General features: G+C 44.4%; 1 protein-coding gene across 2 annotated transcripts; it reads right to left on the minus strand.

The window, feature by feature from the left end:
- Positions 1-17,132: 17,132 nt before the first annotated feature.
- PRKCQ (protein kinase C theta) lies at positions 17,133-86,270 on the minus strand. Of its 2 annotated transcripts, XM_074573218.1 has the most exons (19): positions 86,086-86,270; positions 64,573-64,975; positions 63,297-63,422; positions 57,079-57,278; positions 55,186-55,246; positions 52,889-53,051; positions 52,385-52,416; positions 52,200-52,285; positions 51,002-51,131; positions 50,209-50,318; positions 48,432-48,555; positions 46,260-46,435; positions 43,176-43,349; positions 32,817-32,908; positions 30,111-30,173; positions 26,053-26,191; positions 21,628-21,816; positions 19,629-19,757; positions 17,133-18,313 (listed from the first exon to the last, which is right to left on the minus strand). In XM_074573218.1, exons 3-19 carry the CDS (start codon positions 63,412-63,414, stop codon positions 18,158-18,160), a joined length of 2,142 nt encoding a protein of 713 aa, XP_074429319.1. In that variant the 5' UTR covers positions 63,415-63,422; positions 64,573-64,975; positions 86,086-86,270; the 3' UTR covers positions 17,133-18,157. The 2 variants fall into 2 exon arrangements, with proteins under 2 accessions (XP_074429319.1, XP_074429318.1); XM_074573217.1 differs by lacking the exons at positions 64,573-64,975; positions 86,086-86,270 and having other exon boundaries at positions 63,297-63,821.
- Positions 86,271-144,179: the final 57,909 nt, after the last annotated feature.

A 144,179-nucleotide genomic window follows, 5' to 3' on the forward strand; every position in this document is an offset into this window, starting at 1 on the left:
CCCCTTAACTTCCTTGTTTTCTCAGCAAAACACTTTGCTAAAAAGCTTTCGCAGAAGGTCACAAAATTAGAGCTATTTCCAACCAAATGGTACCAGATCACAATTCATGTGATCTACACCTACAGTCAGCCTGAGGTTGTGACAGCTGGGAAGTGTTCCTTGTGGAAGAACTACAAATGATTGAAGGGAATTAGGCAATAAATGACCACCAGCTGGGATTCAAGTTTGAAGAAAATTGCCCATCTGCTGATTCCAAGAACACAAAAGCAGGTAAAGAAACCATTTGAGAAGACCATTGGTCACACGTTCTCTGTCCACATTAGAGCAATTTGGTAAGGACCAGCTTCTTTCACAAAAGCTCTCCTCTTCCCTTTTCAGTATTCTGTGAACCTTTGAGGCTCTCATTGGACAAAGGCAGGGATATGGAGTAATGTGGCAATAAAAATGTGCTTACCGACTTGCCAGCCCATATTTGCTAACCGTCCAGCTGGTTGCTGCAAAGCAAAACTTGGAATAGCTGAGCTCTTACTGACTTTGTCATGAGTGGGCACGTTTTGGTGCGCTGTGTCCATACTAAGAAATTAAACTGCAAAAAACCTTCCTGGGCACTGGACTGCAATGGTTTGTTTACTAGAAAGATTTTTTTTTTTTAGAATTTTTTAAACCCTTGCTGGCTGGTTTTCCTCCAGACAACTTCCATCATCCAAAACTTAACATGGGGCAAAGGACAATTCCAAAGTCAGTTTTGATGGAACCTTTCTTGAGGGTGGATGGGCTGAGCTTGATGAAGGTGGCCAGATTGTTGCATGGGAACTCAGGACCAAAGGAAGGGCCCTGATCATGGTGACTTTCCTTTTCCTTCTGTCTATTAATTTTGTTTTAAATAGCCCCAGAAGTTGAATAGAGCACAAAGAAAATCATAAGGTGAGAAGAAATTAGAAAACAGGATTGTACACCTTATTAAGCTAGAAAAGGAGGAGGAAAATGAAGACTGAAATCCTTCCTCTGCTCCAATTGGTTTCAATATGATATCTGGGGTTATCATATCTGGGGTTATGATATCAAGGGTATTCCCTTGTCTGTGCAGTCTGTCAGACTTGTGTTTTAGGTGGCCTTAATCACTTATCAGTGCTTTCACACTGGAGGTATAGTAGTCGTGTTGATAGAATTAGATCACAGTGTTTGACTTTAGGAGGTGTGTAATTATCCAAGTGAATGAAGTTAGGCTTGGGATCAGAGCGCTGTCCTGAACTGGAGTCATAGTCCCTGCAAGTCATCATGGCTTTAAGTCACGTGTCTAACTGGGATTTTCCTATTTCTCTCTGCCTTGCATGGGAGCTGCTACGGGTTGTGCTAGAAGGAGAGACAAAAAGCAATAAGTTGTTGAAGCTTCATCTTGCAGTTTTATTCTGATAAAGAAGAAAAATAGTTCTAGGAACAAACTGAAAAAAAAAAATACTCCCTCCCCCTTGTGAATCAGAGAGAAACAGCCTTGAGGGAAAGGACATGACTTGTTTCCTTGGGGAGGTGCGACAGGAGCACAAGTGAAAGATGAGTCAAGACATGCTGGTTTCCTGTGGGTGCCTCCCTTGAACCACCAGGGTCTGCTGGACTTGGCCTGTCTCCTCACATCATTTTAAGCACACGTATTGCCTTCTCATCAAAGGACTCTATCTGGACATCCCAACCTTATGTGTCAGTTGTAACCACATCAATGACCAAGGAGCTCCTTCTTCCCCAAATAGATGGTTTTGTGAAACCCTCTGGGATAGGAAAAGTGCGATCACAATAGTGTTATACTGGAATTAGGCTAATTTGACATCACAGGCAAAGATCACTCACCACCCCTGTCCCTGACACTATCTGTCGGCCCCTTCTTTCCTTTGTCAGGAAAGCACTGACACAGCAGTGTTTTGAGGAGATGAAGATGACTGTAGATGGGTATTTTCTATGCAAAGGGATTAAAGAAACAGCTATTTAGAGCCAGTGCAGCAGCTCCAAATACGGTTGAGATTAAATTAGTGTCCTTGAAGGCTTTCTCTGAAATTGTGCTGGAAATGGATTGATTATGAGTCAGCTCTGTCTTGGAGAGCGTTCTTTCATGCAATTGTTTCATTTTGAACTTGTCTGTTCTTTTTGAGTCTGACTCAGCTATACACAAGGGTGATCTACTTGCAATGTGTTTTGTGTTTTTCTGTTTCAGAGAAAAAGTATCTCCATACTATAAAAAAAAAAAAAAGGCTGGTGCCATTGCCATGTGAATAAGTAGTTGTAGTTACAAGGAAGAGGAGTTCTGAGAGGAGAGGACATTTCTCTGGCACACAAGAATTAGAAAGTTTGTAAGAAGTTTTGTGCAAGACCAGACTTCAGAGCTGCAGGAACCTTCCGCTGCCTACAAGCTCAGAGTGACAATGACAAATTCTCTGCAATTTTAGCTTGTTTAATACTTCTTTTGATTTCATTCTGGTCTCAATCTGAGGAGAACAACTTCAGGAGAAACAAAATCCATAGACAAAAGTACACCTGTACCAAGTCTCAAACCACCATCCACCAGAACACTATGGGGAAGCCTAAAGTGGACATGGACATGAGTCTTGGATTTAGGTTTACCTCTGTGCTCAGGCAGGGCTGTAAATAAAACAAAGTTTTTAATAGCTGAACCCTGGGAATTCATTATATGAAGATATAGCGCATCCACTACATCTAACTTTCAGTTAAAGGAATATAAACATCTCAATATCCTAAAAACCAAGGCCATGAGATACAGTCTGATATCTAAATTCTACCTAATTCCATGAAACTCATCTTTCTGACTGGATAGCATCTCTGAAGACTTTAAAACACCACTGTGAAACACTAGCCACATGGGCTGAGGAGGATTTTAAGCTCATTCTGGCTTGAGTGACTTTGATCCTGTTTTTACCTGGGAGCCTGGGTATTTAAATGATTCGGTGATGGGATTTTGTGGGTCACAGGCTCTTCCATTGTCTAAGCACTGCTGGAAACACAACTGCAACAAGCCAGCCATGCATGTGGAAGGCAAGAGACACATGAGAAGGAACGTGGTTCACAAGAAGTCAGATGGCAGTTTGAGCCCTCATTACATTTCCTTGATTGGGTTAAAATCTGGCTGTGCTCTTTTGTACATCCATAACGGGTCTGTCCTCTTGCTTTTCCATCACTGCACATGGCTTTTGCTGGTCTTTGATTTTCTCTGCATCTCCAGAATTTGTTTACAGACATCCACATTTAATGAGATTAATAGAAAATACTGAATAATTCATTTGAACAAATAATTGAACTGCAATGACCTTTATGTTAATAAAAGTGCCCCTTTCCTCTGTGCAAACACTTTAGCCTTCGCAAAGCAGGGAATTCACTGCATCTGTTGAATTCACAAGTGGTTTTTTTTTGTTTCTGTTTGCTTTGTTTTAAATAACTGCCCAATAGCTGGAACCAGCATTGTGTTCCTCCTGCTGACTCACTGGTTTCCAAAAGCTCTGCAACGAGTGTGACATCTTTAAACACCACAGAATATACTGTTTTATACTGTTTTCTTTCAACTGGACATAATCTGCAATGATTCAACTTACGCGAAAGAACCATGTGGATAGAAGTATCCCAACTGAACACGCCATCCTCCACACCTCCAGCCTCTGTGCCTTGCACCTGATGCACTATGCCATTAAAATACTATTTACTATGGCAACCCATAAAAAGACTTTGTCTTTGTTTCAAAAATCATGTAAGGAATGCAGAATTTGTCTGAGGCAAAATAGTCCATGATCACTGAAGTGAGAAATTCCAATTCTTGACTCTACTAGGATATAAAGCATATTGATACTAACTATAAAGTACTTATATAGGATACCCTGTACAGAATAGCACGTTGCTTGGAGTTATAAAGAGAGTAAGGCCAAAAATCCATACATTAAAAAGTTCCTAAATCACTGCTAGGTAAAAGGTATCGAGATCTGAACCTTGTGGAAGGATGGGAATTCAGAGAAAGTAGAGGTTAATTGTGTGATTCTGCCATTTACTCTCTAATTTAGGGCAAGCCTCTCTGTTGTGGTCAACATCAGTTCCTCGTCTGTAAAATGAGGACAGTATCATGTCATTTTTTTTATGCACTTAGACCAAGCTCTTCAGGAAAGAGGTAATTTTTCATCCATGCATCTAAAGAGTTGAACACAAGAGGGCTTTTCTTCTGGGTGAGATTTCTAGATAGTGCTGCAAAATAAATAATCTGTGAGTGTTGTGTTTATGTGCAAAACCTTTTTATTTGCTTTTTTGAGACTGTTTGAGTGTTTGCTTGTAAGAGTGTCTGCGGAAAGTTAAGTTGTCAGGAGAATTGTTGAGAATAAATATTCATGAGAATACTCTCACTGCAAACGCTTTTGTGGCCATCTGTAAAAGCTTTTTTATTATTCAAACAATGCTGAGCTTTTTGCAGATAATTTGCCAACAAAAAAAAAAGTAAAGGTTTTTTTTTTCTCCTTTTTTTTTTTCTAAGAGACAGCTGATGCTGCAGTGGCACAGTCATCATCGCTGGTGTGTGATTTAATATCCAATATGTGGCACAAATAGCCAGGAAGGAATAATGAGAACACTACTGTCCTACTATCAGAGAGACAAAAATATGTTTACACCAACTATTTTGAATAAAGAACAAATTAGTAAAACTACCACCTGTTTGCGAATAATTAAGGCAAACAAACAAACAAAAGATTCTCGGTTTATCAAATAACTTGTTTATAGTAGCAATTCCCTTTAATGTTGATGTGATGCCTTAATGATATTACACAGCATCCTTCTGCTCAAAAGGAAAATTCTTCATTGTGGGGATTTCCTTCTTTTTTTTTTTTTTGATGTGAATCAGGAGTAACATGACTTAAACAACTTTTCTTTTATTAGTCTTCTTTTCATCTAATATTTGTGGTTTTCATCCCCATATTCGCAGAGCTTGTCCAAAGTGCTATGACTCTATACTTACCACACCTCCTTTTTAAAAAAGGCTTGACATCTCTTTTTTTACAGGAAAGTAAGCATGCAGAGGTAATATTTGCCCTTTGCTAAGATCACCCTGGAAATCTCTGGCAAATATGGGATGGGGAATTTTACCTAAATCCCTCCCATATTGTTATTGTCACAAACCCATCTTTTCTGTTATCTTTATCTTCCTTCTTTAGAATCATAGAATCATAGAATCTTCATGGTTGGAAAGGACCTTTGAGATCATCGAGTCCAACCATACACACACAGGCAAAAAAACCAAAAAACCAAAAACAAAAAAAACAACGTACAATCTCTGTCACTAGAGCATGCCCTGAAGTGAGAAATCTAGACGTTTCTTAAATACCTCTAGGGATGGTGACTCAACCCCCTCCCTGGGCAGGCTGTTCCACTGTCTGACCAGTAAAGTATTTCTTTACTGTTTTTTTTTACTTTACTAAATTTCAGTAAAGTAATTCTTCCTAGTACCTAATCTAAACCTCCTAGTTTATGCTTGGAGCTGAAAGGGAGGAAAAATTGGGAGAAACCCTCTGTTCTTAGACTGTTTCCCTGCACAAGGCCTTCTCACCATGGTTGGAGAGATGTTTGTGCATCATGAGGACTATCAAACTGACCCAGCTATGAGTTTTCTTATTTTATTTTTCCCTATCCCACAAGTTAAAAAAATGACTAAAACATTTGGTGTGCTGTTGAAGTCCATACTATCCTTCAGCAGTGAGTTCCACAAGTTAGTTATTCATTGCATGCAAAGTAATTTCAGAAAATGTAATTGTTTTTATCTTTTTTTCTTTTTTCTTTTTTTTTTTTTTTTTGCTTATGAGAGCGTGTAGGAATTTTTGCTTCACTGCCCTGATCTGTATTCCAGCCTGTCCATATCTCACATTCCTAGGTTGTGGCTTCTGCTGAAAGTCCTGGTGTCAGATATTTACCTCTGCATTGTAAATCTGCTTGAAAAGATAGTCTTTGGGATCTCTTACTTTTTCTTTCAATGGGGATTTTTCCAGAGCACCTTGAATCTGTAAGAAATTTCAGCTGAAAACATCTCAGCAGAATCTGTTTATGGTATTTCAGCTTCTTTGAAACCAGTTGTTGAAAACTTTCAAAATGTCAGAGGAGCAAAAAAGGGATTTTCCTCCCAGCTCATCGCATCAGGGTGGGAAGAAAACAGGGAGCTACCTCGTGGCGCCCAACCCCACATCGTGGATGAAAAGCAAGGCTCAGCACAAATGGCTCAGATAGATAGTTCACTAATTAGGGGAGCCCCGTACGCTTTGAATCCCTGCTCTGGTCAGGCGGTTGTCTCTGGGGTGATGAAGGCAGCATGATCCCAATGTATTTCCTTCTGCAGCAGCTGTGATGAACACTTGAGGGAAGCAATGTCCTTCTGGAGGTGGCATCTCCAGCATTTCAGGGGAAAGGGCCAGTCCTGCCTCAGTGTGGGTGCCCGGGTGCGTCTGCATGGGTGCGTGTCCTTGTCCACCTGCTTGAGAGTCTGTGGACGTGGCTGTGCTGATGAACCGACTCTTGGTTGTGGGTTGAGGTGGAGCTAAAACAGGTTAATGTGGAAACAACAGGGAATTGATCCCCAGGAAAACTTTGCCTTCTCCCACATGAATAGTTTGCAAGACCCCCTTTTAGTAAAAAGACCCTGTTCTCCAGCTTGAGCTATCCTTATAATTTTGAACACTCCTCACGGACTTACTCTGTCTCTGCTGCAGACCTTGTCCTGCTTCTGATTGATCGGCACAGACGTAAATCAGGAAAGCATTGCATTTACACCAGTGGTAATAGCCCAAACTCAATATAATTTTTCTTTCTCCAAATCTCCTCTTTGTTGCCTAACCTTAAAATTTTAATCTATCTTTTTACCTATCACGATCATTCAGAGTCATGACCATTTGGAGTAGCCAGGTACTGTGTGGTTAGTAGATGGAGGGACAGATGGGTTTTGAGCATGGACTTCACAATACTCTCAGTTCAGAAGGACTTTGTATGTCTCAAACCTGAGCCAAAATCAATAAGGGTACATTTCATCCATGGCTTTATACCATGCCCTGCTTTAGACCCCAATTTGAACGTCACACGCAACAGAACGAGTTTGGGCCCAGGCTCTGAATTTATGACAAAAAATAAATTTCCCTCTCTACTCGGAACAAATCTGGCTTGCACTCTGCAGCTCCTGTCCTCCTGCTCACTCCCCCTCATCAATTCTCTTTTCCCTTTCACACATCAGCTGCAAACATCTCATTTGGCTGGGATGTTGAAGGCAGGCTCATCTCTAGCAGTTCCAGACTGTTAATTCAATCAGCTCTTATATCAGCACTAACATAAGTAAGTGAAAAAGGCTTTTGAATTTCATCACCTTGTTAAAAACTCGGATAGATTTCTGGGAAGGATTATTTGATTTGCTTCACTAGGTTTTATAAAGGTTTGTACACAGCGTTTAAACTATTATTATTTACTTTTAACAAGCTATTTATGCCCTACTCTCAACTGCATAATCAATACTGCTCTCCCATCTGTTCAGAGATCCTGACATCAGCAAATTTCAATTCTCTGCTGACTGAGTAAAAAGGAAGGAATAATTTAAACACGGTGAGTGAATGAAAGAAAAAGAGCATGAGAGAGACCAATATGAACTAAATCTCCATGTCCAAAGATGGCCAGGCATTCAGGAATTGTGGATCCAACTCTTACACTTGCTGAGGACATTGCTGAGAGCATTGAAGGAAGATGCTGTGCCTTGGAATAGGTTAAAGTGACTTCTATACCTGACAAGAATAATATTTTGATAGCCATTAAAGCTGCTTGAATGAGTTTTCTTTCAAATTAATTTATTGAGACTTCTGGAGGTTTTATGGCTTTTCCCTTGAGCAGTCCAAGAGGCTTCACCTGGGCATTTCCAGCTGCATGGCTGGCACAAAAGTAACTTCTGAAATCGTTTTGGCTAAAAGAAGACACCCCTCTGTATGGTGAAAGGTGAGAGGAGCATGAACACCTTCATGTGCAGAGGGATGCAGAAGCACAGATGGGTGATACAAAGGGAAGGGTCACAGTCCATTGCTGTCCCGCCATTGTCAAGGCCTCAGGAGATACCCAAAATGATGGGCACCAAAAGATTCTGGCTTAATTTAAAGTGGTGTAAATACAGAATAACAACACTGAGGTTTTCGGAGGAGGTCACTTGAGGATGGGCTGATTTCTCATTATTCAGAGATTGCAGGCCTAAGAAACGAGAGATTGGGGTGATATCTTCAGCCTGTTGGCGTTATCACCAAAAACATAGCCAGAGGTAGCACAGACATCACAGCAGCTGGGTTTACTTCACAGCATTTTCAGTGCTTGCTATCTAGCTAATAAATACTTAGCACTCCAGGGGGAGACTCAGTCAACCCACGTAAGAAGGGTGCGGACCCATTGGAGAAAGTCCAGAGGAGGCCATGAAGATAATCAGAGGGCTGGAGCACCTCTGCTATGAAGGCAGGCTGAGAGAGTTGGGGTTGTTCAGCTGGGAGAAGAGAAGGCTCCGGGGAGACCTTAGAGCCCCTTCCAGTACCTAAAGGGGGCTACAGGAAGGATGGGGAGGGACTCTTTATCAGGGAGTGGAGCGATAGGACGAGGCGTAATGGTTTTAAACTGAAAGAGGGGAGATTTAGATTAGATATTAGGAAGAAATTCTTTACTGTGAGGATGGTGAGACACCAAAATAGGTTGCCCGGAGAAGCTGTGGCTGCCCCATCCCTGGAGGGGTTCAAGGCCAGGCTTGATGGGGCTTTGAGCAACCTGGTCTAGTGGGAGGTGTCCCTGCCCATGGCAGGGAGGTTGGAACTAGATGATCTTTAAGGTTCCTTCCAACCTAAACCGTTCTGATTCTATGGACAGTAAAGTCCATGCTGACACTCTGCTGCCTCTACAGCTTACAGTTTCATTAGTGCAGGTTGTGATCTTCATGTTCTGATCTCACCTGGAAGGGGATTCTTCTCTCCTAACTCAAAGTAACTTGACTTTAGATGCCTACATGGGAGACAGCTCTCCTGGCCCTGTGATAGTCAATGGAGACCTCGTCAAAACAGCTGATGAGGTTTAGGGTACTAATTATGCGTGTATCTACTTAAAGATGAATTAACTTGTGTTATAAGTTTCTCTGAGAGTAATAATTAGTCCTTAGTGACTATGGAGGGAGCAGAGGTTGTACTTATTCAGGTACAAACATCATATATACTCTCTCTCATCTATATGCTCTTGTACATGTATAAATCACAGGTTTGATTTCTATGACACTTATTTTCATGTTACCTGGACTGCAAGCGTGTCACAGGCACAGACAGTATTGTTTGAGTCTTGGTGTTTGAAAGTTTTTTAGCATCTGTTAGTCTTGCAGGCATCTGGAGAGTGTTTTGTTCAACTTGTTTGTTAATCCCCCACTTGGGATGGGATGAACTTCCCTCTGCATTTGCCTCCACTTGCTAGACTAGACCCCAGCATTCCAATAACTTAAATCAGATGAGTCAGATGAGAGAAATATGGCTTGTGCTATCATGGAAAATAGATTCCAAGGACCTAACATTAAACTCAGGTCTACAGACCCTGAAGAAAAGGGATCTTCACCATATTAAGCAAGGTTTGCATTGCCTGCAGTCACGCTCAAATAAAACCTCTTTCCAGACTGCTCTTCCACCATTCTGTTTTGGTGTCTTGCCAAGGGCACTCAATATCAGCAGTCTCAATTGAAGAAGCACAAAATTAAGCCAAATCTCTAATAAAAGGAAGTGGCAGATGTTTGGGTCTGATTCCCCAGTGTAAATTGGACATCATACTATGGACACTAAGAGTTATACCCGTGGTAAGGCATGGTAGAAAGCTGCCTCCATCTGAATGCTTAGTTAGTTCTTCCAATACTGAAGAACTTGATCATAGTTTCACAGCTATTCAGAGTCAGTGTTTGGTTGAGCACTGACGGCAAAGAAGAAATGTATATTTCAGAGAGCTACACCATAGCAATCAGAATTTATTATTTCTTTATAGCAAGAACAAATGCATCATTTCTCTTTGCAGTCTCAGCCTGCATCTTGAACTTTCCTAGTCACCTCCTCAGCTATGTCTAGACACAGATTTTTTGCAGATTTTGGGTGCAGGATTTCTTGTTCTCCCATGTGCTCTTGTGCTGTTAAAGAACCACGTCATAGTTCCCAAGGGGTCCATCAAAGACCCTCCATTTGGAATATGGAAGGTGCTTCAAGGTGGTTGCTGCTGCCAAAAATAGTGGCATGAGTTGATACAGCTGTCGCCCTTTAGTGGTTAGTCCACATAAGCCTGTGAAAGCGTTGCTGCTTTTCAGCTAAGGCATATAATTGAAATCTTAAGGCAAAGGCTCATATTAGCAAGTTAAAGCCCTGCTTTTGGCCCAAAGATGGCTGGTTTCCAGCCAAATCTGCTGTGGTCTTTTGTGGAGCCTTCCTATTTATTCCTTTCTTTTCAGTCCACCCAAAGAAGGAGAAGCAAGTGTATGACTTGGTGTGGAGATGGCCCAGCACAAAGAAACAGCTAACGTTCTTCTTCCCATCTGAATTCCAGTGTCACCGGATCTCCTGAAGAACTAAAATGCATTATTAAGTCTCAACACCATCTTTCCAAGCAAGGTCACTTTGTGTCACTGCTGACTGCTACCTCACTGTCTCAAAAATGCCACTGTGGTCTGGGAGTTATTATCCTTATGATAACAGCATGCTCCGTTTTCCCCATTTATCAGGTTTTTTTACTCTTTTCATTGTGCCTAGTATGACCATAGCTGAGTTGATTTGCTAGGTGTATTATTGTTTCTTTTGAATGCGGGTTGCTATTTTGTCCCTTTTTCTCCACTAGTTTGGCCCCACGACATTTTTGGGGAAGGAGGGAGGCAATGAGTGGTTATATCTCGAAGAATTTCACCCTAGTGGAAAATACCAGTGATTTAAAATAAATATACTCTCTGAGATATCACATTACCCTGCCGAGCTCATGTACAGCAGAGATAAAATGAGGTTTTTTTTTCTTTCCCCACCAGCTGAATGGAATATCAAAGTACACAATTTAAAGTAACTGTTAGAAAAAAGGTTATACACAATCCTATCAACAGAAAGGAGCTGAAAATTAAATGGAAATGATTACTGGAGAACTCATTTCCTTTGCTACTGGGAGGCTAACAATAATAACAAAAAAGTATTCAGAAGTGAAAGCTGAGATTCTTCCTTTGATGTCTGAATATCTTCTGTTTATGTTCCTTTAAAATAAAGGGCCACATCATAAATTAAATGTGATGCTTAATTTTTATTTTCTCTCCACTCAAACAGCATGCTTTCCTCCAGGTGATTATTAAAATAATGATTCACCTCTCCAGCTGCTGTATACTGGCAGGTTTTTGTCCAGGCAGTGGATTAGCATGTGTTGAGTGATAGCTGGGTCCCAGACAGACAGAATCCAGTTGCCTCTTGGAACAGAGATTAAGGGGTTTTTAATTTAACATGTGAAAATGTAGAATGAGAAAGAGTCTGTGCCCTTAAGCATTCCTGTAGGATCGTCTTAACTGAGCATCTCCTGTGATACTCAACTTATGTAGCCAAGCTTTCAACCTGCTTGAGCTTTGGAGGCAACATCATTGCTTTGATGAGAAATCTCAGCCTAAGTGATTGACCATACTCCGGGGTGCTACATATCAGTTACAGTGGGGCTCTGGATGGCTTTAATGACCAGTGCATCACTCTACCCACCACCCTTGGGTACAGTTGCAGGTTGAGTTGCACTGAAGCTGGAGAGCCCAAGCACACCCACCATGTTAGGATGGACCCAGGCTCTGTTCTGGGAAGCCACATATGGGCAGAGCCTTGCTAGATCCCAACCCACGAGTGGCTGTCCCAGGACCTTACCAAATACTCCTAAAAGGTCTTCAGCTTCTTTACGGCAACAGACTGTGGGAAATGTCTGTGGTTTAGTAGCTGGGGCTTTCTAAGCTAAGCTGCAGGCAGACTACAACCGGGCTATATCCAGCCACACAGACAGATAGGCAGGAGCTTTTTGTTTTTGAAGTTATTAAGACCTATACCATGAGCCTGGTCTTCAACTGGAGTGCAGAATAGAAAAAAGCAAATGTCACCCGTATTTTCAAGGAGGGCAAGAAGGAGGCTAAGGGGTCTACAGGCTGGTAAGCCTCACCTCCATCCCTGAGAAGCTGATGGAGAAAATCCTCTGGGAAGCAATTTCCAAACTTGTTATGGGTAAGAAGGTGATTAGGAGTAGTCAGCACGGATTTATGGAGGGGTTATCACATCTGACCAACTTGCATAAAAGAGTTCTACAATGAAATTATTAGCTCGGTGAAAGAAGGGAGAGCAGCTGATGCTGTTTATCTTGAGTTTAGCAAAGCTTTCAACATAGTCCATAATAGTCTTATAGACAAAGTGATGAAGTCTAGACTAGCTAAGTGGACAGTGAGGTGGACTGACCCCTTGACCGTTCCTAGCTCTAGTTACCAAGCCAGGATGCCACAACAGAGACCCGAGTACTGTGACACTCACAGCATAGTCATGCAGCACCAGTCCTGGGAGAACCAAGCCTCATTCACAGCCGGCTGAGGCAATTTTTACATTCTCCTTATTTATACAATGGCACTACTATATCTACATGAGAGTAAGGGCCCACGGAACCCCAAAGTGATGCACAAGGTGAGGCACAAACACACACAGGGCAGCACTTGCCTACTTTTCTAGAAAGTGGAGGGAGAGAAAGTTCAGTGGACAGCTCTGATTATGTGTCTTAGAATGGGATGAATCACTCTTAGACCCTTTCCACTGATAATAGAGGAAATATAGATGATCGCTTTGGATGCAGCTAGTTCAATTTTTATGAACTTTAAAGATTACATACTTTTAGACAATACTGGTTACTTGAGCTTGAATTCCATCCCACGAGCCTCTGTTCTGAACAACTTAGAGCAAAAGAGTATGAACTACATCCATTCAGAGGAAGAAAAGTCAAAGCCTAGCAAGATAGCTTGCACCAGGCCACAGGAGGTATGTACAGTAGAACTTGGAAATGAATCTAGGTCAACAAAGACTCAGTAGCACCTTAACCACAGGATCGTCTTTCCCATAAGACATGTCTCTCTGCAAAGTTGTGTTGAATATTTATAGTTCAATCCCACTGAGAGATCAGCTCAGCCAGGCCTTGTTGACCATCTCAAAAGAAGTTAAGGGTTTGCAATGATCTTCTGCACCATTTTCATGGAGGCAGACAAAGATTTCTGGCAGAGCTTTGCTTTGGATTTTTGACTCACCAGATCCTCAGATTCAAAATTAAACTGAATGTCCTTGTGGAGACTGAGAGCAAAGACAGTTGTCAAAAGATGATAAATACTGTGCTTTGTGCCTCTCTGGTTATTGCTGCTTTAGTATGGGAGAACAGAAGATGCCTTTTCTTTGTTTCACTTTCCTTTTATTTTTCAATTATATCATATCCCTGTGTATATAAACATTAAGCTAATATAAAGGACAAAGGACTCCATCGCGCCTTTTACCAAACAGTAGAATAGACCCCATGATGTCAGGTACAGTCACCAGTGCCAGTTACAGAAGTGCCAGAAATACATTAATTCCTGCATTTCACCAGCTCGGCATGTGCTGTCTTGGCTGCTGTGATACAGCAAAGACAACAATTCTTAGTAAGGAAGGTAGAAAAGCTTCCTGTGGTCTGCGCTGAGACCTCTGCTGGCTTCAAAACACCGCAAGGCACGCTTTGGGGCACATATTGATTATGATCTTAGCTGCTGTAGGTGATACACTAGGCTAAGCTGCCATATCTTGGAGTGAGAGAGCAGTTTAGGTCCCGGCTGTGATCTCTTGCTTGGGTTTTAGGTGTCTAAGGTACAGATCCAATAGCAAAGGCAGGAGCAGACCTACTTGGAGGACACACTATTTGGAACTGTACTGGCAGACAGGGATTTTTGGTGATACCTTTCCACTGCAAGACGTGCCTGGTAACCACTGGGCAAAGTTGCCTTTCCTTTCTGCATGGGCGGCAAAGACAATGTAGGGGTGCAGGATGGAGCTTGGTTTTCCCTGTGGGAGAGGGACTGGAACACCTCTCTTATGAAGAAAGGCTGAGGGATTTGGGTCTCTTCAGTCTGGAAAAAAGACGACTGAGGGGGGATCTTACCAACACTTATAAATACTTAAAGGGTGGGTGTCAGGAGGATGGGGCCAGGCTCTTTTCAGGGGTGCCCAGTGACAGGAGAACAGGTAACGGGCACAAACTTGAACATAGGAAGTTCCACCTAAACATGAGAAGGAACTTCTTTACCCTGAGGATGGCAGAGCATTGGCACAGGCTTCCCAGAGAGGTGGTGGAGTCTCCGTCTCTGGAGACACTCCAAACCCTCTTGGACGCGTTCCTGTGCAACCTGCTCTAGGTGACGCTGCTCTGGCAGAGGGGTTGGACTAGATGATCTCCAGAGGTCCCTTCCAACCCCTACCATTCCATGATTCTGTGATTCTGTGTTTCTGTGAGGCAACCATACCCCTGGGCTGCAGGCTGAGGAGCTGTGAGACCAACCAACCTCCTCTAGAAAGCAACTTGGGATGTTTTTGCAGGAGGGCTGAAATCAGGGCTGTCATTCACTTGCGACTCCCACTCATAGAATCATAGAATCATACAATCATTTAGGTTGGAAAAGACCCTTGGGGTCATCGAGTCCAACCATCAACTCCACTCTACAAAGTTCTCCCTTACACCATATCCCTTAACACCACATCTAAACGAGTCTTAAACACATCCAGGAATGGTGACTCTGACCACTCTTTCCGTGGAGAATTTTTTCCTAATGTCCAGCTTAAACCTACCCTGCTGCAGCTTGAAGCCATTCCCTCTTGTTCTATCGCTAATTACCTGTGAGAAGAGACCAGCACCAACCTCTCTACAATGTCCTTTCAAGTAGTTGTAGAGAGCGATGAGGTCTCCCCTCAGCCTCCTCTTCCTCAAACTAAACAGTCCCAGCTCCTTCAATCGCTCCTCATAAGATTTATTCTGCATGCCCTTCACCAGCTTCGTTGCCCTCCTCTGCGCTCACTCCAGCACCTCGATATCTCTCTATCAAGGTTTGATTTGGTGAATGCCAACGAGTAGGAATTTGTGCATTTGTTGAGTGAAGCAGCCAGACTGGAGAAAGAGCAGTTGGGTGGTGAGGACTCCCAAAACTTGAGCTGAAGCAGGTGGTGCTGCAGGTCAGACCCTGATGCTTGCAGGTGCCATGCTCCTACAGCAGTGCTGTGATCCCACGGGGCTCCAGAACAGGATTGGGCCATCAGCGAATGAATAACCAAACCTGGCAAGCCCCATCTACTATGTCATAAAATGAACATTTTGTGGAGGAGGGTAAAAAAAGATGGGTATGGAGGCACCAGGTTTAGTCAAGGCAAATGGGCATCTCTCTGAGTACCTGGGCTGGTGCTCATTTCCGTGCGGGTGTTTGGCTTTCAGCCCTCACCAACTCCTATCTCTCAATCGCTGCCACCACAGGAAAACGTTTGCTGCTTACCACGTCACTCTTCACACACCACAGGCACAGCTGGGAGGGTTTTCAGGCTGTGGCATTCGTGAGACACACGGCGCACACGTTCGTGGTGGCTCGTACCCACCTCTCCCTGGCTCCCTCCCCCCATCCTCAATGGGTTTCTTTGTTTTTTAAGCCGAAGATACCTTGCAGTGAGAAGCAGGCAATTCTTGTGGTTTGCATCAAAAGCCCAACAGTAAGCCTAACACCATCTCTGCTTTAGCAGTTACTCTTCCATTTGGCTGCTTTAGCTATACGGGACCACAACTGGAGTGCAGAGGGCCCTGCCTCTGGTCAGAGAGATGTTAAACCCTGTTGCTCTTCAGTTACTTAACCACAAGAGGTGATTCAGCACCCGACTTCCTTAGTCTACACTCTTCTTGTGTCCCTGCATTGGTGTCAAACACAAACCACTGTGCCGTTGCAAAGAAAACACCCCTTAACAGTCATTTAGAGTGGGATAATGCCAATCTTCAAATGATTAGAAATGCAGTCTCCAGTCTGGATGAGGCCATCCAGGCTCCATCCATAGCATGTGGAGAGTCGGGCCCTCCCAGGACTCATTTGCTCCAGCCCCATTCAGGTGTCAAAGGAAGGTGACCTTAATCGCCTTCTAATAGTAACGACCTCTGCACATCTGTCTCTGTGACCCCTTTGAGATAACAGACCCCATTTACAGCCATGTCAGCTCCTGGTGGTGAAAAGGAACATTTTACTTTCTTGGATACCTTTGCATAGCACCAAATCCTTTTCTTTAGATACTGGTCTGTGGAGTAGTTAGTTGTGCAAATGCTTGCTGATCCTGTGTAGTTATGGGTTGAAATTCGCATGGGGAACATCCCCTAGAAAGCGCAAAGCCATTTTAATGGCTTTTTCTAAGCACCTCTGTTCTTTGCCCCCATTTAATCACTTCAATGCCCATTTTCCCATTGTACACAACATTTTATTAAACTGTACAAACAGCACTGGCATTTAAAAAAATTCATGCTAACCACTCCAATTAAACATGATGAGCAGCTGCACAAACTGTGAGCACAGATGCCCCCTGCGTTTCATACAGCACAAACAAGGATTTCATGAGAGTCACTGGACTGAAAACTTTTTCAGGGCGCTCCGCTTTTCTCATCGACATTAGGCACTTCTGCTCTTGGTCCTGCAGGATTCGGTGCCTGCAGTAACGGCCAGCGTTATCCCAGCACTGCATGCAAGGCTGCGCTCGTTCTGTTGGGAGGTCCCAGTTGACAACCTGGTCCAGCAGAGCCAGAAAGGCACCTCTGAAGGCAATCTAATTTTGGGATGACTCACCTTCTAGAGCTTCTTTTCTCTGGGGACTGGAGGGGTTGATGCAATGAAGCTCCAAATGTATACACTTCAATTAGAGCCTAACACCAACTTGGGTGACTGCCTAAGTCTAAGCTATTCCAGAATCCCCTATTTGGGCTTTGACTTAATTTTGAGCCAGCATTTAACTGGCATCTCAGTGACAAGCAGTAACCAGGAGGTTGTATCTCAGTAACAAGCAGTAACCAGGAGGTTGTACTTCTCTCCAACCTCAGAAAACAGTGCATCTTTATTTAAAATGATCTCACCACGAAAGGATCACAGAAAAGACTTTTTTTTAACCCATCTACATTTCCACAGACTGCAAAGGGATAGAACACACAGCAAAATGTCACGAGGTGAAGGAGACCTCACCTGATGTGCTGTCCTGCCCTGTGACTGTTGGGTGCAGCCTGTTGACCTATGTCCACCATGCATGCCAAAGAAAGTATATCAGCCTTTGCAAGGACCGATTACAACCTTTCAAGTAAAATATGACAATGCTGTGACTGGAAGGCCAGTTTTATGATGCTTAAACAATGTCTGGAGTAAACCTCTTCCACCTTTCTCGTGCAGTTTTAGGATAAAACTCCAGAGTTTCCTCTGAGCCTGGCGTGTGCGAGGACAGTTAAAGCTTTAGAACAGGGGTTCTTGAGGCTTTCTGCTGGTCTGCAACTTCCCATCCTTCCTGCTCAAGTGCTAAGTGTAAACCACTGGTTTTCTGTATTGATCTTGACACCGTGGCAACGATCCTCCTTCGGGTTTGAGTCCTTAGCTCCAGTGCCTGTGTTTGAGATGTACGAACGTTGGAATGGGCACCTGCAAAGTCTCTTTGTCCCAGTTCCAAAATTGAATCCTACCTCCTGTGAACATTATTTTTAAAGTGTGTAGGGAGTTAAATTGCTTCTTCAAAACTCCTGAGCACACATGCGCAATTCTGCACATGAACGAGTGGAGGTCACCTAAGCATCCAGCCTGAAGTCTTCCCAGATGTCCCCAGGCCTTGAGCAAACCACTTGTCCTTCAGAAGGAGGTGGGCTAGGTGAGAATTGCAGAAATGGGCACTAACGTCACCAGAAGCTCAAATATACTTGTGTTTTTTCTTACATAGAAACCAGAGGCACGGTACAAACTTTCATCGAGGTGTTTTTCTGGAGGGTTCTTGATAACAATAACCATACACAGTCTTCAGTTGGCAAAGTGTTACTCAAACCATTACAGAGAATTCCTTCAGTAAGGCAGACCTCAGGAAAATATTTTCTCCATTTTAGGGTTCACGAAAGAAAAGTTGCTGAACATATTTTGGTCCATGCTGTTAATCAGTGCTCTGTCAGCACAGGACAGTCTAGGTTTTTCATTTAGAAATTCCTTGTCGAAGTTGCTACAGTCACTCGGAGATTTCTTCAAGAAAAGGAAAAAAAAATACATCAAACCACTAATATTCTGTTCTTCATGATAACACTACTGGCCCTATCAGGCTCAGCTCAACCAGTTGGGAACAAGCTCAGCTCAGCCAGGGAACCCACAATGCATCTGTTCTGGCTTTTTGCACAATGATTACTTACTCCAGCCCAAACGATGCACAGTAACATGTCAAACTGCAGCGAAGTTCTGTCTGAGCTCTTAATATCCACCAACCAGTGCTAATTGCTTGCTTATTACCATCCTATCGAAGTAGTAATGGGAATAAATATTAAGTAGAAGGCACTGAGCCTGTGGTCCATGGATTCTGCCAGGCAGGGATGTTACAGCTTTGTAACACAGAGGACTGGACCCATCAATTAAATAAAACTTGTGAAGGACTGTAAAATGGAAGTATGATGCACTTACCAAATTAAATTATATTATTGTTATTAATAGGACTTTAATCATTTAATAGGACTGTTAGTAACAGTCAGGACTATCCTGACTTAGCCAACCACCCGGTTACCTGAACTGCTTGTCCTTCCTTATCTTCTGCAGTGCAATGAGAGATAATCACTACAGAATGGGTTGCACTTACGTGGTTAAGGGAATGTGTTTTAAGTTCCATCCAGACCCCTGCTATGGTAACTGAGAAAGTGATGAGTAATTTATGGTTTCTCAGGTGTGGGCATGCCAGACCTGGGCTTATAGCCATCAGAAAGGAGTAGTCATGATGACCAAGCCAGGCAGCCCAACCGATAGAGGTGCATAGTTCACAATTATCTTTACAATGACTGGATGCTGAGACAGATCCAGACTGTAGATGGTTCCAGCTGCTTGTATCTGGTGTACACAACATACCAGAGAGCCCGTGAACAATTTAATCTGAATTTGGACATTTAAGTAAGAGTAAACACTTTCCATTCTGACTGCCCAACACCAAAGTCCTCCATCTACTTTCAGACAGAGAAGTTGCATGTGCTGAGCAACTCCAGAAGATAACCCTAAAAGTTTGAGGGTGTTATGAAATCCTTAACTTGGTGCCTAAAACTGTTAGTTCCAACATGAAGTAGACGTTTATCCACCTTTAAAGTGCTGACTCTGTGAATCTAAACAGGCTTTGAGGTCTCTGACATTAAAGACCCATGTCTGAAGATTTTGGACAGTGCCCCTAAATAAATGGGTTTACAGCATTACTGTGGGTCCTGGCTTTGATTTATTGATAGCTGAAGGGTTTAAATAATTAGGGAATGAATGATTCAGGAACAGAAAGACATGAGATGGGTGGAAATGAAAGAAGATGCATCCTTACCACCCTCGGTTTGAAAGGAGGCTCCATCCTTCTTTCTTCTAAAGCCTCCCAGTTTATTTCTCTGAAAAAGGCATGCTGGCGGATGTTCCCTCTTGCTCCCAGTCTTCTTTCAGGTTCTCTCACAAAAAGCTAGAATGTTGAAGAAAGATAAATGCCTTAGTCTTTTATCAATAACAGTATATTCATTAGGACAGTCCTGCCAGATATGGTCTCAGACTTCAAACTCAAGCGTGGTTGGTGAGAGCGTGAAGACTCTTCTAAATTACAACACTTCTGATTGGGGAACCAGTTTGCATTCTTAGCCTAATAGGCCAAAACTGAGAGACCTTGACCATGTTTTTCCTTTGCAGGACAGAGAGGACAAATTGATACAGCAGCAACAACATACGTGTCTGAGCATGCGAATATGCAACTACACGGGTGAAATATTTGGATCACACTTGGAAGCTTTTGTCTGGACAATTTCTTGTTACCAGGAGTTTTTTTACCGTTGAAATATAAGCATAATTTATGAAAATACTAGCCTAGCCTATGAGGAGTTGCATTCGTCTCCTATACCTTTGGACAACTGCAGTGTCTGTATTTGACCCTTTGTAATTCATAGAATAATAGAATCATAGAATCATAGAATGGTTTGGGTTGGAAGGGACCTTAAAGATCATCTAGTTCCAATCCCTATGCCATGGGCAGGGACACCTCCCACTAGACCAGGTTGCTCAAAGCCTCATCCAGCCTGGTCTAATTAATAGATAAAAACAGACATCTTAGGTGCAAAGGCATAAAGATGATTACTATCTCTAATCCTGACAGAAGTACAGGCTGTTTGTGCAGAAAGATGGCAGCATATGTCCCAGAAATAGACATTCAAAATCTGTTTGCTATAGTATGTCTTCCCGAACAACTGCTTTTGATTGTTTTCATTATTATCATTTTATCATGATACCTAAATATCTGAGCACTGTTGCGCACAGCACACGTGCCAAAATAATCTCCTGTTCTCCATTGTTTTTGCAGAGGAATGCTGTATGCTGTCCTGTCGTTTTGTAAATGCAAAAGTCAAGGTAGGGACTGTCAGTCAAATATGACCAAAATCCTGTGATGAACAAGTTATGTTACATCAGCCTCTGTACGTGCTCCCTGACCATGCTTCATCTCGAGTTAAAATGCTTAGTTCATGTTCAACATCAGTCCACAGCCCAACTAAGGGGAGGCAACTTGTCAGACTGGTTGTGACTTCATTGCATTTTTATCTTGCAATTCCAGAATAATTTGCATCCCAAACCAGAAATGCTACAATGCTAAATGACATGGGGCTGAGAAGGAGGCAATGATAAACTTGGTGTATTGATGGAAGGGAACCTAAAAGACAAGGAGGATGTCCATTAGAGGGAAACAGAAGAGTGCTCCACTCACAAAGGACACTGTGTAGGAGATTAAAAGGGCCAAAAAATCCAGATGATATGGTGTTACTGGTTTCAGTGGGCTCTGCCACTTCAGGACACAGCTCAGCCTTTGTTAACCTGCTCTTTAGCTTAGTGCAAAGATGTATAATATACTCTCATGAAAATCAAGCTGAACACCAAAGCATTCTACCTGATGTCCTCATACCTCGGAGGCACCAGAACTGCTTCAAACCCACAATTTCCAAGGAAGTCACTGTAACCCTTAGTTTGAAGCCTGGCAGAATATCTTTTTCAGGAGTTAACATGCCTTACACCTAAAAGACTGCTCTGCAAATAAACTGATCTCTGCTGGTATCTGATATCCTGCGATCCTATTTACTAGATGTGAGGAGCCATCATCGAAGCTCAGGAGAAAGAAGACACAAAGATGGCCTTATGACTTAGGTCAGGTGTTCTTTGGGGTCCACAGACAAGAAAGTGACTCTTTCTGGTCCTAACAGACTACATTTGTTTCTCTGAACAACATCTGAAGATGTACAAATCAAAGATGACAGTTCTGGCAAAGAGACTTTCATTTGATGCGTGGTAATTCTTACCTTCACCAAAATGTCCTTTGCATCCTTGTCAAGCCAGCGAGGGTAGAACGGGTTATCCATACGGATAGACTGGAAAAGCTCCTCTTCATCTTGGCCATGGAAAGGCGATTGGCCAATAAGCATCTCATACAGGAGGACACCAAAGGACCACCAGTCAACAGAGGTGTTGTACTTCTGCCCCAGCAATATCTGCCCAAAGGGAGGAGTGACAAAGACAGATGCAAAATGTCTGACGTGAGTATTTCAACTTCAGAAGGGTGGCCAGACCCTGACCTTTCAACTGCTGCTTTGCACTGAGAGGGATAGCAGAGGTGCTTGCCAAGGGCTCCAAGTCACAGCCACACCTGGATGCCCAAACAGCCCTTCACACTACAGCTAACAGGTTGCAAGTAACCCTTCAGTTATTTGAACAAATCTGTGGCTACCAGAGAGATCTCAAACATAAAAAGGGAGGCAAGTCATCTTTTGCTTCTTCTCCAAGTTATCCCAAGGGTTCAAATCAGGCTTGTGAAGTCCAGGAAGACAAATGGTTAAGCATTAGCATTTGGGGACTGATTTAGCTCACACAAACTGGATTTTAAAATTACAGGTGTTGCAGTGTAAGGGTACTTTAGGACTATCAGTCCATAGAAATTGTGTGAATGTCTCCCAGCAACATGAGAGAAGTGGTTGCTGATCTGTCCTCTTGAGACCAACTGAGTTATAGACAGAGGAACAGGAATTTGTCTTGTGCCTTTCTGTGTCAACTATAAAGTGAAGGCTACATCCATCGTGTGGGGGCCAGGGCGGGGTGGCTGGTGTGACGACCTCCCCTAAGAAAGGATGTGGCCTTTCCTTCCCCTACAAACTTGGCCAGACACTATCAAGTTCTCACACATCCCCTCTGGGGAAGAAAAATTAATCTCCCTTGCCTTTAGATATCTGTCATAGAGATACCTAGAGCTGAACCAGTTATTGTTAGCTCCTTTTATAGTCAAGGAAGAGAAATAGTCCAATTTTAGACATCCAGCTAAATATCTACTTGCTGTAAAATACAACCTCCTATTTTTCTCCTTTGGTTATCAAGAAGCATAGACAACTTGCTCACATACAAATATTTACATTGCAGATGGTACATGTGATGACTATGATGTCTAGGATACTTATCAGGATTTTAGAGCTGGAGAGGGGAATCATTCATTTTAAGGCACAATCTTTACTCTTGAGCCCACAGCTTGGTTGCAACATGATACCCTATACTATAGGTATGGTGTAGGTATCAATGAGAAGCCCTGGAGAAAACAACTCCAGAAAAAGGGAAAACAACTATCCAGATCAGTACATGTGAAACTGCCAATAGTTGTAAAATTATGATTTAGAGAGGTGATCTTTACCACTGGCTCAGAGGTACAGTGGAAGTGCGTGAGTAATTTCTTGACTGTTTTCATACATTGTCTTCATTGCTTGGGCCCAGATTCATCTTATTGCCTAAAAGTTATGTGTCTTATTAATTTAGTTATCCAGAGTCTCTCTATAGTCAATGGATGGAAAACACTAATTTAACTGATTTAGATAGGAAGGGATGACTTATCTTCTGGGATGCTTGTCCTTCTACAACACTATAAAATGCCATCTAATGCTTCATTTTTAGGTTAATTTTCTCACATTAGGTGAGAAGTATCTCCCTCTGATGTACCTGTACCATCAAGCAACACAGAGCCTTAATATCAGAAGTCTGAACCCAAGCTGATGTAGAGTCCTCATGACTAACACAGCTGTCTCCAAAATCATCGAAAGAGGAGACTCAAAAATTACAAAAAAAGCTATTTGAATATAAGATGCAATATATACAATGTGTTTCACTCAGAACAACAACAAAAAAAAGAATCAGCAATGTCTTCTGGATCACTTATAAACAAAATCATCCCAACCTTTCCTCCTGAAAAGACACAGTATTTTTATAAGGCTTTACCTTTTAAAGTATAAAATGCCTGGAAATTGAAATTAAATGTTTTGTGGCAGTCAAAGAAAAGATTTATTAGCTTTGCAATTCTCTGGAAAAAAATAAATAAACTCAGCAATTTCATTTCAGGTTAAGTCCTTTTTTTTTTTTTGGCAAATATTTTCTGAAATTAAAAAATTGCTTGTCTACTGACCCCAAGCCCTGTTATTTGCACAGTTGTAGCCAAGGTGCTGGGTCTGTAACAAATTACAGTGCTACCAGCTGCATTGAAATACTGACAAAAAGTCCAGTGCTTCTGCCTCTGGCGGGAGAGATGATCCATAAGCTCTAGCAGTGCTTTCAATTTAGAGGTAAAATGTTTTATATGCACTCATTGAATCTCTAAAATAAATGACGGTGCAGAAATAAAACTCTGAGCTATTTCAGCCTTTCTCTCCTCTATGAAGTAAAATCACAGATAATGGATTATCACTTGGGTCTCTTTTTTTTTTAGGATCAGAAAATATCTTTTTTCGTTGTTGTTAAAATAAAAGCATATTGAAATGGAATAAAAGACAATTACAGCTTGATTGCAGAGCACACTTACACCTGCTCTTAGGCAATACAAATCCAACTGATTTGAAGAGACCAGCCTTTGTGTCAGCAGTGGTGTAACTGAGATCAGAATCGGGCCCTTGGTGCACAGTAAAAGATCAATGAATTATAGTGGAGGGGCAAAAACCAAAAGCTTTAAAAGCTATTTGGAAAGTACCAATATCCATCATGAAAACACTAAAATCAGGAAATGGGATCCTGAAAGGCAAATCAATGGATTTCAGAGTGATGTTGGACATGATGCATGGATGACTCGTAGTCTCTGCTCTGAGCTGTAAAATGTTTTCTTCGTCCCCAATTTGCCACCTAATTAGTCAAAGTCTCTCCATAGTAAGATCTATCATTGTGTGAAGTCACCAGATTAAAGGAGCTTTCTCTTTTCTGGAGGGATCTAGTCCAAAATATCTAAATTTAGTAGAAAAAAAAAAGAAAAAAGGAAAAAGTTTCTGTCTGGGAAAAAAACGGTAAGAAATAAGGGGAAGGGCAAAAGCTCTTGCTATGGGCAAGCTGAAGTCTGGTGTCTGTGACCACCCAGTTTTATTGCATGGGTTCATGGAGGCCAGGTTCAGCTTTTCTCCATCAAGTATCAGTAGATATCAACTGCAGAAGGAGAAGAGGAACTGTTGGTATATTTTTTCGTGGAGCTTGGAGACTGTCTCCATGCAAGCCCCAGCCTTCCTCAGTCAAGGGGACAGAACAGGACCTTAACGTGAGCTATAAGCTCTGCTTTGCCCTTGTTAACTCAAGCACAGCCTCCCCCTATACAACTCCATCATCTCTAATTTCAAAGCCTCTCTCACCAGGAGGCAATTTGTGGAGGCGTGTCCTCCAGGGATGGATTCATGCAGTGACATGAGGTGCTCTCGCACTGTACACAGCCAAAGCAGAGAAGCAGGTTGTCCAGAGCCCACAGTTAGCAGGTCGGCTCCCAGTTGTCCTGCAGACAGCAACACCTCTCCTCTGACTGCTGGCATTTAGAGGGGAAAAATCGGGATGCATGACCACTCTCATGTTTATGTCTCCCAGCATCTCCATCCCTTTCACAAGCAGCTATTGGTTGTTTTTTACATCTAGACAGACCTTCATGCCTGTGCTCAGTTTTCAGGTTATGCCTCTGATGGCAGAGCCTTTTCAGAGCATATAGTGCCTTATACAGCTCTGGGAGGACGCTCGTGATGCAGGCTGCGTTTGCAGCCTGCTAAGAATCTATATGAGTAAGAGAGAAGTCAAAACTTATGGGTACCATCCCTATTCAAGCATCAGAGGACATCTCAAAGGGAAAGTGAACTCAAACTTCTGCTGTATTGTGGACCCAGCCTCTCTTCTCTATATAAAAGTCATCAATGAGGAGGGAGAATCAGCTCCACGTGGGCATTTTGTCCCACCTGTCTCTGTTTTGTCTACTAGGTTGTGTTGAACACCATCCCTTAAAAGTGGCCATAGCTCCCCACTAGCTATTAAGGAGATCATTCAGACATGGAAGCCTACTTGTAATTATCTAGGGAACACGCTTCCCATTCCTCGTGCTGTTTCTGTCCCTGAATTGCAGGACCTACCTCTCGGAGCTTCTTCTGCCATGACTCAAACTGGATTAATGGTAAGCATTCTGTTTCTTGGTTAAGCCAAGCACCACTTGCTTCCCAGGCCCATTTGCACAAAAAATTAATTAGCCACAAAAATATGCAATGCCCAAATTAATTAGCCACAAAAATATGCAATGCCAGACAGGAACGTAGACTCCGAGTCAAACTGAAATCCAGTTTCTAGGCTGGAACTGCTTAAAGCAGGTTATTACTCTTTGCACCCTCCACCACTGACCAACAGTTATGTCTTAAGACATGTTCTCTGTCCCACAGCAGCTTGTTGTTCTCCCTGGATGCCACACCTACCTCAGGAGCAATATAGTCAGGAGTCCCACAGAAAGTGCTTGTCTTTGCATCTCCAAACATGTTTTCCTTGCACATCCCAAAGTCAGCAATTTTGATGTGCCCCTCATTGTCCAAGAGGACGTTGTCTAGCTTCAAGTCTCTGCGGAGGAAGAGAAGGAAACCCCTCCTTTAAAGTGTTACAGAGCCACACACGTTATTTTAACAGGTCATGCTTATTAACTTGCTATTTGCATCTGTGCAGTGCCTACATGTGCCTACAAAGAAAGGCTGCGGGCTGAATGAGGAGCTGCTCTCTTGGACTTCAATATCCCTCTTCTTCATTCCTCCTGGTGTAGCACAGATTCATTTGCTGGAGAAGACTACGGAAGACATCTTCTAAAAGCTGCCTCCTTTGAGGCTGCAGAGTAGTGAAGCTAAAAAGGGCATTGTGCCAGCTGGTGCTTCTGCCCTAACACAGCTTGGAGAAGGTGAGCAAGACGGGACCAGCTAATGCTCACTTTCTCCTTCCCTGGGAGTCTCTGTACTTTCTCTGAAGCTGCTGCCAGATCTCCCTCCTAGTGCAGGTTCTACAAATATTGGAAGAGGTAAGGACCCGCAAGCCCTGAATGGCTTGCAGAGGGTCAGAATAATCCCAGACATCAGCAGAACATCCACCACCTTCCCCTGTTGGGCTGCGCTACCTGAGCCCTGGGGATTTACAAAGCCCTTCGCACACAGCTGCCAAGCTGTTGTCAGAGGTTTCAGGCTCTGAGATACTGTGGGATGAAAAAAAAGCCCGGAGAGAAAAAAAGAAAGAAATGCAGAGAGAAGGAAATAAAAGCGAGTGAGCTGGTGAATCACGGCCATCGACAGAGAACAAAGAGGTCGTCACGTGGGAACAACCTTTGAAAGAGGAGAAAAGCATGTAAAAAAAGAAAAAAAAGGCAGAAAGGAAGGAAAGCTGGCATGGCTTCTACGTTAATTTTTTTATATCTGACCTAAAAGTTTGGCTTTTCATTGAAATAATGACTCAAAGAGATGTTTGGAACAGTGATGTTACACTTCACCTGGGATGGAGGTAGAATTTGGGTTACCTGGTCTCAGAGCACCCACGTTCCTGCACGGCCTGTCCCGTGCTATCAACCCAGATGCAACATTTACTTGTGCCTACAGCTGAGGATACAACTGGTCCTTTCCAGCCTCTGCTGATTCGCAGCCTACACACATTTTCCACATCTCAAGCAAGAGTCCTAACCAAGAGGCTGCTACAGAGCTACCCTCCCGGTGAGAACTGCTTTACAATGTGGGTTTTTTTTTTTTTTCAGAAATGGCTTTTGACTCCCTCAAAGAAGATAATTTCTAATGAGTGATGCTCCTGAGATGATCACCTACAATCGCAGGGAAGATGGCTGTTCAGCCTCCCTCTCTGTACAAAGCTCCTCATCTTTCTTCAGCCGGGTCCCAGTCAGGGTGGGAGACATCGTAGTGGCTACACAGAAAATTGTTGTCACGGGGCAACTGTTCATTGCTGCTAGAATATGGCCCAAGAAAAAGTGGGAGTCATCAATCAAAAAGAAATGTAGAGACAACCGAGACATTTGCCTTCCAAGCGGCAGACACTCATGTTGTCACAATTTCCAGCTGGAATGACTTATTTTAGTTACACCATTGAGATCAATCTCTGGCTGCCAACACTGCTTTTATTCATCTGGTAGATCGAAGCAAAACAAAAAACCCATCACCTACAGTTCACTTTCATTATTTTGATGAGTCTCAAACTCATTGGCTCCAGGAATTGGAGTTTCTGCCAAAAAAACGCCTCGGCTCATTCATTAGAATTTAAGCCAACATTTCCAAATGTGGCTGCATGAGACAGAACAGCTGGATTCATTATTCTTACGACATCGCAAGTGATGTAGTTTCAAAAATGATTCCTATTCACTTTCCTAAGTGCTTAGTTAGCTCTGACTGCGATACTGATGGCCGTGAGTTCTCAACTGACCTCGTTGTCATTGCCTCCAATGAAAAAAGGAAGAAGGAGTAGGACTGGTTAAATCTCTTCTCTCAAAACTTGATACCCAAAGCAATGCCGCACTGATTCCTGGGAATGAGCTATTTTTCCCTATCACCATGCTACCCAATGTCTAGTTATCCCACTATGCCCATGTTTCCCAAGGCTCCAGACTCCAAACACCTCTCTCCTTTCATGACGAAACAGGTCCCAAGCCCTGACATATCACTGGTGTAACAATTCCAAATAAAAATGTGAATTATAAACAAAATGTCAGCATTAACAGTCTTGCCACAAACTCACGATGTCCTGCAGATATTTTTAATCAACTCTTCTGAGAAGCCTGAGTAAAAATGACAGACGTGGCTAAGTGCTTTGGGCACTTCAGAAAATGTTTCCTTTCAGTCATCCAGAACAATAATTAGAGCCAGAAACTTGCTGAGAGCCCAGAGATCATCTTAGCTTAATGCCGTTGATATTGATCTCATGTTTATGCAAACACCATCATTGGTCAATAAAGACTATAAATGGCTCCCACATGAGTACTGATAATGAATAATAAGGCGAGTTTATATGAATCAAAGCTTGAGTTTTAATGGGAGAGTGGATTGCAAACAAGCCATTCACTTTTAGCATTTGTTCTAATGTTCATACTACATGACAAACATTGAAATAAGCTCATTTTGGTTTCCGCAAACATCATTGCTTTAGTGAGCGTTCTCATTTGTTTGTGATAAGCTATTTGCTTCCTGCTTTTACAGAAGGCTGCAATGTAGTAACTCACTTCTGACATAAAGAGGAGCTGGACTAAAGTTCCTCAGAAATTCAGTTCCTCCTTTTGGCCATGGGAAAGCAGAATGTGGTGTGATTTTTGCAGCCCTTCTTGCTCCCAACTTGTTTCTGTCCTTTCATATAGGTCTGAAGCACATCACTTGTGCATTAGATCAAAGCATCCATGTATAACTTTGAAGCTCCTAGGGAAGTGAAGAGGAAGCTGCAGTGGGCAATTTTGCAGCAGAGGACTTCTCCTCACGATTTCATAGATTGATGCATTGTGGACTAAGTAACTTTGGGAGAGGAGTCTTCTGTCTGAGTGCAGCTGCCTGCAGTGTCCCACCTATTCACCACCAGCTCCCTGTGGAGCCCACTGGTAGAAACGGGCACTTCTCATACACACTCTAACACAGGTTTGATGAACGTTAAAAAGCCCACTCCTCTCTACTTACTACAAGAAAATCTTGGGTGGCTAGCTCAGACTCATGGTGGTATGTGAGATGAATCACAGAATCACGAATGGTAGGGTTTAGAAGGGACCTTCGGAGATCATCTCGTCCAACCCCCCTGACGAAGCAGGGTCACCTGGAGAAGGTTGGACAGGAACGCGTCCCGGTGGGTTTTGAATGTCTCCAGAGATGGAGACTCGACAACTCTCTGGACAGCCTGTGCCAGTGCTCTGGCACCCTCAATGTAAAGAAGTTTTTCCTTATGTTCAGATAGAATTTCCCTTTTTCCAGTTTGTGCCTGTTGCCCCTTGTCCTGTCACTGGCTACCACTGAAAAGAGTCTGGCCCCATCCTCTTCACACCCACCCTTTGATGAATCCCGTCTAACCACAGAGCTGTGCACAGCAGACCTGTTAATAACCCCAAAAATAAGGTATATCACTGTCTCCCTCCTGTTGTTTCTTGAGCTGAGTTTGTCACCACTGTCCCAGGGTAACCAGCACAGCAGATATACCAAATTTCTCATGGCTAGCTTGACCTTATACATGACAAGGAAAGCTTAAACTGGGTGCCTAAGCTGGGTGCTATATGAGTGACCCAGTGTAAATGCATCAATGGGCTTGTTTTAATGTTAACTGAAATAGTACTGGATTCTCAAAAAAGGCTCAAAACTGCCTTTTCTACACTATCTCTTTGAAATAAACCAGCCAGACTCTGTGAAAAGGAAATCTGCATAGAAATGTAATACCAGTAAGTACATCCAAGCAACAGTCTCTCAGTTACCGTCAATGCTTGCAGGGAAAGCAGAAAAGGTTTAGCATATTAGACATTAAAGAGTAAAATTACCTGTATATTATGCCCTTTGAATGGAGGAACTGGAGCCCACATATGATTTCAGCAGCGTAAAACCTGAGTGACAGAAAGCACAAGTTAGAACGGATGCTTCCCAACAGGCGCTTTCAACTAGACCCAAAACAATGGAAACTTTGTCTCCACAGGAGCCAAAATTTCATTAAGCTCCCAGAAGGCTTGGAGTGTCTCCAGGAGGCTTGGGGTAACAGGGTTTTACAGGTAACTGATGGATGATGTGAGATCCTCGAAAGCATGCCACGTGGCTAACAGCCCAACTCCCACTGAAACCACTTTGTGAAAACAGTAGGGATTTGGAGTCTAGTCATCTTCAGGGATTTAGAAGCCACACTGCGTGGCTAGCTGCCTTTTTTTTTATACATAACTGACTCTGAGGACATGTCCTTCAGTGCCTAAGGATGTCTCCAGATCAGCTGTGGAGCAAAAAAAACACCACCCAGCTCCTACTGCCTACCCTTCCTTACCTCAAGATATGGTCCCTGTTGCAAAGAAGGCAGACGGGGCGGTATCTACCCCTTATTTAGATATTTAAAGTAAATCAATGATTTAGAGTGATGAACCAGACTGCAAACTGCAAATTACTGCAAAAGAGCAGCAGTAATTTGCCATGTTAATGTTAATGACAGGACCAGAGGAAATGGTCTGAAGTTGCGGTGGGGGAGGTTTAGATTAGATATTAGGAAGAATTACTTTACTGAAAGAGTGGTCAGGCACTGGAACAGCCTGCCCAGGGAGTTGGTTGAGACACCATCCCTAGAGGTTTTTAAGAAACGTCTAGATTTGGCACTTCAGGGCATGCTCTAGTGGCAGAGATTGTAGGGGTTTGGGTTTTTTTGGTTGGGTTTTTTTGGGGTTTTTTTTGTTTGTTTGTTTGTTGGGTTTTTTTGGGGTTTTTTGGGGTGTATGGTTGGACGCGATGATCTCAAAGGTCCTTTCCAACCATGAAGATTCTATGATTCTATGTTCAGTAGCTGCTGCACAAATGGTGGAGCGGTCCCAGCAATGGCACAGGCAGGTGGGCATCTGGGTTTGGGGAACACGGCCTGTCTCCTTGGCTTGTCAAACAGACCTCTTCACTGCTCACATTTATGACTTGCTTTTGAAAGACGTGAACTAGTTAGCGGCTGGAGTCTTTTCGAGTTTGAGATCTTTGTTCTCAACACAGCTGTGCCTAAAGGACACCTTCACCCTGCTGCAATGAAGCAGCATAAGGCTGAAGCCATTGCACGATGATAGTGCCCTCCCAGAAGGGAATGTAAGTATTGTACAGCTCTGCTGCCTCAGTCTTCAATGCGTTGCCCCTTAATTCTGAACATCCAAAGGCTTTTGAAAAAATCATCAAATTAAACACTGATTTAAAAGTGGGTTTGTTGTTTTTTTTTATTTTTAAATTATTAAATAGAAATTAATTCCTATAGTGGCTTCAATATTGACTTTTAAATACCTTTTGCTTGCAGAAGGATTAAAAGCACCTTTCATTTATTCTAATTCTTCTATTTACTTTAATCAAAGCTTAAAATAATTTTTTAATTTTCTGTTGGTGTATTAATTTTTTGTTTAAATTTACATTTTTCACTTTTGATAGGTTTTAGCTCTTTTTTCCCCACCTTGAACCTTAAAGGGGAAAATCCCATTACTTCTAACAAGCAACAGCTTCACCTTTGATCACTGGATTGGGAACCTCAGCTCAAGCAGGTCCTGCAGCTTGGCTACAGGCCACCCAGTGCTGTAAAGAACAAGATATTTGGTTTCACAGATGGCTGAAAATGCATCTATGGGATTTCTTTGATGGTGGTTAATCTGGGGTGGATGGGTTGGGTCCACAATGTCATTATTGATGCCTTCAATTATGGGCTGAGCAAGAACCCAATAAGTACAACAAAGAGTAAACCCCAGGGCTGCTGTAATTCACAGCACACACCTATAGGTTGCTTTAAAAATGACCCTTATCCATGGGCCAGGTAAATAAGGTCTTAGGCATGCTTGGGGCTCTTGCATCTCAGGTGGATTGGATGGTCCTTCTGAAGCCCCTCTCTGTTTGACGGTTTGCAGTCCTGGGAAAGGGACTGATAAAGCGAGCGGGGCAGCCTAAGGGACAGCTTCTACCTAGCTCAACTCTTGGCTCCGAACAAATGTTGGAGGGACTATGCTGAGTTCAGTGCAAAATACAGGAGCCAGGTCACAGGCTAGAAGGAGGTCCCCGGTTTGCAGGCTACAGGAAAAGCCTGCAAGCAGATGCAACGCTGCACAGGGTGTAGCAGCATCTGTAACACTTCCAGACAGAAATAACTTCCCTGGTTGACCAAGAATACAAAACAAGGTCACGTCTGACTGAAATCAGATGTGTGGATGGGCTCTAAAAAGCCTTCTGTGAGACGGGAAAGAGGACAGGGAGAGGAAGTGACTTGCTCCAAGTCCATCATTGAGTCAGGGTGACGACCTGCCTGTTTTGTTCAGTTTGGAGAGAGCTGGGATAGAGAGTGATTCTGCTTCCAGCACAAGCACTGTCTCCACTTTGCAGCTGGGTAAGCTGCAGACAGGTCAAATGATTTGCCCAAGGTTTCCTCTACAGGACAGTAGCAGAACTGGGAATAAAATCAGGACCCTTGGTGTCTACAGCTGCTGCTTTTGCTTTGACCATGTGTGCATCCTGCAAGCCAAAAGGTAATAGTAACTTCTTACGTTGCTCTGGGAAGGTCGAACTTATGACAACTCTGGATATGGAACATGAGGTCTCCTCCATTGAGGTATTCCATCACAAAAAAGAGGTTCTCCTAGAGAATGAGACAAGATGACAATAAGGGGTGGGGAAGGGTGAGATAAAAGTGAAAAAAACCAAAACCAACAAAAAACAAAAAACCCCAACCCACCCAGAAAACACTCAAAAAGAGGAAGGAAAAGATTACAGTGAGGGTTTTGGAAAGAAAGCAGTTTCTTTTTCAGATTCCTCATTTCTCCTCTTTGTTCTCTAAGCCTGTACTCGCCCTCCCTGCTCTGATTTGTATAAACAGCATTAGCAAACATTGCAAATCCACTTAATAACCAGCTGGTGCCATTGATTTTTACCAGCAGACCTCAAGGCTCACTCTAAGGGGATGAGTAACTCTACAGTGCCTATACAACAGAAGCACAGATGGACAAGCTTCCTGGGGGAATAGTGGAAGAGGCGGAAGTAAATCCCAGGTCTCTTCTGGTTTCCAACCCAGTGCATTATCCATCCAGTGGAGTCATCTCAAGCTGGTGTTACCTGCATTCCTCCACACCTTCTGTGGAGGCACGTGGGTCTGACTTTTTCAAGTTATCAGAGACACTGGTCAGAGGCAGCAATCCCTTTTGAGCACGTGCTTGATTTTAAGCCTGAAAGCTGCTCTATTAAACAAGGCAAGACAAAACTTCCTAGCAGGAAGATTCATGAATTAATCATCTTTCTGGTTCCCCTTTGCGTGCTTGCATATCAGAGAAGCCTGGAAGAAAGATGCAGTCCTTGACCCCAGTTGCACGCAACTGTCAGTGATTCGACCAGGTCAGGGGAAAACTCTCCTGCTGGTAGGGAGGAAGGATGGGGGGACTCTCTCTACTGAATAAAGGGCAGATCCAATGACCAACGTTTCTTTTCCAATCCTTGATGTACCCTTGCTGTTCATGAGCCATAGCTTCCCCATCAGGCCCCCAACAGAAGCCAGAGGCTGATTCAGACCAATCCCTTCCACATTGAATTGCACCTGCAAAGCAGGAGGAATGACTTTTTCTGGAAGAAGAGTATCTGTGCAATAAGTTATGCTCCCAGTTTAAACTTCCGTTTCAGGGATCTCAGCTTTTGTGCATAAATGCATTGATAAAATGAAATGGATGTAGTATTATTTTTTTCTCAAAAGCCTCTCTCTGTTCTGTGTGCATCTGAAGTTAGTCATCCCTATTCTATGCTAAAATTTATTAATATCTTCCCTTTGTTGTGTATCGCTGATTTTTTTTTTTTGGGGGGGGGAGGGGAAATAGAGTTCTTTTCACTTATATTTTTAACAGTTAAAGACGGTCTTTATCCATAAGATCTAACGTTAGCATCTCTGGCAGCAAGCCAAAAGCTGGCTATTTAAAAAAACCCAAGTGTTTGTTCCTTTCAAAAAACAGCTGTCTGCTCTAATTTGTGCAATTTCTTTTGCCAGATCCTTTTAATTGCAGTACTCTTTTTTAAATGGATGTCTGTCTGGAAACCCCACCTGTCATCCAAGAAGCACAGGGCCAGATCTGGCCTCCCAGGGAACAAATACAAATTTTGCCAATAAACCAAATGGGTGCAGGTTTTCAGTTTGAAGGTCTTGCATCTGTAGAGGTCTGTGCATATAAGTCAGTTTAAGCAAGTAAAAAGGCCAAATAGAGATGGGCAATTTAGTACAGAAATGCATAAATCTTAGAAGCAATGGGAGCTCAGGAGCCTGTTCAAGAAAAGACTTGAACAGATGCTCTTTGTAAAGTTACACGGGGCTACCAAGATGATGAGGGGGCTGGAACACCTCTCTTATGAAGAAAGACTGAAGGATTTGGGTCTCTTCGGTCTGGAAAAAAGACGGCTGAGGGGGGATCTTATCAACACTTATAAGTACTTAAAGGGTGGGTGTCAGGAGGATGGGGCCAGGCTCTTTTCAGGGGTGCCCAGTGACAGGACAAGGGGTAACGAGCACAAACTTGAGCATAGGAAGTTCCACCTAAACATGAGAAGGAACTTCTTTCCTGTGAGGGTGGCAGAGCACTGGCACAGGCTGCCCAGAGAGGTGGTGGAGTCTCCATCTCTGGAGACATTCAAAACCTGCCTGGATGCGCCTGGATGCCTTCCAACTCTGACGATTCTGTCATTCTGTGGAGGTGATGAGGTTTAGCCAACAACAGACCAGTAGCCACATGGATCACGCTGGGACAGAAGAAACCTCACGGGTCTTCAAATGGGCCAGATTCAGCTTCAGTGTTTCCTTCTCTCGGGAAGGAGAAAACCCCTGGGTTTCTCTGGGAAGTCCACTGAGTTTGGCTACACCTTATCACATTGGGGGCTTTGGCAGCACCCTTCTGCCATCTGAGGAAAGAAAAGCTGGGCTACCTCTCAGATTGACATCCAAAGATCATTATATGAACTCTGTTGCTCGACTGTCTAAAGCTATGAAGCTGAAGGCTACAGACTTGACTTAGGCATGATCAACACTGAAGTTCATGGTCTACCATGTTCTATAGAGTGGTACATAAACACTACTGAAAAGAAAGATGGCATCACTTGGACTTTTCTGCTCTGAGACTTCGACATTCCCCTTGCTTCTTACGAAGGTCAGTTGTCTGGAATGGCTCATGGAGAAAAAATGCTTGAGATCGGCCCTAAGTATGTCATTATGAGTAGTGAGATATAATCAAGCAGTACAAGCTGCAACAAATTATTTGAGACAGCTTCCTAAACCTGAGATCTACAGAGCCATAGAACATGTTAAAAATGGGAAGTGGCAAAACCCATACTTGAAACCACCAAAAATTCAACAGTGTGCTTGAGGTTAAAGGGTTAGAACAGCACAGAGGACGTGTTTGCAGACAGGCTCCGACCTACACTTCCTCTTTTCCTGGGAAAGTTATTTGATGGCTCTTGTCTGCTACTGCCAGGCTCTGAAGTCTGTCAGCACCTGGAGCAGGTGAGAGTGCATTAAGTGGGTATTTCTCAAGATGTGGCAGCTGGGATGGCATGACTTTATCATGCCCTTATCTCCTGCAATGGTCCTAGCTCAGGTATGCTAAGAAAACAATCAGGAACGCTGTTCCTCATTGCTGAGACCTACACATCTCTGAACAGGCTTGGGAAGAGCCCCTCACCTTCACTATGAGAGCATCCTTGGGTAGAAATGTTCAAGTCAGACTTCTGGTCATGGTTCCAGACTTGCACAAGAGAACAAAATCACACAGAACCACAGAATAGCAGGAGTTGGAAGGGACCTTCAGAAATCATTCAGTCCAACCCCACTGCTGAAGCAGGTTCACCTAGAGCAGGTTGGATAGGAATGCATCCAGGCGGGTATTGAATATCTCCAGAGAAGGAGATTCTACTACCTCTCTGGGCAGCCTGTTCCAGTGCTCTGGTCTTACAGCAGAGTTTGGGGCCATCTTTTACAACCACAGAGCTTAAGGACTGTAAAGGCATTTCCTGCACTCAGTGATGGACACTGCCCCAGGTCAGCTGGCACTAGTTGTCTTGAGGACATCCATATGTCAGCCATTCCCTAGTTCTAGGTCATCTTCCAGGGGCCGTCTCCATTGTAACAGAGGAAAAACGACAAACCCCTCTGCAGGAGGACGAAACAATGCTTCTACGGGAGGCAGAACTGTGCAGCTTGATGTTGTACAACACGCAGTTAGACACACACGGGTGTGCATCCTGCACACAAAATAGCATGGTTCCCTAGTCAACTCAATCCTGCCAGGTGCTGAAAGACTTGGTTACTGCAAGAACTCCATTTCTTGCCCCATCAGTCCCTCTGTGGCTGTGCTGAGCTGAGCTCCCCTCTGCAGAGCCACCTGCTCTCTCTGCCTCTCCAGGATGTGGCAGGGATGGAGTTAAACCAACCTGCTTCTGTTCTGCATGCAACTGCTATAAGAATGAATAGTCACTATCAGAGATGCTTTCAACTTTATAAACAATGAGTATAAAGCAGCCAGCATTTAAATTGATCTTTTGAAGGTACATCCTATAACAGGCTCTTAAAATCCTCAAACCAGCTGGAAGTCCTCCAGAACACTTTTCTGCAGAGATTTTCAGATTTTGTTTTCTTTGCATTTGAAAGCACTTGCATACATACAAATACATAATTTAACACCATTTACCGAATAGCAAAAATTCTTCTTCCAAGGGCTTCCAGGAGGATAAGTATCGGAATAATTAATGCTACAGGACAGTGTGGCTTTACCCTTATTTAGAGCAGTTGCCCGAGCAAATACCGGAACATCTCTCTTATGAAGAAAGGCTGAGGGATTTGAGTCTTTTTAGTCTGGAAAAAAGACGACTGAGGGGGGTCTTATCAATGCTTATAAATACTTAAAGGGTGGGTGTCAGGAGGATGGGGCCAGGCTCTTTTCAGGGGTGCCCAGTGACAGGAGAACAGGTAACGGGCACAAACTTGAACATAGGAAGTTCCACCTAAACATGAGGAGGAACTTCTTTGCTGTGAGGGTGGTAGAGCCCTGGCACAGGCTGCCCAGAGAGGTGGTGGAGTCTCCATCTCTGGAGACATTTCCAAACCTGCCTGGACGCGTTCCTGTGCCACCTGCTCTGGGTGACCCTGCTCTGGCAGGGGGTTGGACTAGATGATCTCCAGAGGTCCCTTCCAACCCCTGTCATTCTGTGATTCTGTGAAATGGCTTCACTTGGAGAAGGCTCCTTAATACATATTAAGTGACCTAACCCCACTGCATGCCCATTGAACTACGTTGGCCCTTGCCAAGAGAAAGGTTTGACACCGTGCAATTCCTGCAGCTGATGCTTGCCTCACATTTTCACGCAGCTGAGCCCAGCCCAGTCTGGGTGCTCATGCATGCTCATCATCCATCTATTTTATTTCATGGGATAGATGGGAGCCAAAGGCCTCAGCCCTTCTCCACCACATCACCGAGTGTTGCAGTCCTATCACAGCATCCCATCCAGTGGGAAAGAAAGCAATACACGGTCCCCTTCCCTGTGTCTACTCCCAATGAGAAACAGCTAATGCAGGCTCACTCCTTTCTAGTAGGTGACCATAGGAGGTACTAACATTGCTATTTGCACCACCTGGGGACTAGCAAAGACAATTTGTTACAGATTAAAGCAGCCTCAGGTTTAATTTAGTTCTCTGGTCTATCTTCTGGAGATGGCAGCATTTCTTACAGCTGTCAAATAATTCAGTCTGGTCCCTGATCTCATGATTTATTTTTTTGTTCTAATCTTTGCACTGTCAACATTTTTGACTGCATGTTAAACTGCTCATTTAGGATGCTTACCTTTGTGTGGCCATCTACTTGGTACAAAGCATATGAATATATTTATACGCATATATAAAAATACATATGTATACATAAAGGGGCAGACATGGCTGGCAATAGCTCCTTTCACTTGAGTTCTGGGATCCCAGGACCGTTGTTCACAGCTCACAGCAGACAAAGTACGTCACTCACAGAAGTAAAATGAGTTAATGTCAGCCCCGTCATGCGAGAGAAAGTGGCTTTCCCTATCACTACTGGGTGGGACCTCAGAAAGAAACTAATTTTCTCAAGGCTGGATAAAAATTTCTGTGAAAATTTGGAAATAAAAAAAATCACCAGACCAAAAACCAATCAAGAAGTAGTCAAATTTGTGAAACTTAAATATTTCATCAGCTGAAAAATAGGGGCAAAAAAGTAATGCATTTATTTGAAAAAGTCAGCTTTTTCAGGACAAAGAACTGAGCAGATACACTGCAGAGTTTTTAAAATCTCAGGCAAAGCTGAACGTGTTTTGGGCCAATTTTCCTCAGAGCTGGACAACAGGAAGGCAATTAGAACATGTGTATTTAACATGTCGATCACCTATCACTTAAAAAAAACCCACGCTTGTGAGCTGGGCCCCTCTTTTCCTTGCCAATACACTCCACCTGTTCACACCACATGGGCTGACACCACCTAGAAGTGTCTTGTAAAGACTTCATATTTTTGATGTTATAATTACAGCTGTTCACACCTTCTCTGGCAGAATCTTGTTGCAATCCCAAAGCTCTGCTGAGATGCTGCCGTTTCTAGTGAACCATGTTGAAATCTGGGCCAGGATTGAATGAGACCCTGCCAATTTTCCAGCCTGCTGGTTGCAAGAGGCAAAATCCTCAAAGCCTCCCTAAGCTTCCCAATTCTTCCTCAGCTTTCCCATCAGATGATTCACATATTTTTTGGCCAACTAGCATTGAATCAGATGTTTCCAAGTTGACCTATGCCCACAAAAATAGGCCAGGTTGGATGGGGCTTTGAGCAACCTGGTCTAATGGAAGGTGTCCCTGCCCATGGCAGGGGGGTTGGAACTAGATAATCTTTAAGGCCCCTTCCAACTCTAACCATTCTATGATTCTATGATTCTAGATTATGTCTCCCAAATGGCTGAACACCAAGGCATGGGATGGTTTGTACATGGGAAAAATCACCGTGATGCCTTGAACTCTCTTCCTTAGCCTTCCTTCCTGGTCAATGCCAAAACCAGGGTACTGGCTACAGAGATATCTGGTCTGACCTCATAGAACATCTCATCTTATGACAAGATTTTTATTGCGCTTTTAGTTTAGTCCACCCACAGTTTTCTTGAGCTTCAGTGGTTCAGCAGTGCTCGACGTCAAGGCTTGCAACCTCACCTCCCTGCAGGATGACTTCTCCTGCAATGCATCAGCATCCTGCAGCTGTGCTGTGGTCAGAGAGGATTCTGCATTGCCTGGGGAGGACGTGGGCCTGATCCAGGGCTGCTTAGAAGGTCCATGGCGCAGCTAAGAAATGGAGCTGAACATTGGACGTGTGTGAAACCCGCATGCGCCAACCCACATGCTGTGATTCAGGTCAAATAATTCCACCCTGTCCCTCTAATGGCAAGACAAAGAAAGAAGAAAAGTGAAACTTCCTTTGGAAAATTTTGCAGGAATTGCAATTTCCTCCAAGGAGAAAATGTAATGAGAAATATCCCAAAAATACTCATGGAAAACAATTCAGAACCTAGGAATTTTTAAATTAGGGTCACACTTCTTATTTACAATCCTTTTCTCCCTCCTGCCAGTGTAAGAGATTTTAAAGTCAGTATTAAGCACATTAAAGGAACAGAGCATGTGAAAATGGCTCACCACCAGGACTTTGAAAAGTTATAATACATTAGTAAAGCAGAAAAGAAACAGTTATATAGCATTTGCTTTTAAATTGCAATAAAGATTACTTCTCTTTTGGGTTGAGGTAGTCTTCTGTGTTGCTATTTTGTGCTACAAACCAAAATGCCTCAAGACTTAATTTGCATTTAGGTAAAGGGTGTGAATAAAAACTTGGTCAATGAAGTAAAGAAACAGTTAGAATCAAAAGCCACTTTCAGAAAGGGAAAGCCTACTCTTATCACAGAACACCAGTGAAATGCTAAAAGAATAAAACATAAGCACTGGAATGCTATTCACTGTTTTAGCATTACTAATTTGGGGATTTCACAGAATTATGAACATGTTTTTCCTCCTCTTTAACATAACAGTGTCCCTTTAAATCTAATAAAACAGAATAGCTCTCTGAGCTTGTTGTTAAAATACATGCCATATAATTATCTCTGCTGAATATCTGGATACAAAGATTACTGCAGTAAAATAAAACAGTCAAGTTCAAAAACAGGTTGGGGAAAAAAACCCACTATGCATTTGAATTTATTCTCATGTAGCAAAACACGACGAGTTTTGAAAGCACAGATCATTCAGCCTCTGCAGGAATAAAAAGGAGCATTAGGTGCCTGGTGCCTACAAAAACCTGTCTGAAGGGCTGTCAAGCTTTATATATTTCAGCATTCACTGATTACCTGGGTTGAGGCCAAGAAGAAACTCATCCCAGAGCTCAGAGAACTGTCAACAAATTATATGACTTTTTTTTTCCCTCTGGAGACATGGGGACTACTGAGGTTCTTGTTTCAGTGTAGGAATATTCCTGTTTTTACTGTCCTTTGCAGAGGCATTCAGTACCTGAAGCAGCTCAGAAATCTTGCAAGCCAAAGCATTAGAGATTCGGAAAGCCATTGACACACGCATTTCTGTTTGAAACTACTTATCTATCCAGCGATGCCTTAAAAAAAAAAATGAAAAAAAATCAATTTTTCAATTGAAAATTCAAGTTCGCAATATTAAAGTCCAAAGAGGGACTACACAGCAGTGCCCTGGCTTCTAACACGATTGCTCTAAAAGATATTACAACTGAACCACGCTGTCCTTTGAGCCGTGAAAGACTGTCCACAGCTTGTCACAGCTCTCCTGCTCTGAATGACTTTCACGCGTTGAGTGATTGCTGCTTGGCTTGCAAAGGTCAGAGGAGAAAACCATAAGCTCGAAATCAATCACAGCCCAGAGCGGCTTTGGCCTGGGCAGGCCCGTCCCAGCTTCTCTGTCTCTGTACTTGAGGGCAAAATGGAGAGATCAAATAACTTTAAAGTGGCAGTGCTGTCTTGGCATGAAGATGCTTTCTGTATGTCAAGAGGACAATAATCTGATGCTGCCCATAGGACAGTGTAGGAAAAGATCACTTGGGTTTTTGAGCCTGGCACCCATGTTTTTTTCATGCCTTTCCTCTCCAGGCAAGGATCCATTTCCAGGACATGTTGTCCTCACCAACAGTCCTGAAGGGGTTAAACGTGAATGCCTGGGCTTAGTGTCACACCGCCTATGGCAGGTCCCAGACATTCCCTATTATAAATTTAATGTCTTTAAACAGGTGCCGCATCCCACGGGTGGCTGATATATACCTCAGAGGTTATATTTGTTTCTCCTGACCCTGAAGAAGCACCAAGCTTCTTGCTGAGCAGGTTCTAACCTCACACCGAGCTGTAGTTTGTACCACTAAATCATAGAATCATAGAATGGTTTCAGTTGGAAGGGACTTTAAAAAGCATTTAGTTCCAACCCCCCTGCCCTGGGCAGGGACACCTCCCACTAGACCAGGCTGCTCAAAGCCCCATCCAGCCTGGCCCTGAACACCTCCAGGGATGGGGCAGCCACAGCTTCTCTGGGCAACCTGGGCCAGTGTCTCATCACCCTCAGAGTAAAGAATTCCTTCCTAATATCTAATCTAAATTGCTTAAAATGGTTACCCCTCATCCTATCACTACACTCCCTCATAAAATCCCTCTCCAGCTTTCTTATAGGCCCCCGTCAGACACTGGAAAGCCACTATATGGTCTCCCCAGAGCATTCTCTTCTCCTGGCTGAACAACCCCAACTCTCTCAGCCTGTCCTCACAGCAGAGGTGCTCCAGACCTCTGATCACCTTTGTGGCCTTCTCTGGACGCACTCCAACAGGTCCATGTCCTTCTTATGCTGGGGGCCCCAGAGTTGGACTCAGCACTGCAGGTGGGGTCTCATGAGAGCAGAGTAGAGGGGGCAGAATCACCTCCCTTAACCTGTTGGCCACGCTGCTTTTGATGCAGCCCAGGATGCAGAGGACTGAGCAGGGATTGGGAGCATCTTAACAAACAGCCTTGAGAGAGCGATGTTCCTCTGAACTTGAGCTCTGGGATAGCAAACGTCTCTCAGGAGTGACTTGGGTAGGTTGGACAGACAAGACAATCTCTCAAATTTCCTTCCACCATTTTTTTCTATGCCTTGTGTGTGCTTTAGTGTTAAGATGATTGGTTGTGACTGGAGAAAAGGCTCTGGAAAGCTAATCAGTTAGTGGTTTGTTGCCATGTAGGACCATGAAGATATATACATTATTTAAATGTCACTTCAATTTTGGTTTGAAGTCCTAAGCGGGATTTTGGGTAAAGATGCTTTGTGCTGCTCCTCTGAACAGCAGCCTTCACCACTAGTGGTCCTGAAAAAATCAGGAAGAGTCTGATGCAATTTAACAGTAACTGGGGGAAAGGAAGGTTTGTAAAGTGAGTGACATCATGTTTATTCTCTTTAAGCAGAATTTCTTGAGCCAGCTCTGATCCAGGCTAGTCACTGCAGCATACCCCTTCACGGTCCAAGAGGTTCAGATAACACCAGTGTGGGCAAATCTGCACCGTGACTTTTGCGCATCCTCAGCCCAGGGTACCAGGATGCAGATTTTAATAGTGGTGCATAGTCACCTCAATCAGTCTTGGATGCCGTAATCCTCAAATGCACCCTTACGTTAACGTGGGGAAGTCAGATGAAATTTCTGGAGCCACTTCCCAAGTGGTTAACCTGAAGATCCTATCCTTTAGCACCACCTCATGTCCAAGCTATTCCCTAACATCTAGCAGACTTAAACACTTCACCAAGTATCCGTATCTCAGCAAAGCATCCTCACCCTACGAAGGAAGGTGACAGATCCTTGTCTTACCTTGGTCTGGAACGTACAGAAGACATGAGTCAGGAATGGGTGCTCCCAAGCTAAGGAGAGGACTCTCTTCTCCACCATCGTACATTCAACGTCATCATCCATCAGCACCACATCCTTCTTCAGGGCTTTCACAGCAAAATACTGGTCTGTGCTCTTCAGCTCTGCGAGGAACACCTAGGGTGAAAACAGCTGCTCAGAAAGAGCAATGGTCTCCTCCCAGAGCTGGCCACACAGCCACACAAGGATGGGAGATGAGCTCTGGGGAATTCACTAGGGTAAACCTTAAAAAAGCTGATGTTTAAGGCACAATTCTGCCACTTTGTAGACTTCTAGTTTGTTCCCCACACCTGAAATAGTTTTATGAAGCTGAACCTTGGGAAAGGACGAGAAGGTCCCGGTGGTTACAAGAGCAGGGGCTACATGCCATACAGACAGGACGTGTCAGAGACCCAAACATTTCTGACAACAGAAACCATCTTTATGCAAATGCTTACAAGATACATTTCCTGTTTTATGACTTTAAATAACAAAGCACAGAATATTGCTTTGTCAACATGTGAAATGCAAATGCCCTGCACCAGATCCTCAGCAGGTGTAAACTGATGTCCACCAGTAGTTAGACTGATCTATATCAGATGTGACTTTCTCCCCTTCCTCCCAGTTAACATGAGACCTGAGCAGACAGGCTGCTTCGGCAGAACTTCTCTGAGAAGAGCAAAACACATCCCAGAGGAGTTAGGAACTCTGCCTGGTTTTACGGGCAGGGAAAACGAGACAGAGAGCAGCAGAGAAGGGTTTTTTAGAGACCGCAGAGCAAAGAATTCTCTGCTGGAAGGCAGTGCCAGTCCTGATCTTTACGCTAACAGCCTGTTGACACTGTTTCCCATAGACTGAATAAATAACGTAAGATTCATCAAAGAGGTCTTTGAAGTTCTCTACCAGACACTATTTACTGAGTAAGCTCAGACATGTTTTAGCCTTGACAAAGGTTTTATTTACCCTTTTGGCTACTGCTGCCTTTCACTTTGTAGCACTAGACAGAGAGTAGACTCCCTCTGTCTCTGCAGTGGATGACCAGAAATGCTAACAGTCCTGATGCTGCAGGCACCCTTTTTGCCCTTGTTTTTGTGCAGGGCACTGCCCTCCTGGGAAAACTGGGGAACGTGGTATATCTGGGACTTGTGCTGTGACTTCCAAGGTGCAGGTAGGCAAAACTAGACCTCATGCAGAGGGGGCTTCCTCATGGGTCTGGCCCTCAAGCTCCCAGAGCTGGAGAGACACCTCAGGCACTGAGATCTGCACACCCTGTCCCCTTTATGGGGAAGTGAATCTTGCTCCAAGCAAATAAGGGCGTCAGGAGCAACACCTACACAGGAAACTTGTGGGCGAGGTTTGTTGCCGAAGGGCATGAAATAGCCCATCTTCTTCACACCCACATGGTGCACTGCAGAGAGATGTAGATGTTTGCAAGCTTGGAGAGTCCATGTTAACCCAGGGGGCTGAAGCAAGGTATAGAATCTGCTTCCATGGGGTACTGAAGACTTGAGTAGACAAGCCCCTGAGCAACCTTATCTGATTAGACCTGTTTTGAGCAGCAGTTTGGATTAGAATCATAGAGTCATAGAATTGCCTAGGTTGGAAGGGACCTTTCAGATCATCTAGTCCAACCATCAACCTAACTCTGACAAAAACCATCACTAAACCATATCTCTAAGCACTACATCTACCCGTCTTTTAAATACCTTCAGGGATGGTGCCTCAACCACTTCCCTGGGCAGCCTGTTCCAATGCTTAATAACCCTTTCAGCGTAAAAATTTTTCCTAATATCCAGTCTAAACCTCCCCTGGCACAACTTGAGGCTATTTCCTCTTGTTCTGTCACCTGCTACTTGGGAGAAGAGACTGACCCCCATCCCTCTACACCCTCCTTTCAGGTAGTTGTAGAGAGCGAGAAGGTCCCCCCTCAGCCTCCTTTTCTCCAGGATGAACAATCCCAGGTCCCTCAGCTGTTCCTCATAAGACTTATTCTCCAGACCCCTCACCAGCTTCATTGCCCTAATGATTAGATGACCTCCAGAGATCTCTTCCTTCCTATGTAAATGTTTTTATGATATCTACGCTCTTGAGTCCAGGTTAGTCTGGGGTGTAGAGTTTGGGGTATTTTGGCTTAGCTCTAACTCGGATGTCTCAGCTGTGCTTCCCAGGCAAAGTGTAGACACGCCAAGTGTTTTCAAGTTTTGGAAAGCCAACACAGCAAATATTTCACCAGTTTAAGAATTGGCTGCAGCAATTGCTCCAGCTCACTTAGCAGGCAAAAAGCAGCCCTTTCTTTAAGGCACAGTTTCCACCTTGGAAAGGTTTGGGATCTGAGCAATGTGATACATAATGATAGTCATTCTCCTTCTTGGCTGTGAAAACACAATGGTGAGTTCCTCTGAAATTGCTTCATGCAGCTCTGCGCTGGCACTGAGTAACACGAATCCCCTTCCAGGGGACATCTGCAAGAAGGAGGAACAATCCACAATTCATCAAGATTAATGAATCCACTGAAAACAGGTGGTTCTTGTTTCAAAAGTACAAATTCTTGGCTGCTGCAAAATTTGCTTTATGCTCCAGCACAGATCGGAGCTGGGAAAGAGCAGTTAACGTTCCCAGCTGGGGACCTGCTGCTCTAGACAGGGGAGGTGATCCACACTCAACTTTTCAACTAATGCTTCCGCCTCCCTCTGAGCTTGCTCAGGAGTAGCTGCATGAAGGGGGACAGCACAGAGATCTTTCCCACCAGCAGCTCTCTGTGGATGTCCAGGCCCTGTCAACCTGCCCAGAAGGTTTCACTCGGCTGCTTTCCTCTCTCGCCATGGGTGCTCATAAGACAGCAAACTCATGGGGCAGAGGGAAGGGCAAGGAGAATCTTCATCTTAAGCAAGGAGAAGACTGGATTCAAGACTCGGCCATGCCAGATCAAGGGTTCTTTGAGGGCCTGGAGATGTTTTTTCTGAAGTGGCCTTCAAACCACATGCTATGTAGTGCCTTGATAAGCAATATGCAGAGCTATGCAGTGGCATCTAGTCCCCTGATGCTTACCTTGCCAAAACTGCCCTTTCCCAGCATCTTGTGTAGGACAAAATCTTCAATGGTTAGTTTTAGATGCACTTGGTGCTCTTCCTGCTCCTGGGGCTGTTGTCCAAAGTCTGACTCTATTAGAGACTCCCCCTTCATTGTGCTCTCCACCGGAGTCTCCCAGGAGATGCCCTGCGGCTCTGCAACACACATCAAAGCATTCAAATAAACCCCTGGAAATGGTCAGAAAATCCCCAGAACACTTGCAGGTATTGTGTTTAGAGCTTTAAAAGGATATTTCAAATAAATGAAAATGTGGTGGTCACATCTACTAAGTAGTTTGGCTCTGCTCACACATTGTTTTCTCTCTGGAGGAAATTTTACTCCAGTGTAACTCCACCTCCTTCAGTAGCATTACTCCCACTTTACAAACTCCATCTGTCTTTCTGTTTTAAGGCAGAAAAACATGACTAAACCATTCATTTCTGGCCACCTGTGTTCCTCATTCCTACTTGCTGGTTGCTGTTATGATGTGGTCCCATTTCTTTGAGGCCCTTTCAAGACTCTTGCCAAAGCTAGCATGTGAAACAGATGGGACAGCATTTCCGTACTGGGTCCTTGCTCTGAATGTGAGGCTCTGATCAAGTACTCCAGCTGTCCTGGAGTGGAACTACTCAGAGTGGCTTCAATACTCCGTTCACTTGGATGCACATGAACTTCTAAGAGATCCTGTCCCTAGCTGGATTTATCCCATGCACTCAAGTGCATGTTTGCTGTACTGTCCTAAATTGATGAGCAGCAAAAACACTACTCAGCAGACAAAAAAACCCACAGCTAAACCAGATGTGAAACCATTTGGGGCTTTACAGATTCACATCAGCATGGCCAGTCCTACTTGTAGAAAAGAAAGAAAATAATCTCAGACGGGGACACCATTTATTTCCCCCTGGGGGCCAAAGAGCACTATGCCCTTAGCTCAGATGTTACCAAAACCAGCCTTTGAAGCTCGGTAGCATGGTGCTGCACAGTACCAAACCCACAGCACTGGTATAATGTGGCTCTGCCATGCTTTAATTGGTGCTTTAACTGGTGCCTTCTCACATTTTGCCCTAGGTCCAGTTTCCAGGATATTATCTCCACACAGGGCAGTATTGACTTGCATTGAGAAAGTGGATGATGGTGGAGCCTGGGGTCTCAGCTTGACTTTTGGTTAGGGTTGGAGCTGAGGATCCACTGTCCCAGTCCTTGCTAGGTTTAAATATTGATGCACTTGTGTTCCTTTTTCCCCTCCCCTTTCTGGTAGATGCATTTCAGAGCTTGTGGAAGGCAGAAAAGCATTGTGTCAGTGCCATGACAGGTCTGCTGCAGTTATGGTACACTTCTTGGAGGGACATTATGAACCTTGAAGCTGGAGGGGTCCTGAAATGGCCTTTTACGTGGGCCACATGGGTCTAATGAAAGATGGTGGCATTTTTGCTCCTAATATCCAGAATTCTGTGACTCAGGCACAATGCAGAGAAATAATGGATCTCCCCAGGAGACTGCAATTTTTGTTTAAGGTCACTGATCCCCCAGTAACTTTGTCTAAGGTCTGTTAACCAATGGTCTTCCCCAACCTCTCATTCACCCTCCTAAATGTCTTCTCTTGTAGGGCTGTAGATCAGCTCCTGGGTGAATGAAGTGGGGACCTGCAAATGGTTTTCAAACCCCCACCCAAAAATATGAAATCAGAATGAGAATTGGCCATGGTGATCAGAAGGACTCCCAATCTCCTGTTTAGAGCTTGGTTTCTCTTTAAAGTTCTCAGATTTTATAGTCTACGAGTCCCAAGAAGGGAATAAATAGATTATTGCCAGTGAAGGTATGAGGTGCTCAAGTAGCAGGTCAGAAAGAGAGTTTAAAGCTGAATGAGTGGTGGTTGGTGTCTCATGTCACCAGATGTTGGGATGGCATGGGTGGCATGGGGGAATTGCAGGTTTATAGAAAGGAAAGGAACCAGGTTGAGATCTAGGGTATCTGCCATGCCCAAGTGATGTGGCTGGGAAAAGCTCTGATACCCTGGGATGAGAAAGGGCTGAAAAGATGCATGAAAGATTCAAAGGCTAATAAATTCACCATCCTTGTCACCTCCACCTAACCATGTACAAACAAAAAGATTAACAAAGCCTACTGTTCCATATCACTAGGGGAAACTACCTTTTTTTCCTGTTGTAGATGCTGGCAATGCCTGAAGCGGTGTTACCTCCTTCACAGGAACTGGGAAGCCAATTTCAAGAGGTCCATCCCTGGAGATATGTTCAGTGTCACGCTGACAGCGAGCCTGCATTCCAGAAAACAACAAATTACTTTTGAGCCAAATGTCATGTTCTGAGCTTACAGACACTGGCTTCTGGGGGTTGGAACAAGATAATCTTTAAGGTCCCTTCCAACCCAAACTGTTCTATGATTCTTGAGTGTGACTGTCACAGAAGCCAAGATCTAGAAGAGGTCTTCGCTTATGAGAAGAGCATGTCTGTACCTAATGTTTAAGGGTTTGGTAACTTAGAGGAAACCACAGTCTTCTGTGAGACGTGTGGGAGTGTTAACAGCTCTTTGTCCTGCCAGTATAGAGATCCCCTATTTTGGAAAGGGGTCTGAGTCCTTGGCTATCCACACAAAGGGCATTTTAATTAAAAACTTCCTTCCCAATAGTCCTCTGAAGAGAAATCTGGAAAAACACTAGAGGCTTGAGCATGCTGCAGCCTCATCCCTGCACAGAGTCTGGATGTCACCGTGTAGGACTCCTTGTACCAGGATGTTGCAGAAGGAAAGAGTTTGTCTGGATTCAAGGGTGATAAGACAAAAGCATGAAAGATAGTTCCTCTGAGGGCTACTAAACACTAAGACTCCACCTATGGCTCAAGAAGTCCCCGAAGTCTAAATCCCTGGAGATTAGAAGAGTATTCTGGGGAAAGTATCTAGTGTTCACCCTTTTCGCCTCTCAATGGTGACTCCAGGTATACAGTGCAAGGAACTGTAGGGAGGCAGCAAACAGGAAATAGAGAAGCAAGAGCAGAAAAAAATCCTCTTTGGAGGTTTGACAGCACTACCTATGACATAAAGGTGAGAAATATGCAGAGCTAAACCTGGTAGATAGCGCCTTAGGAACATACGGATGGAAAAGCACCTGCTGTATGGATGAAGGTGTTGCCTTGAGATAACCAAGTAACCTAAATATGGAGAACTAGGTACCTGTGGATTTTGTCCCTCTCTGAGGTTACTGAGGAGCTGAGAGGCATCCTGACAATCCTGATTTTGAACTAGAATCTCTAAATTCTTATATGGTTTTGGGCTTACAACAAGCAAATTTTCCTTCTTTTAATGCAATTTTCTGTGTTCATACAGTGTTGTTTATATGACTGTAGTATCTAGACCCTCTCCCCAAGGCCCAGGTCTCTTCATGAGAGTCCATGACCCTGGGAGTTTCATTCCAAACAGATCAGAGTCACAGGACGCAACCTCAATTAGGAACATAATGTAACTACAACTGTACTGAATCAGAGCAAGCGTCCATCCAGGTCATGTTCCATCTGCAACAGGGGTCAAGCAGACACCAGTTAAACATATAAGAAGAGTGCAGGCATGCAAAGTCATCTCCTGAGAATATTCTCCCTATCTCCAGAGATTTGCAGCTCAGAGATTTCCCAATTCAAAGGAAGCACTTTTCTATTATCAGAATTAATAATTGTGTTATTCCTGAAAGGATTTCTCTTCTATGAACACTGGAGATTGTCACTTGAACCCATGAAAACTTTTGGCCTCCACAAAGTGCTGAGATGAGCTTAACTACCTATTCTATGAAGGATCCATTTCCTAGTTTTTTTCTTTCAACTTGCTACCCACAGTGACTTAATGCACTTATTTCTTGCACTGAAACAAACATTGAACAATTGATCCTCCTTTCTCCAGGTTACTCAAGACTTAAAGTATTTACCTGCTGGGTGCTCTCTATCATTGCCAGAGCTTCAGCCATTAGCTTCTGGTTAACTCCACAAAGGTTTGCTACTTTTGTCTGGCACTTGTGATGGACGTTCATGCTACATGCTGAAAGAAAGAACAAGAGGTGTCAGGACAGCAAGGGACATCTAGGCTGTAAAGGGTTTGGCATCAGGTTGGGCAGGAACATGTGCTGCTGTTGGCCAAGGGCAGAGATCGGCCACATAAACAGCTCAAAGCCTGGGCACCATTTATGTCTCACAGGATGGCACTCAGGTCGTTTTCTGGTTCTCTACAGAGATGAAATTTTTTTATATCTTCTAGGCAAAAGGTTGCATTAGCCTTTGCAGCTAAAGTTACCAAAACTCTACAGTTTATCAGCTCAGAGACAAACCATAACCACAGAATAGGCTCTCCCTGTTGGTATAGGATTATGAAGATGGTGAAGTGTCTTGGGTCCATCTGATAGTGGAAATAGAGCATGCAAGTTGATACTAGGAGTGATTTTGGAAGACCAGCAGTGTCACTGAGATGTTCTTTGCCTCTCCGGGAAGTGATTTTTCAGCCTCATGGACCACATATCTTTCTGTATCCTGACAGTTGTCGTCCTTGAAGAATGATCCTCCTTGAAGAATGGTTCTCTTGACCACTCCTTCACCACCCCGGATGCCATCTCATACAGGGCTTGTAGAGGAGTGTGCTAAATGAGATTTGGCTCTTCAGATCACACCCGTGTAAAGACAACAGCACACTCCCATGCTCAGCTTGTGCCACGTACATCAGGGACTCACCATCACACTTCAGTCCCTGCCGTGCAAGGCCCCAGAGGAGTGTGCCGCAGTGATCACAGAAAGTCGGGCTCTTGTAGTTGTAGACTTTGAAGCGGTGAGGCATGTCAATCTTGAAGCGCTCTTTATGGAACTGCAAGAGAAAAGCCGTGTTGGCAATTCACTCCTCTCCACCTCAGCTCTGCATGGAAAACCAACAGCCCCCAGGCTTGTACCACAGAAGATGGGATTTCTACTGACATGCTTGGGTATGACCATCAAGAAAAAACTACCTATAACTATCACTCAGATAAACAAAGCCAAATATTGATACATGATGTCTGTGGAATTCAGCGGGAACTGGGTAATTTAATACCTGGGCTTGATTTATCTGACCTGATAGCTGCTTGCATCTCAGCTATGCACCCAGAGTCCATTAATGCTCAATGGAAGAACAGGGGTACTTTTAAAAATTATTCATCCCATCCTGAAATGGATGTCAACATTAGTTTTCATGAATCACGCTTTGGAAGACCCTATTTTTCTTCTTTTGGGATCTAGGGAGTCAAAGGTGATGACAAAGGTGGATAATTCTACCCTGCAGATGTCAGAAGACAGGTGAGGTAAATCTCATGTCTAAAGACTGTAAAAAGAGAGCGGAAGCCAGGATGGGACTGGAAGCAAACAGAAGCTATGGGACATAATTAAGAAAAAGGGAATAGTTCTATCAAGAGTTAAAGTTCCACTTTTGCCCTCCAAAAGAGGTTTATTATAAACTGATACGAGAAAAATAAAATAAATAATAGTGGAGATACTAGATTTTCCACTGACTGTTTGGAAATCTCAGATAAGAGAGAGTGGGATGTTAAAATACTGCTTTGAAAACTCAATGTGACGTCCTCCCTAACATCGGATAGTGAAGAATTTCCTCCAGTAAATCTCCACCTCATGTCGCTCACTTCCCTCTGAGCTGTACTTCATACATTAGAAAAATGTCAGTTCTGATTCAGCAACTGCTTATTCAGTGGCTGCATTTGGGTAGATCACAAGTAGGAGGTAATGAAACCACTGGGAACGTAAAAAACAAAGGGCACAGATCAGATCACACAGCTTTTTAGTTCAGTAGCACCTTTTGCTTCATCAGAATTTGTTTTACAGCGATAGAGGAGAGATCTGAATGACACCCAAGTTTTTTTAAAAGCAGACAAGTAATAATACATACCATTGTTTCTCTGCTATTGATTGCTGATCCTGTACATTTGGCTATTACTTTATCAATGCACTTCTTATGAATGGCAGCATTACATTCTGAAAGAAAAAGTATGTCACGGTGTTAATAAAAAAATGCCTTAAGAAAAGATCAAGTAAAAAATGATAGTAACAAAAAAAACCAAAAAGGTTTCTTACGTCTGCATTGATAGCCTTGTTTATTCAGTCCCCTGAAATAAACAGAGAAACGGTTAATTCTGAATTTTCTGAAAGCCTCCACAGAAGAAAGGGGAGCAACGTTTATGAAAGAAACAGAATAAAACACCTTTACTTTTTATCAGTCTTTATAGAGCTTCTCTAATCTAAATATCTTCATTCAATCTAACTGTGGAGTGATTCTCAGCGGTTTTCACAGCCTTTTCAGCACATATTCACATTCTGAATTTCACAATAGCCAAACAGCAAACTGGGCTGATGAGAAATGTCTGTGCATTTGGCCAAAACCAAAAATATTTATAAAAAATAAACAAAAATTAAAGGGAATTTTCACAGTTGCAGGTACAAGTAATGCAATAACTCCACATGTAAGATGCCAAGGGTCCAGTCCTGCTGCCTTTGCCGACCGCAGGAGCACAGATATTCACTGGAAAAGCAGAACTGGTCTCTTAAAAGGGGAAAATGCATAGATCTGATTTCATTTACCATACAAACTCATGACAGACAGAGCAGAAAGTGGGTTGTGGAAAGAAGGTGGCCGTGAACTCGTGACACTTGACATTATGGATTTTGGCCTGTTTGATGGCTCCCCTGCGTTGGTGCAAGGAGAAAAAGCCTTCAGTCTCACAGTCAGCCAGGTCCTTTGCATCTGGGGGAAAGGAAACAGAAGATTTATTAGGGTACCCTGTCCTGATTGGGCACCCTAAGAAAATGCAGCTGACAAAATACTAAGTGACTGAAGCCGATGATGCGCTCACAGGAAAGAATATTTTTAAGAAATACCATTTTATGAAACCCACACAAGGCTCGTTTGGATTTTTTTTAATCTATCATTCCTACAGGGATACCAAAATTTCTTTAAATTTGGGACTCTGAGCTCCCTTGAATATTCATAATGCTGCTTTTGAAATGCAGACCAGAAATTTCCCAAGGAGAGATAATTTGCGGTTAAACATAAAATTCTAACTTTGTATAGCACTGAATAATCATGCCCTAAAAAAGATCTAATTACATAAAAATTAATATTTATCTATATATGCACAAAACCACACATGTGTATAGATATAAATATAAAAGTGGGTATTCAACTGAATCCTTTATGTGCGCATGTATGTGTGCGTGTGAGTAAGCATGTATGTATGTTCCCCGGATTTTCTTTTTCTTGTTATTTTTCCATGCCAACAATTGCTTTGCGGTTTGCTGTGTCTACGCCATTATTCACAGTTCACATTCGAACCTTTCAGAAGAGCAAACAAACCCATTCTGACTACACATAGAATCACAGAATCTTCATGGTTGGAAAGGACCTTTGAGATCATCGAGTCCAACCATACACACACACAAAAAACCCCCACCCTACAATCTCTGCCACTAGAGCATGCCCCGAAGTGCCACATCTAGACGTTTCTTAAACACCTCTAGGGATGGTGACTCGACCACCTCCCTGGGCAGGCTGTTCCAGTGCCTGACCACTCTGTCAGTAAAGTAATTCTTCCTAATATCTAACCTAAACCTCCCCTGCCGCAACTTCAGACCATTTCCTCTGGTCCTGTCATTATTCACCTGGGAGAAGAGGCCAACCCCCACCTCTCTCCACCCTCCTTTCAGGTAGTTGTAGAGGGCAATGAGGTCTCCCCTCAGCCTCCTCTTCTCCAAGCTAAACATGCCCAGCTCCCTCAGCCTCTCCTCATACCCCCACACGTGTGCACTTATATATGTACTTGTGTCTAGAAACCTAGATAAGCACATAATATCTCACACTCAGTCTCTGTTTTGTTTTACTCATGCATTACACAGCAAGTTATATAGTTATTCTGTGGAAACTGCCCCCCTGTGTGATCTGATGCTGATCTCGTTATTTGTAATACAAACACAACTCACACTTTCTATACTTTGGCCTCTCTGATATCTTATAACATATAAGGAGGCAACAACAGCCTATACTACATTAAAGGCAGGAATGGATGAAGAAAATATCTGTACGGACATGCTATTAGCTGCTTACAATACTTCTGTATTTCTATAAATGGAAGGTTCTTCTAGATACCTACAGCATACAGCTTCACCCCACATCTGTGAAAGGCAGCAAGAACTTGGGCATCAAAGACAGGAGAGTAAGACTGAGCATTTGGATTGCAACCCACTGTCTTCAACAAAGCGAAATGCATTTCACGTGGACATTGAACTCTGCAGGTGGGATTTGGTTCCCAGTGATGACGTGTAAATGACGGTGTGTCCCTTGTCCAGGGTGACTAAACCACTGCCACATCCCTGGAGGTCGAGCTGGACCAGGCAATGGAGCCCAGTGAATGACTCGGTTCACCTTGCAGCAGAACTCTGAATTTGATCAGGTTCTTTTCCTGTTTTGCCTAGATTGCTCTTGATCTTAAAAGCCCAACTAAGACGTATACTTGGGTGTTGTCAATCATAAATTATATCCCAGCCTTTACATCTGCCCTATAATGCACACCGTGGCACATGTTGCATGCATATATACAAGTAGAATGATTTCAGAGGAAACTGGCTCCTTATGTATCTATTCCATCTTACTCAGTGTAATGAGAAAATCTACCAAAATCTGCCTTGCAAATCACAGAGGAACAGTCAATCTTCATCCCCACCATACAATAAAAATTGCTTTTCTGCCATGTTCATTTCCAACCATTATGATAGTTCCTATGAATAAATCAGTAATAACACAGGCACTGCTTTCAGTGAAGACACCGTGTCTGCCCCACATAACCAGAAATCACATCTATCAATTAACAAACAAAATCACTTGCCGCTTATTTCCAGGAAGTATCTTGCATTCATCAGCATTCGGCCTTGAGGTTTCAGTTCTAGCTGATTGAGATAAGTGAAAAACAAGAAAAAAAGACCAGTGCAATCATAAAATAGTCATTCAAAGAAGCAACAATCATTTCAGATGACTCAAGCTATCTCCTTTTCCCAGTGGGAACTGACGAATGCCAATGAATGTTAATTTTTGGGTTGCCCATACCCGCATGGGACAACAAGGCAGGGTAGGAGCAACTATAGAGAGAGGAGGCTAGATCACCTCTTATGAAACTCTTGGAGCGGCATGACACAAGAGATAAATGTGACTAAACCACAGAAGCTGCACGCAGGTTTTTAGACCCCAGATTAGGACCAGCATTATCTATACAGACAACCTGTCATTCTCAGTGGATCTTGCAAGGGGAAATGGAAGTACCCTGAAAAAAATCCAGCCAACTTAGGTACTTAAAAGATGCTGAAATCTTTTAGAATTTTGGTTCTGCAAATCTCACTTGCATTTCAGTCAATGTGAGTGATGCTACAAGCTTGCTCAGGCATTTTTTGGGCCTTCCCACTGGACCTGCAAATTCCCACCTATCTGAACCCCCATCCATAGGTGCCTTTGTAAATCTGGATCCGCTCCCCTAGGAATAAGGAGGCCTACATTCAAGGATTTCTTCAGCCTGAGAACAACAACTGTGCCTTCCCCCATCCACCTCCAGCACAGTCTGAACAAGGTTACCTCCCCCTTCCAGGTGAAGCACTTTCCATGCACATAAAAGCAAGAAAAATGTTATTTTCTCCCCTCATGACCCTTGCAGGATGGGATATCTGGGACCACCCTCTCTAGGTTGTGACTTGTATCGGGCAGTAAATGGACAGAAGATCTCGGGAGCTGCTACCAGGCTGGGACACAACAGGACCGGGATCTCCCAACTCCATTTGACCTTGGGTCTGTTACTCTTGCTAAAAGCAAGAAGCATCCCAGCCTATGTATCCCCTCTCCTCCTCATCAGACTGCTGCCTCCCATTGCTTTGGAGCCTGGCGTTGGAGTGATGCTGAGCAGAGCCTTTTCGTTTTCAATTCCATCCCTAAGTATCTCAGTTCCTTCCAAGTTTTGTATTAAATGTGCAAATCTCTACCAAATCTTGCTCTTAGGTCTGTTAAGTGACCAAGGCCTTTTTGATTTTTCTACCCTCCGCATAACCCAAGCAGCATAGCCCGAGAACTGGCATGAGAAATAAAACAAAAAAGAAATTCCAGGAAATTAGTTTCTTTCCAAATGCCTTTCCACTTTATTTTTATTCATGACATGGCTACAGAATACTACATGTTAAAGACTATTATTAAGAACTTTCTTGCTTGGACTACCAGGGAACACAACCTTACATTTAGCATCCTTAAGAAGGCTGTTACTTCAAATTTACTCCACTATAACTCCAGTGATTTTAAAGGAGTTCCTCTGGCATAGCTCTTGAGTCAGGCAACTGTGCATCAAGTACTTGATAGCAGATTAAATTTTTAAAGCTCTTTCCCCAGAGCAGATAAAATAATTCACATTTAGCCACTCATATTACCATCTGTTCCCAATGGGTTTCCTAAGCGAAGATGGATACGTGGGCACGTGAATCAGAATCCTTGCTAACAGAGGGCATATGTTTCAATATAACAGCACCAGGTAATACAAATGTGCCATGCTCTGTTTTTTTTTTTTTTTTCTGATATTAAGTCTTTCCTTCAAGATATACCCAAATAGACTCAAAACGTTATTCTTTGGATGGCAGCCCATTCCTCCTGCCCTGCTGGTTCCAGTCACAGCCTGGCATGGACACAAGGTGTTCCCCTGCCCCACAGCAGCTCCCCATCACATCCTGCAAGAGGAGGTAATGATGCTCACCCATATCTCCGTCTTCCCATTGCTCTTTTTGCACCTCTCCGCCAGCACCTTGAGTTCCACTGTGGTCTCTGAAACCATTTCGGCACTTTTGTCCTTGACAACGATGTGCATGACCCTGCCGTTGTTGATATGGGCGTCAAAAGTGCTGTTCCAGGGTGGGTACATGGTGGGCTTCTTTTGCACGTACACTTGGCCATTTTCTGTCAACAAGAAGTGATTTGGATTGACTGGACTTGCTTCTTATCTGCGCTAAGGCCACCACTCTACAGTTCCTGAGACAGATCTGTGTTACTTACCCACTTTAAGGGCTCTCTCCTGGCATGGTGTGTAACGGACCATGTTAGAGTGTCTTAGGAGATTATGTGAAGTGAAACCTAGGATGGGATTCATCTTGCTTAACTTTAGGTGTCTACAATATGTATGCCCATATCTGAGCTGTCTGAACATTGGCTCTGTTCGGAGCCAGTGAAGAGGATATATTCAATATAAATCAATGGAGTCAGGGTGTGTTCATTTGATCAAATAGAGACATCTACCTTAGAAAAGATAATTTCCATCCTTGACTCCATTAACTCTATTAAGTAGGTCTCAAACATAGACTCTGACACCAAAGATACTCACATCTGACCAAGGGAATCTCATCCCAGATAACCAGCTACATCTATCACCCGTCCCGCGACAATGCAAAATGAGACTGGTTTGCTTCAATCCCCACAAAACCTGGGTGCACTGAAGGTGCTGCTGGAGGTTCAGCTGGAGGACACATCCAGTCAGTTGCTACATCTCAGCTAACTCTGGGATGAACTTTCTTGCAGACCTGCAACCACATCCACAGTGATGTAGAGTTTTCAACCTACCAAACTTTTCCTGCACTTTTTCCTCATCCATTAATTCCTTTTCCTCCACAGCAGACACATCTTAAAGTGGTCATGGGTAAAAAATGGGCACCTCTGAGGCCTAGCATTAACTTGCAGAGAGTTATCTCTAGTTAAGTTCTCTTTGAAAAGAGTCTCAGCCGGTTTTATTTCACACAGCCTGTTTTAATTCATACAGCCCTGTAAAAGTCTCAGATGCTCACTCAAGGTAAACTCTATTTCCCAGTTGCCCTCTGCAAATTTTCAGCCCATCAAATGCTGAAGCTGGAGATATAAGAGAATAAAAAGCAGTCGTGTGAGCGGCAGACCTACGACTCCTGTCTCCTCAAGTCCCTGCTCTTATTTCCAATAATCCCAGCCTTTCCCTCATCCCATGCAGCTGGAAAAGCCCATGCAGCCGATACCCTGGAATGTGACACGTGCTGGAGAAAATCCTTCCCTAGATGGGAGGACTAATTCAGGTTTCTGTCCTCTGCTCAGCTTTGATTTACACAAGCTGGAATTCAGGGATTTCTGAAGCTTGTATCAAACCTCCAGGATGGATTAGAGTTGGTAAACAAGCTCCAAAGTTCTTGGAGGCAGGTGAGGAGAAAAAAGGAAACAGGGATTCCTGAGTGTGTAATATTCGTCTCAGGAAATGAGAGAATGTTTACTGGGGAGAGAACAAATATCAGGGCCGTGAGATTATAACAAAAATCTCCCTTCACCACTAGGTACACTGGTTTCCTATGAAAGGAGAAACAACTGCCAGAGCCACTGACGTAAACTATACTCACTGGATAAGTTTAGGTTGAGAAAGCAGTTTCCTGAGGAGAGCCATGCAGGATCCTGCAACCAATATTGACTCATTGAAATTTTACTCCACGAGCCAACACCTGGCTCTTGGGAAGCAGTTTTGCACTTGGGTCACAGAATCACAGACTGGTAGTGGTTGGAAGGGACCTCTGGAGATCATCTAGTCCAACCCCCTGCCAGAGCAGGGCCACCCACAGCAGGTGGCACAGGAACGCGTCCAGGCAGGTTTGGAATGTCTCCAGAGATGGAGACTCCACCACCTCTCTGGGCAGCCTGTGCCAGGGCTTTGCCACCCTCACAGGAAAGAAGTTCCTCCTCATGTTTAGGTGGAACTTCCTATGTTCAAGTTTGTGCCCGTTACCCCTTGTCCTGTCCCCGGGCACCCCTGAAAAGAGCCTGGCCCCATCCTCCTGACACCCACCCTTTAAGTATTTATAAGTGTTGATAAGGTGCCCCCTCAGTCGACTTTTTTCCAGACTGAAGAGACCCAAATCCCTCAGTCTTTCTTCATAAGAGAGGTGTTCCAGTCCCCTCATCATCTTGGTAGCCCTTCGCTGTACCCTCTCCAACAGTTCCCCGTCCCTCTTGAACCGGGGAGCCCAGAACTGGACACAGGACTCCATCACATAACTTCCACTGGAGCTATGGTCCACTTGGACCATCATCACTGGTGACATAGTAGAACTGAGCAGAGATCATCCCTGTAAAATCACTTCTTATCCTTGTCCTGCCCCGTATGGCAAGTGCTTGAGCAGCTAAATCTTAGGTTCAAATTCAGTTTCCCCAAAGGTCAGATCACCTCAAGCTAAGGTGAATCTGCCTCTATCAGTTAACCGTCTTTTCACATACACAGATTTAGGCACTCACTTACTGACCTCATTGTCTGCAGGCTTAGTTCATACCCATCAAGCTTGCAAATATACATACAACGTGCTCTTTCAACAAAAGCAGACAAAATCAGACATAAACTTCCCAGCATCACGGAGAACAGAAATCCCAGTAAGGACCGTTATTTCTTTGCTACATCCGTGAAACTCCATGGACATGAAACACAGCACTTGGAAAACAAGTGCTTGGTTTGCATCGCGCTCCAAAAAACATACGGCTTAAATAAACAAACCCTGGAATGTGAACGAACTGGCCAATATATGGGATCAGACAGTTACCCCCAGCACATCCCCGCTGACGTCTGTGGAATTCCGCCAGGGATTAATCTAACCCTGGGTTCCTGAAAAATAAAATAGCATCTGTCTTTGCTCGGGCAGCAGCTTCCACTGTGGCTGGGAGCACTTTTCCTGGAGGCTTGCTGAGTTCAACCATGGAGCAGGATCTTTCATAAAGCAAATGTCACCGAGACAGGTGGTGAAATGGCATCGGGCCAGTGGCTTGTGAAGGCAGAAGCCATTTTTAAAGGGCAGATTTTTTTATACCTCAGAGGTGCCTATGATCTCTGAAATTGCTATAACACTTGTAGCTGGATGGAGGTGTGGTGTGGTTTTTTTTGTTTGTTTTGGGTTTTTTTGTTTTGTTTTTTTTTTTTTTTTTTTTTTTTTAGAGATTATATCATAAAATACCAGGGTCAAAAAATAAGCAAATGGAAAAAAACAAAAAGGCTGCCCCAAGATCTTTCCTGAGCTTCTGAAATTCTTTAGGGTGGCCTTATTGTGACACTCCTGTGTCCACAGATGATGTGCATTACTTCCAGACCCCTGGGGACCTCTGTCCCAATGACTTCTCACAGCTGGCTGACAAGGGACAGCCTTTAGTGTGAACCCAAAGCCAGAGTCAAACTCCCTTTTTTTGGCAACCGAACGCATTTATCATCTACCACTGTTCTGTTTGTAAAAAAACAAACAAACAAACAAAAAACCCCTCGCACTTTGCTGATGCTAAACAGGCATATGTTCAATCCATAACAGGACATTGCAAAAGTTGGAGCAGAGTCATCTACCAAACCGGTTCCAGCAGAGAGCTTGCAGGAATTTGGGACTGGATCTATCCTGGATTCAGCTCTGGGTTTAGGCACGTCCTGCCCTGCATTCTGCACTCACTGCTTTATAGCAATCATTTGCCCTGAAGGAATCTTAATGGCCACATGTCAGAGCACAAGACTGAGAGTCAGGACTGTCTCCATCTCTTAACAGCTTTGCAGCTGATTCACTCCTGCTCCTTGGCCATGCCACTTTAGACAAAATTTGCATATCAGGACATCAATATACTTTTTTTTTTTTTTTTAAATCCTATTACCATTGAGTAGCATGGAACTCCTCCCACTAGACCAGGTTGCTCAAAGCCCCATCCAGCCTGGTCTTGAACATCTCCAGGGATGGGGCATCCACAGCTTCTCTAGGCAACCTGGGCCAGGGGCTCACCACTGTCAGAATGAAAAATTTCTTCCTGATATCTAATCTAAACGTCCCCTCTTCCAGCTTGAAGCCATTACCCCTCATCTTATGTCCTGAGATCTTCATTGTCTTTTGCCTTCTCTGAGGCTGTTTGAGCATGACAGCTTCTCGGGATGGTCACGTTGAAAGCATTTCTGGCATTTAGTGTTGGGCTTATCTCACTGAACGTCAGACGTGTAGCTCTGAGTGGACTGTCTAAATTGCCCTCAGAGTCAGTGGAGAGCACTGGGCTTCCATAGGGTGTGATTCATCACGCCCATTATGGATGTCTTCCTCAAGATGAGATGAATCCCACCACAGAAATCCCTGTTTGTTCCTCTGGGCTGTGACACAAAGGTAGACAACTAGCTCAGATATTGCTATACTTGAAGTAGACTGGAGATATAGGGGAGATGGATCCCACCATGGCCTCACCTTGGCTTAGTCACCTTAAGGTAAGGTTAGCCATCTACACACCCTTAGACACCCTCTACCAACAGCAGATTAACACCTCCCAAGGGTGATTCAGCCTACCCTAAGAAGGGAGTCTGACATGAATTAGTCTCGTGAGTTTCCTGCTGCTATCACTGACATGACGAGGAGTCCCTCTGGATGTCCTACCATGCTCTGAGCAATGGCTAGATGAGTGCTATTACACCTCAGGGAACAGAAATCTTCCAACAGAAGGATGTCATTTTTCCTATATTCAATCCCACTAATGGCAAAAAGTTCCCCCAAACACATTTTTTTATTTCTTGTTGGTAGAGGTATTTATTATTATTATTATTATTATTATTATTATTATTATTATTATTATTATTATTATTATTATTATAATTATTATTATTGACTCTCAGGAGCACAAGAACTATATCCCTTAACTAGTACATTTTTGTTTGTAAGATGCCAGAAAATGCTTTCAGCTCTGTGTAAGAGAAATAAATATAGCCCTGTGCTGACCAAATAGATTTTATTCACTTTTGAACTGACAAGAGACTTCAATTTGAGTTTTGGCTTTCAAAGGCCTCATGAAAGCGAAGAGCCCAGCTCTGCACAAAGCTGAAATAGGACATATTTTCCGTAAAAAGGGAGATCTGAGGGATATCTTGTCATGCAGTATTTTCTTTCCTTCTGAATTTACCAGTCACCACAACTCCCAGAATCGTATAAAGTATAATTTAAGACAAGACAAAGTTCAATACGATAAAAGCTGACTCTTTTTAAAAAAAAAACCAAACAAACAGGCAAACAAAAAATGAAATAATGAATTGCTTTAAAAGTCTAAAATTTCTTTTTTTAAACTACTTTAACATCCTCTAGAGGTTAGAGTAATGGGGTTTCTCAAGGTATAAAAAGGTATTTTTGGGTTGAATAAACTTAAAAGAATCACAGCAGTCAAGTTAGGAATTTATCAAAGATTTAAGATAAATAACAGCCAATATGAGGAATTCCCTAACACTGAAGGGCTTGATCTTCATGATTCTTGAAAAGCAGAACTGAAGAACTTTTCATCCTCTCACTGGGACTATTTTAATGCATAAGACGTATAAGAAATGTTCTCCCAATGAGGACTCATCAGGGTTGTTCAATCAGAAAAAGTGCGCAACAATCCGTATTCCCAGACACGAAAAACAGCTTAGCAGGAGGTTTCGCTTTCAAACATTTTACATAGTACAGCAATTACACGGAGAAATTAACTCTCTCTGCAAAGACTGAGGCTGTTTGAGAGCTATTACTTTTAAATGGTGAAAGTTGCTGGACCTGTCAGTTCCTCAAAAGATGTGACAAACAAAGACAGCCCCCCCAGGATATTTCTAGGACACCCAGATTTCATCCATCTGGTGTCTCACTGACAAACCAACAACTGCTCATAGAAAAGTGAAACCCTATACAGCTCAGCTCATCTGCTCTGTCACATGCTGGGACCTGTAATTCAGCTGATAATAACCCCAAATTGAAGACATAGATTTGTTGGGCATTACCTTAAAATCAGGTTGTCTTGCAGGCCATGCCAAACCCAAACTTGCACTGTGCTGAGACACAAAAAGCACTTCATGATCCATTATAAACATTTACCGATGTGCTTCCAACACACCAGAAATGACACAGTAAAGCGCACAGGTCTTATAAAAGCTCACATGCATATTGAACAACCCCCGCTTACCTGACTCCACGGCTTCTTTAACCATCACTGCGCAGTAAGGGTTAATCACCTCCCCCTGGGATGGCAGGTAAGGGCCACTGTCATAGTTGGATAAACCAATACGCAGAAAAGGAGACATGACAAGTCCTGTGTCAAACAAAAGACAGGCGATATTTGGGAAGAGTCTAAAAATTCCCTTGGTTTTAACCAGCCTCTTATCTCCGTCGGACAGGGGTACGCCGGCCGTTAGTTATCCATCCAACTGGAGACTCTCTGGCTTCCTCCACTGTCTCGCAAGATGATGGACTGACCCAGCGCTGCTTAACGTGCATAAGGTAGCGTAACTCAGCTGCCGGCTCAACCACGTAGCTGAACTCATCGCAGGGCTGGAAAGACCCACAACAGCAGTTTTGACTACTACTGACTTGACGCCAGCTGTCAGGAACAAGAATGACAATACACAGAAGCCAAATCGGGACTTTCTTGGCTGGGATAACCTCTGCTGCAATTTATGTTGAGTCACGCGTTCAAGAACCCCAATGCTATGAGAATAGAAAGGGTTTCGGGAATACAAGGCTGTTGGAAGCCTGCAAGCTGAACATGAAACTGTGAAATAATTGCGTACTATTTATATACACCATGGAAATGATCTCGGGCATTCAACTGCCTGGGTGCTGACCCATATTCATAAGTGAAGCTATAAAGAGAAAGTTCAGCTCGTATGAACCACACTGTGTAGAGAGTGGAGCCAAAAAAAAAAAAAAATGGATCTCAGGATAATTTTAAGCAGCTGAAAACAGAAACATATAAAATCAAGATGCCAGGAAACACAACAAAGCCTTTGGGTTGGTCTTCTCTGCAGGCTCTTTCAGAGCTTCCAGAGAGAAGATTTAGTGAAACCAGAAATTATTAACTGCTATAGGTGGTGCCCATCATTGTGCCATCTGGGACCAAGATTTACCACACAACTTTTATATCAACTTCTGAGCATGTCATTCCTGGCTCCCCTTTTAGCTAAAAGGTAGCAAGAGGCACTCTGAACTCAGCTGCAGATGTCTATGTCTTGGACGACCAAAGTTAAAAGACATGAGTCCTGTCACCAGCTGTTACCTGTCAGGTATATTGACAACAATATATTGTTCAACTACAATGTCAAAAATGTGAATGACTTGTCGTGTGGGATGCAGCCAAAGTCTCTTCTCCTTTTTACACACAAAATGCTCTATCCCAAGGGCAGCTTCTCTAGCCTCACACAGACGAAGATCCAGATTCACTGCTGGGAATGGCATTTTCTTACCTGTAAATGGTATTTTCCTGATAGACAGGTTCAGTCTCTGGCTAGAGGGGCCTATCTTTTCATCACAGTTGTGTACAACATGGAAAGGATTTTCTCAGCCGAAAGAATGAGGATAATTGCTCCACTGGCTGGGCTGACTTTAAAACTTGGTCTCTCTGTTCAAGGAGACAGGAGGCAAGACCATCAAAGAGAGAGGGAAACTTGAGAAATCAAGATGTTGCCCCTTGCTTGAATGTCTTCTCTCTTATCCAACAGTGTGGAGCAACAAGTTTCCATCAGTCCCCTGTGTCAAAGTCTAGGGCGACCGTAAAAGTCAGAAGACCTTTTTGTTAGTACGTGGTGAGGTTGCAGCAGGTTCTTGTTTTGCTTGTATCCTGGATATGGTGAGAACTTCTGCTTCTTCCTGTTTTATAAAATGAAGACAAGCAGCTACAGTTAGCACAGGGACTGAAACACCGACTATTCTGGACTGAATATTCAGAAGCACTGAGCATTCACACTGTGATGCTTTCTGACACTTTGGCAAACCGATGGCCCATGCAACAACAGCAGCTATTCTCTGATAGAGATTTCAGGAGGGGAGGTTTCCCAGGAGGTTCCCCTAAATTTGTTACCCTACATAAGGCCAATCTATACAATGGAGAGCACAGGAAGACTCTCCTTCCCCTTTGAGCTCCTGGGGAAGTTAGCTAACAACCAGGCTGAATTTTCAGGAAAACAGTAAAGACTCATAAACCCTCTTGGACACTGCACTTCAAAGAGAAGAAAACCATCAGGTTTGTGGGGAAGACAGGCTAGGAAGGAAAGAGAGAAAAAAATCCTATGGCTCATGTCTACTATTTCTCCCTAGGAATGCAGAGATCATGGGCCACCAGCAGCTATCAGACCTGCTCTGAAGACTGTCCAAGGACCTCTTCATTTGGCATTGCCCTCAACTGGGAAAACACCAGCACTTCTGCAATTTTACAGAAGTCAGTGGCAAAGCACCTGGATGCAAGAGATTAGGACAATCCTGTTCTTCTCTGGATGAGAGCAGCATATCTCTGGAGGGTATTTCAGAAACCCATTAGCCAAGTGCCTGATGAAGTTGCTCTGGAAAATGACTTGCATTTAGATATTCCAGCACAGGTAGTTCTGTAAGGACGGGAATTTGTGGCACTGCACAATAATACAGTGAATAGTTTATGAGTGGTCCGTGGCACGAAAAGGCTAAAATTTCTGCCTGGGCTAAGGGAAGCAGAGAAATCTGATCAAATTAAGTAGGCAAAAATCTCTTTAACAGGAAGAAATATATCTGTATATATTTCCCTATTCTGTTTGATGCAACTGTTTAGCCATTTCCTTTGTTTCAAAAAATAAGAAGCCTACTTAGTCTAAAGACAAAACGAAAAACAAATCAAAGGGTCTCCGGCAGCAGAAACGGAAATCCAAGTAGTTTCATGTTCTGTCTGTGCAATGTAGCGTCAGTGTGGAAAGCTAACAAGAGCCAAAGACTCGGGCCAGCAGTCAAAACATCTGCATCATGCCTCTTTGTGTGAACAGAGATGTATTCTCTCCACCTCTACCATACTCCACTAATACTTCTGGTGACTGCTGGGCTAAAGAAGATTGTGTATCTTCTTCCAAATCCCCCATTCCCACACCCTTGGCTTTAAGAACCTATTGTTCCATGGATGGGAGCAAGAGAGAGAGCAGGGAGAGCTGTAAGCACTCCCTTACCGGGACTTTCAAAACTCCTCTTTAAAAACTCAGGGTGCTAGCCAGAATTACTAGTCAACATGCTGGGCATCTAAGAACAGGACTGTTACCAAAGGAAGCCAAAGGTTTTTTGATCACTTGTCAGAATTAAAATCTACTAACACTATTGGCTCAAGTACTAAAGAAACAAAATTAGGGCTAAAAGTTTGAGCCTGGCATTCATTGCATTTCAATGAAATCAAGGTAGTTACAACATAGTTAAAAGTGTGAAAGCGTCTTGTTCTGCTAAATATTCACATCACTGCTCCAAAAATTACTGGTTGGATGTGCTACAAAATACCTGTTCAGATCTGTGGGTCCACTCCCTCAACAGTGGCATTTAAAACTTTTCTTAGTCTTAAATGCTGGACACCCCTTCCCTTCCCTCCAGTGCAATATTTCATTTTCGCTCTGTGCAACCAAGCACTTCATGAACATGTTTCACAGAGAGGTTGTGGAGTCTCCATCCTTGGAGGTATTCAAAAGCCATCTGGATATGGTCCTGGCTCCAGGTGGCCCTGTTGAGCAGGAGAGTTGGACAAGATGACCTCCAGAGGTCCCTTCCAAGCTCAACCAGCCTGTGATTCTGTGAAAACATGGGTGGGACAGATCTCACCTAATCCTACATGTCTACACCACCTCTGTCTCCATGTGAGGCAGTTACCTGGGCTCCTGAGAGAGGAACAGAGAGAAACTGGCACCCTCAGACCATGAACTGGACCCATTTTAGACGCCTCTGTTTGTTAGCATGTGATGAACTAGTTTCTCTCCTTTGAGAACAAAGGGGAATGCCTGGGGATCATCTGCTCGCATGGAGCACCTCCGCTGCAGAGATCTGGTTTTGGTCATATTCCTCAAGCCCTTACATTTCAAAAAATCCCTCGCATTGTATCAGATCGAAAAGATTTATGTTGGGACTTCACATAAACCAGTCCACTGCATGAGATGTTCTGCAGCCACCAGCAAACTGGCAAGAATTTTCTACCCAGCTGCAAAGCACGTAGGTTTGGCACACCTAGTGTTAGTGCTAGCAAATCAGCAGCTGCCCCTATAAGCCTTGTAAAAGCTGGCTAAAAGCTAGCTAAAATCAGAGTTTACTGTTGTACCAGCCTCATGTGAGCACTCTGCCCTGGGGTGAATTTCTTCACCCTGTCCAATAAATCAGGCAGATAACTGGTTTCCTGCTTCTCCCTCGCTGTCTTTCCTGAAACCACCTTGGCTTTGGCCCAAACATCTGTTTTCCAGGTCATATCTCCAGCGTTTGCCACTACAGGACTGCTACTTGGCTCACATCCACAGCCATAAACAATTAAGGAACAACACAACTCGGCTCCAGCAACGGCTTACTGTAATAGCAGCAGTTTAATTTAACACTAGAAGCAGCTGCATTGGATATGGAGAGCCTCTCCTTAATTTCCCAGTGGAAAGGATACTATAAGGTATCTGAAAACTAAGGATGAAATGCATCTTCCTATTAAAGGGCCAGCTGGAACCTCTTCTCCAATAAAGCACCAAATACAGTGTAATTGGGATTCAGCAACACTGCACCCTGCTTCGCAGGCACGGGGGAGCTTTGCCCGCTCCAGAGAATAATGCAACATATGGAAATCATTGCAGATTATATTAGGAAGTAATAAACTCCTTAATATCCTTAATCAATTGTGGTTAAGGAGAGAGGAAGAAATGAGCTCCTGCTCCTAGTCAGTGGAAGAACTGGGTTGAGGACAGCTGCCTTTTGTGGGATTTATGCTTTTGTGTTTCGCCAAGTGAAAATAGATGCATGCATGATGGCAATTTACTGAATGAGGGCCAACTGAGAGAGGAGGGGAAGTATTTCTGGCTTTGAGATGCTGCTTTCTTAATGTCATCATACTCTCATTTTCTAGAGGGCAGAGGGAATATTTCCAGCTCTCTCCTCTTTTTGAGGCAAAACTGTGCATGCAAAATGAGTTCATAATCTAAGGATCACCATCACCAAGAGAAAAAGGAACCAGAAGTTATAGCTGAAGGGTATGAACTTTCCTTCACCCCCTGAAAGCCACCTCCCAGCCAAAAAGGCAGGTCCTGATCCTGCAAATATTTGCATAGATAGCTGGTGGAGACCTGCACGTGAGCATTAGCTCAACACACCTCAGGGTCTTTCTGTAGATTTCAAGAGCGACAGTGAATGCCAGCAGCGATGGCCGGGGTCCCTGTCTCTGCCTGCTCACTCCTCCTATCCCACAGGCCGTACAGTAGGAAACAAGGATCTAAATAACTCCCTTGAGTGACTTTCATTTTGGGTGCCTGTACTGCCTGTTATTTCAAGGCCAGGTTGGATGGAGCTTTGAGCAACCTGGTCCAGTAGAAGGTGTGGTCCACCACAGGGTGGCTGGAACTAGGTGATCTTTAAGGTCCCTTCCAATCTAAACCATTCCGTGATTCTATGATTCTCTGATTCAATGGAGATCAAAACAGTCTGTTCATAAAGGGGGGAGTTCAGAAACCCTCTGAGTGCCATACAACATTCCTCACACTTTTCTTCTATAAGGGTGTGGATCAGGGGAGGAGGAGAAAAAGGAGGGGAGTTTGCATCAGCCATTTAATTTCCCATCTCTACATAGTCAGCCAACTCATCCACAGCATCTCACAAAGGTGGTTGGAGGGAGAGGGCGAGGAAAAGTGGGACCAGCAGTCTCTGATGGGATTGGTACAATACCAGACTCCAGGCGACTAAAGAGCCCCCCAAAACTTCATGGAATTACTTGATTTCAAGCATAGGTGATGCTCTCCGTGCAAATCCTTCCCCATGGCTTTCAGACACAGAGGAACCAGGCAAAGCATTTCTTCTGCCTTGTGGAAATGAAGCTTGCAGAATTTTCTGGGGCAAATGGCAGGGATGGGAATGGACATTTCTCTTTAAAAGTCTCTGGGACACCTTTTGATGCTGTGTTTAGTGCAAGTCATGTGTATCAGTAACAGGACCTGATCTGTTATATAGAATCATAGAATGTGTTGGGTTGGAAGGGACCTTTAAAGGCCATCTAGTCCAACCCCCCTGCAGCAAACAGGGACATCTCCCACTAGATCAGGTTGTTCAGAGCCTCATCAAGCCTGGCCTTGAATGTCTCCAGGGATGGGACCTCCACCACCTCTCTGGGAAACCTGTGCCAGTGTCTCACCACCCTCATTGGAAAGAACTTCTTCCTAATGTCTGATCTAAACCTCGCCTGCTCTAGTTTAAAGCCATTGCCCCTCGTCCTATTGCTACCTGCCCTTGCAAACAGCCCCTCCCCAGCTTTCTTGTAGGCCCCCTTCAGGTACTGGAAGGCCACTATAAGGTCTCCCCAGAGCCTTCTCTTCTCCAGGCTGAACAATCCCAGCTCTCTCAGTCTGTCTTCGTAGGAGAGGTGCTCCAGCCCTTTGGTCATCTTCGTGGCCCTATATAGCATATATATAGCGTACAAACACGGCTGTTGGTACTCTGCTGAGTTCATGTGGTTTTTTTCCCATTACATTTGTTGTGCACAAGGCAAGGTTGGAGCCTGAGGTCTATTTTCAGATCTTATATGTGATTTAGCTACAGTGGAGTTAACCCAGATGAACAGATTTACAGCTGTGGAAGGGTTGGTATTCATCCCACTGGGGAAACTGCAAAAAATTGCTGCTGGGAATGCCAGTGGTCATTGCATACATCAACAGACTCTAGGAGACGTGATCTACAATCATTCCAGCAGATACATGCGTAGCTGGGTCTTAAAAACAGGGAATTTGTGATTTGCCATCCTTAGGTCTCCACATAACAATTGCTTTAAGTTGACCTAAATGCAGGCTGTGTCCAAAGACATGGTTCAGCTTTCCACCCCATCTCAGACTGCAGGTTTCCAACCTCTTCGAGGAGTCCAGTGCCTGTAAGTGGGATGGAAACAGAGTTCTCTAAAAGCAGCCCTTCTTCTTTTCTTTACTTGACAAGCGAGTTTGCAGCTGCATCCATTCCCAGATTTGACTGACCTGACATGGACGCAGGGGCCCACACTAAGCAGGAATGATGACATGGGGGATGGTATGCAGCAACTGCATTTTGGTTGGGATAGAGAGACTGAGAAATCATGGTCTCACTGTCGGCGAAGAGAGATTAAGGGTGGATTCACATGAATATACGCAGACAACTGCAGCCCTCCTACGAGCTGTCACCCCAGCTCCCATCATACACAGTAAGGAGATACAAGTACTTGTAGGGTTGCATCACTCATCCTAAAGGAGATATTTAATATAGGTTAAGTCAAGACCATCCTGGAATTTCTATTTCCCCGCTATGATTATGTCTACCCCAAAGATGCCCAAAATCAGGTAAATTCTATGAATGATGTTCTGATGACCAGTGAAAAGGACCCAGATCGTAGGGTTTGATCGGGGAGCAGACGGATTCATGTCTAACAGTTATGACAGCTTGAAAAGACAGTGAAATACAACTGGGTGGGACCCCACACATCCTGCCTGTCCAAGGCCATCTGCTCTGAAAGTCACTCTAGAAATGGAAAGAGGGTCTAGTGCACAGGGACACTCCTCGACACTTCCTAATTTGCTCATATACAAGGAGACAAAGTCTCCCATCAAAAAGAGAATCTTTCAGATATGCCTTTTGTTTTCCAATAAACAAAGTGAATTTATCTCCCACTGGAGAGGCAAGATTTTTCAAGCTAAAATCCTTGTTATTTCCGTAAACTGGAAAGAGAGGCAGAGCAGACCCACCAAATCTCTATTGGGAATAAACCCCTCCAGGTCCTGTCCCCGAGGTTAGGTCATAACCGTTTTTTTCTCACATTTGATGAACATTTGTCATTTCCGGTCCCAAAACAAAGCAAACTTGCACCCTCACCTGTCCCACCTGAAACATGCACAACTATTCAGTTTGCTGTCCTTTGTAAATCCTTTCTTTTTTGTCCATTTTTTTCCCCTTTGGGTTCAGATTATTAAAAGCAACTTGTTGGTTTTGCTTTCTTATTTTCCTAGAGAGCTTCTGGTTAATTTAATTTCCTGTATCACTCACTTTCTGAAACACTTGGGCCACACAAACTCAAAGGAAATGTTTTCAGGATAATTATCCCCATTGTATTTATTTATAATTTTTAATACTGACTTCTCTTTTCAGGTTTTAGTTGCCTTCTAACAAACACAGGACAAACTTGAAGCAACAGCACCGTTTTTTAAACACTGCAAAGAAAGTGTTTTCAATGAGCTTTTCAATGTAATGAGGGAGAAAAAATATCTTGAACTGAGGACCCAGGGAACTACAGGCCGGTCAGCCTCACCTCCATCCCTGGAAAGATGATGGAACAGCTCATTCTGGGCGTCATCTCAAGGCATGTGGAGGAAAAGAAGGCTATCAGAAGTACTCAACATGGATTCACCAAGGGGAAATCATGTTTGACTAATCTGATAGCCTTCTATGATGACATGACTGGATGGATAGATGAGGGGAGGCCAGTAGATGTGGTCTACACGGTCTCCCCCAGCATCCTCATAGGGAAGCTTAGGAAGAGTGGGCTTGATGGATGGACAGTAAGGTGGATAGAAAACTGGTTGAAAGACAGAGCTCAGAAGGTCGTGATTAGGGGCACAGAGACTAGTTGGAGGTCAGTGAGGAGTGGTGTTCCCCAGGGGTCAGTACAGGGCCCAGTCCTCTTCAATATATTCATCAATGACCTGGACGAGGGGATAGAGGGCACCCTCAGCAAGTTTGCCGATGACACAAAGCTGGGGGGGGTGGCTGACACACCAGAAGGCTGTGCCGCCATCCAGAGAGACCTGGACAGGCTGGAGCGCTGGGCAGAGAGGAACCTTATGAAATTCAACAAGGGCAAGTGTAGGGTGCTGCACCTGGGGAGGAATAACCCCATGCACCAGGACAGGTTGGGGGCTGACCTGCTGGAGAGCAGCTCGGTGGAAAGACACCTGGGAGTCCTGGTGGACAACAGGATGACCAGGAGCCAGCAATGTGCCCTCGTGGCCAAGAAGGCCAATGGCATCCTGTGGTGCATCAAGAAGAGTGTGGCTAGCAGGTGGAGGGAGGTCATCCTCCCCCTCTACTCTGCCTCAGTGAGGCCACACCTGGAGTGCTGTGTCCAGTTCTGGGCTCCCCGGTTCAAGAAGGACAGGGAACTGCTGGAGAGGGTGCAGCAGAGGGCCACCAAGATGATGAGGGGACTGAAGCACCTCTCTCATGAAGAAAAGCTGAGGGATTTGGGTCTCTTCAGTCTGGAAAAAAGACGATCTTATCAACACTTATAAATACTTAAAGGGTGGGTGTCAGGAGGATGGGGCCAGGCTCTTTTCAGTGGTGCCCAGTGACAGGACAAGGGGTAACGGGCACAAACTTGAGCATAGGAAGTTCCACCTAAACATGAGGAGGAACTCCTTTCCTGTGAGGGTGGCAGAGCACTGGCACAGGCTACCCAGAGAGATTGTGAAGTCTCTGTCTCTGGAGATGTTCAAAACCCTCCTGGACGTGTTCCTGTGCAACCTGCTCTAAGACAACCCTGCTCTGGCAGGGGGTTGGACTAGATGATCTCCAGAGGTCCCTTCCAACCCTACGATTCTGTGACTCTATGAGACATAGCTACAATTTCTCTTTCCCTTTGGCCTCTCGTTTATTAGCCCAGCAGTTCCTGTATTTCTGTAAGATTTTGGCACTGGTTCACATTTTTTGTTGGTTTGGGTTTTGTTTTTTTTTTTTTTTAAATGACACAGGAGGAGTTTGCCTCAAATAATTCACCACCTTGTATCAGGATGGTTGTTAACGCACTGAACTTCCTGCCAGTGCCAGCATCTGCACCTATTTCTTACTTTCTCTCTCTTAAAAAAAAAGAAAAGTCTCAACATGGGGGACAGGACCATAATGGGACATATTAACATCCTTCCTTCTGCAGGCATAGTTTCATGCCTATGCCTAACCTTGTTCAGCAGTAGAGGTATTTCATGTCTATATTTAATCTGGAAATCTAAAGGTATTTGGACCCAGAATCATGGAAATGTTGGGCTGGAAAAGAGCGCTTTTCTCATCCCTCTGCCTCCTGTCAGACTAAGTCTACATCACCCTTGACGTATCTGTCTAGCCATCTGTCAGGAACGAAGCTTCTTGTGTGCTTGGTGTTACCACATACTCCTCAAAAACTTGGACAATTTTGTCACAGAGGAGCCTCGGATTGTAACTGCAGTCCACATTGGACACCCACACCTTACTTCTGTGTGACACAAAGGAATTTGGAGGTGTATTTTAGGAAACTAATTTTGATCTAGAATTGCTCCATGTTTCTCCAGAGCTTGTCCTATTATTTAAAGAGAATTAGTGTTTTCTCCTCATTCCTCTCCAGCATTGTACATTTGCTATAAGGCACAGCAGATAGGAACTGCAAAAAGGTATCTGACTGCTGGATAACTGCACTTTAGGCACACCAACAGCACGGGCCCAGCTCTGGTCCACAGCCCTCAGCTGTCTTCTCCTTGCCCTGAGGTCACAGAATCATAGAGTTGTCTAGGTTGGAGGGGAGCTTTCAGATCATCGAGTCCAACCATCAACCTAACACTGACAAAAACCATCCTCCCAGTAAGTCTGCAGAAAGCTCTACCCCTGTAAGAGGCCCAGCTCACACTTTATGATGAACACTATCATGGATATTTCAGATAATTCAGTCTTCTTCACACCCTCACAGTTTCATGTTTATCCTGCTAAATACCTTAAGAGCAGAAATACTTGTTTTGCACAGCAGACGCTGGCAGACCTGCAGCTTCTGCCTTCGTTCTCTGCTCCATTAGTCTTTGCTGCCATGGCTTCACCAAAATCACCCCAATAAGGTTTGGGTTTTTTTTCTGTTTCCGTACATCTCAGGGCTCCCTTCTGCAGATGCCACATCTGTGCCCTCTCTTGTCAATACCATCGCAACACCAACCTCTATGTCTTTCCCACTCACAGTGCCCCTGGTCTCCAGCCATCTCCGTAAATAAACTCTGACATATCATTCTCTCTTCCTCAGTCAGGCCAGATCTCAATTTAAAACCACATTTGTATTTAAATAAGGAAGTTCTGTCTCCAGTTAGGCTGAAAGCCCTTTTCCCACTTGTAGTTTGGTGTCCTGTTCTCAGCGTCAGATGCTCAGGTGGGTTCCTAAGAGACCTTCCATCTCTATCTTTTCATGTATTTCCACCTCATTTACCATTTAGCTCCCACCAGCTCCCTGAGAGGTCATTTGTCAACCACCTTCTTTCTGTGCTTCTGCCCTTAGGGATCCCCCTGACTGGGAGGATATAGGACACAGAGTAGGTGGAAGAATGAAATACAAAACACAGTCGAAATTCATTTTAGCCTAAAATGCTGAGAATCCATTTTTTGGGGTGTCGGGTTTATTTTTTTTCCTTTTTTTAATATCACCCCCTGGCTGCATAAATAAACCTTCACACCATGTGAAGAGCTAAGTCATGATCATGGAGGCAATGTCTGCCTCCCTTCTCCCTAAAACTCACGCTGTTTTCCCTATTAATTAGTTCCTGCTGGCCCCTGAGCTCAGCCCAGAGGCCCACATAAAACAAACGAATGTTCGGTCCATCCTACACTAGCTATCTCGGTACTACTGTGGCTCACGACCCCCGGGAACCATGAAGAGTTCACCTCAGCATCACTCTCGCAGCTCAGTTAAGCAGCACGGGGTGCAGGAAGATGCCTGTCCCTCCTGCGCACACCACTGGCCAGAGAAAAGCTCAGTAACACAGTCATATATTCAGGTGCAACAGTACAGGTGGTCCCGGTGTGATCACAAAATCCTAAAGAGGGACCATCTCGAAAGCTGTGTCACCTCAGTACAAGGGTATGAGTTACGGCTGCAGCAGCGCTCGCAAAGATGCAACAGATGATTGTTTATTTTAGACAAATGAGGTCCCTTTTACTATGATCAATGCATTGACCAAAGAATTCAAGGCGGTGCTTTGCTCTAGAGACGACAAAAGTTTTAATCAGTTACCACCCTTCCTCACCACTCCCAAAAGGAAGAAAGTCCCTTTTTCTGAGGTGATAGCATAGCTGTTGTCTAACATAGAACCGCAGAACCAGAGGGACTCTGCAAGTGGGAGCTGTACCATGAAGAGGCATATTGGTGGCTACTAGGACTTCACCAAGCACATCAGTACTGTGTTCCAAAAGCTCATTCAATTAACACCACGTCCTCCTTGTCTACCATGCCCTCTGCTCACTCCTCATCCACCACCACGGCCTCCCTCTGTGTGACTAGCAAGAGAGGTCCATGAGCATATAGAATCATAGAATCACAGGATCATAGAAGTGTTTAGGTTGGAAGGGACCTTAAAGATCATATAGTTCCAACCCCCTGCCATGGGCAGGGACACCTCCCACTAGACCAGGTTGCTCAAAGCCTCATCCAGCCTGGCCTTGAACACCTCCAGGGACGGGGCAGCCACAGCTGCTCTGGGCAACCTGTTCCAGTGCGTCACCACCCTCACAATAAAGAATTTCTTCCTGATATCCAATCTAAATCTCCCCTCTTTCAGTTTAAAACTGTTACCCCTCTTCTATCGCTCCCCTCCCTCATAAAGAGTCCCTCCCCAGCTTTCCTGGAACCCCTTTAGGTACTGGAAGGGACTCTAAGATCTCCCTGGAGCCTTCTCTTCTCCAGGCTGAACAACTCCAACTCTCTCAGCCTGTCCTCGCAGCAGAGGTGCTCCTGCCCCCGATCATCTTTGTGGCCTCCTCTGGACTGACTGCAACAGCTCTGTGTCTTTCCTGTGCTGAGAACTCCAGAGAAGTACTCCAGGTGGGGTCTCACCAGAGTGGAGTAGAGGGGTAGAATCATCTCTCTCAACCTGCTGGCCATACTTTTTTTGATGCAGCCCAGAATGCGGTTGGCTTTCTGGGCTGCAAGCACGCATTGACAGCTCATGTTGGGGCCCCCTCATATGGGGCTGTAGCTGGTGTAACTGGCTTCTACTGCCGGGGTCCTCTGCCTGAAAAGGGACCACAGTGCCCAGGAACCACCCTATGGCAACTTCTCCCACAGAGATATGGGTCCGTCTATTGATCCTGACACACTTGAGGTCTCCTTCCCTCCCTTCTTTGCCCAAACAAACCAATTTACGGCTGGGATCCCTGACACCTAGTTTTAGAAATTTACTCTACTACCTACTTTGTATACATCTGCACATGGATTATTCACCCCCGGCTCCCTTCATAAATGACAGAAAGAAAGAGACCTGCTGGGTTTTCAATTTCCATTATCTCCATGTAGCTGACTAAAATGGGTCAAATGCCCGGTGACCTCAAATGCCTCTTTCTCCTCACAGCCAACAAACAGAGACCAGGCAGCTAGTTCAGGTGGAGAGGTCTGTCTGGCATCTGGGCTTCTGGGACAAGAGGGCATGGCTCCCAGCCATGGTGTCTCACCAGCCAACAATTAAGCAAATTCAGAGATTGGCTTACAGGTCTTTGTCTGCATCAAACAAATTAACTTATACATGTATTGCAGCAGGTGACGAATAAGCTGAGAACACAGTGATGGTCTACAGCTTTGCTTCAGTACAAAAGACTGAACCAAAAGTCACCGAAATCTTTATTTTGCTTTCTATGGGATTTGAATCTGGTCTATAAATAAGGCAGAAGTACAAAGCTAATAACTAGGAACTGGAAAAACTGACATAAGCCATACAACTGAATTTTCTAACGAAGAGATTTGGTAAAAGCACCGTCCTTTCCAAGTTCTCTAGAAAATACATTACAAAAAAACACCCTGCTTTGATGAAGGGGGGACAGGGAGAAACAGAACCATTTTCAAGAAACTTTTTCTATCTAATTTGCTCAACTGTTTTAATAACAACGGCTGTAGTTGCCCTGACAAACACCCTCCCCTTGTACGAGGGGGAGGAGGGGACAGAGGAGCTGAAAACGGAAGCTGGAGGATGCATATTCTTTACTATTTCACCAGTGCTATAAATCAAAACATAAATAGCAAGCGTTACTGAAAGGGTGGGAGGGGAAAACCTGGGTAAATTCAGCTCTCAACACGCTCACAGTCCTTCAAGACAAAGAACAGAGACTCCCACATCAGCATTTGTCTCTCTGGTTTCCGTGGATAAGTAGGGTACGACCTTGTCTAAATCCCATTCACAAGCCAGAACAAAGCTCCATAAGCTTCAGCTGCTCTTTCTGTTCTCGACGTATCAGGCACAATGTGCCTCCTCTTTCACCCAGACTGATTCTTCTCCCACTGCAGCAATTCCTGACTTGTACATGAGAAGAGGAGCAGGCTCGCCAGCACATAGAAACTCCGCAGCAAAATCAAATGACCACATCAAAAAGCTCCTCAGAAGAAAAGGCTTGAATCCAAGTGAAAAATTAATCATCTGCAAGTTTAGTTTTGAAACCAAATAGAGGTTAAATTTCTGCTCCCAATGCACTTGCAGAAGTCCGGAGTGAGGTTCTTGGGGATTTACGGCGGTAGATGATCCCAAAGCTTGGCCACTGTCCTGGTGCTGTCTGTGAAGTCCCTGAGTATCCCTGTAGATTGTTATCTGCTATTTACAAAATCACTGGGTCATTAAAAAAGACCAAGCTGAATTAGTGCTTCACTTGTGCCAATGCAAAGCTGCAACAAGCCTGCACGTTTCAGGAAAGTTTACTCCAGCTTTACACGTGTATGTTTGCAAATAATCCTACCGCCAATACCATTTCTCTCTCTTATTTTTTTTTTTTAATTAAAAATAAAATTAAGACCACATACCTGGGCAGTTTATTTAGGCTACAGGTTAAATTTGGCCTCTCAGATAGAGATATTTAGCTCACAGTGAGGCTACTGCTGCTGCATGTTTAGTCCCAAGGACAGAGCTGGGTCCAAAATATTGAGTTACTGCATCAATGAGGACAGACAGAGACAAAGCATACACCTACCAAACTTAAGAAAAACCTTACTGTCAGTCCAAAGTTGTGAGTGTATTTGTCAGAGAGGTTCTTCTCCCGCAAAACACCAGAATAACTTCACAAAACAACGAGCCAGCCGAAGCCCTACAGCCAGTCTGCTCCAAGAACACATCCTCTTTCACCCCTGATCCCTGCGTCCCCAAGATGAGCTACGTGAAATCCCCACTCTCAGCAAATGCCTGCGTTTATAGTGGTGCGACTGCCCTTCTGCTTCTTGGGATGGGCTGGGTTTATTTGCTTTTCCAGAAAACATGTGGTGCAATGGCATATGAGGGAGGGACTGTACTTCCTGGCCTGGTGGGGGGTAGCTGCTCTGCAATGACGTATCCAGATGTCACGACAGAAGAGGAATCTGTGTCTGACCTAGAGCTATTGTTTGGTTTTAAGTTGTCCGCTGTGCTGTTACTGGGTCTTTCAAATGCCTCAGAGGAGTCCAGAGGAATCTATGACCTCATAGATGACCTTTTAGGGCTGTGATTTAGTCCACAACACTTGGCCCAGGCATAGCAGTAAGCAGCACGTCCATGCTGGTGACCAGGGGAAGCCATTTCTTCTCACCTTCTCTGCTGAGGTCCAAAACTTGCTATATGCAGCACACAAGGACAATTCATTGGCTACAGGCCTTCCTGAGGACAAGGTCATATCTCCTTTCTGCCCTGTGACCGGCACATATGCTATAAGTGATTCTGGGTCATGAAGGTCCTACTAAACCCAAACTAGGCATTTTGATCTGTGGAGTGATCTGTTGGGATCAGCAGTGTGTGGACACCCACATCTCACACCGAGTAGACCAAGATATCTTCTCTGATCCCAAGAAGAAAAGCACATCCACCTCTTAGGTATATCTCCCTTCCTTGAAAGGCCCTCATCCATCCTGCCTACAGGGAACAGTCCCTATCATACGCTGTCGCTGCTCAAACAGGCCACAACCAGACATGGGACTGTGCTGACACTTAAATGGTCTTGCTGACTGCAGCACAGTGCTCAGCCCTGTCATTTTATTAGCATACCCCGTAACTGCAGACACACAATAAAGAACAGGACACGCTTGCTCTCAGGAGCATATCCAGTGGCTCACACCAGCTATCAAGTGGAGCTGGAAAAAGCGGGCAGCAGGTCCCAACCCTTTGCTTTATACCAAAGATGGTCCAGCAAGGAAAAGAAATATCACTGGGGGAACGTGACCGGGCATCATTGCTGGGACTCGGTTTGAGCTACATAAGATGAACATTTGGGTTCACTAAGTTCACCTGGATCTCTAGAGACGTCACTTTCCACCCTGAAAATAAACACTGGCTCCGTATTGCCCATAGGTGGGAGTTTGAGGAAAAGGCATGCTTGCATTACTGCAGAATCTGAGTGGGTCTGCTCTGGTTCTGGGGCTACAAGGCCTCCTTTCCATGAAGAAGCAACAGGCAGAAAGCCTTATGCCTTGGATAACGCCTAACAGGAGATAATTAGCAATCTGTCCCAGGCACTTTTTCTGGAGGTGTCTCTTTCTTCCTTACAAGGAGCAAGGAACAAGGATACTCTTGTCTTAGCTGTTCTGGTGAGGTGTGTAAGCATGAATCCTCATGCCCAGGAATGATGCCAAGAGCCAAAGCTTCAAGAAAACTAAAGAGTACTTCTGTACAATATGCTAGACCTAAACACAGGTGAATCTCTAGCTTGAACCTTCACCCTTCTGCAGTAGGGAGGAATGTACTAGCTGCCCCCAGCCCCACACCCACCTCTCACCATATACCTATCTATCTTCTACCCACCTTGTTGTAACCAGCACCACCTTCTCAGCCTGTCTGTCTACACAGGGTTTTTCCCACCCCAGATTGCTGCGGTGAGGAGTCTGAGGTCTACCCTTCCTCCTCCACTCAGTGATCCACTTCTGCAGGCACGCTCACACCTTCTCCCATGTTACCACCAGAGCCTGGAACGACCTTTTCAAACCGGTTTCAACCATCATTTTCCTGCCTTTTTAAATGATAAAACCCTCCATGAGCTGCAGGTGGTGAGCCGGTGGGTTTTGTTGCCATAGAAAATTCTGTCAAACATATTTGATATAGAACCACTTTTTAAACTAAAAAAAAAATATAAAAATTAAATATTTTCTGAAGTTATGCTTTTTTTGCTCTAGGAAACTGAGGTACAAAGTCTGAAACGTTTTGATTCAACCAACCTGTCATAATGCCTCATGAAAACTACAGATAAGGTTCCCCCATATCCTCATTCCTTTCTGTCAACCAGGTTTATCCACAGGACCACATCTTCCATGAACACTATTGCCAGGGACACTGGGGATAGAGTCTACACTTTTCTGCACCACATAAAGAGGTCATGATGCATCTTGGAAGCTCCAGGAAATCAACTCAATGGAAAAGCATGTTCCATCTCTCAACTGAACTCCTACGACACACAATAACAGCATTCAGAATCAAAACATTTTTGTTGTGGACCAAAATATTTCCACTACAGAACTAAACCAACCTGAACATCTTCTGTGTTTTGGAATGCAAAACACTTTTATTTCTCTATTCAAATATCTCTGTTTGAGCAACCTGGTCTGGTGGGAGGTGTCCCTACCCAGGGTAGGGGGGCTGGAACTGGATGATCTTTAAGGTCCCTTCCAACACAAACCGTTCTATGATTCTGTGATTCTCTTGTCCTCTAAAACCAGCTGGATCTGTAACCCTGAAGCTTCCAGCTTAGACCCTGATCTAAAACCTTACCTGTGAGCATGTCACTAGGCCGATGAAGAGTTGTGATTTTGCAACACACAAGGTTGCAAGACTTCCTCCTTCCTTCCATCTCCTTCTTTCACCATTTCCATATGTACCATGCTTTTGCTACCTTTGCTATAAGTCATTCTTACATACACTGTAAACTCCTTAGCATGAACTTTTTTTACGCATTCATGCACTATCTCATCCTCAGCTCCTAGTCAGGGCAGTCATAATTATGGACACAGTCCTCCTACTGTCATGTTTGCTGATAATTATAACGTGCTAAGTAAGAAATATTTTTATTGCCACCTTTGAATTCCTTTACATATCATGGAAGGTGCTCCAACCATCTCTTATAGGCACCTTTCTGAGGTCACATCAATTTTTTTCCTTTAACAGTTGATGGTCTGGCAACCCTGGATGAAAACTTCTTATAATTGCCTTTTCTGTTTTTCTAGTTCATAATCATTGGGGATAAGATGCAGAGCTTTTTTCTTTTTCTAAACTCAGGTGTTCATCAGGCATTACTGATGAGCTGCAAATCAAAAAATTATGCCATGAAAGATACAGTTTCTCCATAAAGAGTGTCTTCTGCTCCTGGAGAAGTGGTGTCATCTTCTGATGGAGGGGCAAGAGTGCCCTGGCCTTGAGCGACAGAATGGGGCAGAACGATCTTTTCTGCTCTGTTTCGTTTGAAGCCTACACACAGCCCCAGCACCACTGTTCAGTGAAGTCCATGGCCTGGTTTGTGGATATCCTGAGGTTTTTCACATTGTTCTGCTGGCTGAGATGCCTCTTTTTGTCCGTAAGCACCTCCCAGGCAGTTCAGAGCTACTTTCTTCACACTCTTTATTCAAAGCGTGGAGGTTTTACCCCTGTTTTATATCCAGGTCCAGACTGACATGCAGGTCAGGTCCATGACAGCTCAGTGACAGAGTGTCAATCAAACACTTGTAGGTTAGAACACCTGGCCATGCAGGAAAAGCATTGCCGAGGACACAGCGCAAGGCGTTCACGCGATGAACTGTACCCATGAGCCCTTCTCTTCCCATTGACCTGGCAGGGCGAGGATGCCCTAAACTGGTCTCAGCATTAAGTCTCCCTTCACTTCCCTGAGGAAACGGCAAGTTCAGTAGGTGTAACAGAAGTCACAGAATCAGACTGAGCCCAATACACAGATGGCCACAGGATTCATAACGTCCCTGTTCTCTTATCAACTGGAAATTTTTTTATCTTTTAGGGTTGGTATTTCCTATGCGTACGCTCTGACTATATCATATCTCCCAGAGATAAGTGGGACGTTTGTACTTGACAATGATAAGGCAAAGGCGATACACTTCTTTTGAATGAATGCCAAGCAAATTAAAAGACATAATAATTGAGGTAGCTAATAACAGAGGACCACGCCAGCCCAAACCAGGTTGAACGTGATGTGGAAAATGACCATTCACAAAAACCAGAATACTATTATGTAGAGCTTATCATCTGTCAATCTCAGGACTCTTTACGACTCAGATAAGTATCAAGAAATCCACTTTAGAGATAACGGAACCCTGCATCCGCACCCCACACATGGCACCGTGGCGAGAGAGATACCGTACGGTTATGTGAAAGCTGCACCATTTTCTTTTCATCCTGCCCTGGGTACATCCTATACAACCCTACACTTCTTCCCTGCAGTCTTTCTGCCCAAAAGGTCCAAACAAACACAGGAAAGGATTCTTACACATAGGTGGAACTAAAAATATCACCAAAACGGGATGGCAGAATTCAGCCCCAAAGCAATGGTGTTGCTCCAAGGTACGATGCAAACCAGAGGAATTATCCATTGCTAAAACGGCTGTGCATAATTTGAAAAGCAATCTGGGCTCATTCCACACACATCATCAAAGTTAATAAACATTATCTTTACTGCTGGATGCGATCTGGTTGTCGGATGTGTCTGGTTGTCTCCAGCCCGCCTGATAAACCACAAAATTAATACAAACAAGCAACGATACAGAAAGCATTTTGCAATTGGCTACAGAGAAGGGTTTGCAGTTTACACTGCCTTTGCCAATGTTTTCCTTCCAGCCGGGCCTACAACCAGGAGTCAGATGCTCTGGTTCGGATGCAAGTGAAGGCAAAGAGAGAGCAACACCGCGGAATGGAAACAAACTGTCACGGAGAGCTCACAGGCCTTCTGATGCCAACCATGAACACGATCCGGTGAATATTTCTATGTAAGAACAGGCAGCACATGAGAAACCCTGCGAGGGAGCTGTGCATGAACACCGAGCTCTAGGTACCTGCGACTGCAGGACCAAGGCTCTGGTTGGTCCTACGGATGATTTCTCACATATAGGTTTTGGATGCTCATGCTACTGCATTGATTTTCTCTGCCTTTTCTATTTTGAGAATCACTTTTTTGAAGCTTAGGCAAGGAACAACACTCTGCTTACACAAATCCTGGCTTCAGCAAAAGTGTTATAACTTAGATCCATAAACACATACATAAAAAGCCAAAAGCAGCTCCTATGAAGCAGCCCTCCTGACAAAGCCTTGGAGGGTGCTTAGTGCTTCATCCATCCGAGGCTGCTGCAGAGCTCTTTGCGATTGAACACAGACAATAAGAGAAGAAACCAAAAAGTTGCCATCAGAAGTTATATTCACCACATCACCTTCTTCAGAACTAAGTGAGAGGATGTACAAGACTAACCTGATTCCAAGGAGGAAAAATAAAAACTTGTCATGCTGGGAAGCTAAGCTGCTTTGGGGCTCTCCTTCCCTCCATCCCTGCTCCCTGGTCTCTCCCTCTCAGCCTTTCCTTTGAGCCCCTCCACCTCTGATGTGATGATGAGGCACGCGGTGTATCCGTGAGAACCTCTGAGAGTCAACTGAGTGACTTTCTTTGAAAGGAAACAACACTTGAGGCAGAAAAAAAATAATTAGTTAGCTCCACCCTGGCAATGTAATAACTCTCTGTTTATAGCTCTCCTTGGTGTGAAAAAAAAAAAAAGAAAAAAAAAAAGAAAAATTTTAGCCAGTGTAGCAGCATGATTACAAAAACAACCTGGGTACAGGGGGGCTGCTGAGACGCAGGACGGAGGTTCAGCAGAGGGATCTGCATCTTCGATAGGGCTTTAGAAAAAAAACCCTAAGGACACATAGAAGTGGGGAGAAAGTCTAACTAAACTCTGCATTGCCTACGGCAGTGCAACCGCGGCACCATCTTAAAGCAGGGAGTCTTTCAAGCCAGAGACCTCTGCAGAGGCTGAGCATTACTCGCTTCATCCATCATGTGTCCTCACAGAGGTTGGCCAAAAAGTCATGTGAGGAAAACGAGGGGTTCAGCGTGGCTCGGAGAGCTTTGGCAAGCGAAGGCTAGTGGACATCAAAGTCTGATGCCCAGCCTAGATACCAAAAAAAGAGACAAAGGCAACAATTCAGAGCCCATGCCAGGATCTAGACTCAACTCTGATGTCAGGCATTTGGGCAACGGCAGCTCGGTGGGACTGTGAGCTCCAGGGGAGCAGCTGCCTTAGGAGGCCATCAACCTCCAGCTGAATGCAGCCCTGCTCCACCACAGGTGGGACAGGGACCTCCCTGGAGCAGGTGCTCCTTGCTGGTCCCTCGTCTCAGCTCCTAAAGGATGTTCCCCAGAAACTCAAATATACCTGGCAGCCTCAAATGGCACGTGGAGTCCTTTCTTCAATCACAAAGAAGGGTAAAGTAAAAGAAATATAAAAAAAGCACAGGTCCAGGACTTCAAGAATTTGACTGTTCAAAAATGCAAAAGTCAGAATGTTGCCCTATTCACCACAAATCCACAAATAGTTCTGCTCCTCCCTCCCCCCGCCTTTTTTTTTTTTTAATAACAAGTTCAGTGAAACTTTATCTCTTCCTGCCCTACTAACCCTACTAAATAATCTGCTATTAGCATGACTCAATTGAGTGGCTTTCAGCTGGTGAAGTCATTTTCTTTGCTACTGTTGTTTCATCGGTGGAAATGAAAAAAAAATAATAAAAAGCCCTTAAAAAGCCTTCCACGCCTGCAAAGTACCACAATACTGGAGATTACAGACAAGTACTGCCGAGAAGTTAGTTAGTTGCATTGTAGCAACAATTAAAAAAGAACTGATTGCACCCAAGGGTTTAACTTCATTAGCGTTCAACGTGCATACAGGGAACAGAACCCAGCTCTCAAGACAGCAGCCAGGCTGGGTTTTCGAGTCCCCTCCTTCAAAAGGAAATGCAGCTCGCAACACTCGGCAGCGGAGGAGGGATGGAGACAGTTCATTTCTCTTTACCGCTCAAATCTGCTTTCAAACTTACACAGCGCTACTTTGTAGAACATTACAAATTCGACCTGAAAATGATATACCCAGCTACTGAGATGCAACATCTCCTCTAAAACTAGACTTCTATCTGGCTGTCCTATTACATACTGCTGTAACCAAGAAACACCTACAAAACATCACAGAATCTAGCAGGGGAAAGTATTTTCCCTCTCTGTTTTCCCCAGTTTGTTTACTGTGTTGAATAACACTTCGGTTATAATCAGTTTTCATTGTTTTTCTCCTTTCCCCTTCTTCTTTGTATTGCATGAGGTCACACGGGAGACATAACAACACTTTTTTAAAGACAGGAAAATGTGATTATGAAACCACAAACACTCGCACATCAGGTGTAGAACCTGAAAGTAATTTAAAATCTTCATATAAAAAAAAAAAAAAAGAAAAAAAAAAATAACTGGCTGGGTTTCAAGTTGAAACCTTTACGATCCCTTAACGAGCGCGGACTGCGAGCTGGAGCGGAGTGTCCTGAACCCCAGGTAAAATGAGACGCCAACGGTACCAGAGTGCCCCAAACTTCCTCGCCGTTGCTGCCCCGCTGCGCATCTTCTGCCCGTACAGAGCTTGCGCCGCCCTGCGCGCTCCCTCCGCTCCGCGCGCCGCCTGCGCGCCCCGAACAGCGCTTCCCTGCACACACCTTGCGCGCACCGCACCGTGCCCCGACCGGCGCTGCCCGCGCACCCCTTGCGCGCCCCCTGCGCCCGCTCCGCCACATCCCCCTGCCGCGGGACTCCGCGCAACCCACTCCCCTCCCTTCCGCGGGCAGTACCTGCTAGCCGCGCAGCTTGGCTAGTTCGGCTGGTTTGGGATTAGCCCGGGGTGGTTCAACTCGGCTTCGGCACGGCTTGAGCGTCCCCCCGTTATCCTCCGCGCAAACTCGGCGCTGCTGGGCTCCGCCCGCGCAGCCCCGGCTCGGCGCAGCGCAGCGCTACCCGCTGCGGCCGCCCCCGCCCCGCCGGGGCTGCCCTCGCCGTCTCTTCCTCCTCCTCCTCCTCGGCACCACACCGCCCTCCCCTCTTCGCCCTCGGCCCCCCCCCAGCCTCCTCCCGTGTTTGCCTCCCCCACCCCCCACCCCCCCAAAATAAAAAGCCCCCGATCTCGGGGGGCTTGGTGCTGGCTGGGGGATGAGCATCGTGTCCCACCATGCGAGGGACCCCGCTGCGAGGACCCTTTTGCTGGCGGTGCAACCGTGGCTGCAAAGAAATGCTCACCAAAAAGAATGAAATAATTAGGACAACCTGATTTTTTCATATTTTTTTTTTCCAAGTGGTTTTTTCAAGTTGAGGAGCCTTGTTGTTGTAACGAGCAGTAGGGGGGGAGATTGCTGAGGGGTGCAGAGGGGAAGTCAACAGGGAAGTCTTTCCTCTTTCATCTTAGAATCATACAGTCATAGAATGGTCTAGGTTGGAAGGGACCTTTAAGATCACGAAGTCCAACTATCAACCTAACACTGCCAAAACCACCACTAAACAAGGTCCCTGAGCACCACGGCTACCCGCCTTTTAAATACCTCCAGGGATGGAGATTCCACCACTTCCCTGGGCAGCCAGTTTGAATTTTTGACAACCCTTTCAGTGAAGAATTTTTTCCTAATATCCAATCTAAACCGCCCCTGGTGCAACTTGAGGACGTTTCCTCTTGTCCTATCGCCTGTTACTTGGGAGAAGAGACTGACCCCCCCCGGCTACACCCTCCTTTCAGGGAGCTGTAGAGAGCGAGAAGGTCTCCCCTCAGCCTCCTTTTCTCCAGGCTGAACCACCCCCAGCTCCTTCAGCCACTTCTCATCAGACTTGTGTTCCAGACCCCTCACCAGCTTCATTGTCCTTCTCCGGACACACTCCAGCACCTCAAATGTCTCCCTGTCCTATCGTGTTACATTCTTGTGCTTGAAACATCTCTCTTCCAGGCAGGTCCAAGCTCAGACCAGGTTGTTGTATGAAGCAAGGCCAGGTGGTACCTATTCTGTGCATCTCTTTCAGGGTTTGAGGGTGTCAGAGGTGGGTTTTGCCTGGGACATTCCCTGGGAGACCTTCTCAGCTCCACCAGTCTTGTGGCTTCCTCCTGTGCTGTAAGATTAGTTGTGATGATGGGGCTTGTGGGATCTGGAGGAGGAAAATGGCCTAGGAACCTGGGACAGAAGGAACAAGAAGGAAAAGAAACCCCAGAAATTTGAGGTATAAAGGGTTTTGGAGAAGACCATGAGAAATCCTGCAGGAGCACACCCAGCCCTGTGAGTCTAGTGGGCTTTGCTGCCGCTAATGGTCAAACAAATATGATTACAGTTATAGCAGGGGAACATGCAGATGTCCTTCACACCACTGAGGTACCCATAGAAGACATGAGTCTGTGTTCAGGTACCTTCTGTGAGTCCTAAAGCTCTGATGAAGAATCTCAAAAGTTGTTTGCCTAAAAGGTCAATACACCATTAGAGGTGCAGAACATGCCACCTGCCAGACCTGTGAAAGAGATGTTTTGTTTGAGATCATCCAAATGAGGTGTTGAGAAATTTTTAGGACTTGTAAGTGTTCACTTTGAACAGGCTGGGATGTTTTTTTGTATACCATTGTGATTATTTTGCCCTTGCTGCTGGTCCCTAAAATGTAAAGTGTGCATTAAAATAAAGAAGGGAGGCAAGGCAAGGCAAAGGGAAAGGCTGCTGGGATTTTGGAAATCAGGGGAAATGAATTCCTTTCGAAGAGTGGTTCTCTCCTATTTTCTGGAACAATTTGAGATGGGTATAATGCCTATTCCTGTTACGAGCAGGAGAGAAAAAGGCATTTCATGAAGCAGATGATTTTGCATTTTAATTACTCACACACCATTAACTTACATACCCATCCTTCCTGTCTGCATCAGAGTGTGTTATACTGGGGAGGCACAGGGTGTGGTGCTGATACTACAAGCCTGCAGAAGATATTCTTTCATCCCAACTGAAGGTGAGCTGCAGATAATTAAAATCTCATGTATTTCATAGAATCACAGAATGGTTTAGGTTGGAAGGGACCTTAAAGATCATCTCGTTCCAACCCCCCTGCCATAGGCAGGGACACCTCCCACTATACCAGGCTGCTCAAAGTCCCGTCCAACCTGGCCTTGAACACCTCCAGGGATGGGGCAGCCACAGCTTCTCTGGGCAACCTAGGACAGCGTGTCACCACCCTCACAGTGAAGAATTTCTTCCTAATATCTAAATCTACACTTTTCCAGTTTAAAGCCATTACCCCTCATCCTACCACTACATGCCCTTGTAAAAAGTCCCTCTTCGCCTTTCTTGCAGGCCCCCTTCAGATACTGGAAGGCCACTATATGGTCTCCCCAGAGCCTTCTCTTCTCCAGGCTGAACAGCCCCAACTCTCTCAGCCTGTCTTCATAGGAGAGGTGCTCCAGCCCTCTGAGCATCTTTGTGGCCTCCTCTGGACCTGCTCCAACAGGTCCATGTCCTTCTTGTGCTGAGGACTCCAAAGCTGGACGCAGTATTTCCGTCCCAAGCTTAGGTTTTCAGCTCCAGTGTTGCTGATGCTGTTGCTACGATTTGCACAGGAACATGATAGTTGGAGGACCATCATGTCCACCTGCACAGATTGGCTGAGTGCAAGCTTCAGGCATTGTAGTGGTGTACCTCCAGCTGCAATGCAGCCCCATGGCCTGTCCCCCATTCACCAACCCCATTGTCCCCTCTACGTACACCAGATTCCACCCAGGGGACAGAGCATGACACAGCAGCTGGTTACACGAGGGTCACTTCACCTATAGGAAATATTGCAGACCCACAAATAGTTTGGCTCAGGATTGTTTCTGGATATCGCACACAAAACAACCCATCGGGCCACTTAGCTCCCAAAGCGCCACAGGAAACCAAAAGTCCTTAAAGCTGCATCTTTCTGGTGGAAAATATCACCACAAGCCATCGTGTTTTCTTTCCTGTATTTGAAAACCACCCACATTTTCAGTAAGAAAAAAAAAACAGCACAAAATCAAACTGATTGAGCGTTTTGCCTGGGCAATGGGCCTTTCTGAAGAGTTTCATTCTCAACATATTTGGCCTCTGTTGTTTGGGTTTTAGGGCTGATTATTTGCAATTTATTGTTAATTTAAAGAGGGTGTGGGGAAAAAATAACAAGGGAACACGTTTAATAACTTCCGTGAAAGAAGTTATTTGTCTTTGCTTTGAATTAATTGAAACTCAGTTAATGAGTCAATGTGTTTGAAAAATAAAGAAGAAAATATAGCGGGTTAGGTCATTTTCAATGTTAAGGTAGCACTAAAACTGGGCTTTTTTTTTCTTCTTTTCCTTCCTAAAGGTTTCCATTTCTGCTCAAAGCGTGCACAGCATGTAACATGAGGTTTATATTTCAGTCTTTTCTAGCATAAAAGAAAGGGCTTGGAAAGGACCAGAGAGGTCACGTCACTTCATCCCTTCTACTCCGTGGTGGGTCCGACACTCCCCAAACCACCCATTCCCGAAAGAGTTCTGTCCGCCTGGCTGTCACACACTTCCAGCTTGGGAGCTCCCTGTCCTCTGCAGAAGAGGACAGGAAATGCAGTGAGCAAATCAAGTCACTTGCAAAATACTGTGTGACGGTGCATATCTCCCAGGCTTCACCAGAAAAGCTTGAGTAATCATGGGAAAATCTTTCCACAGGGTCCAGTCTCATTTTACTTCCTTGGAACTCTTTGACTGGAGATATGTATGGTCCCTTTCTAGCTATAAAGAGAAATAAATCAACCAGGATAGTCCTATCACTGGTGTTGTTGCAGTACCCTCCAAGAGTTTTTTGTTTCATACCAAGGACCAACGGAACATATGATGCAAAATGCATTCCCAGTCCATAAAGTTTGCTCAATCATGATTTTGTAAAGTTTCAAAGCCTTTTCTCAGTCCCTCTTCACTCATTTTGGGCTCGATACTATGGTTTGTCAGCAGCTGTGAGCTGGTGGCGTTCAAAATAATCAATTTAAGCAGATGCATAAAATGCATTTTAGGGCACAGGTTGAGGGAGGCAACGCCGCTGCCTGCCCTCACCTGCTGGTTCCCACGCTCTGCCTCCCTCCTGCCTGTGTCCTGCCTCCCCACCCTGCGTTATGGCTTCCTCGCTTTGCTGACTCAACTGATCCCCTCCCCGTGCTCTCAGCCAGAGCAGCAAAACGGTCTGGATTAAAAAAAAACAAGCAAAGCAAAACAGAAAAAGAAAAAGAAAAAGAAAAAGAAAAAGAAAAAGAAAAAGAAAAAGAAAAAGAAAAAGAAAAAGAAAAAGAAAAAGAAAAAGAAAAAGAAAAAGAAAAAGAAAAAGAAAAAGAAAAAGAAAGAAAAAGGAAAAGAAAGAAAAAGAAAAAGGAAGGGTTGCCCTTTGCCTGTAACAGGCATCATTTTCACAGGACATGGTCACATGAAGGGCTAGGTGAACACAGCGGTGGTGGGGAAGAGGTGGGGTGGGTGGTGGAGGGGTGGGAGCGAGTGAAAACCTCACCTCCCCAAGCCAACACCATAGCCAAAAGGTTCATTGTGTGTGACCACATGCTCTAGTTGACACTGCGTGAGAGGTGCGGTGCTTTGAAACTGCTAGAAAAATACAAAGTAATTTGTGATTGAAAGCTCCTCTCCTTTCCTGAAGAACAGTCCCCCATGGCTTGTGTGAAAGCAATACCCCTTCACTGGCTTCTGCAGAAAAACACCGTCTCTAGCAAGTCTCCCTGAAATGGGCATCATTGAAATGCTGTTGACCACCCTTGGAGACAAACTGCCCAGTTTGGGGGTTGCGGGAATGCTGGCACACATATTCTGCCATTCCTAGCTCCTTTAATATCATTAATTAATTGCATGGGGAAATCTGAAGCAAAACCAACAGCAATCATCTTCGCTTTTGGGAAGGACTCTTGATCAGGGAGGGGAGTGATAGAAAGTTAACGGTTTTAAACTGAAAGAGGGGAGATTTGGATTAGATATTAAGAAGAAATTCTTTACTGTGAGGGTGGTGAGGGCACTGGACCAGGTTGCCCAGAGAAGCTGTGGCTGCCCCATCCCTGGAGGTGTTCAAGGCCAGGTTGGACGGGGCTTTGAGCAAGCTGATCTGGTGGGAGGTGTCCCTGCCCATGGCAGGGGTGTTGGAACTAGATGATCTTTAAGGTCTCTTCCAACCCAAACCATTCTATGATTCTATGAAATCACAGAGTCGCAGAATGGTTGAGGTTGGAAGGGACCCCTGGAGGTAATCTTTGTCCAACCTCTTTGCTTAAGCAAGGCCACATAGAGCTGGTTGCCCAGGACCATGTCCAGACAGCTTTTGAGTATCTTCCTTTTTGAGGATGGAGACTCCACAACCTCTTTGGGCAACCAAATGACATTGGGCTCTTTTTGTATTTATATACCCTCTGTATTTTCTGTCTTCCCAGTTAAAAGAATTTTAGTTTAAATTCAGTTGGGATTAGCAGAAGTTATTGCCCAGGAAGGTCACAAAGTTTAAGAGATCAGCAGGAATTCAAGTGTGCTCACATTTATCTTTGTAACCATTGGCATTCAGCACAGAAATTTGCACCCCTGTAGAGGGTACTCTAAAGACGAGTGGGAGGTTGATCAATCTTCTGCTGCTGCTATTCTAACAATACAGGGGTTTTTGTTTTCAACATGTGACATTTTTTCAGTTTTAGATCTGGAAGTCTGGGTTTTGAGCCTTGCTGCTGACAACTCACATCATGGTCTTCTCCCATGACTGATGTCTGTACCAGAATTTAAGGTGCAGCATAACTGAAATCTGAAATAAGCATCATGGCTGGAAGATGTTTATAATGCTTGCTGAGGTGGGGCAGAAGACCTCAAACCTGGAAGATATCAGGAAGAAATTCTTTACTGTGAGGGTGGTGAGGCACTGGAACAGGTTGCCAAGAGAAGCTGTGGCTGCCCCATCCCTGGAGGTGTTCAAGGCCAGGTTGGACGGGGCTTTGAGCAACCTGGTCTGGTGGGAGGTGTCCCTCCCCATGGCAGGGGGATTGGAACTAGGTGGTCCTTAAGGTGCCTTCCAACCTAAACCATTCTATGATTCCATGATTCTATGGCATCCTTGGAGACATAGTCACCTTCTTCAAATTTATGGGCTCCAGCAGCCCAGCTGGTAAGGGCTCTTGCATTCTATCTAGTCATCGTGCACTCATAACAGGTTTGAACCCTCCTCCCAGGAATCCAGAATTTTATTATTCTATTTAATTATTATCTGTGCAGTTTCAGCAGATAGACAGTCACATATTCCTATTTTTCAAATAAAATAATTTGTCAGAAAGAGCAATAAGACACCATGGTGTTACTACAAATTTGGATCTTAAATGAATGCTGTGTCATGTAACGGTGAGGAGTTGAGAAGTTTTGCATGATAACTTTGATTCTGGGTTATACGCTGCAGTAACTCAAAGCAGTTTATCACTAGTATTTCAGAAGTGCCGAGTGTCCAACACAGAAACCCCTCGTGCCGGGTGCTGTAGAAACTCCTGAAAGGGACCAACTCCTAGCAGCAAACAGCCTCCTTTATGCAGGGCAGGCTGGAGAAGGAAAGCCCAACAGAACAGGTTGTCTAAGGCAGGACCGAAGTCTCTCATATCTATTGTATTAGCACCTCATTGTTTTTAATGTATGTATCCTTATTTTGCCCTAAAAAGGAACAGCTTTCCCTCTGTTATAGACGGGAGACTGAAGCCTAGGGACACAGAAGGGCAATATCTAGCTCTTGGGTAATCAATAACACATCCCCACACTATGAGTCCCCAGGCATCTTGTCTCAAGGTGTCTTTTGCACTTGGACCTGTGTGGAAGGCACGTGGTGAGAACTGACAGGTCAGGCGTGGCAGGGAAGAAGACGGATACTTGTCCCATTGGAGAGCCTTCCCTGAGGCATGACGTGAATTAATGCCAGAAGCAGCTCCAGCTGATGAAGACTTAGCCAAAGGAAGAACTGATTTAGCCTGGGAAAGACTCCAGCAGCTGTGGTATTGGGTAGATATGCACACAGCCGCTGGTGGAGATGTGAGCCCCAAGCGGACTCACCAAAAGCCATATGCAGATGCTCATTAGTGGTCTTCACGATCTCAGTAGTGCTTTTTCCAAGAAAGGCTTTGAGAGAAGTCAGCAGTGGTTTAGCAAACGGTGCTGTGAAACCAAGACATAGCTGGAAAGGTGTGGTGGGCTCAGCTCGCTAAACCCTGACTCATCCTGCTCTGCCTCCCTCCCAACCCAACTTGGGGAAGCTGAGCACCCCCTCACTCCGCTGCCATCCCACGACTCCACCATGTGCTGAGGCCACGCTGTCACATTCTTGGTGCTACAAAATGAGTGCTGATCTACCCCCTGTGTTTGGTTTGCATCAGTGACACCTCCTAGCTGGGAGCAGCCAGCCAAGAACCATCCTCTTCTGTATTTTTTACCTCTCCTCTATAAGCTATTCATAAGCAGGCATGAGCCAAAGATGACTTGTGAAGGTCTTTCTTTTATTTCTGTGAATTCTTTCTGTTTTTCTCACATTAGCTCGCCTGATAATTCTTTTGAATTGGCCTATTCAAAAGCAACAAGAACGCCAGCAGAAGGTGTTGTTTCCCAGTGAAGTTTTGCTAATAATGAATTATTCAGTTGAGTGCTGTGGTGTGCACGCTCCTTCTAAATTTCCCAGAAAGCTGTCTTCACTGCAGAGTTAACGTAAGCTGGGGTAAAGAGAGGCTGCTGACGGTAACATTTCAGACCTGACCTCCTTGTGGTGAATATTTTGGGTGAGGAGTGGGTTTGCTGGCTTGCTTTCTTTTAGTGGTTAAGGTGAAAGGTCAAAACTTTTTCTTGTCGGCGCTATGAAAACGTCTGATGTGAGTGCATTTACCATCAGTGCGGGCTGATGGAAACATATCGGGCTCTGATTAAGGGAACCATTGTCACATCCTTTCTATTACGGCCACAAAAATCTCAAAATGATGACTTGCCACAGTAGCCTCTGTTCACCAGAGGATTCTGGGTGTCCAGGATACTTTTTCCATCAATGACCTCAGCTTTGGGACACCCAGCAAGAGACTTGATGGACTCAATTTTCAGCAGCATGGAAAAGAATAAGATTAGATGGTGTTAAACTTGGTGGCCAGGAGAGCTGGTCCTCAAAGGCAGATGCTACAGAGAGCTCAGCTAGGATCAGGAAGAGGAACTCGGAGCACTGTCCTAAGCAATTGCAACGTTAGGAAGGCAGATGGACAGTAAGGTAAGCCATGATCCTCTCTCTTTATGTCACCGGCCACAGCTAATGGGATCATAACCCACTTAGGTACCCAAGTGTCTGCAGCATTACTAGCAGGAGTAGAAATGGGATTTCAGTGAGGGAAGAAATAAAAGGGAGATCCCCAAGCACCTCATGGCTGTGGCTTTCTATGCGCTCTCTGTTCATTATTACTCTCCTGGGAATGACTGAAGAAGACCCCATCAACCCCTTAGAAACAAAACTCTCTGCTTCATGTGATCCTCATGTTCACTGTGGTCAAGGAGTCTGGCAGGGTAGAGAGAGGCATCAAAAACTCCACACTCGAGTACTGAGACCAGAGGAGAAAAAAGAGAAAGAAACTAAGAACAGATTAGTGCTGTAGGTGACCTTCAGGAGCCTGTCTAAGCCATGGAACGTGGGAAGATGACAGGGCTGCCATAGAGGGGCAGGAAGAGCACGCGTACAGCATGGTGATGATTCGGGGCAGCACACAGTGAGGACACTTGCTTTGGGTAGGTGCGAACGAACACAGAGGATGTTGCCTCACTTGGGTTGGTTTCGGGGATGCCGGTGCTGCTGCCTGCCTTGCAGTACAGTGCGGAAATACCTGAGCACATTTGAAACAAGCTCTTGTAGTTATTTCAAGGAGTTGCTCTGTGACAGTAACAGATGTGGGGGAGGAAGCGCTGATTGATCATATCAAGAAGTCGATATCTGTGCATTAGATCACAGTCTTCGTAGATTGTCCTTGCCACTACAGCAGCAAACATGCAACTTTGAGATAACCTAACAACTGGCTGCAAGTCCTCTGGACCCCAGCATGCAATAAAGCCTGGGCTGATGCGTCTTCCATGCTCTTGTGTGTTGGTAAATGGAGGAAAGCCATGGTACTACTTCGTGATCTAGTAACATCTCTGTTTAGAGAAGGTCAAGATCTGAAGGGTGAAAAGACCCTGGAATATCCTTCCCTGTAGGACATCACGCTGTAGGGGCCTTTCACTTTTACCCCATCCACCCAGTTCTGGAGCATTCACTTATTATTAAAAGTCATCATGGTAGCAGTTCGGGCTATTTTGTCTCTGGAGGATTTGGTTTGAACACTTTGCTTTTCAGACAACGATAAACACGACCATATATGAATAATTTTTTTACCTCCGGCTTCATTTGATTCATAGAGAGAGTTCTTAGAAAGGATTAGATGGCTGGAAGCCTGCTTGATAATGCCTGCTAATGAGAGGAAAACCAAAGGATGGAGAGGAAAAGCAAAACTACAATCACTTTTCTGCTCTCTGATCCAAAGCGGTTTATCCTGTGATTTCCTTCAGGTTATATAAGAAAAAGCTCAAATGTACCCTGAAATTAAATGACTGTATCATAGAAGGTCCCCCGTGCAGGAGGCAAGTGCAGCACTCTAGTTGTACTTGAAGTCTATTTCGAAGGCTTAAGTGGGACTTCAGTGATAAGTAGGTTTTGTGTTTTATCTTTCAGTACAGCCTTGCAGATTTGGACTTAATCCAGGTGTTGTGTAAGGCATCAAGGTGCTATAACACAAAATGCCTCAGAAGTAACAATTGAAAATAGCAATTCTTTTCATTTGTGCTTCTGGTTTGTACTCAAATGCTCTTATAATTTCTGAGCACTCTTCCATATACAGTGGCATTAGTCAAAAGTCCTTTTCCAGGTGAGGGAATCCAGGGCTCCATTTATTAGCAACAAAAGAGACTTAATTCTCATGAAGTCCCAGAATGAATAAGGTTGAAGAACCAGAGGAATCGTGCAGTGACAAAAATTATTTTAAAATGTCACCGCATATAACCGAGACAGGAATGTCAGGCCCTACCCACCTACCCTAGGAAATGCAGGGGCTTGTTTAATATTCATTGTGGGCTTCCCCTAAAAGTCAGTGCATGTTTAAAAATGTCACTGCACAAACTATCAATTCATGTTATTTCTTAGGCCATTGCATGTTCCGTAATGGGGAATCAGCTCCATGTTGCAATTGGAAGGTCAAGTGGTACACAGGGCCCTGACTTTTTGTAACATCGGTACACTTAGCACTGAAGACTATGCATCTGGTTTTGTAATTTCATTCTAGTAGTGTCCCTCTCTTCGCCCACTGTTCTTTTTGATTTGAACCTTCAAGCTCTTTGAGACAACAATTGTCACTTCTACAGGTCTGGACACGTTCTAACACGGTATCTTTTCTTCACGGCCAGTATCAAGATGCTAGTGAAATATGAATGCTAAATAATATCTGTGATGATAAGGCAGTATATATTCCCTTTAGGAATTATATCTTTGGCTTCTGAAATGTATGCAGAATTTCACTTTCATAAAGAACTGCCAGTCTAATTCAGATCCAACTGGTCAAGATGGTAAAGTCAAAGAGACAGCTCCTCGTAAATCAGAAAAAGTTAATTGACTTGAACAGGGTTGCACTCATTTAAACCACAGTAGGCACACCTCCAATCTTTTTAGAAGTCCGGATCAATAGAAACACTTGCATGATTTTAGTCCAGTGTCAGTGAAAGGGATTGTTTTTTCTGAGTCTCTGGGGACAGGCGGAATGTGCTTGTGGGAGAAAGCAAGGTGGTGAAATGTCTGGAACCAGAAGTTATATGGACTGGTCTGTGTTTGGAGTTTGCTAAGATGCAGGCTAAAAGCTAGATTTAAGAGGAAAAAACATGCTAAACATGCTTTTTAAAAGCTAGAAAATTTTGAACAGTGAAAGCATTTTGCATTAATCTAAAGGCAAACAAACAACAAAAGGCAAGGTATTAATACATACAAATCCATATTCATACATGAAATCATAGAATTATTTAGCTTGGAAAAGACCTTTAAGATCTTCGAGTCCAACCGTAAGCCTAACACTGCCAACTCATATCCACGTGTGATCTGCAGGCGTGTTTAGATGCAGAGCTGTAGTAAGGGCATCATCTACACAGGGTATCAAAAGAGCCTACGTATATATACAACACCCCCAGACACCCCAGGGTTTCGCCACAAGTGTCTGTATCTAAGACCACAGAGAGGGCAACGAGATGCCCAGATGACAAAGAAGAGCTGCAGTAACAGAACGATCTTGTGTCCCATCTGCCTATGTGAGTATTTATACATGTGTATATTTGTATTGTCCACCAGACTCACTATCGGGTTTGCAAATATTCTGCACTTGTCCAGGCATTGGAAGAGGGGGGACAGGCTTTGCAATACCAATGACATGACTGAGCCAGGAAAGCTGTTTCAGGATGTTATATACCTGTACAGCCATTTTTCCCTCTCTAATGTGAAAGAAGCGTGGAAGCAGACAGACCGACTCTCCCATGCTTGAACCTTTAAGCCTTGCTTCAGTGCCTCAGTACTGTGTCTGAGACACCATCAGTCCCTCAGCTGAGAAGACTTATGGACACAAGGAAAATGAGAAAAATTGCAGAGATGGGCACAGAGCTAGAGACAAAGTAGCAGAGCTTTCAGAAAGTGCACGTCTGCATTTGTGGGAAAAATCTGGAAGACACGGAGCAGGAGGTGGAGAGGATTGAGAACTGCAGCACCATCCCAGGCTCATGTTTCACAGCCATTTGCTTACCACTTAAAGAGAGTTGATGCAATTTTGCTTTTGCTGTTCCTGCCAGGGACTCTGAGGCTGTGAAGGAGGTGACTGCTCCCGTCTGACCTGCCCAGGTGTCCCCAGACATCACATCTTGTTCTCCAGGTTCCTTGCAGTAGAGATGGCACTAGCTCTCCAGCTGACCAAGCAGAGGGCTGTCACCTGCGTGTTGGAGGAGTTGTACCACTGTCTAACTTCGCTGCCAATCCGCTCACTAGCCACAGCCTGGATCTGGCCTTCCTTATACCTAAACTTTGAGGTATCACTTTTATTCTTGCACAGGTCTCTTTGCCTGTTCTTCGCCAGGCTGCTCTGCTGAGCCCATGAGAGAGCATTTGTCCCCCTTGCTCAAATAATGTGCTTTCCCTCCCTGCGACCACTTTGTTCAGTTTGGGTAGGGAGTGGTTTTTCTCTGTTTGTGCAATACTCTGCCGCGTAAAGGGAGAAAGGGGAAGCGATCACTTGTGACCGAGCACAGGGCACTATAATAAGCAGAGGGTGACGATACATGCGAGGTTCAAAGGAAGGCAGGAAGCGCTCGTTCGTAGATGAGTAAGTTTTATTCTAATTCATGTGACATATGACTGCGTTAGTCTGGGGTCAGGTGGTGGCATCCTAGAGTGGTGAGCAGACTGAAGGCCACAGCAGAACAGAGATGGATAACGAGGGTATCTCTGTCCAACCTGACAAAGGTGCAGTCAGGTGTCAATCAGTCTTCCAAGGCAGTCCAGTGATCAAACTGTAGACCGCAGAAAAACCAAAAGGATCATTTTCCTACGTTTGTGCGTGTGACTTTTGCTTTGAGTGCTTCTGCGCTTAATATGACACACACAGAAGAACGGAGCAGCCGCTGCTCAACCCAGGGCGGGCAATTGAAGTGAAAAGTCAAGGTCTTCAGCTGCAAATTAAAAGTGATTTGATGATTGCCTCCTAGTGGAGAGTGTATAAGCCAACAGTTTCATGGGTATTTCTGGAGTGCCATCCAACAACATAATATGGGACATGCTTGCTTCTGGTGGGTGCCTCAGATTTTACAATAATTCAGGCAATTTGTCTTGACATTAGTAAGAACTAGTTATCATGCAGGCAGTTTCAGTTTCACTGTGATCGCCTTATCTGAATACAAATCTGAACCATTGTCAGGCATAGCTTAGGACACAAAAATATCTAACATGCTGTTTATTGCTGTACCACCTAATCGTGTTTTTCTAAGATATTTTTTCACTGGCAGGTTGTTGGTTTACTGCTTCCTAGGGTAGAAGGAAGGTTGTAGGTTTACTGCTTCCTGGATTTGCCCTTTGCTGTCATGGATTTGAGTGTCATCACGGTCACTGGGACACGTGAACAGTCCCCAGTGCAGCTCCAAGGAGGAGTCTCAGACAACTCAAAAGAGCTTTTTCACGCTCTCAGCTGCTGTAAACAGAAAATAGCGATGCTATGCTTTGTCCTGGGTGAGGCTCCTCCTTTAGAGATTATATGTCTTTCATTAGTGATGAGTCCTTTTTGTGGATTAGGAACCCATTGTGCCTGATGCTGTGAGTTATGAGAGATTCCTGACTCCAGAATTTGAATGTCAGATGTCTAAGTCCAGCTAATCACCCAGGGTCAGTGGAGACACACAGGTGCGCTGTGAGTGGCCTCACATATAGTATGGGTTTGAAACTCAAAATCTTCTCTCTTTAGGTTAAACAGACGTTCACGTCTTTCCATAGCTGTTGATCTGAAGTGTATAATTCAGAAGAGAGACCCTGCAAGGTGGATTTTAGCTGAACAACAGCTGGAAAGTGGCAGCTGCGTCACAACCTGGGAAACTGGCAGCTGTTGAGGCTGAACCTGCAAACCCACAAGTTTCCTGGACATAGACTGGATCTGGAATTATTCATGCAATCACAGCACTAATAAGCTGGGCTTCATCGTTCCCAGCAGCAGGTTAGCCTGCTGATGGAAAGAAACCAGCAGCCGCAAACTCTTTCTACTGGATATAGTAGCAGATGAACAGTTCCAAAAGGAGTTCCCTGTTATAGGTGAAGTTAAGCTCCAGTTTGGAGTGAAATCATCCCAGTAGGTGCATAGGTGCATTCAGATGATGGAAAATTTATCAGGAGATTTTTGACCAAAATTTTGATCAAACCCAGACACTCCCACCCTGTACAAACTGAGAGCAAATGTCTCTTCTTTGAGCATGGAAAAGCCAACATTTCCAATGGCAATTTGTTATTGGGGAGTTTGTGGGCAGTTTTTTATTTTTATTCCCCCAGGATGGAAAAAAAATAACAGTATAAAGCTATTGATTTTTCAAGTAATCCTTTTTGTCAATATAGGCCAAGCAGGTTTTGACTTCAAACAATTTATAGAGATTTGTGCACCTCATTTCAAGTGTCATGCCACGATCTTGACTCCACGCTGCAAGTTGTTTAATTAGCCACATTAATCCACTAAGTGATGGCAAAATGTTTTGTAATGATGTCTAACTGGGGCATTGCAAAGGAACTTTGTTGTTTAATTAGGAGATAATTGATAGTGCAGGGAGTAGCGGGTTATAAAAGGCATTTGCATGTCAATTGGGCTTGCGCTGAGCTCAATACAATAGCTTTTAAACAGCCCGTTCAAATTAATTGCCATTATTATGGTACATAGATTTAAGAGGGGCCATTATTCATGAAAAATTTTATTTTAGCATTCCTTTAGATCTAGATAATTAGATGTAGGGATAGTGAAAGGTACCTGGAAGGAAAGGAGAGGTGGTGAATTAGCCATGGTGGTTGCACTGACTGAGGAATCAGTTCCATGAGGGAGCTCGGACATGGAACTTTTGAGCCTTCATCTTTCTACTGTTTCTAATGTAGCTGTCATTTAGGAGCCCAAATACTCATGTGGATCTGGGCTGTGGAATCCAGGTAGGTCCTTCGTGCTGAGGATCGTTGTGTCTTGGCTGAGATGGTGAAGCCTGTCAAAGTCAAGGTCCTCTTTTAGTCATTTCCACCATTGAATAATTTTGGGTGAGCTAAGTCCTCCCAAAGTCGGGTTTGCCTTGGCTTTTTTTTTTTGTTTTTTTTTTTTTTTTGTTTGTTTGTTTTTTTGAGTCTGTGCTGTTATTTCTAGACCCCAAAGTGCTGTTTCCTTCAGGTATAAATATCTCTCGTGAACAGACTCAGGCTGGTGTAAATCTATGGTATGCAAATCGATGTGATATAAGAACATCTGCTCTGCCAGCATGCTAATGGGGGAAGGAAACGGAGAGATCTGAAGTCCTGTGAACTTTCCAGGTAAACCCATTGCTGTGACGATGTGGCCACCCACCTCTAGTTGCCCTCACCATATCCCCATTGTTGGTAAATGTGGCAAATATAGCGAACAGCTGGGACAGAAATGTCACTTGTACGGTTAAAGGAGCAGTGGGTGGTTATAGTATATCTACATTTAATTCTTGTAGCTACTGGAGACTCGATGATCTCCTTCTCCTGATCACTGAATTTGTCTGATAGCTGTGTCTCCACACCTGACTTGCCCACTGGGCTCGGCGGAGACCCTGGGTGCTGGCAGAACTCTGTGCTCCTCTTAGTCTTATTTCTAATTTGTTTCGGATGTTTTATTCAGCAAGATCCCAAGCCTGGAGCTCTGGACACTTCATGAGGTGTAAGATCCAGACTCCAACTTTTAGGCTTGGGGCCATTTTCTAGTTATGAGACAGATGTTATTTGCATATACTTTCTTGCTTCTGAATGATATGATCCTCTGAATTAGCATAGGTCTAATGAAGAACATTTATTTCAGGGCATTTTCTAATAATTCCCAGCTACATTTTATAGCAGATATTATGTTCTAACAAATACCCTCTATAGAAACATTGCCTTCCAGTGCTTCTTAAATCCTTTAGTGGGTGGAATATGATTATAAGGAAAAAAAATATGTAAAATATGCAAAGGTTAAAGCAGACAGTTGTTTTGAGGTATTTTCAGATCTGAACATCTTGATCTTTGTGATAATTTGTATTCAGACATGCTGTTTGCTACAAAAAAAAGCTTAAAATAAAAGTTAGTAAAATCCTTTACTTTGGGGACTAGCTGGTTGGCTGTCAAGTGCCAGACTACTCTTTAGCTTTTCTTGGCATTTATGTTTACTCGGCTTATCACTGGCTGGATTGCACTTAAATGTCACATTCTCAGGAGAAAATGCAGCTGATTTTGTAGCAGGGTGCCTGGACTTTAAGGGTGCCAGACAGTTGCTCTGTCGTAGGTGTATAGTGGAATTTTGGATGTGCCTGTCTATCATGCTATCACGCTCAGCTTCTAGCCACACATCCAGAAAGGCAGAGGTCCTATGTAGCCAGGCTTATCTGAATATCTCTGGTAGCCTGGGCATCTCAGATGGCTCCAGGCATCTAAGTTTAGGCAAGTGAAACAAGCTCCAACTCTCTCTCGTGAGAGTTCAATTGATTAATGATTGCTTTAGGAGCATTCCACTGAAATACAGGAATAAAGAAGGCAATTACATGATCCATGTTCTTCACTGAAATGTTCATCTCCAGGTGTTTCCCCACCCTTATTGATCATAGTCTGCAGTATCCTGTTATCATTAGTTTTCAGATTTCATAGAATCATAGAATGGTTTGGGATGGAAGGGACCTTAAAGATCATCCAGTTCCAACCCCCCTGCCATGGGCAGGGACATCTCCCACTAGACAAGGTTGCTCAAAGCCCCGTCCGGCCTGGCCTTGAACACCTCCAGGGATGGGGCATCCAAAACCTCCCTGGGCAACCTGTTCCAGTGCCTCACCACCCTCACAGTAAAGAATTTCTTCCTGATATCCAATCTAAATCTCCTCTCCTTCAGTTTGAAACTGTTCCCCCTTGTCCTATCGCTCCACTCCCTGATCAAGAATCCCTCCCCAGCTTTCCTATAGCCACTTTAGGGACTGGAAGGGGTACTAAGGTCTTCCCAGAGCCTTCCCTTCTCCAGGCTGAACAACCCCAACTCTGGGGTTGTTCATTTGATGGTCTATGGAAGAGAATCATACCAACTCTCTCACTCAAAGTCTGTCTGATGCTCATTGAAAATGCAGATTATGGCTTGGGTTCATATGTCCCTCCTGCTTTCCAATCTTATACCTGCAGTTAGAAATAAGAATGTTTTCTCAGGTATAAACCAAAATCCTGCAGCACAATTCTTCTGGAAGGCAAAAAATTCATTGACCAATTCTCTGGCATCCAAACAATGCTCTTAATCACGTCTGGTGGAGATAACATCCTGTCTTCTTTTGGTTTTTCACTGATGATTTCTACCATGATATTTTATGATTAGCCACCTCCCACGTTCTAGTCAAGTACACTGGTTTCCTCCTCTCCCCAAAACTTCGACTGCTCTGCCTCCCCCTCAAGGAAATGAATATTTGATGTTGGTGGGGGAATTGTTTTAAACTGAGGAAGCCGTGGGCTGCCCAGATGTTGGCAGACTACACGAGAGCTGTCAAAAGGGGTTTTCAGGGCTCCTTCTCTGTAACCACCCCCTGCAGCTACTGTCCCATGAAAGCAGAGCTGGAAATTGCACAAATTAATTTGTTGTGTGGCCATGTGATGTGGAGAACAAAGCACCCAACTCAGGAAATCCGGGGTCTTCTTACCTTCGACAGCACAGAGCAAGTTCCCTGCCTCAGTTTCCCCCTTTCCCACAGGAGGATAATGTTGCATTGGGGTGAGTTATTTCCAGACTCACATTTTAAGGAAGAAAGAAGTCATTCCATGAATTACCTGTGGATTTGCTGCAGGGGACTGGTTTCTTCCACCCATTTGCAGGGCCCAAGCAGCAGCACGGAGGTTTCTCTTGTGTGGATTCTACAAGGTCTAATAAGGCTGGTGTTTACACTGCAGCCTTTGCAGGTGAAGATGGGTTTCCATTTTCTGCCGTCTGCCTTTTTCTGTGAAACGTGAAATACTCAGAGCCCTCAGTCTGATCTTCTTGAGGCTGTCCCAAAGGTATGGAGCAAGGGGCAGACACTAGGCATGGCTCCACAAGCCTTATTGCTTTGTGAAACAAGGGTGAGACATGGCACCAAGGACGTGCTCCAGAAGAAGTGTTATCCTGGAAGACTGGGAGGCAGCAAAGATGCCTCCCTCAGCAATGTGCAACACTGCAATAAATCCCAGAGGTGCCCTTGCAGACCAACAACCAGACAATACCGAGAAACTAAACACTGATTTAATTATTCTAATGATTTGTTTCCATTGTTGCAGGATTACAGGTCCCCTTATGGGACTGGGCACAGTGTGCTTGGGACTGATATTAAAATCAGCTACGCAGGTCGCTTGGCTTGTCTTGAGGAACCAAAGGGTTTGCATGGCCAAAATGTGTTATCATAGCCGGAGGTGGCTAGAAACCTGGGAGAACAACTTTGGAAGAATAGAAATGACTTGGAAGAAGGAACTGGGAGTCAGCTTCAGCATCTAAGGGGAGTCTTTGGACCACAGATGGGGCAAGGAATAAAAGGCAGCTTTCTGCTGTGGACTGCCCTTACCTGGGCCTCCAGGAAGATTGTTTCTTGACCAGAATCTGATCCTTTCCAGCCTTTGATCTCAACGAGGTTGTTGCTGTATGGAGAAACACCTAAAAATGTTAAAAACACCTATATTAATCCCTGATCCTGCACCAGTGACTATATCTAGACTGCTAAATCAAAAAGAGCACAAATCGCCTGCCCTGGGACTGGTTCCTGGCTATGTCCACACTACATTGCACTTGGCCCTGGCTCTTCTTCATGACGTATCTTATGTTCCTGTGATCCTGGGACAGGTTTGCTATCTGCATTGTCTTTATTGTCTCCATGCCTTTATTATATCAGTACCTTTATCTGGTTTTCAGGTCAAGGTCACAGGAATAAGGCTGCAGTGGAGCCTGCTGGAGTTGTGCTTCATAGCAGGAACCTGTCAGCAGATGTTTGATACCTTGGGATGCGGCATGAGGTCATACTGGTGGGCGTGAAGCCTGCAAGCAGCAGCCCACCCCTTGAGCTTATTCCCTGTCCCTCTTTCATTTTACAGCATCTGCGGAGCCAGGAGCCATTATGGGAATGCTCCTTGCAGCCCATCGGCTTGATGTCAAACAACAGAAAACCATTTAGGAGAGGGATAGACGTGTGATAGACCTTTCTCGTACTCCTTCAGCCACCTCTTCAGCCTGGAAATGAGTCCAAGGGGACTCATTTTGTTCCTCCTTGGGCTGCTGTTCCACACTTCTTTATCATCTTTCTCAACCTTCTCTGCACCTTCCTTTAGCTGTGAAGGAAAGCTCTCTCTTTCATGTTTTTATACAAGTAAGTAAACACAAGGCATGAAAGACGTGTTTACAGAGAAATCCTCCTTAATGTATTATTCATTTGACTTTTAATAGGAGTGTTTCTGTAGCCCTGATGTCCTGAGGATGTAAGTAACGCAGGGTTTGTAGAGAAAGGTAATGTTTTTATTAGAGCAATGGATAGATTCAGGGAAGAAAAAAAATTACCAAGTTGTGGACATAGAAGCCCAGCTTAAAAGTCTTTTGGAAAAAGCGTTTTATAAACAGAAACTCACCTATGTTCCAGCTGCTATCTGGAGTCGTACAAGATTTGACATCTTTCCCCAACGCCTTTTTTCAAGAGAGAAAAGAACATAAATGAGAAGCTCAATGGAAAGGTTAAAAGATGTGCAATGCTGTTGACTACCGAGCTAATTAACCTAATACAATCTTGTCAATACAAATTGCTGGGAAGAGGCGTTTCTTTCATTGACAGGTTGATGTATTTTGGTTTCCCTTTAACCCGCTTTCATGGACTTACTCTACAAGAGAAGATTACCTGCATCAAAATAAGACTGTCCATTTGTAAATTTATACTAGTTTTACTCTGTTGATTCCACTTTGCACCTTCAACAGGATCACAGTGGTGTCCTCATTCTGACAAACTTTAGGCCTGTGGATCTGAATCATAAACATTTCTGAAGTTAACAATTCTGGCTTGTTTTACCACTCTCGCCCACAGCTGACCAGTGGCTTTTGCTACAGAGATTGCTAGAATAGTTTAAAGCAGTGCAGAGGACTGATTTCACAAAATCGGGACCAGTCTTGCCATTCATTCTACCAACTCTGCTCCAGGGATGGGAATATCTGGTAGAAACAGAGCAACAGGCAGGAAGAGATGGCAAGATCTGAAACACCGCACAACACACAGCTTGATGCTTTGTGCCACTTCCAGGGCTGCTGCAGCAAATAAATCCCGGTGACTGCAATCCCCTTGGGCTCCTGTGAGTTTCTGAATCATCCGGAGATATTAAATTAAATGAAATAACACAGGGGGAGAGGAACTGAAGAGGAAACCAAAGTATTAGGGAAATGCTTTCAACAAAAGCTTAGTTTGTTGCTTTAACAGCGAAAATGCAGCCAGACTGGATGCAATGGACAAGTCCCACTGAGCACAGACTCCATGTGAAGGGAAAAGATGCTGTTTTAATGCAGCCTGGGAATCCTGTTGGTCTCCAAGGTTTATTGAGGAGGAGGCCAGGGGATGGTAACAAGGATCAGGGTGTAGGGAACATGTCCATGGAAAAAGATGGAAGCCATTGAGGATGTTTAGATCAAGAGAAGTGAGCAGCAAAGCAGCACATGCCAACAGCTTTCAAATAAGCCAACAGTGTGGCTTTCAAATAAGCCAACAGGGAAAAGTGTGTCTTTTCTCTGCGTCTGCTGAGGACAAGACATCTTGGCCTGAAATTGTAGGAAGGGCTGTTTGTGTTAGACATTTGGGTGTACTTTCTAATGCCCCTCTGAATCATTGCTTTTTAAGAAAGATATCTCCAGTGGCTTCCTGTGCTGACCTTGCTTTTGGCTGTATAGGGTGTCCCAGGAAGATAAGATTGCTTCAGTTTGGCTGATGGCTGTGGTTTGACTGATAGCTTTGACTGATGGTTTGTACTGATGCCTTGCTTCAGTTTTGTCCTGACCCTAAGTGAGATCTTCAGATTGCACTGCAACTGAAATAATCCTAGTAACAATAATATTTAAAAAATTATACTTTGGTAAGAACTTTTACAGGGAGACTTCTGTAGAGTTTGTGACTGAGAAATCATGTTGAACTTTTCATCTCATATTATTAGTCTAGACATTGAAAAAGTTTTTTAATGCTAGCACTAGTGGTGCATTGGAAAAGCTTCATGGGGAAGGGATGGGAACTCCAATATTTATTTCTCTTTTCAAAATAGCTTAAACAAACACTTACTGAGAAGGTCTTGGGTAGGGCTGATCTTGTGATAGAGGGATGGAGAGGATAATCTATTAGTCTCCTGCCAACTCTGTCTCTTGTAAAGATACCTCCTCTTTCCAGCCTTTTGGATATTATACTTTTAATGAGAATCAGCAGCCTTTGGGGAGTGCTAAAATGAAACTAAAGATCCGTGTGTGTTTTGGTTTGTGTTCTTGGGTAGAGATTTCCTGTGTCTGCTGTGCAATGTATCCGAACCAAAATCAGGTGGAAGAGTTGCAGCTGGCCAACCACATCTTCCCCATCCCTTTGGGTCAGCCTGGACACTTGTCCTGGGAGCGAGCTCCTGAAGACCACCAAGTCTTGGATTCACAACTGCCAGACATATGTGTCACAAGGCTGTCAAAAGATTTTTTAAGTTTGTCCAACAGTTAAGCCTGACCTGCAGTTCTGAATGTGCTCAGGCCTCATTCCAGGTCCTCTTTCCACTTTGTTTTTGCAACTAGTATCAGCTGGTCCATGTATGTCAAGGTGATTACATTGATGTGGACCATGAGTGGAGTGTGATGCACAGTTAAGGATAGAGATAGAGTTTTCACTCAACATGAGCTGGCAATGTGCAGTTGCAGCCCAGAAGACCAACCATATCCTGGGCTGTATCAAAAGAAACGTGGCCAGCAGGTTGAGGGAAGTGATTCTGCCCCTCTGCTTTGCTCTGGTGAGACCGCACCTGCACTACTGCGTCCAGCTCTGGGGCCCTCAACATAAGAAGGACATATACTTCTTGGAGTGGGTTCAGAGGAAGCCACGAAGATGATCAGAAGGCTGGAGCACTTCTGCTGTGAAGACAGGCTGTGAGAGTTGGGGGTGTTCAGCCTGGAGAAGAGAAGGCTCTGAGGAGACGATATAGTGGCCTCCCAGTATCTGAAGGGGGCCTACAAGAAAGGCATAGAGGGACTTTTTACAAGGGCATGTAGTGATATGACAAGGTTTACTGGCTTTAAACTGAAAGAGAGGATATTTAGATGAGATACTAGGAAGAAATTCTTTACTGCGAGGGTGGTGAGACACTGGCCCAGGCTGCCCAGGGAAGTTGTGGCTGCCCCATCCCTGAAGGTGTTGAAGGCCAAGTTGGACGGGGTTTTGAGCAGCCTGGTCTGGTGGGAGGTGTCCCTGCCCATGGCAGGGGAGTTGGAACTGGATGATCTTTAAGGTCTCTTCCAACACAAACCATTCTATGATTTTATGATTCTATGACAGAGCCATCGTGACGCCAATAAAGCCAACACAATATGAGTGCTAGAAGGGACTTTGCAGATACACAGCAAAGGTTTGTGCCATACCTGCCCTCCCTAAGTTTCCCTTATGTGGTGCTGCATACGGTCCGCACACTGGGCATATCTCAGCCACATAAGAAAAGCCTTAAACGGTGCAGGGATGTAACCGGAGGAAGGTGACAGTGGTCATTTTGGGGATTGCTAATGTACAATGTAACAACACAGTGCTCAGAGTGAGCTGAGCTCTGCATATCTGTTGGCAGCTTGGGCTGCCGTGGAACCCAGGAGGCTGGATAACGCAGAGCTGGGCTTATGCAAAAGCCGTGTAGATGTCGCTCCCAGATCCTGGAGGACGTAGGGCCAATGAGTCCATAAAATTAATCTTATGGGCAAACAGCCATGAATGCTTGCCGCAAATGCAAATCACTCACTTTAATTTATTTGTTTTTTCATGCCTCAGGTGATAAGATTAGGTCAATGTTGCTTATATTTCCTGTCACACAAAATGCAATCAAGTTGAAAACCAACCTCGAATCAATCGCTCTTGTGAGAAAGCTTTGAGGAATGCATTTTCGGTGAGACAGTCAAGGGTTACAGATGCTACAAAGGAAGAAGGAAGCCTGACTTTCAAAAGAGTAGAGGAGTTTTTATAGCAGCCTCAAGTTACACCATATGAAGTTAAAAAAAAATATAAAAATGTGTTCCCAGCTGAAAAGTCTGGGAATAAATGAAACTAAAATAAACCTCTTCAGCTTCACGCACAGAGGAAGGTTATTCTTCTCTCAGTTGCTCTACTTTCATACTGGTGTAACTCCAACTAATTCATGTGGGTTACTTCTGTTTGTGCCAGCTTTGGGGAGGAGAGATTCGGGCCCAAACGCTGGGTTACTGATTGACTCATCTTTTCCATTATGAAGAGAAAAACAGTGAATACCGTTTTTAAAGCAGAATCTGGCTTTCAAAAGGCAAAATTTATCTATCTATATATACACACATATGTGTGTATGTGCTTGTGTATGCATATATATGTATGTGTACATTCTTTTGAACTTCACTAGAACACAGTAGACCCTGGTGGGTTTTTTTGACAGGCTCCTGAAATGCGCCACGTAAAGAGAATTTATGTTTGAGGCAGATCTCAAATGTGAAATTTCTGAAGACTGTTTGACAGCATGACATGCCAAAACAAAACTGATGACGCAATCTCCAAAATTACCCGGACAATGGCACATTCTGGTAACTTATTACTCATGTAGGTTTTTGAGTATGTATGAATATTCTTCTTATTTTTTTTAATGCAATAATTCAAGGGAAGGCTGTTTTCCAGCATATTTATACAGATATATGAGGATCAATTCAGACTTCAACTGTTTGGGCTTATAAATCAGGCCTGGAGACCATGAACGGCCCATAATCTTTAAAAAGCAAGAAAGATGTTTCTATGAATGAATGTTGCCAATATTTATGTGTCCACAAGCTTACTGGAATAAAATTGCTCAAGTGTTTGCAGGATGGAGCTATTAATTAAATAAGAAGTAGTATGGGGTAGTGTATAGTACACTGCCTTGCTATCTTTCAGTGTTCTAGCATTCTTGGAGTATCACTTTATCTTTCCTTCCTTTCCTTCTTTGACAGTAAACACTTATGGAGAAAAAGTGGTGCATTATTATATGTTCTTCCTTTGCAAAAACGATCCACACTGAAGGCAATTATAACCCTAAAATACTGAAGGGCATTTGCTGTGACGTGTTCACTGGCTCCAATGATAGGAACGGGACTGGGAATAATGGGTTTAAACTGCAACAAGGGGGAATTAGGGCAGACACTGGAGATAATGCTTCATCATCTGAGACTGAGAAGCTCTGAACAGGTTGCTGCAGGCACGTTGCAGAGGCTTTGTCACTTGAGGTTTTAAGAAAACATCAGGCAAACTTGCACGTGTGCAAAAACTGGTACGAGATTTTAATCAGGAATAAAGAAAATTTACATAGAGAACTGAAATAGGTGGCGTTGATCCCACCTGTATTGTGTTTGTGTGGCAAGGTTTTGGTAGTTGGGGGGGGCTACAGGGGTGGCTTCTGTGAGAAGCTGCTAGAAGCTTCCCCCATGTCCAATAGAGCCAATGCCACTGGCTCCAAGACAGACTTGCTGCTGGCTAAGTTGGAGTCCATCAGCGATGGTGGTAGCACCTCTGGGATAACATAGTTAAGAAGCGGAGCAAAGAACCTGGGCAACAGCCACCAGGAAAGAGGAGTGAAAGAAACAACTGTGCAGACACCAATGTCAGTGAAGGAGGGGCAGGAGGTGCTCCAGGTGCCAGAGCAGAAATTCTCCTGCAGCCCGTGTTGAAGACCGTGGCGAGGCAGGTTGTCCCCATGCAGCCCATGGAGGTCCACGGTGGAGCAGATATCCACCTGCAGCCCACGTAGGATCCCACACTGGAGCAGGTGAATGCCCAAAGGAGATTGTGACCCCATGGAGAGCCTGCACTGGAGCAGGCTCCTAGCAGGACTTGTGGCCCTGAGGAGAGAGGACCCCATGGTGGAGCAGTTTTGCTGGCAGGACTTGTGACCCCATGGGGGACCCATGCTGGAGCAGTCTGTTCCTGAAGGACTGCACCCCATGGGAAGGACCCACATTGGAGAAGTTCATGGAGGACTGTCTCTTGTGGGAGGGACCCCAGGCTGGAGCAGGGGAAGAGTGTGAAGATTCCTCCCCCTGAGGAGGAAGGAGTAGCAGAGACAATGTGTGATGACCTGACCACAACCCCCATTCCCCATCTCCCTGCACTGCTGGGGAGGAAGAGGTAGAGAAAATTGGGACTGAAGTTGAGCCTGGGAAGAAGGGAGGGTGGGGGTAAGATGTTTTAAGATTTAGTTTTTATTTCTCATTACCCTACTCTGATTGTATTAGTAATAAATTAAATTAATTTTCCCCAAGTTGAGTCTGTTTTGCCCGTGACCGTAATTGCTGAGTGATTCCCTGTCCTTATCTCCACCCATGAGACTTTTGTTATATTTTATCTCCTGTGTCCATCTGAGCAGGGGAGTGATAGAGTAGCTTTGGTGGGCACCTGGCCTCCAGCAAGGGTCAACCCACCACACCACCCTGGGACAAATGATGGAGGAGGTGATCTCTTGACATCCTATTTTACTGTGATTCTGTGATTTCTCTGAACACAGACTTGCACCACCTATAAGTCTAGCTTTATATTTTTCTGTAAATATTTTTGTACAGCACAAATAAGAGCAATTACCGTAGATGAGAAACACAGCGTATTTCAGTGGGCTACGTAAGGTTTCAACCCACATTACATTTAATGGAAATTATGCATTTGAGTCACAGACCAAACAACGGCATAGAAAACAAAAGGTGTTAGAAGACTGTCTGTACATTTGGATGTTGTAGAAATTTTTAATTATGGCTAGCTTAGCAAAAGTTTGCTGTTAGCCCATGAGTGGTTAATCCTGAGTTCAAACTCCTAAAACTAGTTACAATAGGCATTTTTAACAGGGCAATGGGAAAAGGGCAGTGCATGAAAAATACATTTCAGTGTGTAAACTACTTATTCGCTTACTGAACTTTATAAAGTTTCTCTCCTGACAATAAGAAAGAGTTTCTCCTTTTTGATCTTAACATAATGGGTGATTTTCTGTTTCAGAAAAACGGGCACTAGAGAGGAAATAGCACCATTAAATAGACATGATCAGCAGCACTGAGGTCATATTTAAACTAACATTGAAATAGATTGGCCATGAAATGTCAGAGACATGTTCACCTGAAGTCAAACTAATTCATGTTGAACATGTCCGGATAATCAGAGTTCAAACCCTGGAAATGCAAGACAAGAGGAAGGAAACCCAAGCAGTCCTCTTAGGGCAGGGCTTCCAGAAATCCTTTGGAGCTGCTGGTGGGTTTTTGTGCCCACGCAGAAGGTGCATAGTAGGGATAGACTTCAAGAAAGTCTGAGTGTCATCCCCTGAAAGTCAGGCTTTGATAAGATTCTCGTGCTGAGTACCCAAAAATGAAGCTTCCCAAAACACTGGCAGCTTATCTGATCTTGGCTGATGTGCTGGAGATGAAGCCTTGTGAAGATTAACTCTGCAGGGATTGATGAGCTGGAAGATGCCCGAAGGAATGAAACTCACTCCTCGGCTTTGCAAACTTTCTAGAGCCTTTCAGACCTTGATTTATCAGCTGGCAGGGCTGGTAGGCAGCTTAAACATTATTCCAGTGGCAATCTCATGTACACATGTATTACACATAACAACAGAAGTCAGGTCATGAATCTCATTTCAGAAACCAGTAACAAGCCAATCAATACACTAAGTGAGTTCTACACATTTTTTTTCACCAACAATGGAAGACATTTTCCTGGAAGCAATATTCTTTGTGTACTAGGACGAACACAGAGACACATCACTGAAAAGCACCAGGTATGAGCAAGACACCTCAGGTAGCTTTGGTTAGCTTACCCCTAAATAAAGGGAACAAAGAGCTTTGCATTTCACAAGCTCTTGTATGACAAGCTACCATGAATTGAAAAACATAGAGACACAGACTATTAACCAGAAGTAGCTAATGTATGATAACACACCACTGCACAATAATTCTCACATGTGAAAGTATCCCAGTTGCACCATGTGAAATAATGGAAACTCAGACCCCGAAGAAAGTGGGGCCCTGGCATATTTCTTGGGAGCAATTAATGAACACTTCATGGTATAAGGAGTAAACTAAATTAATTAAAAGCAGTAATACAGTGCTTGGAAGATGAGCCCAGTTATAAACCCTAAATGAACTGCCCCTTTAGGGAGAGAGGGGAGCCACTGCTTCATATTGTATCACTATGTTAAACGTGCTGCTGAAAGGAAACAGTCAGAAGGTTGCTTTATTTCTGGCAGCAGTTGGTTGTAAAACACTTTACGCTTTTAATGTTTTTCAGCTAACTCAGGCAGAGGAAGTTAACTGTGAAAGTGTGCAGCAGGAATGGAAGGAGTACTGTACTCCACATCAAGACGAGACATGTGAGAGTGATGCTTTAAAATAGCTATTATCAAAAGAAGCTGAAAACATAGAAGACTTTATGACCAATCTAAGATAGAAGAGAAATTCTTGCTTTGTGGGAAGCTAGATCCCTTGATAGGAGATCAGACTGTGATGGTAATCAGGAACTAAGAAGTCAGAAATAGAACATACAGGCAGATTAAGAATTAACCCTTGACAATACGGTTAGGATGCATTAAGGAAAAAATGGGAGACAATTCCCTCAAGACTACAGGCAGAACTTGAACATCATGAAGCCTCATGCACAGCTAAGGATGTAATAAAGGGTTTCCAGTGCCATCAACACTAGTGGCAACTGGTGTTTCCATCCTTGCCTGCAGTTTTGGGTTGTCTATGGGGCCACCTAGAAGCATGCCATGTAAGCGTGCCACAGAGTTTATGTGGATGACTATTTGATGTAAGAGTTGTCCTAGTTTAAGGTAAACCAGAACCAAATTTCGTTTCAGTAATTTTACTTTTCAGTTAAGCCTCACATGCCTACATGAATCCCATGGAACAGTAATATTAGATTAGGTGAACACTTGTGAAAAATAAGCGTGTTGGTAAATCACCTTGTTCTCAAGGCCATACCCAAACGTCTCCACAGATGTGATCTGGCAGCTGGAATAACCAACTGGAGTGCTACCCTGTAGTGGTATCTAACCAACACGGGATGCAAGCTCGTGTAAAACTTTTCAGAAGTTGAACAGATTCATTATAGAGTCCCAGTATTACCTGTCCAGCAATAGTACAGATAAGATGCCCATAAATACTTCCAAGAAGGTTCATGAAAACAAGACCTCAATTCAAATCAGTAGTAGGTCAGAGCAAGACTTGCTGTTCATAGACTTTCTGTAGTTGTGGCTTTATATTCAATACCTCCTCATAGATTTTTCTTCCACCACTTTATCTAGTTGCTTTTTGCATACCAGAGACATTTCAATATTCACCACATCCCACGCGGAGAACTACATGCATTGGCCTCCTGCAATACTAGTATTTGCCAACTTCGCTACCACCATCAGCGCTATTATTGCACAGAAGATCTGAAAAGCCAGTGACTCCAGAATCTCACTGAACCGTTTAACCGAACTTTGATAGTTAATGAATACTTTTCAGCATTTACAGTTCTGCTTTCTGTTAGTGCTGACTTTTTTTACTGTTACCACTCTACTATTGTTATTATGGACATATAGGTGTGGGAAAGGAATATGTGCAGAGCTGTGTTTCTAAGAGGTTTTGTTATGAGCAAGGTGGACCCAGGAGTGCAGCTGTAACCGGGACCTGAAGTGGGTAGACCTTTGCTGGATTACTTAGCTCCGAGTCACTACTGAACAAATATCTTCCAAAGACCTCTCAGAACTCTCTTGTCTCTGTCTCCTTCTGATTTCCGCAGAAAAGTTATATCTCTTTCGCTCAATAACGTGATTTCCAAAGTCATGACCTTTGTCAAAGCACCTTGGACTGACTCTGTGATTCTCCAAAGCATCTCCTCGTTGCGCAGCTGCATGGTGCAGCAGCGAGGAGCAGGGCTCTGCACCACACCGTACAAAACCACAACCAACCCCAGCCCTCCCTCCACCCAAGCAAGTGGGATACCACGCCGGTGATTCTGGGGGCTGCTCCCTTGTCCGCACTCTGTGAGAACCAAGGCTGAAGTGGAGAAGGGCTTTGACCTCCCAGCTGCTCTCCTGTCTCTCCAGCAGCAACGAAAAGGAGATCGAGTTGAGTTAAGATGTGGCCAGAGATGGGACAGCCATTAACATACGGGCTCGGTAGCTGAAATTAATAAAATAAAAATAAGGGAGGGGAGTGAGAGAGGATTTCAAAGGAGAAAAGCATCAAGGGGTGTTCTCTGGAAATCAACAAAGCACCCCAGAGGAGGTTGCTTTAAGTCAGGCTGAAATGTTTTGTTCCTCCCCGGGTTCAGTGGTTTCTTTTATTTCCCCTGTATTTAACCCCCTGTATGTTAGTGTTCATAGCTAGCTCCACTTTTCAGAAGAAATAGGCAGCTTAAAGTCCCAATGTTTCATTTTGCAAAAGCAGATATGTGGCATCTTAACATTTTTATTCCTTTTTTTTTTGCAGGTTGAGTTTCTTTGTTGAATTCTGCATAAGTTGCCGACTACTTCTGGCCATTCTAATTTTTTCCTTCATTCTCTTCCTTGCATGCTTACGCTCGTCAGCCAGAGCCCATCTCTCTGTCTTCTGCTAACCCACCCCACCAGCCTCGGTCACCACTTCTCATCCTGTTTGGCGTTAGGTTGAACCAGCACCACCTGGCATGGTGGCTGCAAAGGTCTGGAGGGACCTGAGACTGGGGCTGAGAGTCAGTGTCCCTTCTGACACTGACACGTGACGGTGGCCTCTCATTTCTACTCTTCAAGACTGCCTTGAGACCATGATTCCCAGAGCCAAATGAAATAACCGATGTCTGTGCAAGGTGCATCACAGCTTGAGTCCTTGCAAGCAATAAATGGTCCAGGCTGCTTTGTTAGCTGCTTGGCTTCTCTCCATGGAAGAGTTTGAGATGGGATGCTGTGCTGAGGTCCAGCATCAGCTGCAGGGGCAGGAAGGCATCCTCCCCCTCTTCCTGTATGTTTTTTGTTGTAATGGGGCAGTGCCTCTCCTGGACATTTGGAACAACGGATTTGGATCTCCTCAGGTCTGACTTTTCCACAAGGTTGAAATCCTCTGACCAGGCCTCCATGAGGGTGGTCCTTCTTCAGCTTCCTCATAAACAAGTACCATAATCTTTGATTTTCCTTCTAGGAAAAGCAAAAGATAACGCATCACAAAGTGCATTGGTTATGAGAGCAGCTCTGTTTCACCTTTCACTCTGGGTGCCTCAGAACAGCCCTTTGATGCCTATTTCCTGTGGCACATGAGAAAAAGAATAGATGTATGGGTACACATTTTTATTGTTTTTCTTTTACCCTGTTTTTGACGATTCGGTAGCACCTGTCAGACCCCAATAGTCTTCCCCACTCTGCATTACCTTTCTCTGGGGCGAAGGCATGGGAGGGAAGATGGGAACCAACAAAGAGAGCCCAGTTGTGGATTCACTGGGACTTGGGGCAGCTGCACCTGGGAAAACTTCAAACTTCCATGGACCAGGGCACCAGGAAGTAGCTGGGACTGGCTGGGAGACGACGGATTAACTGCTCAGGAGGTTTCTGCTTTAGTTTATTTTCCTGTTTCCTGGGCATCTCTGAGGGTGAATGAGTCAGGGGAGGTGAGGGAAGAGTGAGAAACCCTCCAGCCTCTGCCTCCCCACGGAGCCCAGAGGAAGAAGATATTGTCTCTGTGGTTAGAAAACCAGACGTGTCAAACGTTTGCATTCGAGTCCTCAGAACAAAAAATTGTCACACGAGCTGTATCATAGCTTGCGGCAAAGCTTTATCTGCTGGGCCCACCAAGGGTTGGTTTGAGGTGGGAAAATGTGACACTCAAATGCAGCTATTTGTCTCCTGCAGAAGGACCCTTGCAAGTTTTTCCATCTTGGGCGTTCAGGGGTCTCCCCTTGATCACGGCAGAGCAAGGGCTGAGCATCAGCCCTCCCTGATGTGTGGCCTGCCAGTCTGGAGGAGAAACACAGACGACAAGAGCAAAGTAACTCCCTGAAAAACAGACTTTCTGTTTGTACCTTTAAGAAAAAGAAGTGTTCAGTATTTTTTTTACTTTTTTTTTTTTTTCATGGGTGAAATTCAAGTCCTTGATGAACCACTCTGGGCTGGCTCTCTGCTGATAAATAAGCATGGTCTGGCATGCAATCACTTTTCACTGTGGGTAAATATTTCAGCACATAGACTAGAGGAGCACCCTTCCCACCACACTCCCTAACTGCCAGCTCTGCATAGACCTGTTCAGTGTCCCAAATGCATCTTCTCCATGCTGGTTTAGCACATGAGAGGTTGCTCTGTCTTGTGTGTCTTTCTTGACTTAGACATGAGACGGGCCATGCCAATGGGCGTGGGGACAGAGAAAGTGTCCCGACCCACTTAACTCACTGCTACAGGTGTAGCTCTGCATGTTGTCTTGGCTTTCTAGGGCCTCTTTTAGGTCATTCCCTGTACTTGGTTTCCTTATTGGTACTCTACATGACCCAGGACAGAGGGAAGGGCACTTCCTATCCTCAAAGTTTTCTTTAGACAGCTAATGGTGGTATCTGGTTGAGATGCCTGATATGCAGACAAGGTTTGCTCTTAAATGTGCCGATGAAAACAAAATTGGCACTTTTTAAAAAATTATTTCCACCCAGGCTTACTGTTGGGTGTCTGAAACAAAAACTGCAGGACAGAGTGCACAGTGTTTGAAGTGGGCACGAACCGTCATGTTTTGCCTCAGCAGACGGTTCCTTTACAGGAAGCAGCCACAATTTTTTGTTCTGTAGCCGAACAGATCACAAAAACCCTCCCCGCTCTCACCTCACTCATCCATGTCACTAAGCAAAATTAAAGGAACCATTTTCTAAAGCCTTTAGGGGGCTTGAAAATTCAACAGGGACCATTTTGTAAGTCCCTGTTGCTTTTCCCCCTTTCTCGCGCAGTGTCCTTGCATACGGCAGCAAAGCAGTAAATCCATTCTGGCCATTTGTGAGGGAAACATCAACTTTTTAGTGGCTGGACAGTTACCAACTCTCCAAAGTCACTGAGTCGCTTTGCAAGTTCTTTTATTTTCCTTTGGTGGAAATGACACTAGATGTCCAAACCATCTGCTGAGTTTTATATCATCTTTCTACCTAACTGTGGTTGTCACAGCGTCATCGTGTGAGACTTGGGCTGCAAGGCTGAGCAGTGATGGGTGAAGGCTATTAGTGCTGTTTCTTTTATTTTTATTCTATCAAAGAACTAATCCAAATTGTTCTCTGGTAACAGCTGCTCAAATAGAAAATGTTATATAAAATCAAATGACCACAACAGCTCGGGCCCTAGAATCAGAGCTCTCAAATGCTTCCTCCAGGTCAGTAATTTGGGTTTATAGGGGAGGAAGCAAGTCACCATGCACAGATTTCCAGGTTCAGCCCAGCCTGGGTGTGTGCAGTACTGAGCACAGCACTGCTGATGTGGGGTGCAATGAGTGCTTCTCCAACCCAGCACCCCACATCCAACTCAGACAGACCCTTTCTTTGGCTTCTTGGGAAGTTTAGGATGCTAATTCTGTTTCTGTTTGAGATTTTCTTCTGAGCTTTACCACACAGGAAGAATTGAAATGCAAATATGAACATGAACCACGTTGAACAGTCCAGAACAACCTAAAAGCTGTGAAGGACTTGTCCTCTATGTTTGACAAATAGGATTAAACACACATAAAGGAATATTAAACAACTTTTAAGTGCCTGATACTGTGGTCAGGAAGTAGTGGGTTAACCATTATCAAGGTAGTGTAAATCAGCATTTCTCAAACATATGAATCTCTTCAAGACCATTCATAATAGAAGACAATGTAGGAATGGAGTGTGCTTTGCTTAACAGATGTTCCAGATGTGGATCCAGCAAAGCTGATGGACACAGATGAAAAAGTTAGATGCTTACTGAAGTTAACAGCAAACTTAACAAGCGTCCTGAAATGGGCACTGAGGTATCTTAGAGATGAGCAAGAGGAATTTATTTTTCCTCTGAAGAAAAAATTTCTAGGGAAACTGTTAATTGTTAAATGTCAATCTTATGATTATACAGCTGTCTGAAGCACCCATGTTGATTCAGGTGTGTAGGTTAAATGCATATGTTTGATCTGTTGATAAGCCTAAATCATAAGCAAAAATATGATCAGGCACAGGATCATCATTTCCATCTGGTCATCAGTTAGAAGAAGGGAGCATGTGCAAAAGAAACACAAAATCTGATCAAGTCACTGTCAAGTTGAGGACAGACACTTGGATGTTTGTGGATCTAAATTAACATATGTTAAGTGTGAAGGGCGCAGTCATTCTTTAAAAGACCCAGTGACAAAAAACTAATCAAATGACAGTTATAATGACTTGAGCCCGAAGGGAGCTGTTATAATAATTATGCAACGTACAGAGGATTGTAATAGCAGGGCCTCACCCGCTAAAAGATGAAAGGATCATGTCAAGTGGAAGCATTTGAATTCTAAAAGATGCTACAAAAGCAAAAAGAGAAGAGCAGAGGAAAGCAGTGCCAGGAATCAATTTACCTTAAGTAGTATTGGCCCCGGGGGCTGCATAGCTTCAGCTGTTATTTGAGTTGAATGTGGGTTGCCTGGTGCAGCGTGTGAACACGAAAAGCAGCTCCAGCCTCAGACCAAAAGTACTTGTGGAGGGTGATCCAGGTCCGCAGCTGGGGTGGCTGGTGGTCTGAGTGACCATCTCTGACGGTCAGGGTAGAAGATTCCAGTTTCTTAGAACATTATTCTGTGAATGACGTCTCATTTTATCCTCACATAGATCATCTTTGTCTTGCTTATGCTCGTACTTGCAATGTCCCTGAGTGATGTTCCCAAAGAAAAGGAGGCTCGAAGTGCACAGTGGAGTGTGGAACTACTCTGAGCATTAGCATAAAGAGGATTTTTCCTAACATAACGCTTATTTCTTAACTTAAGACAACCTTCTTGATTTTTCTCCACCTATTCAACTCTGTTATATGAACTCACTGTTGCAGCAAACAGGTGTCGTGGCAAGACAGCGTAGGTAAATTCCTTGATGCACAGTCGTGTTTTCTTATATAAATAGAAGCAAAAGTAGATCGCATGAACTAAGGATCCACATGCTTCAGGCAAGGTCTGTGATAAGCTTAAAGTTGATGTGCCCCTTGTATTACCATATATTTAATTACAATATGATCATCATATAAATTGAGAACTTTGTAGGGAAAGCTGTGCCACAAATAGAATCATAGAATCAAAGAATCATTTAGGTTGGAAAAGACCCTTGGGATCATCGAGTCCAACCATCAACTCCACTCTACAAAGTTCTCCTTTACACCATATCCCTTAACACCACATCTGAACGAGTCTTAAACACATTCAGGGATGGTGACTCCGCCACCTCCCTGGGCAGCCTATTCCAGTGTCTGACCACTCTTTCTGTGAAGAATTTAGAATCATAGAATCATAGAATTGCTGAGGTTGGAAGGGACCTTTAAGATCATCGAGTCTAACCTTTAACCTACCCTGACAAGAGCCACTTCTAAACCATGTCCCTAAGTGCCCCATCTACCCTTTTTTTAAACACCTCCAGAGATGGTGAATCCACCACCTCCCTGGGCAGCCTATTCCAATGTTTAATAACCCTTTCAGTGAAAAAATGCTTCCTAATATCCAATCTAAACCTCCCCTGACGTAACTTGAACCCGTTTCCTCTTGTCCTATCACTTGTCACCAGGGAGAAGAGGTCAGCCCCCATCTCTCTACAACCTCCTTTCAGGTAGTTGTAGAGGGTGATGAGGTCTCCCCTCAGCCTCCTCTTCTCCAAGCTAAACAACCCCAGCTCCCTCAGTCGTTCTTCATAAGGTTTGTCCTCCAGACCCCTCACCAGCTCTGTAGCCCTTCTCTGGACACGCTCCAACACCTCAATGTCCCTCTTGTAGCGAGGGGCCCAAAACTGAATGCAGTACTCGAGGTGGGGCCTCACCAGTGCCGAGTACAGGGGGATGATCACTTCCCTAGTCCGGCTCACCACACTATTCCTGATACAGGCTAGGATGCTGTTGGCCTTCTTGGCCACCTGGGCACACTGCTGGCTCATATTCAGCCGGCTGTCCACCAACACCCCCAGGTCCTTTTCTGATGGGCTGCTTTCGAGCCACTCTGCCCCAATCCTGCAGCGCTGCATGGGGTTGTTGTGACCCAAGTGCAGGACCCGGCACTTGGCCTTGTTGAACCTCATACCATTGGCCTCAGCCCATCGGTCCAGCCTGTCCAGATCCCTCTGCAGAGCCAACCTACCCTCAAGCAGATCAACACGCCCGCCCAGCTTAGTGTCATCTGCGAACTTACTGAGGGTGCATTCGATCCCTTCATCCAGGTCATTGATAAAGACCGGATAAAAGACATTGATAAAAATGACATTGATAAAAAAGACATTGATAAAAGACATTGATAAAAACCGGCCCCAGCACCGAGCCCTGGGGGACACCACTTGTGACCGGGCACCGACTGGATTTAACTCCATTTACCACCACTCTCTGGGCACGGCCATCCAGCCAGTTTTTTACCCAGCGAAGAGTACACCTGTCCAGGCCATGAGCAGCCATTTTCTCCAGGAGAATTCTGTGGGAAACAGTGTCAAAAGCTTTGCAAAAATCCAAGTAGATAACATCCACAGCTTTTCCCTCATCCACTAAGTGGGTCACCTTATCATAGAAGGATATTAGGTTTGATAGGCATGACCTGCCCTTCACAAACCCATGCTGACTGGGCCTGATCACCCTGTTCTCCTGCATGTGCCGTGTAATGGCACTGAGGAGGATCTGTTCCATGACCTTCCCAGGCACCGAGGTCAGACTGACTGGCCTGTAGTTCCCCGGATCCTCCTTCCGGCCTTTCTTGTGGATGGGTGTCACATTTGCTAACCTCCAGTCAGCTGGGACCTCCCCGGTTGTCCAGGACTGCTCATAAATGATGCAAAGTGGCCTGGCGAGCACTTCCGCCAGATCTTTCAATACCCTTGGGTGGATCCCATCCGGCCCCATAGATTTGTGCACCTCCAGGTGCTGAAGCAGGTCCCTCACCATTTCCCTTTGGATTAGAGGGGCTTCATTCTGCTCCCCATCCCTGTCTTCTAGCTCAGGGGTCTGGGTGCTCAGGGAACAACTGGTCCTACTGCTGAAGACTGAGGCAAAGACTTCATTAAGTACCTCAGCCTTTTCCTCATCCTTGGGCACTATGTTGCCAGCCCCATCTACTAGAGGACAGAGATAATCCTTAGTCCTCTTCTTATTGCTAATATATTTATAGAAACTTTTTTTGTTGTCCTTGACAACAGAAGCCAGGTTTAGCTCCAGCTGGGCTTTGGCCCTCCTGATTTTTTCCCTACATAGCTTAACTACCTCTTTGTAGTCGTCTTGAGTGGCTTGCCCTTCCTTCCAGAGGCCATTGATCCCCTTTTTTTCCCTAAGTTGCAACACTAGCTCCCTGTTTAGCCAGGCCGGCCTTTTTCCCCGACGGTTTGTCTTCCGGCACATGGGGCCAGCCTGCTCCTGCGCCTTTAAGACTTCCTTCTTGAAAATCATCCAGGCTTCCTGGGCTCCTTTGCCCTGGAGGACTGCCTCCCAGGGGACTTTGTCAACCAGGCTCCTGAAAAGCCCAAAGTCCGCCCTCCGGAAGTCCAAGGTAGCAGTTCTGCTGACCCCTCTCCTTGCTTCTCGCAGAATCGAAAACTCTATCATTTCATGGTCACTGTTCCCAAGACAGCCTCCAACCTTCACATCCCCCACAAGACCTTCCCTGTTTACAAACAACAGATCCAGCAGTGATTTTTTCCTAATGTCCAGCCTAAACCTACCCCGCTGCAGCTTGAAGCCATTCCCTCTTGTTCTATCGCTGATTACCTGTGAGAAGAGACCAGCACCAACCTCTCTACAGTGTCCTTTCAAGTAGTTGTAGAGAGTGATGAGGTCTCCCCTCAGCCTCCTCTTCCTCAAACTAAACAGCCCCAGCTCCTTCAATCGCTCCTCATAAGATTTATTCTCCAGGCCCTTCACCAGCTTCGTTGCCCCCCTCTGCACTCGCTCCAGCACCTCGAGATCTCTCTCGTATTGAGGTGCCCAGAACTGGACACAATACTCAGGGTGTGGCTGACGTGCTGCTGACATGCTGCTGACACGCTGCAGAGGTCTGAGGTCACTGACTTTTCAGTTTGGGAAAAAGACAGCATGTTCTTCCTAGGCACTTTCTAATTTTCTTAAATACATGCTAGATTTGTTTTTCTTCAATTTTATAGTAATAATATGTGTGGTTTGCTTTCCCTTAAACACTGATTTCCCTGGTAGCAGACAGGAATACTTTACTTCAAAGTTTTTGATCCTTTAGTCTATCATATTCATCTTAATCCATGGGGATGATACTCCCTAACATCTGGGGCTCCCAGCGCTACTCCTAGATTTCTAAGGAGAAATGAAATGGCTGTTGAACAGGCAAAGGATAATGGAAATAAGTCTGGGATGTGGACTTGAAGCTTCAGCAACACGGGAAAGGACAATTTCATAATTGAACATCAGTGACACTGAGGCCAGAACCACCTTTTGGATCTGTGTTTTGACTAAGGTGCACATTCTCTTAACCTGTTACCTTCCAGAGTAAATTTGTGATAATTTAGCCCACTTCTTTGAATAATGCATCGAGTTTTCCCTCCATAGCTCACAGTTGATGAAAACCCCTTGTACTGAAAGGGTCTGACTCCCTCCTACCTAGTGCTGTGTCAGAACTAGCCTGCAGTATACATGTGACTGCAGATAACAGCCAGTGGCACAAGCCTGGCTCAGGGAAGGACTGATGTCAAGTCCCACTTGGATTGGTTCTGGATTGCATATCCTACCGTAAAAAAAACAGCTGAAAATACCATTAAAATCTCAGTCTGCATTTTGTCTCTGTGGTTTCCTTTAACATTTCTTATTCTGAGCACTATTAATTCTGCTAATTTCCAGCTGTTGCTTGTTGAGATGCATGCACTCCACTCAAGAAACAAATGGTTATTGTGTCTTGGCCACAGTACCTAGGAATTAAAGGATATTTCCATTAATGATCTATACCAAGGCTTTACCACTACTTGACATATGGTATAATTTATCCCCGTTGACAAAAGGAACTGAAATCAGCACGATCATTTTATAACCTTATCCTGTACCTCGTATTAATGCATAAACAGTGACACATGAGAATTGTACTGCGTGACATAAAACATACATCAGCATTGAGGGGATGTGTCTTTGTGTTGGAGGGAAGCTTTTTTTTTTTCTTCAGGGAAGACTGCTTTCCTCACATACAAATCTTGATGAAATAAGATCAAACCACCTGGGCTGGAAAAACAAACAAAAGTTGTAATACAGGGAGCAAAAGGAGACAATGCATGTTTTTTTGGTACTCTAAGAGATGGAGATGCTCAGCTTTAGGGATCTAGAGTGCAAGTGCCAATCTATGAGTTTGATGGATGCTCAGCATCCACTATTGTCCGTGGGGACTTAGCACAGGCAGTCAACAGAGCCTAAAGAGAGACTCACCAGTGACCCAGGCAATAAGATAACATAGACTATTAGTGGCCTCTGCATTAGGATTCTGTCACAGTTCTGGATCAGCAGCTGGAGTCCACATGAGTCCCACAACTGAGCTGTGCCTCATATCCCTCTCATCTACAGAAGAAATCTCAGCTAAATAATGCATGCATGGACCTTCACATCTTTACAGTGTGGGAGGAATTCAGCTCCAGATTGAGGCAGTTAGATTTGAGTGTCTGGAATTGAATCTCAACTGAATTTTTATAATTGTATGGTTATATAGGGCCTACAGCAAGGACCTGCTCATCAATCAGCTTAATTCTGGAGTAAAGATGTGTAAGAATCTTGTTATGATGATAATTTCTGGTGTAAATACACTCAGTTCCTATGCTGCAGAACTAATTGAACTAAATCAAGCATCCAAGAATCTTATCATTAAGGCTAACTTAGAGCTCCCTGTAACTTTTATGGAAAGATCTGGACCAAACCTAGAATTTTTGGGGTCCATTTAACCCATTAACAACTGAATGTACACTGAATGGTACTTAGCTGTCTGAAACATTGTGTGGATTTTGGCTTGGAGGAATAGGAAGATCTTTCTTCTTCTGCCTTGGTTCACATATGTTCTAAATTCTTGCCACCTGATTTAGTGAAGATCCCCACTTTTCATACAAAAGTTACCTGAATGCTAGACACCACCATCTCTACAGGAAGAAAAAAGAAGAGTGACCAAGTTCCTTTGCCATCTTTGTCTTGAATCTAGCCAACACTGAGCCATCTGCATGCATTGGTAGGCTGGCTGCTCCTGGAAAACAGAGTCATATCCACCTAAGTTCTGGAGTCCTTAAAGTAACGTAAAAGCAGGTGAATTTCACCTGGTTTAATTTTTCTTGGAACTCCAGACACCGTTTGGGAGGCTAACATGAATAGGGATGTTGGCCATGAAGGATGGGATTTGTCTGATCAAATTTAGGTTTTTATTTTACGAGAAACAGGTACCTCTAGAGCACATTCAACTCTAATGCAAGTATGTAAAACAGGTCAGATGAACCACATCTTAAAAATGACCACATTTTCCTTTAATCACAAGTGGGAAAAGGGGGACTAACACCTATAGGGGTGATAGTAGGTGGGATGAATCCTGCCCTCAATGAAAATTAAGCCATTTTAGCTTTTTAGCTGATGAGACACAATGTTGATGTTCCATACATCGGGGAGCGTATGCTGTATGGGACTGTCTGAAAAACACGAGGCCTTCATGATTTACAGAATGCAGAGAGACACAGCATTACTGTCTTGTGTATATCTGTGTCTAGGTATTGAAATGTGTCATCTGAACTTCTAGTGCTTTGCTCTTCTGCATGCTGTCTTGATTTTTTCCTAACTTTTTTTTTTTTTTTAATTAATTAAAGAGATTTCTTACTAGCTTTGGAAGGAAAGGAAGGCAGGCTGCGGAGCTGGACCCACTTGAGTACTTCTCTGAAACCTGAATTATCGCTGTAGGTGGGAGTAAGCCATCTGTCTCCCTGACTAGTGAGACCCATAGATAACCATAGATATTTGCCTACAAACTATGACTCTCCCGCAAGGTCCTTGATGGATATGATAGAGCTCAGAGGGTCGTGATTAGGGGCACAGAGACTAGTTGGAGGTCAGTGACGAGTGGTGTTCCCCAGGGGTCAGTACTGGGTCCAGTCCTCTTCAATATATTCATCAATGACTTGGATGAGGGGATAGAGTGCACCCTCAGCAAGTTTGCCGATGACACAAAGCTGGGGCGGGTGGCTGACACACCAGAAGTCTGTGCCGCCATCCAGAGAGACCTGGACAGGCTGGAGCGCTGGGCAGAGAGGAACCTTATGAAATTCAACAAGGGCAAGTGTAGGGTGCTGCACCTGGGCAGGAATAACCCCATGCACCAGGACAGGTTGGGGGTGACCTGCTGGAGAGCAGCTCGGTGGAAAGACACCTGGGAGTCCTGGTGGACAACAGGATGACCATGAGCCAGCAATGTGCCCTCGTGGCCAAGAAGGCCAATGGCATCCTGGGCTGCATCAAGAAGAGTGTGGCCAGCAGGTGGAGGGAGGTCATCCTCCCCCTCTACTCTGCCTCGGTGAGGCCGCACCTGGAGTGCTGTGTCCAGTTCTGGGCTCCCCGGTTCAAGAAGGACAGGGAACTGCTGGAGAGGGTGCAGCAGAGGGCCACCAAGATGATGAGGGGACTGGAGCATCTCTCTTATGAAGCAAGACTGAGGGATTTGGGTCTCTTCAGTCTGCAAAAAAGACAACTGAGGGGGGATCTTACCAACACTTATAAATACTTAAAGGGTGGGTGTCAGGAGGATGGGGCCAGGCTCTTTTCAGTGGTGCCTGGAAACAGGACAAGAGGTAATGGGCACAAACTTGAGCATAGGAAGTTCCACCTAAACATGAGGAGGAACTCCTTTCCTTTGAGGGTGGCAGAGCCCTGGCACAGGCTGCCCAGGGAAGTGGTGGAGTCTCCATCTCTGGAGACATTCCAAACCTGCCTGGACGCGTTCCTGTGCCACCTGCTCTGGGTGACCCTGCTCTGGCAGGGGGTTGGACTAGATGATCTCCAGAGGTCCCTTCCAGCCCTATGATTCTGTGATTCTGTGGTTCTGTGGTAGGCATCTTTTTGGCTCTCACCCTTTTGGTACAATATAACAACAACAAAAAACATCATTACACTGTTATATAAATCTTTTCAGTGCCTTCAGCTGATGTTATTTATGTTGCTGTCCTGTTTCCCCACCTGAAAGTGCAATGTCTTGGGACTGCAAAAAGTGGGAGAGTGACAAAATGTTAAAATGCAGGATTATTTCTCTATCATGAAGAATTACATACGGTAGGACTTTCTGGTTTGGAAAAGAGGTACCAGAGAGGGCATCTGGTATAAATGAATGAGTGGCTTGGAGAGGGGGAACAGGGAACAACTTGTATCTAGTTTTCCTAATACTAAACCCCAGGGGAGGAATAAGATAGCATTACTGTCTGGTTAGTTCAGAAAAAAAAAAAAAAAAAGAAAAAAAGAAAAAAAAACAAACATATTTCTGCTAGCAGTGGGAAGTGCAGCTGTGAAACTTTGCCAAAAGACAAGGGGATGCTAACACTTACATGCTTTCAAAAAGTGATAGAACATATTCAGGGAAGGAAACTCTATTAAGGGCTTTACTTACAAAATCATCCTGGTAGCCGCTGAAAGCCCAGAGCAGCAAGTTGTCAGGACGTCCTTGGTTTTCTTCTTCTCTATAAATCTTCTACGGCCATTTTTGGAAACAGAACTTGATTAAGCAGACCGTCACTCTGATGTTATACAGCTTCATGCTACATCATCACAGATAGTCTGTACTCGCAACAGCCATGTGTAGATGAGGTTTATGCACTCTGAAGGAGCCCTCTTGAAGCAATGGTGTCCACCAAGTGCTTTACCCTGACCTGCAGCAGTACCTGGGTAAGCTCTTTCACAACCACTGCATCTGATCCCACAGAAGACCATATCAAAGTCCTCAGTGATGCAAAACCCCAAAGGCCTTCAGGAAACATGATATGTTGTGTAGTCTGAGGCACTGACTAACAAAGTGCTTACATATGTGTTATTAGCTTTAAGTACACAGAGCATGTAAGAGGACCATTTGTTAGACTTCATCTAACATTTAAGGATGAGCATGTTTGAAGGACATTTTCCTGCATCTTTTATATCCTCTTTAGGAATAGGAGGAAACACTTCTGTTCTACTGGCACTGCTATCTACAAGTCACTACCCTGAGGTTAGGAGTCCAAATGTCCACAATGTGCAGAAGATACCCTCTGGCTGAAGGATCCCCAAAGTGGGGTTTATCAGGATCCTCCGTTCAGCAGCTCTGTCCACCTTTGTGGTTTTGGACTCTTCCACGTAATGAAGTCAGTGCCACCTAGTGTTGCTCTCCTTCAGTGCAAAGGAGCTGGACCTTCATGGACATTGAAGGGGACAGGAATAATTTTGTCTCTGCTTAAGAATAGCTGTATTGGGGTTGCCCACTTGGCCGTGACTGAGTCCAAGAGATCACCATTTTGTTTTGCTGAGGAAGGCTCTAACTAATTGCAGGCCTATGAAAAATGTCGCAGGCGTGGAGCATCAGACATGGACAGCTTCATGGCTCTTGTGGCAACGTCACTGCTCTCCCCTCTGTGACCTCCTGTGCCTGGCACCAAGATTCATTCTGACCCATGTGTCTTCAACCTCATGCACTGGATCCTTATAGTCATGTCATGGGAGAGAGGTCAGGGCATGGCACTGCAGACAGGATATGGCACGTGGTTCTGTGGGTGTAAGAAACCTTCTAGATATCCCCTACTAAGCTGCTGTCTGTCACCATGCTCCTCCCACTACCACAAGAGCTTTAAATCTGATGCATTGCCCTCATGGGCTTGACAAATTCAGCACTCAAGGTGAAATCACATTAGAAGCTGACACTCAGCTGCTTTATCAAAGGGTTGTCCTGCCCATACTGTGGGAGCTGGCTGCTTTTGAAAGCAGAGAAACAGGAGCAGGAGCCTAGCCTTGCTGAGTCTATTTGCTTTTCAGCATAAAAACTGGCCCAGTAAAAAATTTAGATGTTTCTGGCTTGTGATTTCTTCCTTTCCTCCTCCCAACCACTTCTTTCGGCAAACTGTTGAAATGTTTCCCACGTACAAGGAAAGCCTGGGGAGCAGAAATGTTTCTGATCAGGCAGCTAGCTGAAGTGTTGAAGATCTGAGGAATGAAAGTTTATGGTCCAGCAGGTCAGCTAACAGTGTCTCTCACAGAGAAACAAACTAGAGGAATTCAACTCCTTTAAGATGCTTATTTCTGACAAAAATGTGGTTGAGAGCACATACTGCCTGTCAGAGTACAGATCTGCTGTCAGGCCTCCCCTGCTAACATCTGAGCCCATCAGCAAGGTGGACTGAATCTTAACACCAGCATAGCAATCTCAGAGCTACTACCCATGAGCCCTGCAACTGTTCATAGTTGGGTGCAAAGAAGGAACCAGACAGATGTCAAGAAAAACTCAAGCCCTTTGGATTATCTGTTGTGATTACACCCCCAGACCAACACAATAGTTGGTGAACACAAGGATAGCTGAGATATTTCAGAGCAAGGGCATTGTGATGCAGGAAGAAAGTGAAGGTACCATAGGATGGGCAAGAGACTTTTGTTAAGTGACGCTTATAGAAGATTGGACAGAAAGCTGGAGTGACTGGAGAAGTGTGTGAGGCCGATAACAGAAAGCTGTAAGAAATCAGATTTCATTAACCAGAATAATCATACCTGAACAGGTCCTGATTGCTACTCTGTTATACGTCATGTTGGGATTGGAACAAGATGATCTTTAAGGTCCATTCCAACCCAAACCATTCTATGATTCTATGTTGGACTAGTACCTCAGGAACAAATAAGAACCCATGGGATACTTTTTCTCATGATATTTTCTTTATTGAGGGACAGTTTAACACTAGTGCCCATCCCTCGCAAAACAACCTTCTCAAGTTCCTCCTTTCTTGGTATATGAGGCAATTGTCATGTGGTGGTCTCAACACATGTGTTAGAAGATGCTCCAGGTGTGTTCGGTGTAGCTCACCCATCGTGTTGGGTGGTCTCACTGGCTCTGGCAGGCTAGCTCTGCCAGTCTGAAGGTTGGGACTGGGGGTTTATGAACCGAGGTCCCAACGCGTGACAACCCCTTCTGCTACAGCACAGACCAAGCCAACTGTGTCTGGCCACAAAAGAATAGCTGGGGTAGAGAAAAGGCCTGGCTGAGGCCAAAAAGGAGCAGAGGGAAGCCCATCACACAAGCACTATACTCAGCAAGTGAGATGTGGTAGCCTTGCACATGTATGTGGCAGCCTGTTGGAAGGCACACCAAAGATTTAGCTGAAAAGCACGTAAGCATAAGGTGGGTAGCTCTCACCCCACTACTGTGAGGAAAGGTTCCCAGCTCGGGGTCCATGGGCTCAACATCCCCAACAGGTAGAGATGGTTAGCAGAGGAGCATCACAGGGGACAACCACAATGGGAGCAGAGCATTAGCTGGGGAAGTAGTGCAGGAAGGTGTCACAAAGGAGGAGGAGACTGACTGTGACAAGGAGGCTTTGCATACTCAGTGGAGAGGGGCAGATACCATAGAAAAAAATGACTAAAAGCACTTCTGGGAGGTAATTTGCACCCCTTTGGCCACAGAGTGATCTACAGGTGACCATGGTTGTAAGTTAACTGTCCTGGTTATCTGACAAAAGTTACATAGCAGTGGCCATGCCTTTCTTGTTGAAAACTGGATGGTTTAACTTTCTTCCTCTCAAACAAATTACCACGGCTGTTGGGACAAGCTGTTTAGTTACTGCTGCAATGTCGTTGCTTCTATTCCTGGACTACGTCCCTTCTCCCGTTCAACCAGAACGATCCAAAAGTTCACTCCTGTCAAGTCCTGGCTAAGCAATATTAACACAGCATCTGCCAGGCTGTTTTGAATAGCTGCTAATGTCTATGCTGCTTTAAGCTAAAAGAAAAGCCTTTTCAAGTGTTGCATACATTACCAGGAACAGTGGGGAAGGATGTTAATAATTCATTCATGCTCTCAGACTCTAGAGTGTGCTAGATCTTTCAACTTATAACAATAGACATCACCCTGCAGGCTGTCATGTCCTGCATTTAACAAAGGAAAAGAAAAGAGAGGAGGTGAAAAGGAGGAAGATTTCCCGGGTGGAAAATCTGAAGCTTGATGAAGAATTAAAGCCTGTTAAATGCCTACTTGAGCCCGCCATTGAGCAATAAAACCTATTTGCAACCGGTTGTTAGAAGAAAGAGCTTCATGTGTAGGAAAAAGCATTTGTTGAGGAGATGCTGGCGTTGCTTTCCATTGGTTGTAGAATATATCAGCCCCCTAGGGCTCCTGTTCAGCAAGTTTTTCTTATTCAGGCCAGAGCAGAGATAGAAGAGGAAGGAGTTATCCTAAGAAAACGTATGTGTAGAATTGTTTTCATGAGACTGGCACATCTATTGAGTATCTGAATAGCCTCCAGCTATAGCCTGTTCCCATAGGATGTTCCCAGCGGATGTGATAGAGTCCCATGCACCTATTTCCAGCTCTACCAGAAATAAAGGGAACCAGAAGAGACACGTATTAAGAGGACTGGTCTGGGGTATAGGGTGAAGGAGGCAGGAAAGCAGCCACCGATGAAGGCACAGCCAGGATCTTTGGGCTGGTAAGCATTGCTGAAGTGTGGTCATAGCCAGCAGCAATTGTGCTTATCACGAAGGGGCAGGAAGAGAAGTCACCCTTTTCTTCAGGACTCATCCCGGATCTGTATTTCTGCCTTTCACTCCTCCTTCTGCTTTCATGAGTGGAACAACCTGGCTTATCCTTACTCTGTCACTCCCAAGGAAGTTAAATCCTACCTGTCATGTTGAGAAACCTCACACCATTCCAGAGTCAAGGAGTGTCCTTGTCTTGGTGGAAAGACATTTTTAAAAGAAAAGATTGAGTTCCTTTATGTGGTGGGTACTAAACTACACCCCAAAATAATAAGAAGGTCCCTCCAGCAAAGAGTGGACCATCTGAACGAGCAAAAAAGTGAGACAGAACTGAAATGTTTCCTTCCTGGATAGGCAGGAGATTAAGAAATAGAATTTAATACCTCTGAGATCCAACCAACCTCCTTATTTCTGTAGCCATGTCAACACTTTTGAGCCATTTAACAAATTCCTCATGCAATTCCCCTCATTCTCATTCAGAATATTCCCAAATTTGTTGACAAATGGAAGAGAGGGATTAAGTCTTATCGTCACTTCTAAAATCTTGATGAAACCCCTGGTTTTCATTGCCTGTACTGGCCCATTGAATACAGTATTTTACTCCCTGGTGTTCACTTGCTGCTATTTCCCAAGGAACACTCCCCATGGACATTTTTCTGTACTTGAGAGAAGAAAAGCAAGGCTTTAATTCTTCCCTTGTACAAGTCTGCACATCAACCATAGAAGAGTTTTCCTTCAGAAGGACAAGTTCTCTCTGAGCAGAATTGCAATTTGAGCACTGCTGCACATAAAAACAAATCGGACATTTCAGGCTTGCTTCACTCTGTCGTACTCCAAGTTCAATACAGGCAGATTCCACTGAAAAGATATTTATGGTTGTGTGCAAAGATACTGGGCTTCTCTGAACAGACGAGTGGGAACACTGATGCCTTGGGGAAAAAGCAAAGGGGAAAACATTTCACAAAGCAGGGAGTGAGTATGGTTAGTAGTGTATGTAAATAGCTTAGGAAAGTAGAGAAAAATATCCAACAAAATTTTGCCAATGCATTTCTTTTTTATAATCATGAGTGGAAAATCCATCTGGATGGTTTGCACCTTGTGTGGTTGTAATATGAGTTCTCCCTATGGTTAGGACTGAGTTCAATTTTTGCTATTCCTACCACTTTAAAAGCTGTTTTATGTTTTCTGCTCAGACTGACACCCCTTTTAAGAGGGGTGGGTGCTGAAGTTGTTTTTCACCCAGCATTTCATATCTGTGTGAAAACTTCTCTCTGTCTGACAGAGTGAAGTAGCCAAACAGAGGTCACCCCGACAGGGAATGGTAGGGCCAAGCTTACATCCATATCTCTGGATGTGCACTAAGGCTGTGGGAAGATGACAGGAATCGTGCCCCTGTCCCCATCCCAATTTTCCATAGTTTGCATACCTTTGTGCAGTTATGACGTACAAGATGTCTCTTGGCATACAAGAGACCATAGAGTTGAGTATTCAGATAAAGGGTTGTGACACAGAAGTTTCTGAAGGACTGTGACCATAAGGAGGATATAGCAGCTCAAACGTGTCCTGTCTTTGCCCTGCTCCCTCTATATCTGCTACATGCTTCCAAAAAGGTCTTTTGCAACCTGTAGACAGCTCCAAGTTCAAAATCAAATGAGCCCTCTAAGCACACAAGGCCTCTCAATGGGCATTGTTCTGCTGACTTCCATGGAAAAAAGACTAATTTACACTATTTGCATGCCTGTGGTACAATGATTTTTTGGTCATGCTACAAACAGAAGTCCACCAGAACAACACTACCAGCTGGGTTTATCTTGTAGTGAAGGCAGTCCATTAGCTGGCAGTGGCTACTGAAATTTTTCCAAGAGACACTGCTCACAGGGCTGGTTTACAGCCAGTGGTGAGCTGTGTTAGGAGTCCTACTATACATCAGAACGGCTAATGTTTTGCTTAGTCTTCTCTGATGAGGTGAAGGAAGAGGATTTTAACATGGACAGGGTTGCACAACATAACAATAAGGTCTATTTTAAGGACATTGGGACCTCTAAGCTGACTTGTGCCACAGTGAACTGCAAAAAACATGATTTTGCAAGTGGAAAGGTGTGCAGCTAATGATTCCTCCAGTTTCTTCATCCACAAGTGTGTGAGACCACCTTGCATCCAGAGATGCATCAAGAAAGTGGTGATGGGTCTCTAAGGCTACCGTACGTGGTACGTAGCAAAGCTTTCAGGCCACATGACAGGGCATGGAGCAGTGGCAGAGGGCAGAAGCTGTGCCTCTTGGTGCAATGAACCCTTGGAACTACCAGCTCCCTGGCCTGCCATGTGAGGTGTCTGATGGGGTGACAAAGCAAGGAGAGAAGTTGAGAACAGGAAAGCATCAGGGCTCTGGAAAGTGTAGGTGAGGTGAGGTGATAGCCCCTTGGAGGAGCCCTCTAAGATGCAAGGCTTGGTCTTTCAGAGCTAAAACCACCTCAGAAAGGATACGCCAGTTGTGTTGGGACCTCAGTTTAGCTGAAGTCTTGTAATTGTGTGTTGAACACAGACTTCCCAGGGAGCTTTATATCAGTACTTGGGATTTGTCTGTTTGATCCTTTGTTGGCCAGCCCCCAAAGCCCCCTCTAAAACCTCTTTCATGGGGCAGAGGTCTTTTGATGTAAAGGCAATCCCTGGACCATTCTGAGCCCAACGAATCATAAAACCATAGAATGGTTTAGGTTGGAGTGGACCTTAGACATCATCTAGTTCCAACTCCCCTGCCCTGGGCAGGGACATCTCCCACTAGACCAGGTTGCTTATAGCCCCATCCAGCCTGGCCCTAAACACTTCCAGGGATGGAATATCCACAGCTTCTCTGGACAACCAGTGTTTCACCACCCTCATAGTGAAAAATTTCTTCCTGATATCTAATCTAAATCTCCCCTCTTACAGTTTGAAGGCATTATACCTCATGCTATGACTACATACCTTTGTAAAAAGTCCCTCTCCAGCTTTCTTGTAGGCCCCCTTCAATTACTGGAAAGCCACTATAAGGTCTCCCAGAACCTTTTCTTCTCCAGGCTGAACTGCCCCAACTCACTCAGCTTGTCTCCATAGGAGAGGTGCTCCAGCCCTCTGATCATCTTCGTGATTCCCCTTTCGACCCTCTCCAATGAGGTGTCACATTGTTTTCTGGTGACATGCTAGGGACCGAAAGATGGAGACAGCCTGAGAAGCTGACTTGCCTTTTCACTGTCCTGTGTGTGAGGGTGCACACTTCAGGCTTTTCACAGCTCATCCTCAGCCCCCAGCATGGACATGGAGATAGGCACTGCCATGCCTTCCCTTAGTCCCTCTATTCACCCATCTCCTCCCTGTCATCCTTGGCGTCTCCTCTGCAGAGGTGCCAATACAATGTGACAAGATTGCAAATAGTCTTGGCACGAGAGTCCCGCTTTCTTTTTTCCTTCCCTCTGCAGGGACACACAGCCAAGAAAATGTCAACTGCATAACTCTGCCCCAGCAGAGCCCTGCAAACTTCCCCAGCCAAAGCAGCTGAATAGGAAATGTGGTGGAGCTGGAAACTTGTCCTTGTCAGCTGGGTTCTCCATCCAACAACTCATAAAAAACCCGACATGAAAGCAGACGGGACAGTTATAGCTTAGTCCTATCTGAGAAATGGCATTCAATTCCCTGATTGTTTATTTAACTCTACACAATGGTTGTGTAACATCATGCTGTGCTGTCCTGATCGAGTTCCACAGAGCAGCTTTTCGGCTAGGGAAATTGATGGGTCAAACTGCCAGATCTTGGTGTTTTGCAGAGCTCTGCCATACAAGTGATTATTTTAGAAAAAAAAAAAGCTGTCTAACTCAGGGCTTTGGAGACCTTAAAAAAATGCAGGTTTAGTTTTATTTTCATTTTAGATACGTTTGTGATGAAATACTTGCATTGAGCCTAACCACACAGGAACAAGCAGGAAAACCTAGGCCCCCGGATATAGTGGGTTTTTTAGCAATCGTCCTTGTTAAGGTCATTTTGGGACTCTTGAATCCTTGGACTGGGCTATTCTTTTTTCCTGATTACACCTGCATGACTTGGTTTCCCATTGAAATCACTCCACTGTAGCCAAGGAGGACAGCACAGCTGAGAACAAAGTTTGGTCTCATGGTCCCCAAACAGGACCTTGAGAATTAACCCTTCAAAACCTGTTTGCTTCCCAAAGATGAAACCATGCAAAACTGAGCTGGCTTGAATAAAATAAATTCCCCACATGCTCAGTAAACAAAAGGGAAGAATTTGATTCTCTACAAAGGGTAGACTGAAGAGATTTGTTTTGCATGCTGTACTGCAACAGTCCTTTGTATTCATCCTCATTCTTGTCAGAACGTTAAGCAAGGAAAATTCAGACCAAAGAAATTTGCTTGCATTGAGTTACAAGTACATTAATATGGAAATGTTCACTTGTTACCTGGACAGTTTATAGTGACTTTGTTCTGCTGTGGTCCAATATCTTTTCCTTAGATTGCTTTTTTGTGTAGTAAGAAGTTAGTTTTTAACAATAAGCACAATAAGCACAGATGTAGGTTTGATAAAAGCAGCTTGCATAGCCACTGAGAATGACATTTAAATGTAATAGCTAATGTGATGAAGAAAATGAACATATAGCATAGAATAAATAAGGTATAAAAGGTGTATGTCAGGTCTGGCATTTTCCCTGGCATAGCGTTGTTGGAAGTCATGTTATTTCCTTACTGCCAAGCAGTGCTAGTACAAATACGCCAAATGATCACTGTCAAAATGCTCACCCTACAGCTTGATTTGTGTTTAGGTAAGCATGTAACTTTGTGCAATAATTCTCACAGTCAGAAATGAATACACAAACCATTCAGTTTTCATTTAATAGTGTTGCAAACAAAACCATAGACAATTCTCAGGGAACAAGCTTGAAGATCAGTGATCCTCTAAACTATCTACTGCCCCAAGGGAGGATGAACTTGATTTAACTAGTTTCTGAAAATGTGAATTTAAGGTGTTTTAAAAAGGCACTTCCAGTGGTGGAGAGACCAAGACTTCCTTGGGTAGGTGATTTCTTTGCTTTATCGGTCTCCTGATGGAAATTGCTACCCATTCCCCCAGTGTTACAGGCAGGGAGAGAGCCGCAACACAGGGCTGTCTGGCCAACTCAGGGGTTGCCAGCGCTGGCTTCGAACCAATCCGTCTGGTGGCTGCTCTCTCAGTGCGTGATCACGGAACAGCCTTCCACCCGCAGCCCTTTTCCCCACTGCACACATGGAGCAGCAAATGCTATCTACGTATACGATGAGCAATGGATACAACAAGCAGATGGTGGGAGAACAAGGGCCCAGATCCATTAGCAGAAATCTGGATCAACTCACGATGATTCACCAACGCAAATCAGGGGTGAACACATAACAGGCACTCCACGCCAGCCATTTCCCCGGGAGCTAGAAGTCTTGAGTGACAAATCCAGGGCTCTCGCATCCTTGCATCTGCCTTTTTTCGGTTGTACACAGGAGGGCAGCAAACATTTACTCAGCGTTTGGCACCGCATCTCTTCCTAACCCCTGCCATAAGTAGATGCTGTTGGGATAGCAGAAACTGTCCGACATCATGAGCGGGTGTCTGCTAAACAGCCCCATAAAAAAAACCCCAAAGTGACTGTAATTAGACAGAGTGCACATTTCACTGCTACAACTAAGAGAAAGGTTGTCTTGGATTTTTGCCTGCTGTTGAGTTAAATTCATCCCCCACCAAATTATGTCTGGAAATTCCTTTCTTGTCTCTAGTTCAGTTTTATAGGGTGTTTGCTATCACTTGTGTAAGTTTTTGCAGTGGTTTTCATTCTCCAGGGAAATTACACTTCTATTCTTCCTACCGAGGTGCTGACACAAGCATTTCAAACGTGTCCGTTCCCCTTGTTTCCCGATGAAGAGTATACTGGGGATAAGGGAAGAGGGGAGTGTGTTAGAAATATTCTCTAATTCCAGCTAATGAAGCTTGTCAATGAGTGTGAAAATCATTATTTTGGTTTTGAAAGTAAAGGCCTGCAAGAGAGTGTTTCTCAGCCACAATTCTCTTTTTTTCAAGAGGGTATAATTAAAGCAATTGTCTTTAGCCTGCAGATATACCCACTGCCTCCTTCCTGCCGTCAGCCCCACTCCATTCATCACTTTGACTTTGGCTTCTCGGCAACTTTGTCCATTATTCAGCAGAAGAAATTCTGCACATTTATATTGATGCCGATTCAGATTGAAGCCTTTCAGGTGGATCAATGTATTTTGCCTATGAATTTGCTCTGGCTGATGCTAATTAAAGTATTAATTGTCATGTGGTTGGATTCTCTTCATCTGCCTAAAAGGAGTCCAGGATGAGCGTCTGAGGTGAGATGAGACCCTCCACAGTCTCAATGACTACAAGGGGAGCAGATGGTGGTTATCCAGTCTCAAACATCCCTTTTCAGACACCTAATTATAGATGAGTTCTGACACAAAGGCCCCTTTTCTTTCCATTTAGCTTTATATCCCAGACTGAGGGTGCACATCTGGGGTACAGAGCACCTCTACAGACCAAGTACACACTGAGTTCTTGGGTAGTTTGTCCTGCCCTCTGAAAGTAGCTGTTTTCTTCAGCAGTAGGGAGGGAATTTTGGAAATCACACCGCCAGGTAGGTGCCCAAAATTAGATAGGGTGATCTGTGCCCCAAAGCCAAATTTTACATGATTTTTGAGAACTGAAATTAATGGGATTCAGGAACATAAGTGCTTGAAAAAAACCCAGATTCATCTGCCCATGGTCATGTCAGTAAATGTGTGATAGGAATTGAGCACAGATCTACATCCAATCCACTAAGAATTATCATTCACCCTGTGAGATTTAACAGCCTCAGACACAAAGAGCAAGCCCAGCACAAACAACATATGTCAAAAATCATTGTGGGAAAATGACTGAAAGGGTATGAAATAGCAACGCTGCCTGTTGCTGTAATCTTTAATATGATAATGTCATTGGGGACCGGGATTATGAGAGATGTTATGTGGAATGAGGCTGGTTTATATCAAAGGAGTCCACTAAGACAAAACATACAATAAGAAAAAGCCTGACCAAGCAAAACCTAGACATGGTCCAGCTGTGATTTCATGGCAGCAAATATGATTGGGGATTTTGCTTATCTAAAAGTTTTATGCTGCCTTTTGTCACGGAATTACAGACCAAACCATGAATTCTGATTTAGGGAGTTTACCTCCTGAAACAGAAAAGCAGGATATGGGGGTGCAAGGAATACAGGAACAGTCTGAGTATGTTAAAATAAAATCCCTGTCTTGGTTTACTCTAGTAGTTGTATTGGGAATATAATGTTAATTGCTGGACTAGGGTTTGGGCAGCTAATGAGTAAAGCATCCTCAATGGATTGGGGTCTTAATTACCTGATTTCCTTTAACCTGATTTTCTCTAACCTACCAGGTCAGTGGGACTAATCCCAGAACAAGACAGTACGCTATGTGAGATCTTCAAACAGGTCCAAGGATTTCCAAAGATGAAAAAGGAAGTGGGAAAAGGTGGTAATCTCAGTGGAAATGCCTAATGTAATCATAGAGTCATAGAATCGTTAGGGTTGGAAGGGACCTTAAAGATCATCTAGTTCCAACCCCCCTGCCATGGGCAGGGACACCTCCCACTAGATCAGGTTGCTCAGAGCCCCATCCAGCCTGGCCTTAAAAACTTCCAGGGATGGGGCCTCTACCACCTCTCTGGGCAACCTGTTCCAGTGTCGCACCACCCTCATAGTGAAGAACTTCTTCCTAACATCCAGTCTGAATCCACCCATCTCTACTTTTAATCCATTCCCTCTAGTCCTACCATTACCTGACATCCTAAAATGTCCCTCCCCAGCTTTCTTGTAGCCCCCCTTAAGATCACGGTAGGCCACTATAAGGTCTCCTCAGAGCCTTCTTTTCTCCAGACTGAACAACCCCAACTCTCTCAGCCTGTCCTCACAGGAGAGGTGCTCCAGCCTTCTGATCATCCTCGTGGCCCTTCTGTGGACATGTTCCAGCACATTCATATCTCTCTTGTAGCAGGGGCTCCAGAATTGGACGCAGTACTCCAGGTGGGGTCTCACGAGAGTGGAGTAGAGGGGGAGAATCACCTCCCTCAACCTGCTGGCCACCCTTCTCCTGATGCAGCCCAGGATACGATTGGCTTTCTGGGCTGCTAGTGCACACTGACGGCTCATGTTGAGCCTCTCGTCCACCAGCACCCCCAAGTCCTTTTCTTCAGGGCTGCTCTCAAGCCAGTCACTGGCCAGTTTATATAGGTGCTTAGGTGCTTGGGATTGCCCCGACCTAGACGGAGGATCTTGCACTTGGTCTTGTTAAACTTCATGAGGTTGGCATGGGCCTTGACAGGTCCAGCCTGTCAAGGTCGCTCTGGATGGCATCCCTTCCCTCCAGCGTGTCAGCCGTCCCACACAGCTTGGTGTCGTTGGCAAACTTGCTGAGGGTGCACTCTATGCCACTGTCCATGTCGCTGACAAAGATGTTAAACAAGATGAGTCCCAGTACTGATCCTTGAGGGACTCCATTTGTTACTGGCCTCCACTTGGACATGGACCTATTAATGGCCACTCTTTGGCTGTGGCCATCAAGCCAGTTCTTTATCCACTGAATTGTCAGTCCATCAAACCCATATTTTATCAGCTTGGAGACCAGGATGTCATGTGGGACAGTGTCAAAGGCTTTGCTCAGGTCCAGGTAAATGATGTCAATTGCTCTCCCCTTGTCTATTGATGTTGTGACCTTCTCATAGAAGGCCACCAGGTTTGTCAGGCATGATTTGCCCTTGGTGAAGCCATGTTGATTGTACCCAGTCACCTCTTCGTTATTCTTCTGCCTCAGCAGTGCCTCCAGGAGGATCTGCTCCATAATCTTACCAGGCATGGAGGTGAGACTGACTGGCCTATAGTTCCCTGGTTCATCCTTCTTTCCTTTTTGGAAAATGGGGATTATGTTTCCCCTTTTCCAGTCAGGGGGACTTCACCAGACTGCCATGACTAGACCTAGAAATAATCCTTTGATAACCACTTACCAACCAAAGACACGTCAGATCTTGTCCCCCCCACCCCCCAAAATGCTTTGGTGCCTAGACTTCTGCTCCTACTCCCAATCAAATTAAAGGAAGCACTGTGGGTGGCATCTTACCTGACTTTAGAATCCTCCACTGTCAGCACAACTCATCTCTCCTTCCCAAAACTTCTCTCTGTCATGTGCAGCAAGTCCTACAATTTCCTGTTTCTCTCAGCTGGAAACCAAAAAAATTATAAATTAAGAACTCTTCATCAACACACAGAGGGAAGGCATGTGCCTGAATCAGTAGACACATAGTAAGTCAGGTTTGGTAGGACCAGCACTTGAGTTGACCACATGAGCTCCAAAGCTTTGTCACTTTCTTCTACCTGATGCTTCATATTCTTTACACCTTGGGTGGCACCGGTCCCAGAAAGTGAAGTTTGCCCTGGATACAACTCCTTTGAGGTGATTTGCATAGCTCTGCTCATTTTTTCCCATGAGACTCCAGAACCCCTTTTGCTTACACTCTGCACCAAATTTATCCAGGTAAGTATCTTATAAAAAGGCTTTTTTTTATGCTAGGAAACCCGAGTCAAGCTTCACTGTAGAAATCTGTACCTACACAGCTACAAGTAGAAACAAGGTCTCTTCCAAAACTGCTCTTGAAAGCTGTTCGCCTTGCCTATTCTTAAAATCTCCAGAAATGGAGAATCTGTCACACGGGTGGGTGACTTAATGCCATGCCTACCATAATTTTATAGTAAGCTACTCTTCTGAATAAGAGTATGTCAGTACCTTCCTCTTTTAGCAGAATTTCTTATGTTTTTAACTGATGTATATAATTGCTTCCCATCTTTAAAGCCCAGAATGAACATTTAGTTCACCTCTCTTGATCTCCTGACAATTCCTGTCCACAGAATTACACCTCTTTATTCTTGAATTTAGCATTCAAACATAATGCATGCGCTTCATAAGGACAACCAACCTTGAATAAGGTTGAAGAAATGAAATCTAATCAAGCTCCTGATTTATATGTCGATTGCTTTTTTTTTTCCAAAATATAGAAAATTTGAAGAAAAGTGAATTTAAAATTAAGAAATGCACCTTTTTCCCCCCCCAGAATAATGTAAACAATATTGTTCAACTCTGTTGCTTCTCAGCTACTGATCTGCTGCTCTGACCTTGTAATCAGAGAAGACTGTGAGCCCTGCATTTGTCTTTGAAGACTGCTAATAATTAAATCCTATTGTTTCATTGAAACAGAACATGACTCTCACAATTTGTAACCAGAAGCAGTATAGCTGCAAAGAACAATGTTGGATAAACATGCCCTTCAAAGATCAAAGGATGGAGGGCTTTGTCAATTAAAAAAAAAAAATTAAAAAAAATCAGCATAGCTAAACTGCTGTTTCTCAGCAACTTAGTGTGGGTTCAGATCTGAGGCTGCCTAGATTGCTTTGCTTTCATTTCACAGCCTCAAGGGCATCCTTATTCCCCAAAAGTGCATGGAGAAGCGGGCACACCCAGATGTGAGTTGTGAGCAGAGGGACCGAGTACCCCCCTCATCACTAATTAGATGTTCAAAGGATTCATGCTCTTTCCAAGCCACACATCTTTGTGACATTGAATAAGAATTGGCCTCAAAGAGAAAACACACACACAATATGTTCAACAAGGCAGTGGGCAAGAGGATAACAGGAGGATTTGGCTTTGTAGTGACACTGTTTGCTTTCATTTCTTCCCTGTGAGAGCCCTTCCCTTCTCCACGGATTTCCATCAGAGAGTTTGTACCAATCAGAAGCTCAACTCTGATGCCACTTTGGCCATGCAACTCCAAGAGAAGGTAGGAGAAGCCACAGTTGCTTAAGGAGTTTATACCTCCCCATGAACGGCCTTGTGACTTAGGCCATCAAAACCCTCTTAAATTAACATGATTCTCACTAGCTGTTCCCTGGTGGCCCAGAAAGGGGGCAAATTTGCAGCAAATGAGTTACAGCTAAACCTTGGCATGTCTGTTCTGTATTTCATAGCTTTTCCTGTCTCTGTTGAACAATTTCCTTGGACTTGAAGACTCCCTTGCTGAAATGTCTCTACTTGTGCAAGCACAGGTCACTGCTGAGAAGGGCAGATTGCATTCTCCATGGCCTGACCCTTCTGGTGGGAGCTGTGGGGTTCAGCCCATGCGTATACCTGTCTCATAAACTTCTCAGGTGTTTCTTGATGCAGTGCACATGTGTATGGACACATTCCCAGAGCATACAGGTCATTGTCTAAGGGGTTGAGACAACCCCTCCAACAGCGTTGTAGACCTAGGACCTTTCTCTTGTCTAGATGGACGTCCAGGTGGATCGCCTGACTATGGCATGTGGATCCCAAGGCAAAAGACAGATTATCTTGCAGTGAGAACCTCATTGATGGTCAGGATGAGGTAGGAACAGATTGTATGAGACACAAGTGAAACTGGGCAGGTCACAAAGAAGGAATGAATGAGCTTCAGCAGTAGTTCTTTTAATTGAGGAATCAGAGTTTATTAGCATGTTATTGCAATACAAATGCAGCATAGAGAAAAAATGACTGATTTTTCCAGTGATTAATAAAAAAGGAAGTCTTTGTGGCTAAACCACTCTCCTTTTCCTTGTCATTAAGTTACAGGCTGCATCTTCAGCTCACATTAAACTGTGGTGCTTCACTCTTCATGGCATTGGGTTTGCAATGGACGTGGAGCCAGATCTACAGAGGGCTACATCTGCGAGTGAGCTACATCTTCAAATGCTCCCTTTCCCTTGCAGATGGGGAACAAACCTCTGGTGGCGAGTGGGGATTGTCTCTTTTTCGAGCTTAGATATGACCATAATGTTTCCATCTGAAGTAGAGGAGGAAAAAGCTGTTTTATTCTGATAATATTTGTTCCCCTTACCTCTTCTCCTTTTGGACTCCAGTGCTGCTATTATGTGTGCCTGGACTTA

Source organism: Larus michahellis, chromosome 1, assembly GCF_964199755.1.
Source record: "Larus michahellis chromosome 1, bLarMic1.1, whole genome shotgun sequence".
NCBI classification, from domain to species: domain Eukaryota; kingdom Metazoa; phylum Chordata; class Aves; order Charadriiformes; family Laridae; genus Larus; species Larus michahellis.

What these genes read in the sequence shown, in the direction of transcription:
- PRKCQ (XM_074573218.1), bottom strand. Translation starts at nt 63,414, where the DNA reads ATGTCTCCTTTTCTGCGTATTGGTTTATCCAACTATGACAGTGGCCCT. An exon ending in TAAAGAAGCCGTGGAGTCAG is followed by an intron (nt 57,279 to 63,296) that starts GTAAGCGGGGGT and finishes TCTTGTTGACAG; the next exon opens with AAAATGGCCAAGTGTACGTG. An exon ending in GAAAGGGCAGTTTTGGCAAG is followed by an intron (nt 43,350 to 46,259) that starts GTAAGCATCAGG and finishes TTTTCACCCTAG; the next exon opens with GTGTTCCTCGCAGAGCTGAA.